At 53.6% G+C, this 140331-nt stretch overlaps 3 protein-coding genes across 6 annotated transcripts in view; 1 reads left to right on the top strand and 2 right to left on the bottom strand.

Moving 5' to 3' along the window:
- The window catches only part of ATP2A3 (ATPase sarcoplasmic/endoplasmic reticulum Ca2+ transporting 3), a 92207-nt gene extending 73354 nt beyond the window's left edge, over positions 1-18853 (bottom strand). For both annotated transcript variants that reach the window (XM_043993072.1, XM_043993073.1), the window contains exons 1-2: positions 18528-18853; positions 53-70 (exon numbers count right to left, since the gene is read on the bottom strand). In XM_043993072.1, coding sequence (XP_043849007.1) covers positions 53-70; positions 18528-18645 — 136 coding nt within the window. In that variant the 5' untranslated portion in view covers positions 18646-18853. The remainder of the gene's footprint in view (positions 1-52; positions 71-18527) is intronic.
- Positions 18854-57676: 38823 nt separating this feature from the next.
- Positions 57677-127496, bottom strand: ZZEF1 (zinc finger ZZ-type and EF-hand domain containing 1). Of its 2 annotated transcripts, none has more exons than XM_043992195.1 (55): positions 127092-127496; positions 123419-123563; positions 122346-122540; positions 121022-121193; positions 119784-119983; positions 118845-119055; positions 117648-117764; positions 116794-116972; positions 115962-116060; positions 113518-113609; positions 112438-112586; positions 110230-110341; positions 109676-109888; positions 109454-109554; positions 109213-109370; positions 108826-108959; positions 104193-104263; positions 103923-104037; positions 101054-101213; positions 100550-100671; positions 100340-100462; positions 99844-100010; positions 99684-99765; positions 99350-99548; positions 98885-99033; positions 98033-98273; positions 96585-96664; positions 96240-96333; positions 95294-95708; positions 94909-95073; positions 94579-94698; positions 93858-94019; positions 93388-93517; positions 93159-93297; positions 80143-80308; positions 79796-80058; positions 78867-78976; positions 78263-78416; positions 75816-75940; positions 74759-75036; positions 74212-74386; positions 73849-73981; positions 73126-73331; positions 72572-72691; positions 72305-72469; positions 72006-72106; positions 71495-71630; positions 71046-71408; positions 70781-70924; positions 70391-70559; positions 69624-69722; positions 66853-67018; positions 64380-64533; positions 64008-64079; positions 57677-59326 (listed from the first exon to the last, which is right to left on the bottom strand). In XM_043992195.1, exons 1-55 carry the CDS (start codon positions 127467-127469, stop codon positions 59252-59254), a joined length of 8763 nt encoding a protein of 2920 aa, XP_043848130.1. In that variant the 5' UTR covers positions 127470-127496; the 3' UTR covers positions 57677-59251. The 2 variants fall into 2 exon arrangements, with proteins under 2 accessions (XP_043848130.1, XP_043848131.1); XM_043992196.1 differs by having other exon boundaries at positions 71046-71405.
- Positions 127497-128058: 562 nt separating this feature from the next.
- On the top strand, positions 128059-137169 carry LOC122751915 (neuferricin). Of its 2 annotated transcripts, none has more exons than XM_043999156.1 (4): positions 128059-128193; positions 128402-128542; positions 133257-133443; positions 135786-137169. In XM_043999156.1, the coding sequence occupies exons 2-4, from the start codon at positions 128488-128490 to the stop codon at positions 135997-135999; spliced, it is 456 nt and encodes a 151-aa protein (XP_043855091.1). In that variant the 5' UTR covers positions 128059-128193; positions 128402-128487; the 3' UTR covers positions 136000-137169. The 2 variants fall into 2 exon arrangements, with proteins under 2 accessions (XP_043855091.1, XP_043855090.1); XM_043999155.1 differs by having other exon boundaries at positions 128081-128236.
- The last annotated feature ends 3162 nt before the right edge of the window (positions 137170-140331 follow it).

Raw genomic sequence — 140331 nt, 5'->3', positions numbered from 1 at the left:
TGGGCCCCAGCCCAGAAGACAACAGGCAGCCATGCTGGCTCTATTTACTCACCTTCCTCTGCTGGGAGTTCTGGCGATTTTCAGCCGAGGCACAGGAAAGAAACCGCAAAGAGAAACGAGAACGTAACTAAGTGAGGCCCTGAGGGACGGGAAAGTCAGCCCTGCCTTCCAGCAGCTTCCAGTCTTGTGCCCCAATCCCTATGACTAAAGCTCTAGAGAAAGGGACCAGGGCTGCTGGGGGTGCCACCCCTCACAGAGCAGGAAGCCCCGAGTTCTGATTGAGGCTCAGGTGTTGTGGAACCAGTCACTTCACCATTCTCTGCCTCAGTTTCCTTACCTGTAATATAGGATTCATGATAGCACCACCTTATAGGGTGATTGTGAGACTCAAACAAGGTAATATTTATAAAGTGCCCGGCATATAAACGAGTCTCCCCTTCTCCTTTTTTTTTTTTTTTTTTGATGAGGCAATTGGGGTTAAGTGACTTGCCTAGAGTCACACAACTAGTAAGTGTCAAGTGTCTGAGGTCGGATTTGAACTCAAGTACTCCTGAACCCAGGGCTGGTGCTCTATCCACTGTGCCACCTAGCTGCCCCCGAGTCTCCCCTTCTCCTTACAGAAGACAAAGCAATGTCAGGAGGCTTCGTGGAGCAGCCCCCGGGACGAGAAGTAGCTCCTCCTCACAGGGGTCATAGATCCATCCATTCTCCACGACGCCCAGAGGCACCAAAGGGGACTCGCTGCAGGAGACCCCTAGTGAGAACACCACTTCGAGGAACGAGAGTCATCATAATTCATGTTCTCAAAATACCCGTGAGCGCCACGCTTTGGAAAATGAAGAGCTGTTCCAATGCTCTGCACTGGGGGGAGAAAGCCCAGGGCGCCACGGGCTGGGCCTGGCATGCCAGCAGCATCCCCTTAGTTCAAAGGTCGTCCTGGACCACTCCACAGAAACACCTTGTCCAAGGAGGGTTTCTATCCAGATCTCATTGAACAAGATGGGGACAAGATGGTTGTGCAGTGGGCGCCGTGGGCAAGGTCAAACAAAGGAAGGGGAATGCCCTCTAAAGCTGTGGTAGGGGTCCTGTGTGCCCTGAGACCGTCACATGCCAAGAAAGCTTGGACAAGCCCTGAAATCCAGCAAAGTTGCTTCTGACACTACCAGTGGTTGGGCTAACACCCCACAGTGCAATGATACACCTGCCCTGAGCTGTCAAAGAAATAGAGGGGGCAACACCAGGGTCGGGGCTGGCTGCCCCCAGCTTGACATGGAAGACCCCCGAGGGAGGGCCACTTCTGCATGTCTGGGGGCCACAAGAGGCATCCCTCAGAACAAATTGGAAATACCAAGACACTACCCGCCCCCCCCCCACCACACACACACACACACACACACACACACACACACACACACGCCCGCTGGAAAGGATAAGACACAAATAATGCAGGTACCAGAAGCAGTGCATGCTGATGTCAGGGGTCAGTGCTAAGGACGTCATTCCAGGACATCAGCTCCACCGAGAAGGCAGAGATGCCTCAGTCCAGGAGAGAACACACAGAGATCTAGGCCCACAGGAGACCACAGGAAAGAACACCCATTTCTGCTTGGTGCTATCAGGGAGGCCTTCCTGGAGGAAGTAGCCTTGGACTCCTGTCTTAAAGGCGGAGATGGGAAGAAACTGACAAGATCTAGGCTAATCCCACAGGCAGGCTGAGCAGTCTCAGGTCATTTGGGTCAGGTGATGGCTGAGAGGATGCTGGACATTAGCCAGAAGAAGGACCCCAGAGTCTGAAGCCCTGTCAGCTGAGGAAGAGGGACACATGTGCCAGCAGAGCCAATGGCTGGTGGGAACCTCTTCCCAGCCCCCGCTGAGTGTGCTGCAGACAGGGCTAATGGGCCCCTGATCTTGGCTATGAGATAGCTGGGCCATGGGCATCTCCCTATGTAAGCTGCTGGCTCTGGTCCAGGCTGCCCAGCACTGCCCTGGGCACAGTCCCCAGGTCCACTGCTTCCCACAGGGCGTTGTTAAAGAAAGCGATTTCAGAGGAACGATACAAGATGGAAGTGCAGGACAAACTCTCCTTAGTCACTGGCTTTTCCAGGTGGCAGATTGAGCCAGAAATAAACTCTGGGTATCCCTGGAAACTCTGGCCATATTTCATGAATTCCTTCACAATCATTCTGGAAAAGACAAGCCAGCCCCAGATGCCAAGCTGTTGAGCTGAAGCGGACACCTCTCCTGGCTCCGATGCGTGGTTGGCAAGGACGGGGAGGTGAGTATTGGAGACACTTGTCACTGAATCAGCCGAACAACAGCCGGTGGTCGTGGCGGTGGGAGTGGGGCAGCCCAGGCCACTGGGAGTCACACCAGCAGCAGCAGCCAATGGAATCGGAGGCACAATCATAGCTGGGGCATTCTCAGTGTGAAATCAGCCCAGAGCCCTGCTCCCTGGCATCCCCGCAAGGTCAGAAAGGGCATGAACACAGATGTTAGTCCTACAGAGGGAAGGGTCCGTGCAGACCAAGCCTCAATAGGGTAGGAAGCAAGCCCCAGCTCAAGAACTCAGGACGCCCACAGGCAGCTCATCCCACTTTTCAACAGCCCAAATGATGTCCTCCCCTGAGTTAACATCTCTGCAGCCTTCTGCCCCAGCTCTGCCCGCTGGGGCCAGACAGACAAGCCTGATCTCTCTTCCAGAGCACCGTCCTGCAAAAACTAGAAGACTGCTAAACACCCCCAGGTCTGAGGTGTCTGAAGAGACTGATGTGAACAATGCTGTGTGATGATCTACTATGATAGACTTAGCTCTGCTCAGCAGTGCAATGACCCAAGACAGTTCCAAAGGACTCATGATGGAAAATGTTCTCCACATCCAGAAAAAAGAACTGGGGATTCTGAATGAAGATTGAGCCAGACTGTTTCTACTTTTTGGTTGTTTTTTTCTTCTTTGAGGTTTTTTTTCCTTTTGTTCTGATTCTTTTTTCACAGCATGACTAATGCAGAAATATGTTTAATATGATTGTACATATATAACCTATATTGGATTGCTGTCTGTCTTGGGGAAGGGGGAGGGAGAGGAGGGAGGGAGAAAAATTTGGAACTCGAAATCCTATGAAAACAAATGTTAGAAATTATCTCTACATGTAACTGGAAAATAATACAATACTTTTATGATAAAAAAAGAGACTGGTGTGGCTGCTCATTGTCCAACTCAGATTTTGTAAATATAGTAAAGAAGAGAGACAGGGAGGGAGGGAAGGAGGGAGAATGAGAGGGAGGAAGGGAGACAGGAAGGAAGGAAGGAAGGAAGGAAGGAAGGAAGGAAGGAAGGAAGGAAGGAAGGAAGGAAGGAAGGAAGGAAGGAAGGAAGGAAGGAGGGAGGGAGGGAGGGAGGGAGGAAGGAAGGGAGAGAGGGAAGGAGAAAGAGAGGGAGACAGAGAGGGAAGGAGGGAGGGAGGGCATTGATTATGTACCTACCATGTGCCAGGCACTGCGAGAAGCACTGGACACACACAAGTAGACAGTCCTTGCTCCCAAGGACACTCTCCTGGGGTGGACAGCACAGACAGGGGGGAAGAGTGACCAGGGAGAGAGGCAGAGAGGTGGCAACAGAACCCCAGGCATTGGCATCTCCCTTTACAGGAAGGCAGGTGTGGAAGAGAGCTGACAGAGAAAGGTGCTTGGACAGCTCAGTGGACTCTGAGCTCGAGGCAGCTCAAGGAAAATCTAGGACTGTGTGTCAGGGGAGAGGACAATGAGGACCAGCGAGAGCAGAGAAGCAGGGCTTGGCTTCTTGGGCATTCACCACTCCAGCAGGGATCCCGGGGGATCAGTAGCCTCTGACATCCCCTCCCAAGTCTAAGTGAACAAAAGGAGCTCAAGGCGAGGAGAGACAGATGGCCAAGCTACCCCTTGGGCATTCTGGTCATTGGCCAGACATCATTGTGGGATCCTTGAAGGATGCCCTGCCCCGGGGAGAGAGGGTTTCCGAGGACCCCCAGCTCCCGGCCTGAGCACACCAGCCTCCTGGCCACATGTCTCTAGCTGCCCCTTCCCCTCTCTCCCTCTCACTCTGGGAATGGTTCTGTGTCTCCCACTCCCCTGGCTGATGAGACTGGAAACTCCAGGGTCCCTCTTCTCACTTGTGCCCGCCATTCCCCAAATGACCCGAGCTCAGCCTGTCCACTTGAGGGCTCAGCCTGGATCTTATCACAAGCTCTCCATCCCAATGCTGCTGACAAGAGGCATCACCAGATCACCCTTCTCTCCCATCCACTTACCCCTATGATTTCACCCCACCCCAGCCACCTCTGCTTGTCTCCTCCTATCAGAATGTCAGCTCCTCGAGGGGAGGGAGGCACTGCTTCTGGATTTGTGTCCTCAGTGCGTAGTGCTACCAAGTAAAAGGTTGTTCATTCATTCACTTGTGCATTCATTCACTTGTTCATTCCCAGTGGAAAATAGGGAGAGGGAAGGGCAACTGTGGATCTGACCTTCCAGAAGGGAAGAGAACGGGGCCTGTCAACTATCAGCCAGAAAGGTTGGCTTGAATTCCGAGCCCATTCTGGGCCATATTATGAGAGGGATGGTTGGTGAGCATTCAGAAAGGGAAGCAGCGAGCTCACCTCCACCAGGAGCCGGCCTTGCCCAGTTAAGGGTACTGCCCTTTCTGACAGGGCTAGTCCGTCAGGAAAATGCTGTGAGTTTGTTACAAGTATCTAGATCGGCCCAAGGCATTTGACACAGTGCCTCATGCTATCCCTGCAGAAGAGAGCTGTGGGCTAGGGGATTATGATCCATCAATGGATGAATCAGCATTTATTTAGCCCCTGCTGTGTTCCAGGCACTGGGGGGGGGGCTGGGGAGACAAACCTAAATGAAATGAACCCGTGCCTGATCTCAAAGGGCTTCTGCTCTATGGGAGACAAGACGTATGTATCACTGCCCACATGAAGAAGCAGGCCCAGACAATTTGGGCGGGGGTCCCAGGGGAGAATGCCCATGGCTGCTGTCCAGCTCACGTTTGAAGGTCACGTCCAACACCTCACATGAGCCTCACGGTAGCCCTGTGGTAGAAATACTGCAATCAGGGCTGTCCGCCATTTCACAGCTGAAGAAACTGAGCCTCGGGGGACAGGACTTTGCCCTGTGTAGCAGCGCATTTCACCAACAATGGGGAGAGAGGCCGACAGAGCTGCAGTTGACACACAACTGGGAGCAGTTTACTGCCTGACTGAGGCAGGATCCCGAAGGCTCCCAGGAGATGAGAAGGACAGAACAAACCGTATGCCATGAAGGAGGTCCAAGTGTAGACTCCACTCAGCCTCACAAAGTCAACATCCGTAGCACAAGCTGAGGGTGGCATGACCAGACAACTGCTCATCTGAGAAAGACCTGGGGCCCCTAGTGGTCTATAAGCTCAGTATGAACCCACAGCAGGGGCCAAAGCAGCTCAGAAATCTTGGCTGCCTTGTGAGAGGAAGGGGTCTGCCCCTGCCCTCTGCCCTCTGCCCTGTTCAGACCCCTCTGGGGGGACACACTCAGTGCTGGGCACCACCATTTAGGGAGGACATTGATAACCCAGCAGCCATCCAGCACAGGTGACCAGGCAGGGGAAATGAAGATGGAGCCATGGAGGCAAAGGAGACCCTCAGTGTGGAGAAGAGGAGACACCCCCTCCCACTGTGAACATGGGGACTGTCTTCAAGTGTCTGCAGGACGTGTGTGTGAAGGAGGGTCTTTGGCTTGGGCTGCACCCAGAGCAACAATGGCGAGAAGGCTTAGAGACAGGCTCAGGCTCAGGAGGAGTTCCCTAAGGAGCAGAACTGTGCCCAAATGGGATGGACTAGCTGGGGAGGTAGTGAGCTCCCTGTCCCTGGAGGTTTTTGAGTGGAGCCTGGGTCACCATTTGAAGCTCCAGTGGTCTTCAGGGCTTGGTCACCTAGTCCATCCCCTGCCCCCTGGGCTCTGTCCTCAGCAGTGGTGTGGGCAAAACTGGGAAGACCTTGAGGGGTCAGCTATCTTCCCTCACTGGCAGCTCCCTGAGGACAGGGACTGTCCTTCTGCTTCTACTGGTATTGCCAGGGCTTGGCCCACACCAAGCACTTAAGAAATGCTGGTTGACATTCTATAGAGCAGCTTGGAACTCTGCCCAAAGGGCTATAGAACTATGCATACCCTTTGGTCCAGCAATACCACTGCTAGGTCTGTATCCCAAAGACATCCCCCAAAAGAGAAGAAGACCTATTTGTACAAAAATATTTCTAGCAGATCTTTTTGTGGTGGCTAAGAATTGGAAATCAAGGGAATGCCCATCATTGGAGAATGGCTAAACAAGCTGTGGTATATGATGGTGATGGAATATTATTGTGCTCTAAGAAATGACAAGCAGGAGGATTTCAGAAAGACCTGGAAAGACTTGTATGAACTGATGTAGAGTGAAGTGAGCAGAACCAAGAGAACTTTGTGCACAGAGACAGCCATATTGTCTGATGAAGAACTGTGAAGGATTAACCTATTCTCAGCAATACAATGATCCAAGACAATCCCAAAGGACTCCTGATGAAGCAGACTATCCACCTCCAGATAAAGAACTGATATTGATGGAGCACAGACTGAAGCAGGCTCTTTTTTTACTTTCTTTCATTTTTTCTTTTATTCAAATTTTCTTATACAATATGACTAATATCATAATTTTTTACACAATTTCACATGTAAAAAAAAGGTATAAGAGAACTCTTACCAGCAATTTACAAAATCATCCTGTTTAAAAAATGCTGGTTGACTTGATTTGATTTGGGTTTCTCATCCCCCTACAAAGAGGGTAGAGACTACACCTTGACCCCACCCCTGAACACTATGGGCAGCAGGACCCTGTAGGTACCAAAATAAGTGTTTGTTGGATGAGTGAGTTCATTCATTCACTCGTGTAGTCCGTATTCAGGCATTTGCTTTTTTGGATCTAAAAACAAGACTTGGTATTTGTCCCACAGAGCTCTTGTCTCCTTGGTCTCTGCTGAGGCCAGCTCGGATTCCAAAGTGGTCATCTGCCTTTCGGCCATCCCTCTATCCCCTCCCCCAGATCCCCACACACACATAGACATACACCAAGCACAAGCACAGTGACTGATGCAGCCTTGATCCTTGTCCAAGGTGCTGGCCTGAGTGTGGAGAGGAGCAGAGCAGAGACTGGGGCCAGGCAAATGCCTCGGCTCATATCACGACTTATGTCCAAATTTTAATCCATAGAATGTGTGTCCAAGGCTGGTTGGAGCCTTCTACATGACTGAAGGCCAGAATTCACCTGGCAGGTTGCCCATGCCCAGGCACATGTGTGTGTAAAAGGTAAGGTAACTCCTGCCTCACCGGCAGCACAGCCCACTGTGTCTCATGAGTGTGTGTGCACATACATGTAAGGGGTAGTGTGACCCCTGTCCCACCAGCAGCAGAGCCACTGTGTCTCATGATTGTGTGTGCACATATGTGTAAGGGGTAGCGTGACCCCTGTCCCACCAGCAGCACAGCCCACTGTGTCTCTCACAATTGAATTTCCATTTCCCCATCTTGGTACTCATGGAAAAGACCCTGGGAACCAGGCTCTCACTCGTGGCCTTGGCCATTTCCTGACTGGAAAAAAGAAGGAATGAAAGATGATTGCCAGGGTACCTTTCTTGCCTAAATCTCTTGGGGGCCATGAGGTGGACCTCAAACACAAACGGTGAGCTCCTCTCTATAGGTGTCTGGGGCCTCATCATGCTCTTTCTGGAAGAGTAAAGGACCAAGTGAGATGCTGGGCCCAAAACAGGAAAACTTGAATTCCAATCCAGTCTCAGACACTTACTAGCTGGGTGACCCTGGGCAAGTCATTTTCCTCTCTATCACTTGCCTCCAAACACTCGATGATCCACAATCCCTGGCCTCCTTGCCATTCCTCAAACATCTGTCTCTCTCTTCTCTGTCTCTGTCTCTCTCTGTCTTTCTGTCTCTGTCTCTGTCTCTGTCTCTCTGTCTCTCTCTGTCTCTGTCTCTGTCTCTCTGTCTCTCTCTGTTTCTGTCTCTCTGTCTCTCTCTGTTTCTGTCTCTGTCTCTGTCTCTCTCTTTCTCTCTCTTACCACTGCCTCAAGTGCTCTCACTCTTCCCCTCTGCTCTGTGGCTTCCCTCGAGACTCAGCTTAAATCCTGTCCTCTGGAGGTGACCCTTTTCCGGTCCCAGTAGGTGCTAGTACATTCCCCTGAAGTCACCTTCCACCTACTCTGTGTATGTCCTGTGTGTGCCTCATTAGTGATGTGCTGTTTCCTCCCTCAGCAGAACGTGACCTCCTTGAGAGGAGAGACTCAGCACAGTGCCTGGATCACAGGAGATGCATAATAAATGCTCGTGGCTTGGCTGATGAATTGGGAGAGACAGCAGGAGTGTCCACTAAGGACGCGGCGCTAGGATTCCCTTGTTTCCTTGACTCTCAGACTTCCCCCAGCCACCTGACAAGTCAGCCCATCTCCTCAGAGTCCTGGATTCCCCTGAAGTCCTTAGCATCAGCTCTAGACCTGGGCTCCCTTGCCTGCATCCTCTGTGAGGCCTGATCTGGGGCCCCTCCCAGCTGGGCACCCGCACAGGCTGTGAGGCTGGGCACCAGAATCCGGAGCTGTGCCATGCCCTCAGCAGGGGCCCTTCCTGAAAGGCCCCAAGGAAGGAATGCCTAAGGAGGGGGCGGAATACCACGGGGCTGTAAGAAATGATAAAGGCAATGCTTTCCAAGAAGCCTGGGAAGACTCCAGTGAACTGATGCAGAGGGAGAGGAGCAAGGCAACAATGTGGCAGATAACAGCAACACTGCAAAGAGAAGCAACTGTAGAAGTCTTAAGAGCCCACACCGGGAGCTTGCAGAGGAGCCCTGAGGAAATGGGCTTCCTGCCTCCTGCCAGGGAGGGGCCTCCAGGGGACCAGGCCCCCAGAGTTACCAGGAGGAGGCTGGCGAGCCCTCCTCTCTCCCCTCTCACCAGAGCTTCCCTTTCTCTTCCCAGCATCCCTGAGGAAAAGGCCCCAGGCAGGCCCAGAGCCCCAGAGGTTTGACCTCACCACAGCCCTCCTTCAAACTGGCTTCCTGTTTGATGAGATGCACCTTCCTCACCGACATCTTCCTCCTGCTGAGCTTCTGTTCAGAGGGTGAGGTTGCCTAACTACCCAGCTACCCAAACTCCAAGAGGAAGCAGGCCGGCATCTGAGGTGAGCCCCTGGTCAGCAGCCCCACAGAGTCCTTGAATGAGGCCCCTCCTCTGGGACAGGTGGGTGGGCAGAGGATGGAGCAGCAGGGTCGGGGCTGCTCTCCTCTCCACAGCAGACTGAAGTGACCACAAGGCTGGTCTGAGAGGCTATGGGCATGAAATTGTTCTGGGACTCAGTGTTCCCATCTGGAAAGTGGGAGGAGATGGGACAACCCTGTCCCTGGGGCCACTGCAAGCACTTCCCGAAAGGGGATCAATATACTCCGTATCCTTGACTCTGTTGGACAATTCTAAGTCATGCCACTGACCACGCCTAGGGCCAGAGCAGCCAAGCTCTCGCCCAGACACTCCCAAGTCACTCGGTTGGATCAGGAAAATGGTCTCTTCTCCCAGCTGAGAGTCATCTCCACCCCAGCACCGGGAGGGTCACTTTTGGAGGCAGGAATGTTTCTAAAAACCTCAGGGACAGCGGAGCCAGACCTGGGGGAGCTGAAGGAAGAGCCGGACGACAAAGGGAGGAAGGGATGAAGGATCTTTCCTGTCCCACCTTCGGGCTCCATCTAGTTTGTCCTGTCCTAGACATCTCGAAGGGGCCTGTCAAGGGGCCAGGGACAAGGCTGGCCTGACAGGAGCAGCTGGGATGAAGGGCCCAGGGGTCAGGCTAATGCAATAGGCATCAAAGGAGCTATTGGGAGGACGATGCCCAGCCTGGCCTGGGCCCCCTGCCTTCCCTGCCCTTAAGCTGGGCAGTGAGGCCCCCCGGAAGCAGCGAGGAGGTAGAGTCTGACCTAGTGCTGTGGGAACATCCCCTGTGTCGGGAAGGCTGCCACAGGTGCCCTCCTCCTTCCTTAAATAGTGAAAACCAGGATTTCCACTCTGCCAATGTCAGCTCAAGGACAAGAAGGGCCACACAGACCCACCGAGGCCTCTTCTTAAAAAGAAGACAGATGAGAAAGAAGGTGGGGGCACTAATGGAGGGGCACCCTAGGATTTTGTGCATGTGTTTGTGAGAGAGAGTGCTCATTTAACAACAGAACAAGTCACTGGCAGGGATCAGCCAAGGAGAGTGGCTGTCCCAGGTGCTGGGCCCACCCCAGCAGGAACCAGGGCCTCCCTCCATGAATGACCAGCCTCTGATCCCTGCTCCAGCACTCCCAGTGTCAGAGAGGCAGCGGAGGCTCCTGCCAGATCCCATCGGGGCCCCTGACCCCCCCACCTGAAGCCACCAGAAAAGACCAAGGCTGGCTTGGACAGGTGGTGAGGGACTGGGCTGGCCAGGAGAGCAGAGGCAGGGAGCCCCCCCCCCCCTGCAGCTGTGCCCTCACCCTGGGGGCATCTGCATGCCCTGTGTGCTTACTGCCCATCACTGCCTGGCGTCACCCCACACCTTCCAGGGGGCAAAGACACACCCTCCCCAGCAGGATAAAGTTCACAGCAGGGAGTATGAGGGCTAGAGATGAGTCACAGAAAGGCTTGTCCAGGGTCACATGACCAATAGCCAATGGACTGGGCTTCTGGCTCCCAGGCCCACCTTCCCACCAGGCTGGCCCATCTCTGTAGGCTGCAGGCCCCTCCCCCAGTTCCAGGGGCTAGCCCAGAGCACCCAGGAACAGCAGAGATGAGAGCCTCACCCCAAGGGATCCATCAGGGTCCCCAAGGGATCACCTTCCCAACTCAGCTGGGAAACTTGGAAGCCAAGGGAAAAAAGCCTCTTCCCCAAAGGGGAGACTGGGGGAAGGAGGAGAGTGAAGTTTCCCATGGCACTCCATCTCCCACTGCCCAGCCTTTGCCCAGGCTGTCCCCCCTGCTTGCCACCCCGCCTGCTGCTAGAGGCCTCTGTTTCCCCAGCTGCCGACACTTCCCCTGAGAGATCATCGTGTACGTAAAGAGTCGACCCCTCTGCGGACTGAGGGCTCCGAGGCGAGGCCTGGCTTGGGCATCGAGCGCAGTGCCCAGCCCACACTGGGCACTTACTCTATGAAGACCTGTGTGCCAAGGGCCCTCCATGCTAACCTGGACCCTGCAGGTCACACCTGGCTCTGCCCGGTGACTGGCTCCCCAGCAGACATTTGCAGGTACCTAGTGTCTCCTACATAAACAGCCCCACCTTTGCTCTGAAGATCTGGAGGTCAAGGGGATTGCCAGCTCACTCCTGCTGTGGCTGCCAAGGAAGCTAAATAGATCTGGGGCTGCACTGAGATGGAAAAAGAGAGGCCCATTGTCCTCTGCTCCTATCACAGGACCATGGAGGCCCATGTGCACTTTCAGCTCCCATGCTTCAGGGAGCACATGGATGAGCTGGGGGGCAGCCAGGGTGGGGAAGGGCCCAGCACCCATGTCACCAGATATTGGACACTGACCTCTGGCTTAGGAGCCTAGCATGCTTCTGCCACGCTGCTGCTCTGAGTTCAAATCTCACCTCGGACCCATCCTGGCCATGTGACCCTAGGCAAGTCACTGAATACCTCAGTGGCTTGGCCGACCCTAAGACAAGGTTGTCAAGGAGGTGCCGCCCTGTACTGGTGGAGAGAGTTTCCTCCCCTGGACGTCCCCCATCCATGACATCACCAGTCTGGGGATGGTGAGGGGTCCAATGTAGCTAAAGTACACCTGACCCCAAGTGGGAAAAAGCCCCCAGACTTCAAGTCCAACCCATGTTGCACAAGTAATCATCTAGTTTGGACTTGGTGACTTCCAGAGATGGAGAGCTCATTACCTACTGAGGCAATCCCCCTTCCTTTGGGACAACTCTCCAGGAAGGTTTTCCTCATGCAAAGCTTAAACTGGCCTCCTGTAAGATCCCACCCTGGCTCCGGGTCTGTGTGTGCCACCCTCCATGCTTCTGTGATACCCATCACTATTCTGAATGTCTTGCCACCCCAGTCCACCCACCTCACCTTCACAGTCCTCCTCCTGCTCAGGGGGGTGGCATCTACCTGACCCCCTACCTCTTCTGAGGCCCACCTCATGCACCCATCGCTGGCCAAGTCAAGAAGATGCTGGACACCAGTGAGCTCCTTGGCCCTCTGGAGCTTAGCACAATGCTGAGCACGCAGTAGGTGCTTAATCAATGTTTATTGAATTGAATATATGAGCTTTAAAGGCTGAGGATGGAGAAGCTTTCATTCTGCAGGTACCTGCAGAGGGTCTCAGTGTATGTGACAAGTACCAGGCCAATGATGCTGAGCCCGAGGACCTCAGAGCCAAGCCTGGCTCTACCACATGGGCAGTCAGCAAGCATTTGTGTGCATCAGGCATGGAAACGAGACACACACACACACACACACACACACACACACACAGAGCAAAAACACCATCCCCACCATCAAGAAGTTCACTGTCTGAAGGAGGCGACAACATGCAAACCACCACATACATACAACTAAATAGGAAGTAATCTCCTTTTAAACAAACATTTACTGCACACCTACTATGTGCCAGGCACTAGGCTGAGTGCTTGACAAATATTCTCTCATTTGCTTCTCACAACCAAATGATATCCATTTTACAGCTGAGGCAACTGAGGCAGGAGTGAAGTGACTTGTCCAGGGCCACACAGGCAAAAAGTGTATGAAGCTGGATTTGAACTCAGTTCTTCCTGAAAAAGGGGAAGGGGCCCAGGAAGGTACTGAATGTTGGGTTCTCTCCCTCTTGGGGCTTCAGTTTTCCTGCCTGTAAGATGCAAGGGTGTCTTCTGGCTCATTAGTAGGATCTATGGGGCAGTGGGATCAAGGTGCAGAGAGCCATGAGGAGGAAGGCCGCCCCTCCCAGGAGTGCTGGCTCCCCTCCCACCTGGCCCCTGCCCATGTCCCAGCTCCATGGTAGGCCAGGCTTTCAGCACCTGCCAGTAGGCCTGGGCTCTGCCATTTGTGACCTTGGACAAGTCGCCGCACTTGTGGCCTCGATTTTCTTGTCTGGAGAAGAGGATGATCACCTGTTCAGTTGCCAGCCCTGTCCGAAGCGCTCTCAGACCCCAGACCGCGCTCCTAGCCCAGGGCCACACAGTTGGCCCCTCCCTGTTACTGTGAGAAGGCAACCTCCCTGTGGGCAGAGATGGGTCCACACGCACTCCCCAGCCTTTCCTAGAACGCGGCCCGGGCCACTTCAGAGAGGGATGGCAGGGCCCGCGAAAGCTTTTTGTCTCAGCATCTTTTCCGCGGTCCTCCCTAAGAGGCAGACCCACAGGCCCCGGGCCCCGGGCCCCGGCCGACCTGAGGGACTTTTCTGACGCTGTGTTTGCTTTGGGACCAGATCTAAAGCCAAGAAGCCCCACCCCCACCCCCCAGCCCCTGGCATGCTGGGCCCCGGGGGATGGGCCAGGGAAGACAAGAAGCCAGCAGGCCGATGAATCAGCCTCGAACAGATGAACTGAGGGCGGAGAAGGTGGGGCTCCAGCCTGGAGATGGGGGGGGTGGCAGGTGAGCCAGAGTCCCCCCCCCCCCCCGTGACCCAAGGGCGTGAGGACACAGCGGAGCTGGGTGGGGTGGCGAGGGTGGTCAGGCATTTCTTCAGCCCCTGAAGGCAGACAAGCCCGGCTCGCAGGCCCAGCCTGCCTCCTGCCTCCTGCCTCCTGCCTCCTGCCTCCTGCCTCCTGCCTCCTGCCTCCTGCCTCCTGGCTCAGCTCCCTCAAGAAGAGGAGGCCCACATCCTCCCTCCCATGTTTCCCCACCAAATGCCCAAAGAGCAGTCGGATGTCCAGGGCTGTCCATTGGACCTTGGTCAGGAGGTCCCCTGAAGCCAACAAGGGGGGAGTCAAGACCAGAGGCGACAGGCAGTGGGCCCCCCAACACAGAGGTACACGGGAAGTCTGGGTTGCCATGCCACTGCCCCGGACACATGGGTACTTTGGGCCCCCAAATAGGGGAGCTGGAGGGCACTGGCCTACCATGCTTCATTGGTGCAGGACCAGAGCCCTCTCTCCATCTCACTTTCTCTTTGCTCCTCACCTGTCCTCCGGCTCTTTCCCAGGGGCCCTTAGGGGCTAGGCCTCTGGCTGGTGGCTGGAACTGAACATTTCTGTGTCCCCTCACCTGCCAACCACAGTCAGTCCTCAGCTGGTACAACACACACACACACACACACACACACACACACACACAGAGGATCCCAGGTCTACAGCTGAGAGGGGCCTCAGAAAATGGATCCAATATTCCATTTTACAGAAAGGGAAATTGAGACCTCTGGGTCTGAGGTAACTTGTCCAAGGTCATTTGAGTAGGAAATAGCAGGGTCAGGATTTGAACCCAGGGCCTTTGACTCCACTTTCCCCTAATCCCCCAGCCCCACCTCTGCCTTCCATCCCTACACTGACCATACGCCAGCCTGCAGCCTCTGCCCACCAACAGAAGTCAGAAGCTGGGTGACCATCACTCCCCTCAAAGGTGGCATGCCCCTTCTGGTGGTGGTGAGCTTCTGTAGGCTAACCAAGCTGGGGAAGGACCACATTCCCCTGGGCCTGGCCTCTGGGATCCTGGACAGCCCAGCCCGGGGCAGGGGGCAGGGCTGAGGTCCAGGCCACACTGGGGCCCCAGTTGCCAAGACCTGGGGGAGAGAGGTAACAGCTGAGCAAGTCCCTCCCCCAGACAAGTGGAAGGGCAGCATCTCACCCGCCCACTGGCCCTCTGTTCTAGGCTGCACACACAGAGGACTGGGGGCGGTGAGGCTTGGACCCTACTCCAACTAGCCAAGACCAAGCCCCCAACAGGGAGTGAGGACACCGAGTACCCATTTAAGAACAATCATCCTCGGGAATGAGGCAAGAGGCCAAAGGCCCCCACAATCCCACTCCCTTAGGCCTGGGGCCTGGGGCCTGGCAGTGCCCCCTCACATCTACTGCTCCACACAAGCTGCCAGGACCTTGCCTCCCCCAGCACCTCTGGGCCTGAGGCCTGGCAGTGCCCCCTCACATCTACTGCTCCACACGAGCTGCCAGGACCCTGCCTCCCCCAGCACCTCTGCTCCCTCACATCTACTGCTCCACACAAGCTGCCAGGACCCTGCCTCCCCCAGCACCTCTGCTCCCTCACACCATCAAAGCCCTCCAGGGATCTCTGTGGCCAAAACCAAACCTCTGCCTCCGGGCTGGGGAGGCTCTACTGGCCAGGCCTCTGGAAACCCCGGTGCCCTGTGCCCTGAGGCCACTTAGAAGGGCACCTGGGCTCATGGGGAGGGGGCCAAGAACCAGTCAGTTCCCCCTCCCACACGTGCCACTCCACAGCAGCCCTGAATGCTGGCAGGGCCGGGCCCCCATTCGACAGATAAGGAAACCAAGACAGAGGGAGAACTTGTCAAGGCCTCGCACCCCTGTTTGAAGAACGGGGACCTCAGCTTCCCCAAGGCTCTGGACACCGGACAGAACCTGCCTCGCTAGTGCGGCCTCTCCAAGCCCCTCTGACAAGCTGGAAGGAGGCTGCAAGCTGGCCCATCACCGATCAGCTCACACCCTCAGCTCTTGGCCAGCCCGCCAAGGTGGGGTATTCAAACATCATATTTATCTCACCAGCTCCTCCCACAAGTCAACTAAATATAGGAACTCAAAAAAAAAGGCGATCTTCTGCCCCGGAAAGATAGTGTTTACACCAGTGACATCTTGAATAAACAAATAGAAGCCCCAAACCTACACTTGACAGCTGTGGAGAGCAGCCGCGACATACCGGGCTGCAGACGGGCCAACCCTGGCTGCAGTGAGGAAGAGACCTGCAGTGCTCTGGGCAGCCAGCCCGCACGAGGAGGTGGGCTCTGCTCCACAGCACTTGGCAGTAGGAGGAGGAATGATAAAGCTCCCAGCCCATGACGCACGGCAAGGTCGATGAGGCAGACAGGAAGCAAGCCTTCTTGTCCCCATTTGACAGAGAGGCAAACTGAGACTCCAAGAAAAGTGACAAGGTCAGGGTCCCACAGACAGAATGCTAGGCGAGGCTGCCGGGCCCCAGAAGCCTGGTGCTCACTCTCAAAGCCGGCTTCCTGCAGGCTGGGGGTGGAGACGTGTGGGATCCCCCAGGCAACCCAACCGTTGGAGTCCCTTCAGGGGACGAAGAGCTCAAGTCAATATGGGAAGGATTGGGGTACAGGGGAGGAAAGGAGCCAGAAGGGAATGATTCCCTCCACAAGGCCAGACTGGGAGCTGACCTTCCAAGGACAGGAGGATGAGGAGGGAGAAGGGCCCACCTCTAGATTTGGAGCAGGGCTGCCTGGGGCTCCAGGGAAGCAGCAGGTGGGAAACAGATAACGTGGAGCCTGGATTCCATTGGCCCTGACCTCCGTGAGGTCACAAGCCCACTGCCCAATAAAAGCCTCCCCAAGAACACCACTTTGGATCGTAAGCCTGCGGTGGGGTGGGGTGGGGTGGGGGCGACTTCTCCTGGCTTCTACCCAGACATGGCTGCCCCTGTAGGGGACCCGGATGAGGGGCCCTCGGACAGAGAGCAGGGTAGAAAAGATCTCTGCAGCCTCTCCCCCAGCCCCAGCGAGTCCGCCAACGTCTGGTGGGGACGGGGAAGAAGTGCTGGATTGGGGGGGGGGGGGAATGGGCTTCAATTCGTATCCCTGATGCCGGAGTTCCTCTGCAAGTCCTGGCGCACTCGCAAGGCCCCCTCGCTGGGTTGCTGGGAGCCTAAAGGAGACAGCAGATGTGCCCGCTCTGTGCACGGGAAGCAGCCATTGATTGACAGAGTGAGTGTGCGTGTCTGTGTGTGTGTGTGTCTCTGTGTGTGTGTGTGTGTGTGTGTGTGTGTCTGTGTGTCTGTGTCTGTGTCTGTGTCTGTGTCTGTGTCTGTGTCTGTGTCTGTGTGTGTGCATAGACCCTGGGGCCCAGCCGCTCAGGGCTTTTCCGCTGCCGGACTCAGGGGCCCTGGGAAGTCAGGCAGGGCCGCTCTCCCGGTCAGCCGAACTTTACAGATGAGGAAACTGAGGCTGGCCCTGAGCAAGGAAGCGATGTCAGGCAGTGGGAAGTCCCCTGAGCCGGGAGGACGGGAGGACGCGAGGCCCGGGTTCTAGGAGCAGCTCTAGCACGGATTTGTCCAGCGCCCCGGCATCTCGGGGATCTCCTTTCTACATTTGTTCAGGGAGGGAGTCGCTAGGTGACTTTCTAAGGTTCCTTCCGCCTCTAGATCGCCCAGTTAGACGGAAGCAGTAACTGCTCTGGGTCCTAGCGTCGGTCGCCGCCAAAGCCCACAGTGACAGCCGGGCTCATTCCCTGCCCTCCCTCCCCCTGTGCCAAGGCCAGAAAAGGGTCTCCCCAAGACGTCTAGGTCCTCAGGTGGCAGCAGGCTGCAGTCCTACGGGAAGCCCAGGAAAGAGACGGGCAAACACTGGAGCAGGGGAAGGGGGTGCTGGCTTCCAAGTCCAACGTTACCTAGGCTACCCATCCAGCTCTGGAGCAGCCGCCACTAGGGGGGAGAAGGCGGCCTCAGGCCAGAAGCAGCCTGGGAGGGAGGTCATCCAGGCCAAGCGCCTCAGTTAACCGAGGAAAAAACTGACTGAGGCCCGAGCTGAGCAGGGAGCTGGCCACGGTCCCCCAGCCGAGAAGAAGCCAAGTCAGCATTTGAACCCAAGCCCCCTAAGTCCAAACCCACTAGCACCATCGCAACCCCTAGCAAAAGCAGCCGGGGGTCTCACTACTGATTCCTGGCGCGCCTGGTCCCCGGACACCCACACGCCCTTCTCCGGGTACAGGAGCCTCGGGAACTGCTGCAGAAGCGCCTGGGGCCTCATTTCCGCCCCCCCCCCCCGCTTGGGTGTGGGGCCCCCGAAGGCGGGGGTGGCCACAGCCGAGAACCTGCCGCCGCCACAGCCCCAGCCGGGGCCCCGGGTTCTCATCCCGCCTGGCGCTGGGACCCTGGGCAAGTCCCTGCCCGTCTCCAGACTTCCTCAGTTTCCTCATCTGTGCAAAGTAGGATTTGGACACCACAGGCTGCCTCTTAAGGTTTTCCCCACACCCCAGTTCCGACTGTTCCATTGGTCTCAGAAGGCCAAGGGAGGGGGACCCCTGGGAGGAAAAGCTGCCCACTGCTAGGCGCGGGGCCCCTTCCCCAGCCGGCTGCTGTGCAAGCCGAGGGTAGGGGGCCAGAGATGCAGAGAACAGCCCCCCACGCCTTCCCTCCCAGCCCGGCGCTCGGCCCCTCCACCCAGGCGTCTGCGCTATGCTGTCGGTCGGGGGTTGGGGGACGAGGGGTGCAAGGAGCAGTCCCCCACGCCTCTCCACCCACCATGGCTCGCGGGCTCCTGCCTAGGCGTCTGCGCTGCGCCGCAGATCCGGGGTGGGGGGCCAGGGGTGCGGGGCGGCGCACTCGTGCACTCACTCACCATTGAGCCCGTACTTCTGGCGGCTACAGCGGACCTGCTCGGGGTTCAGCCCGCAGCTCTCCCGCACCGAGAAGCGCCGCAGCACCGCGGCGGCTGGCTGCAGGTGGGCGGCCTCCATGGTTCGCCAGGGGCGCACGCAGACTGGCAAGGCTGGCACGCAGGCTGGCACGACCCGGCCCGGGAGCCCGGCGAGGTACAGCCGCCCAGGAACTTGGCCCGCGGGCGGCCAGAGCCGAGGAGTCGACCTGGCTCGGGGTGGGGGGCTGAGCCGAGGATGGGGTGTGCGCCCGCCCCACTGAGCTCGAGGAGGCAAGGTTGGGGCGGGGGGGGGGGCGGTCCGGGGCTGAGCCGTGGACAGGGAGGGGAGAGGGAGAGGGACCCACTAAGGGGGAGGGGGACGACCCAGCCCGCCGGCCGGGACTAGTAGCACCTCCCTCTGCCCGCCCCCTCTATCCCAGGGGGACCGCCCCCAGACGAAGGGACCTACCCACAGCGCCTCCGCCCCGCTCCGGGGCCCCGCCTTGGCCTCCCATTGGTGGCCCTGGGCGCCTCATTTGCATTGAGTCCCCCCCCATGGGGAGCGGGGCAGTGCCCTCCCCCTTCCCCTCTGCCTCCCCCTCCAGCTGTCCCCCCTCCCCCAGGCCAGCTGCGCTTCCTACACCGCCCGCCCGCCTACTCGTGGGCAGCTTCCGCTCGGGCAACCCCGCTCCCTCTCCCTTCTGGGGCTGCTAGATGCTCCCCCCGCCCCCCGCCGCCCAGCCCCGCCCTCTAAGGCCGGCCTGAGGGCCCCCTTATATTTCAGGGTTTTTCTCGGGACGCCCCCGAGGGCCCCCCATTTTACAGATAGAAAGACAGAGGAAGCGCAGAGCCTAGATGGGACTTCAAGGTCACCCAGGGAAGAGCAGAGCAGCCTGTCCACTGGGACTCCAGCGCTGGGCTCCTTCCAGCTCACCTCGGCATTCCGTCTGGACAGAGCCCAGAATAACACCTCTCCCTCTCCCAAGCCTCCCAAGCCTCCCAAGCCTCAGTTTCCTCATCTGTAGAGTGGGCACGTCGCAATGCTGCCATGCTAAGACCCTCCGAGTCTGAGACCCGCCCTCAGAGCTCGGGGTCTGTTTCAACAACATTGGCCCCAGCCCGTCAGTGTCCTGGGGAGCTCCCGGCCCGAAGCCCGTTGGGAGGCCTCCTCAGGGAGGCCAGAAGGGCTGCAGGAAGGAGGGAGGGAAGGAGTGTGTCGGGGCAGCTTCAGGGTCCCTCCTCCAGCCCTGCTGCTGCAGCTGCTGCCTTGCCCCCAACGAGCTTACGATCTACTGGGAAGAAGGCATCCCAGAGACCCATGGCTCTGGCCCCCGAGAAGCAGAAAGGCCAAAGGAAGCCCCTCTAGGTCAGGCACTGCAAGGTGAGGGTAGGAGGGCACAGCCCAGAGAAGCCTTCAGGCCGAGGCGTCACCTAAGCAGTATCTCTGCAGGCAGAGATGGAAAGGGTGGGTGAGGAGGAGGACTCTGCCCAGGTGCATGCTTGGAGGTGAGAAAGGGCAGGACCAGGGCATCGAGCAGCGCCTCCTTCGGGGGCAGGAGCGACCTCCCTTCATCAGGAAAAGGAGGCGTGCTCGCCAGAGGATATCGAATGTCAGGGGAGATGTTGGTGACCAGGAGGAGGTGATGGAGCCAGGTCAGACCCAGACAGATGATTTGGGGAGGGAAGAGAAGAGACTTGGGCAGAGACCCCAGCTTGAGGTGATCGCCATGGTCCAGGGGAAGAAAGGTGAGGGGAGCCTGGGGAGAGGAGGCAGACTGCAGGGAGAGGCCCCATATAAAATGGAGAGAATTTGGCCCCTGCCTGGACCTGGGGGGAGGGGGGAGGGGGGAGAGGAAAGGGACAAGTGAAAGGTGGCGGCCTGCGGCCCTGGGTTCAAATCCCGGCTTTGCCATGAGCTGTGGGAGCATGGGCAGACTGCTTATGTCTCGGGACTTCCTCAAAGGAGGGGGATGGGCCCTGCAGTTCCTTTGGCACTGCTCCCATGTCTCCATTCAGTTCACTCCCCATTCCTTAGCCTGGCAAGTAGGAGATTGGGGGTGCTGGGGCAGGGGCCCCACTTTGGTTGGGTCAAGCTTGAGCAGTTAGGGGGAGGTGCCCTGCTGGTGCGGACACCATGGAAGTGGCGAGAGAGGGGACAGGCGATTAGGGCAGCAGGAGTGGCACCCACAGAGGCTGCGAGGGAGGTCTGAGGACGGAGAAGACTTCAGAGAGAGGGGAGATGGAGGTAGGCCCAGCGGAGAGGTTGGTGGAGCTGTCAGGCAGGCCGTGAGGAGTGCCGGGGGGGCATCTCCGAGAGGAATGAGCAGGAATGCCAAGGAGGAGCAAGGCAGCAGGTGCCCTTGAAGATGCCCCCATTAGCTCCAAGGTCTGCTGGCTCACCCAGGGGAAGGCTGTTTTCTGCATGCAGCAGCAGCTCCTTCTTGTTGCCGTCCTTCATCCCCCTCACGCAGGGCTGGGAGGCATCTCTGCCAGGCTGGTGCAGAGGGATTTTTGTGCCAAAGCAGACCGGCTGCCCGGATTGGGCCGAGTGCATCTCCCTTGGAAAGGAACAAGGCTGGCCTGAGGTGGCGTGCTGGCACACACCAGATTGCCATTTCTCCCGACCAGAGGGCTCGGGCATTGCTCTCTCCAGGACGTGCTTGTCCTGCATCAGGTCCGAAGCCTGGAGAGGGCACTGAGGAGGAGCTGGGCCACCGTCGGGGGAAGCAGGGTGGGCACACTTGCCCTGGGCCATCCCACGTGTATTAACCCAGGTTTAGGATTGCCAAGAGGCCTGTAGCATGAAAGGTCAGTGTAAAAGTGGGGGAAGGGGCTGATCCCAAGGCTTGGCCCAGGAGGGGGCTGCTGCAAGCAGTCAGTACCGCCTCCCTTGGGCTGAGCCCAGCCTGCCTCGGGTGTCCCAGAATTCCCAGAGGGGGCAGTTCTTTGACCACCTCAGCCCACCCCAAAGGATTCAGTGACAGGCTTTTCTGTAGGGTTGGGGACACAGGGCTCCTTCCAGGCTCCTCTGCAGACTCTGCTGAGGTCCTGCCCAGGCTCTCAGACCCCATGCCAAGAGCTCCCAAGCAGATTCCACTGAGCTGGGGAGCCTTGGGGCCCGCCAGACAGGACTTCTGCCCCTGTGAACCAGCCTGCCCTAGGTCAGGCTCTCACTGGGAGAGGACCCACTGAAGAGTAATTCACAATCTTCCTCAGCTCTTGGGCCCAGGGGGGCTGCAGAGGAGAAGAAACACAGGGACACCAGAGAAAAGAGGAACCATTCGCTGTTTGGAGCCCAGCAGGGGACAAGAGGGGATCAAGGAGAGGGGTGGCCCCTGGGTCCCTACCTCAACAAGCCCCCCTCCCCATAATAGCTATTCGAAACCTCTCCCTCCCCAAGCCTTCCACCCCGCCTCCCCGAGCCCTAGCTGAGGACCTCACCTCACACCTTACGGAGAACATCGAGAGAGCATTTCATTCTCTCCAAACCCCTGATAGCATCTCCCATCGTCCCTTCCCTCAGTGTCTGTTAATAAGGTGGCCCTTTCCGTGCCAAGGCTGGGTGTGCCCTCAGTCCTTGTCCTCTTCCCCATCTCTTCTCCCACCAGCTGCCACCTCAGTCATCCCCACCCTCTGATCTTCCATCTACACCTTCAAACATGCCCAAGTTCCCTAGATCCATTCCCAAACCTTCCCTAGGCCCCACCGTCCCCTCAGCTGCCATCCCACATCTCTCCTCTTTGTCAGACAGACTCCTCCGCAACTCTACCTCACTCTCCAAGGTTATCCATGATAGTGACATTGGCCTGAATCGTGGAGGAAGCTGTGTGCATAGGGAGACGGGCTGGCAAGAATAGAGGCATTGATTGGCCAAGGGAGGAAGGCTGGGTGAAGACTCAAGAGTAACACAAAGATGACGATCCTGGGAGGGTGGAAGGAGACTGGTGCCCTTGACAAGAATGCAGTTGTGGAATGATTGGGGGGCAGAGTGGGGGGATGAGTTCAGTTTGGGACAAAAGGAGTTCCAGGCATCTCTGTGAGATCCAGTTTGAAACATCCAATGTACAACTGGAGAAATAGGACCCAAGAGACTGAGGCTGGATAGCCAGATCTGGGAGTCATCAGTATAGAAATAAGGATGAGGGGACAGCTAGGTGGCACGGTGGATAAAGCACGGGCCCTGGTTTTGGGAGGACCTGAGTTCAAATCTGACCTCAGACACTTGACACTTGCTAGCTGTGTGACCTTAGGCAAGTCACTTAACCCTCATTGCCCTGCAAAAAACAAACAAAAAAACAAAGACTAGAAATAAGGATGAAACACATAGGAACTGAGTGAGTGTGTGTGTGTGTGTGTGTGTGTGTGTGTGTGTGTGTGTGTGAACGGGAGAGGGTTAAGGGAGGGTTGTGGGGAGGGAGAGGAGGAGGAGGGGCCAAGGACAGAACCTCAGAGAACACCCATGACTAGGAGGGCATGAGACGGATGATTGACTAGCAAAGAACAGTCAGAGACAGACGGTGAAGCAGGAGAGGGCAGCATCACAAAGACCCCAGACACTTCCAGCATGTCCAGGAGAAGGGCATCAGCGGCATCACATGCAGCAGGAAAGTCTGGAAGGGCAGGACTGAGAAAAGACCCTCAGCTCTGGCCATTAGCCAATCACTGGGAACTTGGGAAAGGGTGAGGAGTCTGGAAGTCAAACAAGGGGTCGAGGAAGAAGACAGCCAGTGGAGATGTTCTTTCAAAGAGTTTGGCTGATAAAGGGAAGAGAGACAGAGGCCCTTAGCTGCTGTAGCATCCACTGGGTTAGGGGCATGGGGCAGACCTGGGCACGTTTGAAGACAGTAGGAGAGGAAGTGGTTGACAGGGACAGGTTGAAAATGTGACAGAGCAGGGGGCAGGTAGGTGACGCAATGGATAAAGCACCAGCCCCGGATTCAGGAGGACCTGAGTTCAAATCCAGCCTCAGACACTTGACACTTAACTAGCTGTGTGACCCTGGGCAAGTCACTTAAACTTCGTTGCCCAGCCCCCCAAAAAAATGTGACAGAGGGAGGGGGTTCCAGAAGTTTCAGTCTCCTGGAGAAGAGGGGAAGGAATGGGATGATGGGTACTTATGGGGGTGGGGGTGGCTTGGCAAGGAAAAAAGCCACCTTCTTGCTAGAGACTCAGGAAAGGGGGAGAAAATGGAAGATGATATCAGGGCCCTAAAAGGGGGCTAGGGAAAGGCATGTGTGGGTGGTGGCTGACGGGAGTCATTCCGGGCAAAGAAAGAGAAGAACCAGAAGGGACTTTTTGAGAGCTGCTCGTTTGGACTCAGTGTGGGCCCTCATTTGACACTGGACAAAGTGAGACTGAGTGACGGTATCAGGACCCGCAGCAAGATGGTCTCAAAGCTGAGGGTGGGACTCAGGTCTCCTCACCCTCTGTCCCGAGTTGTTCCCACTACGCAGAGCCTGGCGGGAGCGGGCTTTTTCAGGGGTCCCTCTAGGGGATCACATGGATGACTGGAGCCCTGCCTGGGGATCCAGGAATGTGGGTCTATCTGTTTTGCCTCCCAGCCCTGGCTAAAGCAACATCTGTGTGGCAGCCACAGGCCACACCCCTTGTTGAGCAGTTACCAACAAACAGTGAACAGAAGCGAGTAACAGGGACCAAGAGCTTTTCCTGCCTCTGTGCCCGCCCACCCCAAGCCTGGTTGGTCACCCAGGACACCGTGGTTCCCCCTGGTCCATAGGCAGGGACTGACAACCCACAGAGTCAGGGGATCTCTTTCTATCTGGGCATCCGGCTTGCCCATGTCTACCTCCTTTCTTTTGGGCACATCACACCAAAACGAACCCAAACTTCTGCTGGCCCCTGTGCTGAGGGATGGGGTTTTATGTCATCGAAGAAGGAGTCCTCAGTCCAGGACACAAACCCAGATGGAGAGCAGGAAGTCTAACCCCAAGGGCACAGTGCCCTGTGGTTGGTGATGTGGGCTGTACACACAGTCTGGGTATCCAGACTCTGTCTCATCCATTGTCCTCTGATCAGAAATGAGGAAGAGGAGACCCTCCATCTTCCCACACTTTCCCTTTAAATGGGCTCGTGAGACTTTCCAGGACCTTTTCACATCCATCCTCCTTTTTGATCAATCAATCAACAAATATTTCTTAAATACCTACTATGTGCCAGGCACTGTGCTAGGCTCCCCATACAAAGACAATGAAACAAGCAATCCCTCCTGGCCAGGAACCTATATTCTAATTGGTAGAAGTTTAAAAGAGGAGTGAGCTGGGGGAAGGGGGGAGGAGGAAATAGTAAGTTCTTCTGGATTCATCCATCCAATGAGAGTACCTACTGTGTGCCAATCCAGGGAAGATGCCGCATGGAGATAAGTCAAAGACTTCTTCACTGGTGGAACTTGGAACTCACAGAGAACCTTTTCTGTGCTAATGGATCAAACCTTTCTGCCCCTGCTCAGCAAGAAAGAGGAGGGCATCCAGAGCCAAGGGAGGAGAGAGGCCAGCAAGGAGAGCTACTAACGGGATTCAAACTTCAGAGGGCCAGGAAGGGGAGGACGAAGAAAGTGTCTCTGGGCTTGGGGCATAAGGACCTTGGAGAGAGAAGTGTCCTTCTACCATCTGGTAGGGCTGGGAGTCAGCAGAGAGAGAAGTGGGGTGGAGGGAGGAAGGGAAAGAGAGAGAGGGAGGGTGGGAGACGGAGGGAAGGAGGGTGGGTGGGTGGCCCAAGGTAGTGACAGGGTCAAGGAAGGGGTTTTCATTTTAAAATTGGGGAGATTTATGGGTAGGGAGACATCAGCAATAAACAGAATACTTGGGAAAAGCCAAGGGAATTTTATTCTTGTGACTGCTACCAGCAAATATAGACAATGTAAATGACAAGGAATATTCTAAGTCAATCTGGGACCACGGATTTCGAATCAACCCCAGACAGAGGAAGTCAAAGGATTTCAAGTTCACTTAGCCTGGCAGAGCTCTGGTTGGCTTTCGTTGCTGGTACTCCACTAGGTGTGGTAAATTGAAGTTGAGGCTATGGGATAAAAGAGCTGTAAGCCTGACCTTGTCATCCTTCATTTCTTCATGCCAATTCTTTTACTTTTCTCTGATCACCTCTTTATTATACTCCCCACTGGAATTATTCCAAACTTTCTCTTCCCTTTAAAAAAAATATGTTTAAATAATCAACATTTTTATTTATAGTTTTGAGTTCCAAATTTTATCCCTCCTTCCTTCCCTCCACTCTCCCCTCCCTGAGGTGGTAAGCAACCAGATATAGGTTATACATGTGCAATTATGTAAAACATGACCATGTTAGTCATTTTGTACAAAGAAAACTTGAATAAAAGAAAAAGAATGAAAGAAAGTGGAACTCACCTGCTTCATTCAGTCTGTGCTCCATCAATATCAGTTCTTTCTTTGGAGGTGGATCATATGTTTTGCCAATAGTCCTTTGTGATTATCTTGGGTCGTTGTGTTGCTGAGAATAGTTAAGTTATTTACAGTTCTTCAGCCAACAATATGGCTGTCTCTGTGCACAATGTTCTCCTGGTTCTGCTCACTTCACTCTACATCAGTTCATACAAGCCTTTCCAGGTCTTTCTGAAGTCATCTTGTTCGTCATTTCTTAGAGCACAATAATATTCCATCATCATCATATACCACAGCTTGTTTAGCCATTCCCCAATGATGGGCATTCCCTTGGTTTCCAATTCTTAGCCACCACAAAAAGATCTGCTAGAAATATTTATGTACAAATAGGTCTTCTTCTCTTTTGGGGGATGTCTTTGGGATATAAACCTAGCAGTGGTATTGCTGGATCAAAGGGTATGCACAGTTCTATAGCCCTTTGGGCAGAGTTCCAAATTGCTCTCCAGAATGGTTGGATCAGTTCACAACTCTACCAACAATGGATTAGCATCCCAGCTTTCCCAATCCCCTCCAACATCCAACATTTTCCATTTTTGTTATATTTGCCACTGTGAGAGGTGTGAGGTGATGCCTCAGATAAACTTTCTCTTCTCAAACCATTGATATCAGAGGTATCAAATTCATGGGCAAGCCCTGAAGCCTGCAACACTCCAGTGCTGCTGAACCAGATCAAAAAGTAATTGGGGGCAGCTAGGTGGCACAGTGGATAAAGCACCGGCCCTGGACTCAGGGGGACCTGAGTTCAAATCCGGCCTCAGACACTTGACACTTACTAGCTGTGTGACCCTGGGCAAGTCACTTAACCCTCATTGCCCCCGCAAAAAAAAAAAAAAGTAATTGGGAAATGTTTAACAAAATAAATAAAACTATAATACAACATGGGTAATATTAACTTGTGATTTGAGTTTGACCCCACTGACCTACACTGCCTCCTCCCCATTGCTTCTCCACAGAGACCTCCTATTTCACCGGAAAAAAATGCCAAGTTTCCTCTCCTCCCTTCCAAACTTCAAATCCCTCAACATCCCCTCCCTCATGTTAGTCTCAGGGGATGAGACTTTTCCTTGTCAGCACCTAGCCAACTGCACTGACCTCTGATTTCATCCCCTCCCATTTTCTCCAAGAATTTAACCTTTTGATCTCTCTCTCTCTCTCTCTCTCTCTCTCTCTCTCTCTCTCTCTCTCTCTCTCTCTCTCTCTCTCTCTCTCTCTCCCTCTCTCTCTCTCTCTCTCTCTCTCTCTCTCTCTCTCTCTCTCTCTCTCTCTCTCTCTCTCTCTCTCTCTCTCTCTCTCTCTGTGCTTCTCTCTGCCTCTCTCTCTCTGTTTCTGTCTGTCTTTCTATCTCACTCTGTCTCTCTGTCTCTCTCTGTCTCTCTCTGTCTCCCTCTCTCTCTCTCTCTCTGTCTCTCTCTCTCTCTCTCTCTCTGTCTCTCTCTCTCTCTCTCTCTCTGTGCTTCTCTCTGCCTCTCTCTCTCTGTTTCTGTCTGTCTTTCTATCTCACTCTGTCTCTCTGTCTCTCTCTGTCTCTCTCTGTCTCTCTGTCTCTCTCTCTCTGCCTCTCTCTCTCTCTCTCTCTCTCTCTCTCTCTCTCTCTCTCTCTCTCTCCCTCTCTGTGCTTCTCTCTGCCTCTCTCTCTGTTTCTGTCTGTCTTTCTATCTCACTCTGTCTCTCTGTCTCTCTCTGTCTCTCTCTGCCTCTCTCTCTGTTTCTGTCTGTCTTTCTATCTCACTCTGTCTCTCTGTCTCTCTGTCTCTCTGTCTCTCTGTCTCTCTGTCTCTCTCTCTCTCTCTCTCTCTCTCTCTTTCCCTCTCTGTGCTTCTCTCTGCCTCTCTCTCTCTCTGTTTCTGTCTGTCTTTCTATCTCACTCTGTCTCTCTGTCTCTCTCTGTCTCTCTCTCCCTCTCTCCTCTAGCTTCCAGCCTTTCCTTATCTACTGGTTCCTGTCTCTTTCCCTGAAGCCTACAAACAAACATATTTGGGTCTCCCCCATTCTAGAAAAACTTCAGTTTACTTTTCAAATGATCTTCCTAAGCCTCTCTTCTCTACACTGTCTATAGAAAGCTATCTAAATTCCTTGTCTCACCTCCCACTCACTCTTGCTAAAGCCATTGGCCTTTTGTGAGACCTTGTCCTGCCTGACCTTTCTGAAGTCACTCCTCTCTCCTTGGACCTTGTTTCTAGCCAGGATTCTCACAACACCGCTCCTCCTGGTTCTCTTCTGAGGGGCTTTCCGATGACTTCTAGTCATTACATCTTATTTGATGGCAACAGAAGGCTCCGAAGAGTTTAAGCCCCAAAAATGGTAGCAGAAAGGTCTATGACCCCAAGAATGTGGTGCTGCCCAACAGAAATAATATGATGCCTTGTGGAGGATAGAAGTCTGATGCCCAACTAAGAGAGGACATGCCCACTGTGCCTTGGCCTGGCTTTTCTTTTTTTCCTTTTTTATCATAAAAGTATTTTATTATGTTTTAGTTACATGTAGAAATAGTTTTCAAGATTTGGGAGTTTTTTGGTTTTGTTTTTGTTTTGCAGGGCAATAGGGGTTAAGTGACTTGCCCAGGGTCACACAGCTAGTCAAGTGTCTGAGGCCGGATTTGAACTCAGGTCCTCCTGAATCCAGGGCCGGTGCTCTATCCACAATGCCACCTAGCTGCCCTCAACATTTGTTTTTATAAGATTTCGAGTTCCACATTTTTCTTCCTCCTTCCTCTCCCTCACCTCCCCAAGAGGGAAAACAATCTGACATCGGTTCTATATGTGCCATCACATCAAACATATTTCTGCATTAGTTGTGTTGTGAAAGAAGGATCAGAACAAAAGGGGAAAACCTCAAAAAAAGAAGAAAGTAGCAGCAGTCTGGTTCAATCCCCATCCAGATCCTGGGCTCCTTTTTTCTGGATGTGAAGAACGTTTCCCACCATGAGTTCTTTGGAGTTGTCTTGGATCATTGAGCTGCTGAGAAGAGTCAAGTCTCTCACTTGGCCTAGCTTTTCAAGGCTGCCCCTGATGGGACGTGAGCAATGGTTCAGTCCAGTGGGGAAAGTCCCAGCGGACAGTGAGTATGCAAGAATAGAAGCAACAAGGACCAGCAGAAGATAGGAGGGAGTGGCATAACAGCCATGGGGGGGAGGATGAGCAATGTCAGAAATGGGTCTCGAAGGAAGAGAATGCATGAAGAACCGAAGGCTTTGAGGTGAGAAGAAGGGGAGCTGTTCTGGAGAACAGCTGCTCTCATTGTGGTTTGCAGACTATAAGAAAAGATTGCTGAGCCAGGAGAAAGGTGTCCTAGGAAGAACTCAGAGAAGCCTAGGCAGACTGCACATGGGCCAATTGAGAGTGTGAGAAATGGGTAGTTGTCTCCTCTCAATGAGGATATAAGTCAGTCATACTCCCCTGACCTGTTTGTAGGACAAAGGTCTCAGATCCCCTCCTCCCCCTCAGGTTAGCAAGGTCACATGGTTCAAGGAGCCTGGTCTCAATTGGGTCCTCTCCAGAGTTCTGTCCATATTAGGAAGTATAAGGTCCACTCCTGAGTCATGCCCATACAAGGAAGAGGGGTGGGAATACTGCTTTCCGATTAGCTAGTTTTTGCACGTAGATGGTAACCCCCACCAGTGATGAAAAAGGGGAGGGTCCATTCGCGTTAGGGACTAGGGTATAAAACAGGGCCTGCGAGCCCCCTTTCTGGGCACCCACTAGCTGCACACTAGGGTGCCTCCTTCTCATGAGAAGAAAATAAAGCCTTTGTCACCTCACCGCTGAGTTCCTGAGAATTATTGAGAAGAGGATGGATTTTTCCCTCACAAAGAGGAAAGCCAGGAGAGCCAGGAGAACTCCGCCCCCCACAAAGGAAAGAGGAGAAAAGGCCCTTTCCTCTCTTCTTTGTAGAGGTGGGGGGCTATGGGCACTGAACCCTGCGTTCATGGTCAGTGTGCTGCTGTTTTGATGTACTTCGTTTTCCCCCTTTGTCATTCCTTTGGCACAGAAGGTATAGGGAGGCAAGAAAGATATATTGGGAAGTGAAGGTGATGCCCAAAGGAAAAAAAAAAGAAATAGGGGTAGCTAGGTGGCGTAATGGATAGAGCGCTGGCCCGGGAGTCAGGAGGACCTGAGTTCAAATCCGGCCTCAGACACTTAACACTTATTAGCTGTGTGACCCTGGGCAAGTCACTTAACCCCCATTGCCTCACAAAAAAACAAAAAGAAAGAAAGAAAGAAAGAAAGAAAGAAAGAAAGAAAGAAAGAAAGAAAGAAAGAAAGAAAGAAAGAAAGAAAGAAAGAAAGAAAGAAGAAAGGAAGGAAGGAAGGAAGGAAGAAAGAAAGAAAGAAAGAAAGAAAGAAAGAAAGAAAGAAAGAAAGAAAGAAAGAAAGAAAGAAAAAAGAAAGGAAGGAAGGAAGGAAGGAAGGAAGAAAGAAAGAAAGAAAGAAAGAAAGAAAGAAAGAAAGAAAGAAAGAAAGAAAGAAAGAAAGAAAGAAAGAAAGAAAGAAAGAAAGAAAGAAAGAAAAAAGAAAGAAAGGAAGGAAGGAAGGAAGGAAGGAAGAAAGAAAGAAAGAAAGAAAGAAAGAAAGAAAGAAAGAAAGAAAGAAAGAAAGAAAGAAAGAAAGAAAGAAAGAAAGAAAGAAAGAAAGGAAGGAAGAAAGAAAGGAAAGAAGACACGTCACCAAAAAGAGAAGAAGGCACCCTCTTGCTCTACTTGGGAGCCTCCATTGACAACAACAACAAGGGGCCATCAGGAGGCAGTTTTCTGTCTCCCAATGAGATACTATTTGTAAAGCAATTAGCACACTGTTTGGCACACAGGAAGTGCCTAATAGTTGCACATTCCTCTTGCTCCCTTTCCCCATTCCTCTCTCTGTCATACTTTCTACTCAGACTCTTCTAAGCTAGGGATGCCCAACCTCCTTCCCGCTTGTAGTCCCCAGGGTGGGAAACCAATCCAACCTGCAAAATGGACCCCAGTGGTCCTCCCTTTAGAAGGAGCCCCTGGGCCTTCCCTCAACCCCAATCAAGTACCATGTCGTTGGGAGCAGCCTCTGGCCAGACTACCTCAGATTCCCCCCTCCTCTGAACAAGGCCCTGAAGGGGCAGCCTTTTATTGCCCTTGCCTGCCAGCCACTGGTCTTCTGTTCCTGTTACTGCCCCCCACTTCCAGTGACTGGCTCAGTCCCTCAGTCCAGGGAACAGATCCCAACCATGGCTTTGGCCTCTGAGCCTTGTCGAAGTCCACATGACATTTTACTGATAGGGGAAGGGCCAGGAGGGGAGGTCTCCATAAGTCAGGGTCAGAGATGGGACTGGAGCCCAGGTCTTGTGCTTCCCCACCCCCGACCATGGGCTCCTTGCCAGAGGACACACACAGGCCTCCCAGCTTCCCGCTAGCAACCTGCTGGTCCCAAGCAGGGAGCCCTGAATACAAAGCATGGGCTGGTAAGTCCGCCTCCATTTCCCTAGTTTTCTCCTTTGATCTCCATGGAGACGGGTAAACAGTTAAAGTCAGGGCAGCCCAGACCCTTCGAGGCTGCTGGTCACACCCTGGCCAACAACTCCACAGGAGACCCTGAAGCCCAGAGGAGGAAGCTGCTGCTGCTTATCTCCTGGGCTCAGGCCCTGCCTCTCCAAGGCAGGCTGGAAAGGTCAATGCTTGTCACGCATGACAGTGTGGGCCACGGCTGCGCCCTGAGTGTGTGGGGACACTGAGCAGAGCCCTGGGGTGATCTGCTGGGCCTTCCTGCTGCCCTGAGGACCCACAGCTCACTGTGCAGAGCAAGGGGGCCCCGTGTGTCTGTGGCGAAAAACATTGTTTCAGCTTGGGTCTATGTTGAGAAGAACAGAGGGGGGCCACAGTGATTAGACCGCAGTTTAGGGGGCATCTGAAAGGGTCTCCCTGCCTGGTTGTTTCTCTGCCCAACAGGGAAGCACAGGGGAAAGAGCCCCTCTCCCCTTAGGGGCCCAGAAGAGAGCCAAGGGCCTGGAACCAGGATACCTGCTGAGAGTTCTCTGCCACACCCTCCCTGGGAGATTGAGACAAGGCCCTGACATGTCTGGGCCTCAGTTTCCTCCTCTGAAAAAGGCTCCTGCTAGCCTCGGTGACCTCCGAAGCGTCTTCCCATATCTCCTGGGGGATGTCCTCAGCAAAGAAGCCGGGCCTCATGGGGGTCAAGAACAGGGCGCCTGCCCGTGGCTGGGCCCAAGCTCCTGGAGGCCTCTGCAAGGGGCAGAGAGTATGGGGCGAGCCAAGAACACCATGCTCGCCCTGGGACAGCCCTGGCCCTCCAAGGGCTTCCTTTCCATCAGGGACACAATGCAGGTGCCCACTGAGGCCTAACAGACCAGTGTTGCCCTGACTGGGCTGCAGGGGCCTGGCTCTGGGCTCCTGGGGACCAAGTTCAAATACTGGCTGCCAAAGAGAGGGCCCTTTGGCTTGCTACAACCCACCCTGTGGGAAAGTCCCCCAAAGACTTGGTCCAAGGGCTCCCCAAGAGTGAGTAGAGAGAGTTCACCCACAGAGGAAGGCAGACCATGAATAGGACAGATAATTATTTCCTTTACACAAAAGAAACATGACAGCCCCCTGGGCTGGGCCCTGAGTCCATGCAAGCCACATGAGTGTCTAAACAATCAGTGGAGGTGGTTGGGGAGAAGGTCCCACTAGCTGAGGAATCGGGAAAGATCACACCCTCCTCCCAGCTCATGCTCCAACTCTCACAGACATTTGCAGGTGGGTCCCCAGAGGGGCAGCTGCTACTTCTGCCAGGGGTTTCAGGGCGGCTGGCTTGCTCGTTCTATCTCATGAGCCCCCATAAGCATATGTTCCCTTAATAATCAGCTAGGAGACTCAGTACTTTAGCAAAGACATTTACTCTAAGGATAAAGAAGAGTGGTTACAAGCAATTCTTCCCCAAACTCACCACAAATACACCCAGAGTTCACAAGGGGAAGAATGAGCACAGACATCAAACACAGTGCTAGGGAGGCACACACGGCCAGGCCACTCACAACTACAGAACTGCAGCGCCCTGATGTCCTTCCTTTCTCTAAAGGTCCTCATGAGGTTTGCTGTGGGGTGTGGTATCAGTGACAGATGCTCCTCACCTAGTCAGGCTTCCTGAAGGCTGGGCATCTCTGCTCCAATGCTCCACTCAGTTGAGCTCACTCTTCATAGAGCATGGGCACTTAGCTGGGCATGCTAGCCCACTTCTGGACGAGGCCAAGCAGATCACTTGGCTACTGGGCTGGCTCATCACTGGGCTTGGCTGCTTCTGGGCAGGGCCAGGGAGCTGGCTGCAGATGACTTGCAAATCTCCCTCTCCTGCTGATCTCCAACTGCCTTTCCAATGTCTCAACCTTTACACCCCTTAGGCATCTTAAGCTCAACATTTTCCAAACAGAATTCCTTCTCTTTCCCCCACATTACTGTAGAAGGCAACACCAACCTCCCCACTTTCTCTCATCCCCAGATCCAATATGGCAGCAAGGCTTGTCGGTTTCACTTTTGAGCATCATTGACTTCACCTCTTGTCGATTTCATCTCTCATATACATTGTCTCCTCTGACACTGCCCTCACACTTGGACTGTTGCAGTAGCTGCTGGGGGGTCTGCCTGTCCCAGTCTCTCTCCACTCAGCCAACAATGTGACCGTGTCACCCCACTCCCTACTCAGTGAACTCCAGTGACTCCCTATCGCCTCTAAGATCAACTACAAAGAGCTGGGTTTGGTTTTTATTACCTAGCTCTTTCCTACTTTTCCAGCCTGTAGACAGTCAGGAAGTCCTCCTCTCATGACTTGCCTCAGCCTTCCTGTCTTGAACGGGACCCCCAGTTAAGGAAAGAATTAGGGAGTCATTACAGAGTTGAGAGTTAAGAGATACCCCAGCCCTTCCAGTGGGCCAAGAGCCACCCTCCACAGAGAACTGTACTGCCCATGTGACTTCCAGTACTGCCCTGGGGTTACCCTGAACAGTCAGTGTTTGTTCCCACTCAGGTGGCTGCTCTGTTCACTGCTTTGTCTCTGTCTTCCCAAGTCTGGCTCCCTATCACACCGATCTCTCAGAAGAGATTTTTTTTTGGGGGGGTGGGCAGGGCAATGAGGGTTAAGTGACTTGCCCAGGGTCACACACATAGTGTCAAGTATCTGAGCTGGATTTGAACTCAGGTCCTCCTGACTCCAGGGCCGGTGCTTTATCCACTGCACCCCCTAGCTGCCCCCCTCAGTAGAGATTTATAGCTGTCAAGGGCTCACCATCTGCCCAGTCAGACTCCACTCTTCCTTTTCCCTCCCTCCTAATCTTCCTCCCCCCCCCCACACACACACACACTCAGTGGTCCAGTGAGCTAGACTATTAGCTCTTCCTTGAACTTGGCATTCCACATTTGGAGTGCCCTTGCTCCTCATTGCCATCCTTCTGAATCCTGAACTTCCTTTGGTCTAATCTCAGGTGCCACCTCCCTGGAAAGCCTTCCCTGACCTTACAAAATGCCCCCCCTCAATGGTTAGTGCTCCCTCCTCAAATGTTACTAGACTTCTGACTTCTCCCCCACCCCTTGAGTTTCACTTGGGACTTAGTAGTGATATGGTGGGAAAATGGGGTACGGGTTGGGGTTGGGGTTCTTGGGAATTCCTCTTTAAAGAATTACACCCTCTTGCACACAAAACGTAGTTAGAATAAGGTGATAGTTTATTTAGGAACAAGGGAAGGGAAGGGTGGGGGGAGGGAAACCATGAAAGAAATCCTTAGACTTTTCATGGGGAGATTTGGCATAAAGCACATGGCTCAGAGGTACCAAATCTCCTCGAACAGGAAACTGGAAGGTACTTTTATAGAGGACTGATGGGGGTGGACCATCTTCCTGTAGAAAGTTCCTTTAGTGAGGGAGGACCATCCCCCACTGGTGGTAGCTGGCGGAATTGGGTGAACAGTGGAGGACCATCCCCCACTGGTAGTGACTAAAGGAATTGGGTGAGGGGTGGCTACGGATCCCTCTTCAGAACACAAAGGCCGAAGCCACACCCAAACTTATCTCCCCAGGGTAAGGGAGACCAAAATGAAGGGTAGGAATCCCAAGCTAGCTCAGTCCGATTTGGTTCAGCTTATCTCTCTAGGCGTTATCTGTCCTCTGGTTTAGTTTCTCAAGGAGAAGATTCCTCGGTGTGCCCCAGAGAAATTCTGGGGTGCTCTGCGCCCCATGACATTCCCCACTTCTCTATATATAAGGAAAGGGGACGAAGATTCTTCTGAAACTGCTTCATGCTGACCGGGGGTCGAAGAAATCACGGCTCAAGGGAGGGGGAGGGGAGAGAAGTGGAGAAGGCCTGGAATGCGTGGAGTTGTGAGGGGCCCAGAGAGTCCAGAGGCAACACGTGGGCACAGTGTCATGAATCCTTGAGCCTAGATGGAACAGACTTAAACAAAAAAATTAAAACTGACCAGAGCAAAAGGGAAAAGGGGCTTTATCAGATCAGGAGTCAAGTGGGACCTTTTTTGCAGGACAGGGTGTGACCTGCTTTACAGGAGGGAGTTCAAGCCTAATTCTGTGATAGGCAGTGTCTGTCTACATTAAGGGTCCCTTTTATCCCATCCCCATTTTGTGCCTTGATTGCATGCTAGGACCTGAACCAGAGAGTAAGACAGAGGTCGCCCCCAAACCATTCCTAGGCTTGCCTCCTATGTCCAGCTTGGCCATAGGCCTGACACGATGCTGGTCAGCAGAGCAAGCTGCAGAGCCCTGGATTTTTGCTAAGCCGATTTCTTGGGTGCTGCCCTGGGGACAAAGAGGTAGGAGGGCAGGCCTCACCTTCGTGTAGCGTCCCCCACTTCTGTGTCCCGGTTTACTGCAGCTGCCAGAATCTTGGCCAGCCGGAGTTCTGCTGGTAGCAGATGTGGTGATGGCTGCTGCTATTATAGAAGCTTGGTCTATGGAGCGGGCACGAGCCATCTTTTCTCTCTCTGGCTACTGCAAGGTCCCTGTTATTAAAAATCTTAAAAGTAATGTCAAGGAGTTGTGAGGATGGGATCTGGGGACCCCAGTCTAACTTCTGGAGCTCTCTCCTAATGTCAGGAGCAGACTGGCTGATAAAATGAATATTGAGGACAATAATTCCTACATCTCTTTGGGGGTCTAGGTTAGTATATTTCTTCAGAGAGTCTGCTAAGTGGCTCATGAAGACAGCAGGATTTTCATCAGACCCCTGTGTTATCTCCCTCACCTTTCCATAATTGACTTGTTTCTTAACCCCCCTTCTCATTCCCTCAACTAGGCAGGTGATCATGTGATTTCTACGAGCCCTATCTTCCCTGTTATCATAGTTCCATCTCGGTTCTATGACTGGGACAGCTGTAAAACCAGGGACCCCAACCCAATCTCCAACCTGCGAGTGTTCATCCCCAACTTGTACCGCCAGGTCCCAAATCTGTTTTTTCTCATCGGGGTACAACAGCTAGCAAGAATAATTTGCAAATCGGTCCAGGAAAGGTCAAACTCCAGTGTCACAGACTTAAAGCCATCTATGAACTTTGTGGGGTTCTCTGAGTAGCTCCCCAATTTCTCTTTAATCTGAGATAACCTGTTTATAGAAAAAGGGGCATGCCTTAATGTTGTGCCCTTCCCAATGGGAAATTCCCTTAATGGAAGCAGGGAAGCAGTGGGAGACTCTGGTAAGGACCTGGGTTGGGGAGATAGCTCAGGTGGGGACTGAGGATTGGGCATCGGGCCCAGTGGGGGAGGGGTGACAGCCTTTGGCTGTGGAGTAGGTGGAGGAGGGGAAACAGTCTTTGGCTGCAGCATGGGTGGAGATGGGGAAAGGGAGATAGCCGTAGGTGACTGCAGGTTAGGTAAAGCAGATGGGGCGGCTGAATGGAAAAAACAGGAGAAATGGGAACATATTGGAGTTCCCCCAGATTGTAAATGGGGTAGAGCAGGATAGAGGGAGACTGATATCCACTCCCCGTGTGGCACAAGGAATTGGTTCTGAGATCAGCCGGTGGGCAAGGAGAGGTCTCAGTCATAGAGTGATATGACTGTGGTTGACCCATAGGTACGGAAGCAGGCGGAGAAGGAGTGGGATGAGAAACAGGTAGGGAATGAGTTTGAGGAGGAGGGGAGGCTGAGGTCTCAGAGTAGGTGCCCAAAGGGTTAGCTAATTGCTTGGACTTGCGGTGATTCTCCACCGGCAAGGGGACCTCATCCTTTCCCTTTGACTTCTGGTTCAAACTCATAAAAGCCGATACGTATGGAATCTCTGTCCATCTCCCTTCACGCTTGCAAAACCTGTCCAATTGCAAGATGGTATTATAATTAAGGGTGCCGTGTACAGGCCAATTTCCTTCACTTCCTAGAGGATAATGTGGCCATAAATTGTTACAAAAATGTATCATACATCTCTTTCTCAGGTTTTTAAGTTCCAGTCTAGTCCAATCTCTTAGGATGCACCCCAGAGGTGAATTTTTTCGGAACACTCCCTTTCTGTCCCATAACTACTGTCTAAGGAGAATAGTCTGAACCAAGAGCAGAGAGCTGGTAAGGGATAGACACATAAAGCATAAATGTTCTTACCCAGAAACGTGTAGTCTGAGGGTCCAAGCATGGTTCGGACATCTAGGAGTCCCAGGCTGCTCTCTGCTGTCCTGCAGACGCCGACCGTCTCTACCTCTCTGTGACTCAAACGGGAGGTTGAGTCAGGCGGGAGAGGGAGAAGAGAGACCCAGAAGGTACAGTCTTACCTCCAGGTTCTGTGCCAAGCGTGGTCCAGACGTCTGTTTGAGCTTTCGGCGAGGGAGGGAGACTCAGGCTGCTCTCCACTGTCGTGTGTGAAAGCTGACCCTCTCTCTACCTCTCTGTGACTCAAACGGGAAGTTGAGTCAGGTGGGAGAGGGAGAAAGGAAACCCGGTTCCCACCCCCCAGTTTTGTGTGCTAAGAGGAAAAAGGAAAATCCCACGTCCCTACAACGTTCGGGCGCCAGATGATATGGTGGGAAATGGGGTACGGGTTGGGGTTGGGGTTCTTGGGAATTCCTCTTTAAAGAATTACACCCTCTTGCACACAAAACTTAGTTAGAACAAGGTGATAGTTTGCTCTGCACCCCATGACAGTAGGACTACATGGACTCCAAAAATTAGCATTTTGATGACTAGGAGAGGGGAACAGGACTAGACAACCATTGGCTCAAAGCAAGATGGAGGTTCTAATGGACTGAAAGGTCAAGGTGAATCCCCAATGTAAAGGGTGCCAGGAACACTAACCCAATCTCCACCCATATGGAGAGAAGTTTCCACCATGGCCAACGTGGGAACTTGTTTTCTTGGACTGTGTGGGCTACTTACAAGCATTTTCTTTCTGTTTTTTAAAAATTATTATTATTCAGTGATGGGGGAGGGGGATAGGAGTCAGAGAGAATTAACACTTACTAAACCAATGTGGATTCAGGAGGACCTGAGTTCAAATCCAACCTCAGACACTTAATACTTACTAGCTGTGTGACCCTGGGCAAGTCACTTAACCCCAATTGCCCCACAAATAAATAAATAAACCAATGAATGAACAAGAGAGTGAGTCTCAGCGTCCAGGACCAAGCAGGTAAAGAGGCTGCCCCCTTTGCCCATCCTCCTCATCCCCCTCCCAATAGAACCCTGGGCCCTGCCCCAGGGCACAGGACTCTGCCCTGCCCTTCTTCCTTTTGCCCATTGTCTTCTCCTTGAGGGCAGGCAGGGACTGCATCTCTGGAATTTGTATTCCTAGGCACTAGGACAGTGCCTGGTGTTTGATCAGATGTTTGATCAATGGTTCTCTCTCTGTCTTTCTCTGTCTCTGTGTCTCTGTCTCTGTCTCTGTCTTTGTGTCTCTGTCTCTGTCTCTCTCTGTCTCTCTCTGTTTCTGTGTCTCTGTCTCTGTCTCTCTCTGTCTCTGTCTCTCTCTGTTTCTGTGTCTCTGTCTCTGTCTCTCTCTGTCTCTGTGTCTGTTTCTGTCTCTCTCTGTCTTTGTGTCTCTGTCTCTCTCTGTTTCTGTGTCTCTGTCTCTGTCTCTCTCTGTCTCTCTCTTTCTCTCTGTCTCTCCCCCCCACCACTCCCCCAGCCCTGCAATGGTCAGACCACACCTCAGCATGGAGGGCTGGGTTCAGATCTGGGTCTCATAGCTCGGGAAGGACATCAGAAGCAGTGTCCAGAGGAGGGCAGGTAGGCTGGCCTTTATCCATGCCAGAGGATGCTCAGCTGAAGGAAATGGGGGTGCTTGAGGTCAAGCAGAGAAGATTTAAGGGATGGATGGGAGCTGTGAGTTGGTTGAGTTGAGGGGTGGGTGCAGCATCTGCCTCAGGGGCAGCCCCATGGCCCAGCCCTTCCTCATCCAGGGTCACTGCAAGGGGAGAGCACATGGATTTTCTCTGGAGGCCCCATGAATCCTGTTGCCTGTGGTTGCTGGCTGAGACTTTCACATGGGGGCTGGGGGTGGGGGACACTGGGGCCGCTGCTCATTTGCCTTGCAAATGGAAGTCATTTGTATCCCAAGCTCACCCATGGAAAATGCACCTGGTCTGAGCTTCCTCAAGCCCCAGGGTAGGCAAAGGGTATTCCACAAAGATCTGACATCCGGTGGGCTCCCGGGGCCCCTCCCCCTCAGCTGGGCCAGACCCCGGCAGTGACTAGCCTGGGCTCACCTGCAGCTGGTGGGCTGAAGGGAAAGAAGAGGAAGCATCTGGGCCCAGCGCTCTAGGCTGCAGGTGCATGAGGCTGCCCAGCCAGGCCCCGATTCAGCTGCCCAGGGTGTTGCCAACCCGAGGTGGGAGGCCTCCCCTCCCAAGGCCCCTGATCGCCACACTAATGGGTGAAGAGAGACCTGGGTGTCATCCTGAAAGGATGAGGTCACACTGTGTGCAGGTGCTGCCCTGATCGCATCCACTGCATCCGGCCACTTATTTACTCCACGTTCTTGCCCTCGGGCCAGGGTGGGTCTTGGTGAAAGATGAGGCCACTTGAAGCCCCTCCCCCGCCTAAATCTCAGCCCTTCCACACTCCCTGTTTGTGTCAAGGACACCACGATCTCCTGGGCTCGTGGAGTGTCAGTCCTGGCTGTCCTCACATCCTTGGCCTCTCTTCTCCCATTTGGCCAATCAGCTGCTAGATCTGCCCCGCCACATCTGTCTGTGCTCTCCATTCAAGCTGGGGTCCTCATCACTTCCACCTGGACTGTTGCAGTAGTCTCCTGTCTCCCTGCTCCCGGGAGGCATGTGTTGGCTTGCAGGGGGATGGTGTCCCAACACCTCCCTCCAGGAAGGCCGGCAGGGCAGAGGTCATGGTCTCATTCCACAAAGGGGGAGCCTGAGGCCCAGACGGCTGTGATTGGCTCATGTCCAGTTAGTGGCAGGCCCAGGATTGGATTCATGACCTGAGTCATCCTCTCTTCTCACTCCATTACTTTGCCCATCCCCTTGCTTCTAGGGTGCAAGGGGTCCACAGGAAAGAGTCTATAACCCTACCCTGGGCCTTCCCCAACTCAACATTCTAGAATACTCTATAACCTGGGAAGTGGGGAATGCAGACCAGTGGGGAAACTGAGGCTCATTGAGAAGTGTAACGATTGGAATGACGCCACCTGCTGGAGATTTACTGTAGAAGAGTTCCACCCATGAAGCGAAGGTCTTTGAGGGCAAGACCAGGAGTCTTTTCTTTGGAAAAGGAAGTGACGTGGGCGAGTGGGAGGAGGAAGGAAGAGACTGGTGCTCAGTCTCCCTCTCTTTCCTTTGGACTCTGGTGGAGAGCGGAGCTAGAAATGCGCTCTCCCTTTAATAGATAGGAATCTAGGCCTTTCTCTCTCTCTTTACCAAATTCTTATTCTCCTTAATAAATGCTTAAAAGCCTAACTCTTGCTAAAGCTTATAATTTATTGGCGACCACTCATTAGATATTTTAGACAGACGAGCTAGAATTTTAGCCCTTAACAGAAGTGACCTTGGGGCAGCTAGGTGGTGCAGTGGATAGAGCACCGGCCCTGGAGTCAGGAGCCCCTGAGTTCAAGTCTGGCTTCAGACACTTGACACTTACTAGTTGTGTGACCCTGGGCAAGTCACTTAACCCCAACTGCCTTACTAAAAAAAAAAAAAAAAAAGAAGTGACCTGCCTGGGGCAGCTAGGTGATGCAGTGGATAAAGCACGGGCCTGGATTCAGGAGGACCTGAGTTCAAATCTAGCCTAAGATACTTGACACTTACTAGCTGTGTGGTCCTGAGAAAGAAAAGAAAAGAAAGAAAGAAAGAAAGAGAGGGAGGGAGGAAGGAAGGAAGGAGGGAGGGAGGGAGGAAAGAAGGAAGGAAGGAAGGAAGGAGGGAGGGAAAGAAGGAGGAAGGAGGGAAGGAAGGAGGGAGGGAGGGAGGGAAGGAAGGAAGGAGGAAGGAGGGAGGGAGGAAGGAAGGAGGGAGGGAGGAAAGAAGGAAGGAAGGGAGGGAGGGAGGAAGGAGGGAAGGAAGGAGGAAGGAGGGAGGGAGGGAGGGAAGGAAGGAGGAAGGAGGGAGGAAGGAAGGAAGGAGGAAGGAGGGAGGGAGGAAGGAAGGAAGGAGGGAAGAAAGGAAGGAAGGAGGGAGGGAGGAAAGAAGGAAGGGAGGGAGGAAGGAAGGAAGGAGGGAGGGAGGAAAGAAGGAAGGGAGGGAGGAAAGAAGGAAGGGAGGGAGGAAGGAAGGAAGGAGGGAGGGAGGAAGGAAGGAAGGAAGGAGGGAGGGAGGAAAGAAGGAAGGAGGGAGGGAGGAAGGAAGGAGGGAGGGAAGGAAGGAGGGAAGGAAGGGAGGGAGGGAAGGAAGGAAGGAGGGAAGGAAGGAAGGAGGGAAGGAGGGAGGGAGGGAAGGAAGGAAGGAAGGAAGGAAGGAAGGAAGGAAGGAAGGAAGGAAGGAAGGAAGGAAGGAAAGGAGGGAAGGAAGGAAGGAAGGAAGGAAGGAAGGAGGGAAGGAAGGGAGGGAGGGAAGGAAGGAAGGAGGGAAGGAAGGAAGAAGGGAAGGAGGGAGGGAGGGAAGGAAGGAAGGAAGGAAGGAAGGAAGGAAGGAAGGAAGGAAGGAAGGAAGGAAGGAAGGAAGGAAGGAAGGAAGGAAGGAAGGAAAGGAGGGAAGGAAGGAAGGAAGGAAGGAAGGAAGGAAGGAAGGAAGGAAGGAAGGAAGGAAGGAAGGAAGGAAGGAAGGAAGGAGGAAGGAGGGAGGAAGGAAGAAAGGAGGGAGGGAGGGAGGGAAGGAAGGAAGGAAGGAAGGAAGGAAGAAAGAAGGAAGGAAGGAAGGAAGGAAGGAAGGAAGGAAGGAAGGAAGGAAGGAAGGAAGGAAGGAAGGAAGGAAGGAAGGAAGGAAGGAGGGAGGGAGGGAGGGAAGGGTAACCTGCCTGACCCCAATCACACAGCTACCAAGCGACTCCAACCAGCAGGGTCTTTGTGGAGACAAGGCCAGGATGCTTTCCACCCATCAGAAGATGAGTCCAGAGCTTGTGATGGGGATGCAAGCCCCCAAGCAGGGGCTAAGGGCACCAAGGGGAGGGGATGGCCGGGCCCTGCTTCCCTCCTAATGACCCTCTGAGGACAGGTCTCATCACCCCCATTCCACACATGAGGAAGCAGGCTTGGAGAGGTCATCCCAGAGTGACCCTCAGCACCAAGAACAAGGGCTGGGCTCCAGGAGCAGTGGCCCCTCCCCAGCTCAGCACCGGCCCTCACACCTGGGGGGCATTGGTGACTAGGGGTGGGGGGGCCATGGTGGAAGGAAGGATCTCAGTGGGTGGCAGTGAGGAGGCCCCTCCCCCACCCCAGCCCCACACAACATTGAGGGGAGGAGAGAGGTAGAAAGATCTTGGGAGAGGTTGAGGCACTACCTCAGGGATGGCACATGGTCCAGTGGCTCATTCTTGGAACAGTGTCGGCCTCCCTTGGGGGAGCAAGAGACCAAAGGGGCCCCTCTCCCTTCTAGTTCCCCCAACCTCAGCTCCTTGCTTGGCCTGGAAAGGCCAACAGATGGTCACTCAGGCCCCACCCATGAAATCAGGGCTGGCTCAGGGGCCCCACAGGGGCCCTACTGCCCTTCCCCACAGCATGTCTCTACACGGTGGTTAAAGAGGCCACCCCCCTGCCCTCACTTGGGACAGGCTGACCTCTAAGGCTTGGCCGCCTCTTAGGAAAGGAAATATTGAAATGAAAATAGCAGGGAGGAAAGGCAGTGAGCTCTCAAACTCATGACAGGATCTCTCCCAAAAACCTCCAAATAATACAATAGGAAAATGCCCGGAGCAGCAAAATCCACAGAAGAATGTGCTGAAATCATCTTCTAACCAAGAACGGCTTGGAAGGTCAGAAGGAGGGAGCTGCTCTGCTGAGGCAGGAGTCGGGCCCAACCCCACCATCACCCTGACAGTCCCAGGAAAGCCTCACCAGAGAAGGAGACCCCCAGAGCCTCTGAATCAGCTGAAGCACCAGTGTCGTCTGGAACTAAGCTCACAGGCTGGTGAGAGGGCTGAGCCCTGGGCAGGGGGGAGACTACAGGGGTCTATGCTGGTGCTAAGGCAGAACTTGGATTTTTCACCCCTGCTGAGAACCAGGAGGTAGGCTTGAGTAGCAGTGGCCCAGGTGGGGGAGGGGCACAGGCTTGTCGGAGCTGACAACCACAACACACAAAGCTGGTTGATTAGCAAGTTGGTCTGGGGTCATCTATGGACCAGGGAACAGGCCAGGTGAGTGAAGAACCTGATCCTCCTTAAATCATACCACCTGGGACTTCTGAAGCTTGGGATACTGCAGCCTGGAAACAGTGCCCCACTTTAAGGAGCTAAAAGTCTGGTAAAAGAAAGGCAAGATGAGCCGACAGAGAAAGGTGAGGACCATAGAAAGTTTCTTTAGTGATGAGAAAGATCTAGGTGCACCCTCAGAGGAAGTTGTCAACATCAGGGCCCCTATATCTAAAGTTTCCAAGAAAAATATGAATTGGTCTCAGGCCCTAGAGGTGCTCAAAAAGGACTTTGAAGATAAAGTTAGAGAGGTAGAGGAAAAAATGGAAAGAGAAATGAGGGAGATGCAGGAAAGACATGAGAAAAAAGTCAACAGCTTGAAAAGTCAAATTGGCCAAATGGAAAAGGAGGCACAAAAGCTCTCTGATGAAAATAATTGCCTAAGAATGAGGATTGAACAAATGGAAGCCAGTGACTTTATGAGAAACCAAGACACAACAAAGCAAATCCAAATGAATAAAAAAATAGAAGGCAATGTGAAATAAAAATAACAGAAGAAAGACAGAGGGAGACAAACACAGGTGGGAGAGAGAGCGAGGTAGGGGGAGGGGGGAAGACAGAGATAGAGAGGCAGCAAGGCAGAGAGATAGAGACAGACAGAGATAGAAACAGAGATAAAGATAGAGACGGGGGGGGGGCATAGAGAGATACAGAGACAGAGATAGAGACAGAGAGATGGGGGCCGGGGCAGAGAAGCAGAGACACGATCAGGGACAGGGGCTGAGTCTAGAGGGAGAAAGGGGCAATTTCTATGCCTGGATTGTGGCTCTGGCAGTGCCAGGGTATTTTGGGTAGCCAGCTCCTCCTGGGAGTGGACAGAAGTCAGTCCTGCTCCTTCCCACCCTGGTGGTGGAGGTGTGGGCCTCAGCCAGGCCATTGTGCCTGGGCAGGAAGCTGTGTGGACCTCACCCACCTCCCCTGCCCTCCTGGGCCTTCGGGCTCTGCCAGAACTTGTTCCCCCGGATACAGGAGGGGTGAAAAGATGGGGAGGCCACGGGCTGGGGCAGCAGCAGGGGGACTGGACAGGGCCAGACACCAGCCAGGGTGCTGGGTGGCACTTGATGCCTCCTCTCCAGGCCTCCGTTTCCTAGGATAGAATTTGGGAGCTGGATGCCAGCCCTCAGGCTCACTCCAGGTTTCTCTTCTGTCTAATGAGAGTCAGGTCCAACCTCGGTGATGCAGAGACCTTTGCTAGGCCATGCCTAGCAGGCCATCAGGAGTCACCTTCTACCGGTGGCCCAGCTCAATTTCAGGGAGGGTGCCCCACAATCTGTGGTTCCCATCACTCCTGCTCAGAGTGGCTCAAGCTCAACCCTTGCCAGGGTCCCTGCGGATGGGGGCGAGCCCCTGCAACCTGCAGCTAACATATGCGCCGGCTAGGTCAGGGACAGTCTATCACAGTGATGGTCACAGTCACCCCCAAACAACAGATGCCGTTCTCTTTGCTCTCAGGGGAGTCCCACCTTTCCCTGGGAGCCTCCCTCGGAAAGAAAGTGAACTTGGGGTTGTTAGCAGATCCTCTGGAGGGTCTGGCATCCGGCTCTGGAGTTTGGACTCCCCTTGGAAAGGGAAGTGACCTGGACCCTGCCCTCGCCCCCAGTTCTGGTGAGTCTCCTACAAACATTCAGCCTCGTGGTCCCACCCCAAGGGCCTTGGGGGCCAATGAGCTCTGGGTAGTGGCTAAAAAGGCCACTCCCTTGCCCTGAGACGGAGCAGCCCAACCAGCACATGGGGGGCCCAGTCTGGGGGGTTTGCTGCCTCTCCAGGCCCAGGGGGCTGGTGTTCCTGGTGCGGCCTCAGTGCCCCTTCCCTCTCCAGAAGGCCAGGTCCCAGAACTCTCAGGACCCCCACCCCAGGACATCTCCCCTGACCCCAGCTGGCCCTCTAAGGCTGGCTCCAGACATGCCTACAGGCAAGAGCAATCAAACATCTGGAAGACCACTGCCCTGCCATCGGGCCTCAGGACCACCAAAAGGGCAAAGGGGGAGGGGCCCACAGCTGGAAGGCTCCACAGAAGAGGCCAGTACAAAGGCTCAATCAGTCAGTGGTTAGGAAGTGCCCACTCTGTGCAGGCCTGGCCCCATGTGCCCGGCCTCCTGGTCTCTCTAGCACCCAAACTATTCCCCTGGACTCTCTCCCAGAAGCCTTGGTTTAGGGTCCCACCATGGCCAGACTTTTACACTTTTTATTACATTTGGAGTTCCCAGTCGTCTCCTTCCTCCCACATCAGAGAAGGCCTACACTTGATAGAGATGGAGGTGGACGCATCTTCTCAAAGTCCCTCACAGCTGATTTCAACATTCACATTGCTCAGCATAGCTTAGTCATTCTCAGTGACTGAGCCGTCTGGCTGTTTCTGGGCTCACAGTCCTCGGGGTTCTGCTCATTGCCCTCTGCATCATTTCATGCAAGTCTTTCCAGGGTTTTCTAAAACTAACTTGTTCATCTTTTTGACAACAGCACAATAGTATTCTATCAGTCACATACGACACTTGTTCAGCCATCCCCCAATGGATGAGCATCCCCTGAACTTCCAGCTCTTTGCCGCCCCAAAGAGAGCAGCTATAAACATTCTGGAACATACAGCTTCTTTTCCTTTTCCCTGATCACCTTGGGAAACAGACCTAAGAGTGGGGTTTTGGGTCAAAGGGTATTGTGAGAAAATGGGTAGTTGTCTCCTCTCAGTGAGGATAACAAGTCAATCATATTCCTCCTGACCTGTTTTTAGGACAAAGGTCTCAGATCCCCTCCTCCCCCTCTGGCTAACAAAATCACATGGTTCAAGGAGCCCTGGTCTCAATAAGGTCTGCTCTGGAGTTGTGTCCATATAAGGAAGAATAAGGTCCACTCCTGAGTTATGCCCATATAAGAAAGAACTGATTAGGGATGGGAATACTGCATTCCATTGCGCATAGATTGTCACCCTTGAGTAATTGGGCCAATGATGAAAAAGGGGAGGGTCCATTCCTGTTAGGGACTAGGGTTTAGAACAGGGCCTGCGAGGCCCCATTCTTTGCACCCACTAGCTGCACACTAGGGCGCCTCCTTCTCACAAGAAGGAAATAAACGAGCCTTTGTCACATCGCTGCTGAGTTCCTGAGAATTATCGAGAAGAGGATTGTTTTCCCTCACAGGTTTACTAATTCTTTGGACATCATTCCAGGGTGTACTCCAAAATGGTTGGATCAGATCACAGCTCTGCCAAAAGCGTAATGGTATCCCAACCTTTTCACATCCCCTCCAACATTTGTCATTTTCCCTTTCTAACATTTTAGGCAATATGATAGGTATGAGATAGTATCTCAACGTTGTTATAATTTATATTTCTCTAATCAATAGTGATTTAGAGATTTTTTCATATGACTATAGACAGCTTTGCTTTCTTCTTCTAAAAACTGTTCATATCCTTTGAACCTTTATCAATTGGGGAATGACTCATGGTCTAACACATTTGATTAGTTCTCTGTGTATTTGAGATATGAGGCCTTTATCCGAGAAAGTGGCTATAAATCCCCCATCCCCAATTTTCTGATTTCTTTCTAATCTTGGCTACATTGCTTTTATTTGTATTTAATTTTTTTCTTGGTGAGGCAATGGGGGTTAAGTGACTTGCCCAGGGTCACACAGCTAGTAAGTTGTCAAGTGTCTGAGGCCGGATTTGAACTCAGGTCCTCCTGACTCCCAGACCAGTGCTCTATCCCCTGCGCCACCTAGCTGCCCCACTTATATTTAATTTAATGTAATCAAATGTATCCGATTTACATCCCATTATGCACGCTTTCTCTTATTTATTCCTAAGTCTGATAGAGAATGTATTCCATGTTCTAGTTTACTTACAACATCTCTTCTGGAGAAGGAAATAGCAGACCACTTCACTATCTTTGCCCAGAAAACCCCATGGAAAGTATTGGCAATGGTCCATGGGGCCACGAAGAATCGGACAGGACGGAACCACAGTACTGTGCACCTACTCGATTCTCCTGGTTCATCTCCCTATTTTTTAGCTAGTATCAGAGAATTTTGACAATTACTGCCCTGTAATACAGTTTAACCATCTAACCAGTCATCAATTCTCCCGATAGTCTTGGCCTTTAACTCTTCCAAATGAATTTTATTATTTTTTCTAGCTTGGTAAATTATTTGTTGGCAATTTAATTGGGATGGCACTGAATTACTAGATCACTTTAGGTAGAATTGTCATGTGTATTATATTGGCTCAGCCCACCCAGAAACAATGTTTTACCACTCATTTAAATCTGACTGTATAAAAAGTGTTTTATAATTATGTTCATGTAGTTCCTGGTTTGTCTTGGCAGGTATTTTATATTGTCTATGGCTATTTTAAATGAAATATATTTATCTCTTCTTGCAAGGCTTTGTTGGTGATATATAGAAATGCTGATGATTTATGTGGGTTTATTTTATATCCGGCTACTTTGCTTAAATTACTGTTTCAAGTAATTTTTTAATTGAATCTCTAGAATTTCCCAAGTATATGATCATATCATCTGTAAAAAGAGAGAATTTTATTTCCTTGTTACCCATTTTAATTCCTTCAATTTCCCTTTCTTCACTTATTGCTATTGCTAGCATTTCTAATAGGATATTGAATAATATTGGTGACAATAGGCATCCTTGTTTCACTCAATCTTATTGGCAACATTTCTAGCTTATCCCCATTACAAATAATGCTTGCTGATGGTTTTAGGTAGGTACTTCTAATCATTTTAAGGAAAAATCCATTTATACTTATGCTTTCAAGTGTTTTTAATGGGAATAAGTATTTCATCAAAAGCCTTTTCTGTATCTATTGACATAATCATATTATTTTTGTTGACTTTTTATTGATATAATCAATTATATTAATAGTTTTCCTTATGTTAAACCAGTTCTGCATACTTGGTATAAATCCCACTTGGTCCTAATGTGTAATCTTTGTGATATATTGCTGTGGTCTCCTAGCTAGTATTTTATTTAGGATTTTTTCATCCTTACTCATTAATGAAATTGGTCTATAATTTTCATTCTTGGTTTTTGCTCTCCTTAGTTTAGGTATCAGCACCATATTTGTGTCATAAAAGTAGTTTGGTGAGACTCCTTCTTTGTCTATTGTTCCAAATCATTTATTTGATCTTTAAATTTTTGATTGGTGTGTGTGTGTGTTCGAGGTAATTGGGGTTAAGTGACTTGCCCAGGTCACATAGCTAGTTAGTGTCAAATGTCTGAGGTCGGATTTGAACTCAGGTCCTCCTGACTCCAGGATCAGTGCTCTATCCATTGCATCACCTAGCTGCCCTGATCTTTAAATTTTTGGTAGAATTCACTTGTAAATCCATCTGGTACTGATGCTTTTTTCTTAGGAAGCTAATTTATGACCTATTCAATTTCTTTTTCTAAAATAAGTTTATTTAAATATTTTACTCTGTTAATCTGGGCAGTTTACATTTTTGTAAATATTCTTCCCTTTCACTCAGATTTTTGTATTCATTGGCACACAATTGGGCAAAATAATTTCTAATAATTGTTTTAATTTCATTTTCACTAATACTGTATTCATCCTTTTCATTTTTATATTAGTGATTTGGTTTTCTTGTCTCTTTTTAAAAATCACATTAATTAATGGTTTATCTATTTTTTGTTTTTCCCCATAAAACAAACTCCTGGATTTATTTATAATTCAATGGCTTTCTTACATTCAATTTATTGATATCACCTGTAATTTTTAGGTTATCCAATTTAGTGTTTAACTGGGGATTTTTAATTTGTTCTTTTTCTAGTTTTTTTTATTACATATCTAATTCATTGATCTGTTTTTCTCTATTTTATTGCAATAAGCATTTAAAGATATAAATTTTCCTTTGATTACTGCTTTTGCTGCATCCCTTAAGTTTTGGTATGTTGTCTCATTATTATTGTTCTTGTTAATAAAATTATTTATTGTTTCTATGACTTGTTCTTTGACCAACTCATTCTTTAAGATTGAATTATTTAGTTTTCAATTAAAATTCTAACCTGTTTCCATGATCCTCTATTAAATGTAATTTTTATTTTATTTTATTTTATATTTTTAATGTAATTTTATTGCATTATGATCTGAGAAAAATGCATTTAATATTTCTGCTTTCTGCATTTGACTATTTTTTATGTTCTAATATATGGTTAAATATATGGTCTTATTTATTTTTTGGTTAGATTTATCTAATTCTGAGAGGGGAAAGTTAAAGTTCTCCCATTATTTTGGTTCTGCTACCTATTTCTACCTGTAATTCTTTTACCTTTTCTTTTATAAATTTGAATGCTATATCATTTGGAGCACATAAATTTAGCATTTATATTACATCATTATCTATGGTACCTTTTTGTTTAAAGCAACAAACATTTATTTTATTTTTTCCAGTTACATGTAAAGGTAGTTTTCAACATTCATTTTCATAAGATTTAGAGTTCCAAACTTTTCTCCCTCCCTCCCTTCCTTTCCTCCCCGATCCACAAGATAGCAACCAGATTATATATGTACAATCCACAAGTGCTCTTTTGATCAGTTCTTTCTATGGGGGTGGATAGTAAGCTTTATCATTAGTCCCTTGGGATTGTCTTGGATCATTGCATTGCTGAGAGTAGTTAAGTCATTCACAATTGCTCATTGAACAATACTGCTGTCACTATGCACAATGTCCTCCCAGTTCTGCTCACTTCACTATACATATGAGTCTTTCCAGGTTTTTCTGGGATCATCCTGTTTGTCATTTCCTATAGCACAATACCATTCCACCACAATCATATACCATAGCTTCTTCCTTCATTCCTCAATTGATGGACATTCCCTTGATTCTCAATTCTTAGCCACCACAAAGAGTTGCTATAAATATTTTTTACACAATTTCCCCCCCTTTTCTCTTTTTCATGATTACTATTGTTAACTGTTTCCCTTCCATCTTATTCCCTTCCCCATGACATTTATTCTATTATCCATCTTCTTTCATCCTATCCCTCTTCAAAAGGGATTTGCTTCTGTCTCTCCCCTCCCCCAATCTGCCCTTCCTTCTTTTGCTCCTCTCTCTTCTATGGTACCTTTTAATGTAATGTGATTTCCTTGCTTGTTGCTTTTAATAAATCTATTTTAGCTTTAATTTTGTCTGAGATAATGACTGCTACCCCCATTTTATTTTTACATCAGCTGAAGAATAATTAATTCTAGTCTGGCCCTTTATTTTCCCTCTCTGTGTATCTCTCATTTTTAGATGTGTTTCTTGTAAATAACATATTGTTGGATTCTGGCTTTTGAACCATTGTGCTGTTTCCATTTTATGAGTGAGTTTGTCCCATTCATCTTCAAAGTTATAATTACTAGTTGTGTATTTTCTTCTCCATCCTATTTTTCCTCACTGTTTATCTCCCTCTCTTTTTACCCTATCTCTCCTCAGAAGTCTAGTCTACTTCTGACCACTGACTCCCTAATCCAAACTCCTTTCTAAGAATCCCTCCCTTATTCTCTTCACTTACCCTCCTATTTCTTGATAAAGGAGTCCCTCCTTTATCTCACCTCAAATGTTTACTAGCTGTGTGACCCTGGGCAAGTCACTTAATCCTGATTGCCTCAAACATCTGGGGCCATCTCCAGTCATCCTAATATATATCTGCCACTGGACCCAGATGGCTCTGGAGGAGAGAGTGAGGTTGGTGACCTGGCACAGCCCTCCCTCACTTAAATCCAATTCACTGCAAGTCATGACATCATCCCAATGTCATGGTCCTCTTCAAGAATGAAGGACAAACAACAACAATCACTCTTATCCTATCCCTTTGCCCTTCTATTTTTCTGTGAATCAAGAAGGTGTATATGTTATTTCCTCTTTAACCCAGTTCTGATCAGAATAAGGTTCTAGAACTACCAGCCCCCACCCCCTCCTACCTCCATTGTAGCAGTTCTTCCATTCATGCCTCATTTGTATGAGATAATTGCCCCATTTTACCTCTCCCTACCCAATTTTATTTTTTAGGATCATCCCATCATACTCAATTAAACCCTTATATCTATGTATGTGCTTTCAAACTACCCAAGTAAGGATAAAATCTTAAGAGTTACATATAACATCTTCCTATATAAAAAGTAAACAGTTTGACCTTAGTAAAGTCCTTATAATTGTTCTTTCGTGTTTACATTTTTATGTTTCTCCCGATTCTTTGTAGATCAACTTTTCCACTCAGTTCTGGTGTCCTTCATTAAATATCCATTTTCCCTTGCAGAATTACACTCAGCTTTGGTGGGTAGATGATTCTTGGTTGCAAACTCAGCTCCTCTGGTTTTGGGAATATCATTTTCCCACCCTCACACTTTTCATCCAACATTACTTCTACCACCTTTGCCCTGAGGACCGCCATCTCCTTTCTTTCCCTCTTTTGGATGAAGCCCTCCCATCCTTCCTCTTGACTTAGAGAACTAAGAGGGGGTGGGCACACTCCTTGCCCCCATGGTTACTTCCAACCCCTTACTTTTCTGACCATCCTCAGCCACTTTTCTGTTTAAAAATCCACACATCTGTGCCCCATTCTCATTGCCATCTTCTCAACTTTCTCAGTCACTCCAGGACCTGGCTTAGGGCTTCTCTCTTCATCTGGGATGTTGAGATGAAAGGTGACTCAGGTTGTTTCTCCACGCTCTGCCTATAGAATTCTTTTTTTGTTTTGTTTTTGTTTTTGTTTTTTGCTGGGCAAAGAGGGTTAAGTGACTTGCCCAGGGTCACACAGCTAGTAAGTGTCAAGTGACTGAGGTCGGATTTGAACTCAGGTCCTCCTGAATCCAGGGCTGGTGCTTTATCCACTGCGCCACCTCGCTGCCCCCTGCCTATAGAATTCTTATGCCACCTCTCCCCAAAAGCCCTCCCTGATACTCTCCCGTGGGAGATGGCCTTTCCCCTCTGACCTCCTTCAGCACTTTGTACTCCAAGTCTCGTGTAGTGTGTCTGGGGTGGCCTGTGTGTGTGTCTCATCTCTCCTCCAGACTAGGCTCCCCGACAGCTATCTGATCTAAATGTTCTGTCCCTAAATGCATTGCTTTGAATTCTGTCTTCTGGAGGCACACGGAGCAGGTTACAGAAGTGGCACATTTTGGAGCTGATCTTAGCTCTGTTCAGCCCAATCTATAGCCAAAGAGAGCCCCCATGATATCACAGTTGCCTTGTGTAGAACCCAGCAGCCTCTGCTCCCAGACCTGGGACAGGCCCCTTTGGGACAGGCCCCTCTGCACCTCCCCTGTCCCTGTTCAGTGACTCGATGAAAAAGGAAGTGAGGTTGGCCTGGACAGACGTGCCTTAGATGAAGCCTGGCTGGCTGCCTGTCGGTGAGTCCCAATTCCTTCTCCAGGTCTGTTGTTCTAAAACTTTCCCAGGAACTGAAGGCGAGTTCTCTGGTCTCCTGTTTGCAGATTCCCTTCCGCCTCTTTTGGGAAAATCAGGCCAACTTTTGCCATTTCCCCCCATGGTTTCATAGGTGATGGAGGGGGGTGCCGACCAAAGACTATTCCTCCAACTCCCAGTCACTGATTGTGTTAGGACCACTTAGCTTGGCAGTGGCTGCAGTCAGAGAAGCAAGGGCTTGGGGTGTGCAGGTGTGCCCACCCAGAGGTCACACCCTGTCGTCTTGCCAAGATCCCTGGTGAGCTGGTTGCATGCTTCGGGACCCTCCTTCCCTCCCTTTTCGACTTATTGGCACAGGCGGAATTCTGAGTCAGAAGACTGTGTCCTCTGTGACAGTCAAGAAACCAGGTGATCAGGACAACAGGTGCTGGACAGCAGCCGCACACCTAGCTGGGTTCCACATGGCTGTCTTGGGGACTGGGTGGGAGCAAGTTGGAACAAACAGGATAGTGCTCACCCCCAGCTTATGGAGTAGGCTACCCTCTGGTCAGCCAGTGTGCCAAGGCCTGGGCCCCAAGCCTCCCTCCCTGGGGTCCTCGGCTTGGCTATCTACCCTTCGAGGCTTGGACCTCCCGAGAGCAGGCCATCCCTCCCCAGACCCTGGGGCTCACCAAGGGCACAGCTTGCGGGGAACGAGAGCAGACCGAGCTTTGCTTTGTAAGGTCAGGCCATTCTAGGGATGATGGAGACACTCAGGCGGCCGGAGCCCGACCTCCCAGACAACTTGGGCACAACAGCTGTCGGGGAAACACCGGCTCCTGGGGGCTGAGCCCCAAGGTCCGCCCCTCACCTGACCCAGCAGCATCTCGATGACATCCCTGACGTGTAGTCCCACAGCAGTCTGGGCCAGACATGCCTCCGCCCGTCCCACGTCTTCCGGGCTTGGAGACGGTCCCTTCCAGAGATCTGCTCCAGCCCACACCACCTCGCTTCTTTCCCCGGGGTGCAACGCTCTTCTCCGGATTCCTTCAGGGTCCAGCTCAAATCCTGTTTGGCAGAGGAGGCGCTTCCCAGCCCCTGCCAGCAGCGCCCTCTCTTCTCCCACGGCCCTTCATCCACTCCGTGTCTCAGTGGCACCTCGCTCTTTACACGTTGTCTTTCTCATTAGAGTGTAAGCTCTCCGAGGACAGGACCCAGCGCTTCACCTTTCCTTGTATCCCTAGTGCTTGGCAACAGTGCCTGGGTACTTGGTGAATGCTGTTGACCTCCCTGGTTCTCCTCTTCTAAGTCAGAGCGGAGGAATCACAGGGCTAGACCCACGTCGGAGGAATGTCCTGCTGGCCGTGTGTAGTGGTGAGACTGGAGAGAGGAGATCCAGAAATCGGAGAGGCCACACACACTCACCCTCACCCCTCCCACACACACACATTTACACACTCACATTCACACACGCAATGATCATGACAGAAGAAAGACTTGCCGATCTACTTGCTAATTCATAAGCTTGGACAAGTACTTTCCCCTCTCACGAACCTGTTTTCTTATCTGCAAAATGGAGACAACAAACCCTTCTTTTTACAGCTGAGGAAACTGAGGCAGACACAGGTGAAGTGCTTGCACAGGGAAGTGTTTGAGGCTGGACCTGAACTCAGGTCTCTCCGACTCCAGGCCCCTCCTCTGGCAGCCATCCGGCCCCGCCCCTTGGAGCAGGACCAAAGGATCACGAGCAGGCTTTTCGCGCCCTCAGTCATTGAAGCCGTACCTCCTTTTTTTTTTTTTTTTAGTGAGGCAATTGGGGTTAAGTGATTTGCCCAGGGTCACACAGCTAGTAAGTGTTAAGTGTCTGAGGCCGGATTTGAACTCAGGTACTCCTGACTCCAGGGCCGGTGCTCTATCCACTGCGCCACCTAGCTGTCCCCGTACCTCCTTCTGACTTCTCCCCAACTCAGATCTCTCCCGAATTGAGGTGCGTCCGTGTGGACAGCGACCTGCTGGACACCGTCGTCTGGCACTTCAAACTCAACCCGTCCGAGATGGAGTCGGCTCTCCCTGAGTTCTGGAGCCGCCCAAACCCACTGCCCTCCCATCCCTTTTCCCCAGGCGCGTCCAGGTATCGGGCCTGCGGAATCCACCCTGCCCCTCTCTTGCGCCACCGACCTGACTCAGGCTTGTCTCTCCCAGCCAGCTCCTCCTTCGTGGCCCCTGCCCACACCCAGGCTCTCCCCCTCCTCGGTCCCGCGGCCTGAGTCCTCTTCCCGCTCGGGGCGGCGGGGGCGGGGCTGGCGCCGGAGGAATGGTGGGCCTGGGAGGAGTAGGCAGAAGCCCCGTGGCACGGGATCACACTGGATGGATCACCCTGGATATGTGGGGAGAGGAAAGTGGAAGGAGACTGGAGGCAATATTGAGTGAGCTGGACTGGAGGAGGGTGTGTGTGACATGCCCAGAGCCTCCTTTTAGGAAGATCGATGTGAAAGCCAAGGGGAGAGTGGGCTGGAGGCGGGGAGAGGCTTGGGGGAGGCAGGACGACCCTCCAGCAGCTGTTGAAATAGTGTGTGTGTGTGTGTGTGTGTGTGTGTGTGTGTGTGTGTGTATGGGGGGGGGCGATGCCTACTGGGCGTCCACGGGCAGGACAGGTGTATTTGAGAATCATCAACATCAAGATGGTCATTAAGCCCATGGGAACTGAGGAGACCCCAGGGAGGGGAAAGAGCAGAGGGCCCAGGCCAGGGCCTTGCGGGCCAGGGTCAGAGGGTGTGGTCCGGAGGCGGATCCAGCAGAGGAGCAGAGGGAGGGGCGTGTCCTGGGAAGAGAGAGTGACCAACGGGAGGTCAGAAATCAGGAGCGCTGAAAAACGCCAGCTCCCTGGTGACTTTGGGGAGAGAGGTTGGGGTGGATTGTAAGGGGTTAAGAAGAGAGTGAGAGGAGGGACGGTGGAGGGGCCTGGTGTAGACGCCTTTGGGGGAGTTTAGCCACAGAGGGCAGAAGAGACCTGGGACGATAGTTAGTGAGGAGGGATGGAAGGGTCGAGTCTGGGCAGCAGGGAAGGAGCCAGCAGAGGAGAGACCGAAGATAAGAAAAAGTGAGGCTGACAGAGGGGGCAACCTGCTGGAGGAGGCGGGATGGAAGGGGCTCACGTGCACAGCCACAGGGTTGGCCTTGGTCATCGTGTGAGACGGGAGGAGGAGAGGGGACAGAAGATATCACTGGGAAGAGGGGAGAAGGTGGAGCCCCGAGAATGGCCCTGAGGCTAAGTTCTCAGCTGAGAGGGTGGCGGGAGACGACCCAGGGGAGGTGTGGTAGGCGCCGTCTGGGGAGGTGTAGACGAATGGCTTTGCAGGTGAGGTTACTTGACACGAGCGTGTCGTGGACCCAATCCCAGCGTCACGAGTTCCTCTAGCTTCGGTCAGCAACACGGCCAGGAGCCAAGGGAGCTGACGTTGGCACTCGGCCAAGGGGCACCGAGCTGCGGAAGTGGGGAGAGTGGGCAACGTTCTACGGCCAGCTTTCTTGTCCTGAGCCTCTGCTTGGTGCTGGGACGAGCCACTGAAGCGGGATCAGGAGATGCCCCCCCACCCCCACCCCCGGGCGCATTTAACTCCAGGAACGGCCGAGCCCTTCATCGGGTGAAGGAAGCTGGGCTTGTGGCAAAGATCAATTTTCTCCTAATCTGAGCTGCGATCTCAAAGGGAACGGAGCCCGGAGCCCGGAGCCCAGAGCCGTGGGCACGTACAAGGCTGGGCAATCCGAGGTGGAGGGTTCTTGGGCGGGGGTAAGGGCCGCCCTCGTTAGCCAGAGGTCTCCGCCGCAGCCTCTGGTCTGGTCTGGAGGGCACCCTCGCTCCAAAGCTGGGCATAGCTAGGCGTGCTGCATGATCTCCAGATCCAGTCTAGCCCAGACCTGGATCGGAGGCGTCGGGGATGACATCTGGGTTGTGACAGGCCCCAAGACTGATGCTAATCTCGGGAACCCGTCACCCACAGGGACCCAGAAGCTGCGGAGGGAGGTTCTTGGAGGAGTACCGAGCGCTGCGGGATGCTTGTCTCTGACCTCAACACCCCTCCCCCAGCGGGCTCAGAGGTCAATGCCACTGCCCCTTCCCCGATCCAGACCCAGTGCTAGATTCTCCCCTGAACCCCGATTCTATTATTCAACGCCTATTGGACATTCCCATCGGAAGCATCTCAAAACCACCTTAAAAATGAAGCTTATCTCTTCCTCCGCCCCCCCCCCCGCCCCCAGCCTTCAAACTTCCGTGTTTCTACCGACATCCCCATCCCCATCATCTAGGCTCAAAACCGCATTTTCCGCCTGCCTCCCCCACAATAGGCCTTTTCTGGTCCTTCTCCCTCCTCAGGGGCTTCAGATTGGGAGCGGGGATTCCACTCTTATCCCTCTTTGTATGCCTTGAGTTTACTAGACTGGGTGGCCCGTGGTAAGCTGTCAGTGAAACTCCGACAGAGAATTGAGGAGCCGGGGTACTGGAAGGGTCAAGGGTGGCTAGGTGGGGTCTCAGGTGCCCGGGATTCTGAGCTCTAAAGCCTCTTTCAACTGGTTTGGGGGATGGGGCAGCACGAGCGTGGGAGGAAAAAACAAGGCCAAACACACGCATTGTTCTTTTTTATATAGAATTTTTACAATAGGTTTCTCTTCATTTGTATAATATACCCATAATTTTCTTTTTACAGGCTGAATTCAATTGGTATCATCTCGATGCTTTCTTTTCAACCAAATAAAAATCCCAAATAGGAAACCCGTAAGAAAAGAAATCTAAAACTGTGTTTAATGAAAATAAGTCGCGTTTCATTAGCAGGATAATTTTTTTTTTTACACCGTAAATGATTCAGAACAAAGAATCATTTTAATCTTCATTAGGCACATATTTCTAGCAAACCTCTCAGCAATACCTGCATCTCCCCTTCCCCCACAGGCATCAATGGATGGGCCAAAGAACACGGGTCTTCACGAATCCACCTTGGTCCCAGTCCAAGTCAGGAACAATCCCAGAAGTCAGCTATAAGGCAGTGTGAACTGGACAGTGACTGTCGAGGAAGGTTGTGAGGACATTACTCACTTGGGCAGGGGGTGACTGGACAATGGGAGGGGGCGCTGCTTTGCTTTCCTATACCTGCCCCAACCCGACATAAAAAGCAATGGAGTGGCAACAACCTCATGAAGAGATCTTCTGGATGTCAGAAAGAACAAAGGTCCCTGCCCAGGTCCTGAGGTGGTTTGAGCAGGGCGCCCCATCCCTTGGCTCCTGCCCTGCAAGCCGTGCTGAGCTCAGGCACCTCCGCCTGACCAGGGGACCTAAGGGGGACAGAGTACTCACAAGCCCATGCGTGGTGGCCACTAGCAGGGGGCAGACAGAAAGCCCTGTCTTCCCGAGGTCTCTTCAGATTTGGGGCCAAGGCCTCTCTGGCCACACCACTGCTTTCAGTGTCACCGACCTGGACACAAGCCTCACAAAATCAGGCTTTGGACTGTGCAGAGCAGATGGGGGAAGGAAGACACACAAAGACCCAGTGGCCTTGGACCTGGAGTCTCGCCCTGGGTGACACAGCAGGCGCATTACCCATGTCCCACTAGCAGTGATTCAACAAACACCCCCTGCTGGGATGCTGCCCTTTCATAACCAACACATGGTCCCCGTGGACCACCCCAATTATTGCCGTACTGCCAAGTTCAGAACGTCCACGTCCATGGCTCAAGATCGCCCCTTAGGAAATCTGAAACCGCCAGTCCCGGAGAGGGGGAAATGGAGACAATTCTTTATGCTTTCAGAAGAGGGGCTGGCTTTCGTCGGCCCCTAAGTGAGCCCTGCTTCCTCCCAGGTGTCTTGGTGTAAGGAGATGGTCAAGAGGAGCCGTGCACAAGTGAAATGCTCTGGGGGGCCGGGGCAGGGCGGGGGGTGTGTGTGGGGGGGAAGCTTGGCTGCCATCAGACACCGTGGCCCCAGCACCCTGGTGTCTGGTTCTTGGAAGGTCACTTGTCTGCCCACGGGTCACTCTGGGGCTGGGCCCCTAAGGATCACTCTGCCAGCCAGCACAGCCTGAAGAAACAAAAATGGCCACTCGGACAAAGGCCGAGGGCTCTCTCCCAGAGAAGGAAGGCCTCTCAGAAATGACCCTTCTTGCTGGCCTGCGTCCAGGAGCGCAGCATTCTGCCAAGGGGCCAGCAGCACCCTTAGCCCTTCCCGACACTGGTTGATTTGTTTGGGTAGTCGATGGCGAGACTGATGGCCGCAATGTTTCTCAAAGCCTGTGGGGAGAAAGGCAGCCATGGGCTCCTGGAAGGGAAGGGTGCCCCCTGCTCCATAGGACAGGCAGGGTTGTGGGGGAGCCGCAGGGGCCACCATCACCTCAGTCCTTGTTCAGGCCTTGAATGGACACCAAGTTACATCTAGCCATCCCTGGAGTGGCGACACAACCAGGGAAGTGGAGGCTCTGTCCTGGAGGCAAAGCGTCTAAAAGCCTGCTCCCAACCTACCTTTCTAGGCATCTCCTAGAGGCGTAGGCCTTCCATGCATGTTGTGGTCAAAAGGCCCTTCTTGAGGGCAGCTAGGTGGCACAGTGGATAAAGCACCGGCCTTGGATTCAGGAGTACCTCAGTTCAAATCTGGCCTCAGATACCTGACATACCAGGAATGCAGGGCCAATTCATTATTAGGAAAACTATCAGCATAATTGACCATATCCATAACAAAACCAATAGAAACCATATGATTATCTCAATAGATACAGAAAAGGCCTTTGACAAAATACAGCACCCATTCCTATTAAAAACACGAGAGAGCATAGGAATAAGTGGAGTTTACTTTAAAATGATAAGTAATATTTATCTAAAACACCAGCAAGCATTTCCTGTAATGGGGATAAACCAGAAATCTTCCCAATACAATCAGGGATTAAGCAAAGATGCCCATTATCACATGTTGTACTAGGAATGGTGGCCATAGCAATAAGAGAAGACAAAGAAATTAAAGGAATTAGAATAGGCAAGGAGGAAACAAAACTATCCCTCTTTGCAGATGACATGATGGTATACTTGGGGAATCCTAGAGAATCAACTAGAAACTACTTACAATAATTAAAATAAACCCGCAGAAATCATCAGCAAGTCTACATATTACCAACAAAGTCCAGCAGCAAGAGGTAGAAAGAAAAATTCCATTTAAAATAACTGCAGACAACATAAAATACTTAGAAGTCTACCTGCCAAGACAAACCCAGGAACTGTATGAATGCAATTATAAAACAATATGATAAAAATGACAACTTCACCTAAATTAATTTAATAATTCAGTGCCATACCAATCAAACTACCAAAAAATTATTATATCGAACTAGAAAAATAACAATATTCATCTAAAAGAACAAAAGGTCAAGAATATCAAGGGAATTCATGAAAAAAAAATGTGAAGGAAGTTCTTCTAGCTGTACCACATCTCCAAGTGTATGGTAAAGCAGGAATTATCAAAATAATCTGGTCCTGGCTAAGAAACTGAGTGCTGGATCAGTGGAATAGATCACTAGTATCTGGTGTTTAATAAACCCAAAGAGTCATGCTTTTAGGACAAGAAATCACTATTTGACAAACATTTCTGGAAAAACTAGAAAACAGTTTCACAGAAACTAAGGCACAGACCAGCATTTCACACCATATACCAAGAGGTCAAACTAGGTACATGATTTAGACATAAAGGGTGACACCAGAGGCAGATTAGGAGAGCAAATAGTTTACCTGTCAGATCTAAGGAGAAGAGTTTAGGATCAAACAAGAGATAAAGAGGATGATGGGAAGTCTAATGGGTGATTTTGATTATATGAAATTAAGAAGGTTTTGCACAAATAAAACCAATGCAGCCAAGATTAGAAGGAAAGCAGAAAAGCTTCCCTGATAAAGGTCTCATTTCTCAATTATGTAGAGAAGTGAATCAAATTTATAACAGGAGCCATTTCCGGTTGATAAGTGGTCAAAGGATACAAACAGGCAGTTTTCAGATGAAGAAATCGGAGCTGTCTACAGTCATGTGAAAACATGCTCCAAAGCCCTACTGACCAGGGCACCACACTGCTCTGACAAGAAAGGAGAACAATCAGTGTTGAAGGACATGTGGGAAAACTGGCCTGAGTAAGTGTCACCAACTGGTCGACCATCCCCCAAGTCTTTGGCGAGGGGATTGTTTTGAGCTGACATTTTGGGTTCTGTGAATGAACCCTTGGTGGACTTAACTAGAAACCATTCTGGAAAACAATTTGGAACCATACAAAAAAGGTCATGGAAACGGTGCAATATAAGTCATAAGCCTACAGACTAAAGACATCAAAGAAAAGGGAAGAGGACCCACTTTCTAGCAGCCGTTTTTGTGGTGGCTAAGAATTAGAAATCAGAGCAATGCCCATCAATTGGAGGATGGCTGAACAAGCTGTGCTATATGATGGTGATGGAAAGTTATTGTGCTATAAGGTGGATGGTTTCAGAAAAACCTGCAAAAACTTAGAAAGTGAAGTAAGCAGGACCAGGAGAACATTGTACATGGTGTAATGATCAATTGTGAACGACTTAGCCCTTGTCAGAAATACAACGATACACGACAATACTAAAGGGTTCAGGATGAAAATCACCATCCACGTTCAGAAAAAGAACTGACAGAGTTTGAATGCAGATTGAAGCAGACCTTTCTTACTTTCTTTATTTTTGTTTTTTTAGTCTGGAAATGTTTTGCGTGACTGCACATGTATAACCTATATCAAATTGTCTGCCTTCTCAATGAGGGGCAGAAGAGGAGTTTGGAACTAAAAATTTTTTTTAAAGGATGCTAAAAATTGTTTTTTCCCCCCATAAATTGGGAAAAAATAAAATATATTTTAAAAGCCTCACCTCTATTTTTCTCTCCCCTACTGACCTCTCCAATGTATTTCTCACACATTAAGAAACCATGTTTTTTTTCCTGAGAGCTTATTCTATGGTCCCACAATTTTAAACCAAACCCATGGTCTATCATGGCTCAGCCTGCTTCTTCACTGGGTACTGCCTCTTGGTGCTCCTCAGACTGGTTGCAGACATCCCTTGTCACCCACTTAGTGGCCTAAGCATGCTATGTACTAGACGGTCAGCCTCCCCAGTTTGAATTTTTGACATTCTGAATGAGGGGGCTGTAAATAATTTCAAGCTGGTAGGTCCTTTTCTCCTGTGGACCTCACACAACGGCCTGGCCTGGTGGCGGAGGGTTCAGTGAATCTCTCTCCCTACTTTTCTCCTGTTCTTAGGCTTTCTCAGAGATGAGCCCAATTCCCAGGAGCTCAGGCCTCCGCAGCCCTAACTGCACCACAGCCCATCCTGGTTTGAGTGATCTCAGGGACAGCCCCCTGTACTTCCTCACACATGGGTTTATTGATAAACATGCTTAACTGATATCTTGGACCCTGGGTGTACAAAGAAATCTGGGGTATCACACTGACATTTCTGGGTTCAGTTCCTTTCAGACTGTGAATGTCAGGTTTTTATTAAAAAATGGGGAAAAAAGGGGCAGCTAGGTGGTATAGTGGATAAAGCACTGGCCCTAGACTTGGGAGGACCTGAGTTCAAATCTGACCTCGGACACTTAACACTTACTGGCTGTGTGACCCTGGGCAAGTCACTTAACCCCAACTGCCTACCCCCTCCCATTTTTTTTTTAATTTTTAAAAAAATGGGCAAAAATCTCTTTCTATTCTAGATGGGATATTTGGTTGTGTAGTATTTTATTTTGAGCAAAAATGCATATGTTTGGTGCCCTATCACTCTCATTTCTTAAGTTTGGTGATTATTTTCTACGATCCAGATGGATATGTTCTCTTTTCTTCCTCTTTTTATGATTAAAAAAAAGAAACCCACATCACTGGTGCATCTGATATTTGCTGGACTAGATGGTGTGAGACCAAGTGGATCTCAATCTGCTTTTTGCTATCTAGTGTCCAAGTTTCTTTGCTTTCTTTTCTTTTTTTTTAGTGAGGCAATGGGGGTTAAGTGACTTGCCCAGGGTCACACAGCTAGTAAGCGTCAAGTGTCCAAGGCCAGATTTGAACTCAGGTCCTCCTGACTCCAGGGCCGGCGCTCTATCCACTGCACCACCTAGCTGCCCCGTGTCCAAGTTTCTTAAACCTATCATGCATGTGCCTCTTACAGTGCCCCAAACTCCCTCCAGTCTCGGTAAACTCTCCTGAAGGCAGCACTGACTTGGATCAACCGGGTGGTCTAATAGAAGCCTGGCTGGTTGGCCCTAAAAAGGCAGCCCTTCTGTTTGTAGCGACTCACTTGCCTTCCCTTGCTGGCCCTGCTTTGTAAAAATGGGGATGTCTAGGGGCAGCTGGGTGGCACAGTGGATGGAACACCGGCCCTGGATTCAGGAGGACCTGAGTTCAAATCCGGCCTCAGACACTTGACACTTGCTGGCTGTGTGACCCTGGGCAAGTCACTTCACCCCCGTTGCCCCGAAAAAAAAAATGGGGACGTCTGCTCTCCTATTTTCCCTGTCACCAATGGGCTCAGCAGGTCTGGTTCCTGGCCCATCTATGCCACCAAAGTCAACCCTCAAGGACACTTGGACCCGGGGCCTGATCTTCCTGGCCTCCTCACAGGCCCAGCTCTGCTCTGTGAAAAGTGCTGGGGTTCCACAGCTTCCCCTGGGACCCTCCCCTGGCCATTCCTAGCTCCCATTAGCTCCCTCAGGGAGGGAGGGAGGGACAGGCCCTTTTTACCGAGTCTCAGGAGAAGGCTCTAGCAGGCAGAGGATGCCACAGTTGGTTCTTTCTCCCTCCAAGGGAGTCTGGGGGGGTCGGCTTCTCTCCAAAGAGGACATGATCCTGGAGCAGGTGCCTGGTTCTCCCCGCTCCACAGCCTTCCTGGAAGGGTTGCCTTTCCTGGGCCCCTCCCTCCCTCCCTGCTCCCCAGACTTTACCTGGGCCGTACAGCAGAGAAGGTAGTCGTCCGTCGTTAAGGCGAGCAGGTAGTCTTGGGGGGAGCCTAGTTCCTGTGGGCAGAAAGCGTGCCCAGTGAAGTGGGGGGAACAGCCACGTAGCAGAGTGGTTAGGGAAAGGGGAGGAGTGTCTGGACTGCACCCTCCCTCTGGGGAAGTCATGTCCCACACAGGGTCATGCGGTGCCTTAGTAGCTGTGGGACCTGGGTGCCTGTCACCTGGGGATGGGGGTGGTCATCACTGCTAAGGCACCATCGTCCCCCACCTCCCCATGGCAGTGTCCCGATGCCCAGTGTGACCGCAAGGCCCGGCCCCCAAGGGTGTTCGGGGGGCGCACCGTCCCGGGCCCCTTACCTGCACTCTGTTCTCAGTAACAAAGAAGAGCTCAGTGAGGGCTCGGTGCAGGGGCAGGAGAATGCCGGGCTGACTCACGTCCTGGCACAAGCCCTTTTCCATCTGGGCAAAAAGCTGCCAGAGAGGCCTGAGCAAGGTGAGGTCACAGAGGCCACTAGGAGGGAAGGAGCCGGAGGAGTTTACTGGGTGTGATGGCCACCAAGCCTGTGCTCGGGCCGGGTCAGTACGCCCAGGAGCACTCCAGGGAGCGCTGGGGACAGGGGATGGAAGGAGGAATTCTTGAGTGCCCGTATGCCTGTGGCCATGAGGCAGAGGCTCTGCCCACAAGCCCACGGTGACTCAGGCTGCCCCGCTCTGCCCCCCTCGCTTCTCGTGCCCGGACTCCTGGCAGACCAAAGATGCTGCGATTCACACAAGTCTGGTGTCCAGAGAGCGGGCCCTCAGCAGCCCAGCTGGGGACCGTGAAGTTCTGAAGGGGGATTCCTACGGCCCTCATGCTCCCATTCATGACTTGCCCATTTCCCCTCATTAAAGGATCCCCTTCTAGTCCTGGGGGCGTGGCCCTGGACCTCACTGGGAAGGCTCAGGTGTCCCTGAGGCTGGAGGCCACCAGCCTCCCTGTGCATGTGTGCAGCGGTCCTGCTCTAGGGAAGGCCAAGGCCAATGAGCTTGGGAGCTCCAAGGGGCCATGGACTATGCTGATGGGGGGCCAACATGGTGGACCCCTGCAAACAGGCTAGCCTGCTGCCTCTATTTGTGGTCAGTACCAAGCAGACAGAGGAGGATCAGGGCTGCGAGGAGACCTGGTGCGGTCAGCCTTGACAAACCCCCCTGCCCCATCCCCCGTGGTGTGAAACCCTGGCATCACTGCCCACGCTTCTCCCTGTGCCTCCAGAAGTTTGCCCTGGGCAGAGGTCCAGCTACCACTCCAGGGAAATCTGCCCCCTGCCCCCCCAACCTGGAGCGAACATCAGCCTGCTGCGGCCCAGGCCCGTCAGTCAGAATCAGGCCTTGTGTGCAGCCTCTTTTTGAAGAGTTACGAGAAGTCATCCAGCAAGCACCCACCGTCCTGCCTGCCCCTCCACTTGCTCACAGGGCTCCACTGGCCCCCTCCTCCATCATCTGTTCTCCCCCAGCAAGGGCAGCCTTTCCACAGCCACCCCTGCTGCTCGGCCCACCTCCACGTGGCCAACTCTCCCCTCATGTCAGGTCGTCTAGTTCACTTACGGCGGGGGCCGCAGGTTTGCTTCTCAGCCAGTTGGCTGCTCTGAGGACCTGGGTTCAGATGATGACCCTGGCTGGGTCCCATGGTCCCCGCCCCCATCACGTAGGTGGGTGGCCCTGCAGCCTGGTGGGAGTCTATAGGCCCTTCTCCCACTCCCTGTCTGAGGCTGAGGCTTTTTGTCATTAGACGGCAGACATGCTTCCTGCCAGGCCAGAGCCCGGCATGTCTATGTTAAGCCGTGCTCCATTCTCAGACATTTTCCTCTTAACCACTGCTTCCTCTCTTCCCAAATTCTGGATTCCTGGCCGCTGCTCTGGGCACGCTTTCCCAAGAATGACAGAAGGTTCTATTCCATGAAGGAACCCCAGCCCAACCTCCCTGATGAGTGACCGTCCAGCCCCTGCCCGGAGAATCCACCAGCTCCCACTCTGGGACGTAAGGACAGACAAGTCGAGCTGCCGGCAACCTCCGCCCTACTCTTCCTCCTGTGGCAGAAGGCACCTATCATCCCCCCCTCCCCCGCTCTGTACCCCCTTCTCCCAGGTTTAACAGCGACAATTCCCAAGGTGGCAGAAGCTGTTGTTATTGAGTCATTTTCAGTCATGACCCCATTATCTTTGCTATTTCCTTTTCCACCTCATGTGACAGATGAGGAAATTGAAGCAAGCAGGGCGAAGTGACTTGCCCAAGGTCACACAGCTAGTGAGTGTCTGAGACTGAAGTCTCTGGCCAAGGAGCCACACAGACACTAGAAGCCAGTTGCCCAAGTAGGGGGAGGGCCTAAAGAGCAGACACCCCCCTGCCCCGCTAAGCAACATAAAGGGGTGAATGGGATCTAAAACACAGTCCAACTTCACGGCCTTCCAAGATTCCCATCTAAACTTCCCCCAGAAAGATGAGCAAGCCCCCTACCAAGCCCACCCAGGACAGCCCTTCTTGGGTCTTGCAGGGTCAGGCTGCACAGACAACCACTCCAGAGTCCCCAGACCTGCCGTGTCTGCGCTGCAAGGCAGTCTCCCAAGGGGGCTTTCTTGTGGGGCGCATGAAAGTCTATTAGGTGACCAGGGGCTGAGCCATTAGATGGGGGAGTCACCCTCCTTTTGGCTGGCTGGCTCCTCATGTCACCAACCCTGATTCTGGATCAGCTTTCCAAGGGGGAAGGTAGGAAACACCTTCTAGAAGAGGGGCTCGCGTGGCATGGCTGTGAAAGCCATGCAAAGAGGGGAACGTTCGGCCATGAGCACCTACCCGGGGGCGCTGCATTGCACCATCTTCAGAAGTAAGTGGACGGCTTTGAGGCGCTGGTGCCCAGTTTGGCGGCAGGCCACGCCCACCTGCCACTCCCAGATCTTTGCCAGGGGCAGGTGGGGAATAACCCTTTCCTCTGACAACATCCTCTTCAAAATCTCAAATCCTGTCAAGAAAAACGCAAAAACATGCCTCCATCATCAAAGCGGAGAAGCTCTATCCACTAACCCAAACACAAGATTCTGGAACCCTTAAGAGTGAACAAGACGCGTCCATCAGGAGCGAGTCCTGCGGCAGGTATGGCAAAAGAATGCTGGGATCCCAGGTGAAAGGAGCCGCCTGCTTTGGGGCAAACACCGAGGCCAAAATGATCCAAAGTGTCCTTGATTGTGGACTTATATAACTGAAAAAGCCTGAGAAATGATTCGGTCGCCAGGGATTTACTCTGACTGCGATGCCCATCTGTTTTCTGACGCGCCTGAGGGTGGTGCCAGTGCTGCGGTAGCAGCAGCAGGTCAGTGAGGCCTAGCCTCAGAATTCCTTCTCAGGGCCCCTGTCTGGGCCCCTTCACAGGGGACTCGGGCTTGCACTTTGCACCAAAGAATGGGAAAATCTTCCTGCTGCATCTCCGCCCCTCCCTAACCTGGCCAGGTCCTGGCTTTGCCCTTCACGGCTGCAGACGCCAGGAGCGTGGTGAAGATCAAGATCTGCCTCCTCGGAAGCCCCAGGCCTTTCCCCTGCCCCTGAACGCTCTGTCCAAACCTGCTTCCTTCCAGGTGCTGACCCTGCAGAGCTGCGGTGCCCCACACCCTCAGGCTTCCTCCCTGTCAGCCCCAGCCTGGGGGCTTCCCCCCAAAACCCCTGGAAGAAGGGTCCACTCCAGGGCAACATCATCGAATCTCCACGGCGCTCTCTGAGCTGCAGGACAACCCTGGGATCCTCCCCTGACCGAGTCACTGCCATCATCCTTGTCCCTTCCATCCCAACCAGGAGCCCCCCCAGTTCATGCTGAATGAGGAGAACTGAGACCACCTGCCTAATCCCAGAGGCCCAGAGGGGTGGCTTTCCTCGCTGAGGCCGGCCAGCTCCTGCAGCTCCCTGACCCTCTTCTCTTCGACCTGCGTGACTGAGCCCGCCACCCCATCCTGGACGGGGTGAGGCCGCAGCTCTTCTGTTTCACAGCAGAGCCCCACCAAAGCGCCCCACAAAAGCCTATGGCTCTTCCCAAGGTCACCGAGGACACCGATTCCTAAGTCAACACCAGTCTTGCCTCAGCCTCGACCCTTCAATAGGACCAAGCACTCCTGGGTTATCGCCCTGGGGCTCTTTCTGCTTCTGTGGGGCCACCTGCTGAGAGCATGGCCCACCAACCTGTGCCTACAAAGAGGCAAAAGACCGTGCCTGCCCTCTGGGAGCTTATCATCCAACGGGGGAGCTCTGTACAAACAAGCGGTAGCGGGACGGCCAGAGGCAGCATCGTGGCTGGAGCCACGGAGGTCAGAAACGCAGGAGGGAGACCATGCCGGCCATGGGCAGCAAGCAGAGAGAGCGCCCAGAGCCAAGGGCGGGAGGGTCTTGTCCATGGAACAGCCAGGGGGCTGGGCTCCCTGGATGGAGAAGCACACGGGGGATGTATAAAGTCCAGGGAGACTAGAGAGGGAGGAGGGGGCGGGTGATCCTGGGGGTAACATGGAGATGCTGAAGCTCACTGCAAAAGGGTTGGGAGGACAGGCCTGGCCCTTAGTAGGGAGAGAGCAAGGCGGGCAGACCCAGCGCGGAAGCCATTACATCAGTCCAGCAGTAAGGGGAGGGGGTCTGCACCGGGGTGAGGAGGAGGGAAACTGACAAGACATGCTGCACAGGTGAAACTGACAGGCCCCGGCACCACACTGGGTCTGGGGGAGAGACACGAGGAGCCCGGACGGCTCCTAGGTTGTGAGGCTGAGAGGAGGCACCGGGGCGGGGGGCCTCAAGGGAAAAGGCGAGGAGTCCGTCCCCTTTAGGACATATTTTGAGTTAATACGGTTACTGGGCGTCTGGGTTGACAAGGCTGAAAGGCAGCTGGAGATGAACAGAGAGGCGGGAAGGCAGCAAGGGGGACCTGAGACCCCATTAGCACCGAGATGGTCACTAGAGCTACGCGGAGCTCACCCCCTGCAGGCGGCTCAAGGGAGGAGAGCAGAGGGCCACCCAGGGTTAGAGGGTGGTCTGGAGGAGGATCCAGTGGGAGACAGAGGAGGAGCGCGCAGAGAGGGAGGAGGAGAAGAGCCAGGGGTGGGGTGGGGGGTGGAGGGCATCTCCCAAAGCAGCCCCTGCTGCTCTCCATCTCTTTGCTTGGCCATCTGCCCTCCCCCCAACCCCACTGCTTCTCCTACACAGCCAGTGGCCAATCCCTGTCCTCCTCGCTGCCATTATACTTTGGGCCCCATTCCCTTTTGTGGCCACAAAGCTGAAGGTGTGGTGCCTGGCGCGTGGCTGCACACATGGATGGAGAGCACAGGCCACACCCCATGAAGCACAAAGGCCACGCTTGGCCCCATGTCCTGCCTCCAGAAGGGGCTGCCAGAAAGAAGGAGATCTAAAGAAGCATCCCGCAAAGTGAGCGGATGCTGGTCGCGAGTGGCCGTATGGGAGGGGCCTGTCGGCTGCGGACCAGGGAAGGGCAGAGCCAGCAGCAGGAGTCGAGTGTAGACACGGGACGTTCTTGTCTCTGCCCCCTGGGGCAAGCATAGCCCAGTGCTGGGCACAAGGGGGCCTCAGGGGGCACCTACCTGTCTGAAATCTCCCGAGATGTCCCGCCGTCACGGTGAATTTGTAGCCCCACTCCGTGTTGCTCATGTCAGAAGTAAATCTGTAGTAGAGTGTGTCTCCTGCACCAGCCCAGAGCAAAGATTAGGACCCGCCCCCAAGGGAAGGGGTAGCGCCCCCCTTTCTGGTACAGTTCTGTTAGTGAGGTTCTGCTGGGAACCCTACAATCTCCCAGACCCCTGAAGCTGACTGACTCCATATGGAAACAGTACCGACGCTCCTGTCCACAGAGACCTAGGTTCCAGTCCTCCCTCTGACACTCAACTAGCTAGCTAAGGGGCAATGCCGAGTCAAGGTAATGTCTGAGCCTCAGTTTCCTTGTCTGTAGAACAGAAGTAACCATTTCTATCTGATGTGTTAGGAAGATGACGGACATAAGGCACCTGACACCACTTTTGGCGAGAGAAGCGTACTGGCTTAAATGAGAGAGCATGAGTCTTGGGGTCAGCAGAACGAGGTCAGCGTCCCCCAGTAACCTCATGACTCCACAGAGTTCCCGTGCTCTATGGCCGGCTAAGCCAGCCCTCCAAAGCCCACAGCCATGCTGGCCGGAAGGGAGGGCCTAGGCATGAGGGTGAGTCCCCGCGAGTGAGGGAGGCTGAGTGGACGTCTTCTGGGGACGTCCCGGGCCTGTTTCCTCTGCAGTCCCTCTGATGGGCCAGGTGGCCCTCCCTCTCCTGGGCCCCCTCTGAACCCTGATTCTGTTTCCCAGGCATGTGCTGACTAATACCTGGCAGCTCAAAGTCTATCCATTTCTGGGAGGAGCCACTGAAGCTGTGGCGGTCTTGCTGGAAGTCGCTGCTGCTGGACACGGCGAGCTCGTCGCAGCCCTCCTCTGTGCTGCACTGAGGGTCAAACTTAATCGACAGGTAGATGGCTCCAGGAATGTGAACTTTGTCCTGGGAGGGGCAACAGGGCATGGTGGCTGCCCCGCGTGCTCCACCCACCCAGAGGTGGCGCTGCAGCGGTGCCAGGCAGGAGGCAGAGCTTGACTTTGGACTTGACCCCAGCCCCTCCCAACACCCACAGAGCGTCTCCCCCCAACGTGAGACTGTAAGCTCTGTGAGGGCAGGCGCTGCCTTGGGGCTGGCCCGCAGGAGGCCTTGCCCACTGCCCGTACCTCAAAGGTGGTGTTGTTCTTATAGGGGTGCTTGGACTCGCACACCTGCACGGCCGTGCCCGGCTCCTCCATGAAGTGACAGGCCGTGAGTGCCACAGGGCCCAGCATGTCCTCACTGCAGCTGTGGAGCACTTTGTGCAGGATCTGCGAGGACACAAGGGGAAAGGTGGAGGCCGGGAAAGCAGGGAGGGGCAGGGCCGGGAGGGTCGCCAGGCCACTCCCACGTGCTCCCTTTGGCGGTGTGCCCGGCCCGCCTGCCCCATACCTTCTCCCACAGCTGCCTCTCCTCCAGCTGCATCAGCATGTCCAGGATGTAGGCCATCTGGGCTGGGCTGCTGAGCTCCAGAATGTCGGCGGTGATGGGTACGGGCTCCGGCCACTGGGCCAGGAGGGAGGTCAACACGTGCCTGGCGTAGAGGACGGCCGTGGCCTCATTCACGCGGTGCAGGTAGGAGCGTGCAGCAGTCTTGGCCCGGGAGCCCAGCTCCTTGTGTAGGAGTCCGGCACTCTTGGCCCGCCGCTGCTTGGCGTAGCTGAGCTGCAGGTCACTCTCAGTGCTGGCGATCAGCTTCTGGGTCACGGGGTCGGATTCTTCAGCTGCTCGGTCGCAGGCCGCGGGCTTCGACTGCTGACACAAAGCCCACCATCAAGACCCTGCCCCCCCTCTCCGCGGCCCCAGTCGGGAGCCGGGGCCAAGGGGGCCAGACGACCTACCCAGCAGGGCAGAACGGTCACGTCGGTGTCCACAGCTCTCGCGCTCAGCTCTTCCGGCTGCAGGGGCTTTCGGGGCTGCCATTTCTGGGCCAGGTTCCGGATCTTCTCATCCGTGGTGATCACATCTCCGTCAAACCTTCAGAGAAGAGAAGGCACATTTTGGGCACTTCCTGGCTGCCGGCTGCCTCGGGGTGTGCCCTGCACGGGACAAGAATTCAACCTCTCTCCTCTGGGTCGCCCTGCAGAGGAAGCCTCCTGCCCACCAACGGCTTGAGGATGGGGCATCCCAAGGGGTTCTGGCCCCTGACCGTAGCAGCTTCACCATGAGGAAGCAGGGAGGTCCCAGGAAGAAGGAGGGCTTGAGTAGGGCCCAGGGGCCGAGCCAGCCTCCGGACCTGTGTCTGCTGTGCAGCACTGGCTCGTCATCCCTGGGACGAGGGCTCCTCCTCCAGCAGGAAGCACGTGGTGGGTGCCCCCGTAAGCCCCCCACACCCCCCACTTGTCTCCTCACCTCTTCTGAACCTCCAGAAAGAAGGAATCTGTCCTCTTCATCTGTAGCTCATACAGGGCCCGGAGGATGGGCAAGGGGGCGTTCAGGGCGTCGTGAGTCATCTGCAGAATAAAGGCAAGGAGGAAGGAGCGGGGAAAGGGAGAGGCCAGGGTGCCCCAGGCCCCGACGGGTGGCAGGCACCGCTTGGCTCTTTAACTTTTATTGCCTGAGCTGGCTGGTAAGGTAGGTCCCCACACCCAAGGGGAGCGGTCCCGGCACCCGGACAGTCTGCTGCCCAGCGGGGACGGGAAGGCACGTACCAGAAAGCAGACCTTGGTGGCCTCGTCCAGGCCTTCAAGTGGGTCGGGCTTGCCGTGCCCCTCATCCCCCGGAGGGCTGCCTGGTGGCAGGGGCCCAGCCCCGGGCTCCCGTGGGGCCGTGCTGCTCAGCTCCTTCTTGGACGAGTACAGGAGCACAGACAGGATCTGCCGGGAGAGAGACCGAGGCTCGTCTGAGATGGAGGCCGGTGGAGGGGCCGGCTCTGGCCTCTCGGCACACTGCTGGGGGGCGCGGGCCCAGCTCCTCACCTCCAAGTCGCGCAGGAGCCATGTTTTACTGAAGCCGGTGCCACGGCTACACTTCTTCACCAGCAGCTTCAGTAAGCCTGATTCCAGGAAGGCCGCCTGCATCTCTTCAAAGCTGTGCACCTGCCACGCCGAGGACAACGAGGCGTGGGGCCGGGCAAGCTTCCTGGGAGCTGTTGCCGGCCCCAGGGGCTCCCCGGGTCCAAGAAGCCAACACAGCCCTCCAGTCACACCTCTCACGGCCCCTCATCCAGAATGCCTCCCCGGTCAGTCGGCACACTGGCCACAGCACACACACTCTCACACGCATGTACATACTCACATTTACAATCACACACACACACATATGCTAAGTCTCACGTATAAACACGCATACACATTCACACACACACGCCTACGCAATGCACACTCACACACACACTCATTCACAATCACACCAGCACATACTAACTCGCACATACCCATTTAATCACACACTAGCACACAACCCCATGCACGCTCACACAGCCTGCGATTTCTCATCAGGGCGAAGGTCATCTTCCGGCCCTGCTTCTCACCTTCAAGGTTCTGTATAAGCCTTTGAGGGCCAAGGACAGCACCCAGGTGGCCTCCACAACCTCTGAGCAGCCCTTGTCCAGGCTGCTTTGCAGCAGGTGGCTGCTTATGAAGGTGAAGTACGGCAGGTGTGCGCTCAGCGGCGATGGTGTCTGCGAGGAGGCCACGCTTCCTGGGCCACATGGCCGCACCAGCTGGCAGTCCTTGACTGAAAGGAGGAGGAGAGGGAATCCCTCGCTGGCCCTCTCTCTGCCTCCCCCGAGAACAAGTCCAGCTTTGCACGGACAGACGCCTACTTGGAGCTAACAGGCAGCAGGAGGTCAGCAGAGCCTAGGCCGGGTCAATGATGCTCTCTGTCTGGCCCACGCCCCCTTCTCCTCAATGGGCCTTTCCTGACCCCTGCCCACCAGAACCACTTGGCTTCATCCATGTTTTGCCTCCATCTCTCCAGATGGGTAAAGACCGGAAGTGCCCTGAGGGCAGGCCTGCTTCCCTTGTGCCAGTGACAGAGGCAATGGATGGGGAGTCAGGAAGAAGGCCTGTCCCAGGCCATTTCTACTCAAGCCTAGCCACACCCCGACCTCTCATCTCCAACCTGCAAACCTTCCCCACTGATGTGGCTCTCAGCCCGATGCCCATCTCAAGTCATGCTGGGGGAGATGGAAAGCGGGGGGAGGGGGGCGGGGGGGGGGTCCTCTGGGGAGCCCAAGAGTCACGGTCAGAACCTGTTTTCCGTTTGCGGGTTTTGACATCCACGACAACGGCCCTGCTCTTCTCCGTGAAGTGTTTCAGGACGACGACATCGTGAGGCTCATTGGCGTTGTCTAGGTACACGGAGCGTGCGCCCATACACAGCACCTAGGAGACAGCGGGGCTGTGACCAGAGGGACACCTGCCCTCCCACCTCCAAGCCTTTGCCCCTGTGCGCCTGCCCCAGACCCCCGCTCCTCTGTGAGGCCTCTCCACACCCCTGGTACTCATTCCCATTCTGGGCATCCTGCTCGCAGAAAGCAGATACATCTCCACTCCCAGTCGGCGTTTCGCCCACATGGGACTCAGGGCGTGCCATGTGGTAGAGGAAGACCCACCTCGGGGAAGCCCACTAGCACGAGCAGAGTGAAGATGTTGGTGTGTTTCAGCCGGAAGGGAAGCTGCTTGAGGCAGTTCTCCGTGAAAGCTGCTGCCACACCGTGCCACTGGGGGCAGTCGTGCAAGGCACGCAGGATGTCGGCCACAGAGCACGCCCAGTCCAGGCCCACGCGACTGCCGAACCAACAGAGAACGGTGAGGCTCCCCAGGCCCTCACAGAACTAGGGCCATCCCAAGGAAGCTCCCCCACCCCCTACATGAGACCGGCCCTGGCTAGCTGGCAAGGGAGAGGTCGTGGAAGCGTTGGGGGTTCATCCACCTGGGGGCACCAATGGTCCCAAATGATGGAGAAAAGCTAGGAGGACATGCCCCCATGAACAATTCCATTTACAGAGCTCTGCTCCCCTAATCTGGCAACTCTCCACAGACCCCAGAAAGACTGTGCTCATCCACAAGCCCACGGCTGCCTCTGCAGGCCACTGGTTTTACAAACCACAACAATGGATGAGACAGAGATAACGTCGGGAAGGGGGTGTTAGAGGTCACCTGTCCAGGCACACGGCTCCCAGGCTGAAAAGCAGGTGAACAGTCTTCCAGCCTTCGGGCACAGCAGACCCATCCCCTGCTGAAAACAGGGTGTGTTTGGCCGAGAGGGCCTTGGCCACTGCAGCATCCACCTCTGCTGGCTGGAGCCTGATGATGAACTGGCCCAGCAGGCCTAGGGTCAAGTGGTAAGTTTCGTTCAGGTGGCCTGCATTCGAGATCACGACTTGGAACATCAGGGGCAGAATGTGTTGCAGGTTTGCCCAGGAGATGGTGGAGCCCTGCAAGAAGGAGGGTGGCACCCATCACACCTGGGAACGCCAGCCAGGCAACGACTGTGCCCTGCTGCTGATCACTGAAGGTGGGCTAGGCCTGTGCCCCAGGAGAGATGCCTGCAGGAGAAGCTGTGTTGCTGAGCTAACAAGAAGGGATCGGGATGCAGCCGCTTTTGCCAGGGCACTGCAAATGTGGAACTGCATGCCGGCAGAGAGGCAGGGAGGGCTTGGATGCCAAACCTCAGCAGCATGCCACACTGCTGCTCTCCTTGAACAGATTCGTCTTTAAACAATGAGTTGGTAGGCAAACATTTGCCTTCCACAATAAACACCTGATAGAAATTCAAAACCTGGTGCCCTCTCTCTACCCAGACAAGGCTACAAGCACACAGCTCACGGTCTAGTCCATGCACCCATGGTCTTCCTGGAGCGGTGTGGGACGCCACAGTCTCCCACCCTTCTCCATTCACAGGGGACATTTGAGACAGGCCCAGAGCCACTGAGAAGCCCTGAGCTCCGTGGCCCTTCTCTCCCTTCTGAGGAGCTCAGCTAAAGTCATAAATGGTGACGACCATGCACACACAACCAACCCTATCATCTCTATTACAGTAGGAAACCAAAGGTGAGCACTCCACCCCCTGGGCCGCACAAGATTCACCCCTAATCTACAGGAAGATCATGGACCAAGACACAAAGTGGCTCCTGCAAGAGACCGACTCTTTGACTTGTTCCAGCTCTCTGCCCTGCCTACCCCCTCCCATGCCCCAGCCCCCTGAGGTTCTCACTGATTGTAAGGGGGGCAGCATGGCAGCCAGCAACCCCAGGATTCTCTTCTGGGAACATTCTGCAAACACTTGCTCGGGGCTCAGGGGCATGATTGTTTCCTCCACTGTTTTCAAAGCAGACGTACCTGGATTGAAAAATCAGGTGACTTTAGATATTTGTGAAAATCCAAGTGATTCCACTGGGGTTGGCCGACTCCCCGTTCTGCCCTAAAGGCTGTCATCACAGCCCCTAGGAGAACAGGGGGTCTGCAGACCCCATGGTGAGTATAGACCCAGTGGTGATTGTAACCCCACCCCAGCCATGTCCAGTGCAGGCCCCCCATGGTGAGTGCAGACCTAGTAGCAGGTGTAGGTGCTGTGATGAGTGTAGACCCTGTGGCGAGTGGGTACTGTGCCCACCCAGCCCCCAGCTCTCCAAGGCTCGGCCCAGCCTGCAAGGTCCTTTGCCTGGCCCTGCCTGGTGACAGCCCAGGTCTGTTCCCCAAGCACCGGCGGAACCACAACACTTGTGGGAAAAGCCAGTGTGACTTTTGTTCTGGCTGATCACACCTATTTATGACAAGGGTTTTGTTCTAGAGAGCAGGGGAAGAATGTCAGATAAAGAAGTGAGAGGGCTGTCTTGGGGGGGTGGGGGGAGGAAAATGTGAAACTAGAAATCTTATGAAAAGAAATGCTGAAAACTATGTCTCCATGTAACTGGGAAATAATAAAATACTTTTATGGAAAAAAAAAGTGAAGGGGGGAAAGGAGATGAGCTGAGCATGGAGAAGCAGGAGGGAGATGGGTTGGATTTCCTCAGACACAGCCCAAGGCACCCACCTCTGACGCCTGCCTGAGGCCTCAAGAGACAAGGGGAGGGGTCCCCATGGGGGAAGGGGAGACACCCAAGTGCTTTCTTGGGCAAAGAGATGAAGACAGACATAGAGAGAGACAGAGTGCACATGACAGAGAGACAGCCCTGGGGGACCATGGGTTCACTGGCACCCCCACAAAGTCAGGAGCAACAAGGCAGGCCCCAGTCAGCACAACTGACCAGTTGGACACCTGACTTCCCTAGCTGGCACTTCCTCTGAATTCCCTCTCCTGGGGGCAGGGATGCTGCGTTTTTATGGGTCCAGCCCAAGCACTGAGCACCCACTTGACATGCTTGCTGAATGGCTGACAGGCTGGGAACCAGTCCTCCAGAAAGTCAAGTGGGGGCGGGGGACAGCTAGGCGGCGCAGTGGATAGAGCACCAGCCCTGGATTCAGGAGGACTTGAGTTCAAATCCAACCTCAGACACTTAACACTTACTAGCTGTGTGACCCCAGGCAAGTCACTTAACCCCCACAGCCCCGCAAAAAAACAAAACAAAACAAACTAAGAACAGCAAGTCAAGTGGTCTGGAGGCTAACAGGCTGCACAAGAAGCAGGGACCCACCAGGGCCCTGGGAACATAAGCCCTGGAGGGAAGGAGGAGAGGGTGGGGGAGGGGAAAAGGAGGAAAGGAAGGAGGGAGGGAGGGAGGGAGGGAGGTGGGGAGAAGAGCTCCCTGGGATGATCCAGGGTGATGGGGATGCCCTGGGCTGGAAGGCTCATCAAGTCTGCATCCAGGGCTTAGGCCCCACCAGCCCCGAGATCCCAACCATGAGGCTCCCTGTGGGTGCCCAGACACAGCTGTCTCCACAGAGAAATCCTCCCTGTCCATCTGCCCCACTCAGCATGTATGGGCCTGGCCTGGCCTGGCCTGCTGGCCTCTGCCATCCCAATTCTCCATTCCTACTCCAACAGATCCCCAGAGCCACGCCCGCCCCACTTCTCTACAGACTGATGGCACAGGCTGTCTTCCCCCACAGAAGGTAAAGTCCTTGAGAACTAGGACTGGGCAGGACACGTCAGGGAAAGGGAAGGGAAGCCAGGGCAGCTAGACCAGGTGTGATCAGGCACCTGACCACCAGGCACCTGTGTGAGAAAATAATGGGATTTGGCCGATACTCTAAGGCCCACCTGGAGATGAATCTAAACTGACTGAAGTAAGTGAGAGTGACTGACTTTGCTGACTGGCCTCCTTCAAGTTAATGAGATTGTAAGCACACCTGGCTGCCCTTAAGAGGGTGTTGTTCTCAGACGCTAAGGACTTTGAACTCAACCACCTTCGAGTCCAGTGAACCAATGGATGATGCCAACCAATCAGCTTGAAGCAGTGTGTAAGGCCCGCCCATGCTCCTGAGCTATAAAAAGCTTCCACACTCAGTTTGAGGGCAGTTTGTGGCTGAAGCACTGGCCCTGGATTCAGGCTCCTGGCGGAGGACAGGCTGGAGCTCTAGGCTAGAGAGGCCTTTTCTTAACTCCACATGTTCTCTTCTTTCTAATACCTGGCATGCTTTAATCAATGCTTAATGCCCAAAGACTGGTGCTGAAGCTTCTCATTGAAGGCGACCAAACATTTAGATTTTAAACATCACAACCTGGAAGGCCTGGGTCATCACAGGTGTCCGGGGCTTTCTCTGAAGCTGGCGAGGCTGGGCCCAACGGCGCTTTCGCTGAAGACGAGCTCTTGTCTCCCAGACTGGCCGGGCTGCCTGCTAAAGAGAGGGTTTCGCCTCTCGCGTCTCCTTGGCCCTGAAATGAGGAGAGCGTTATGGCCAAGGAGTGCTGGCTTGGTCTACAAGGCTGCTCACGCTAGCCTGCATCCTGCCCGTCAGGGGAGACCCTGCCCCAGCCTGGAAGGAGGAGGCCTGGGCAGCTCCTCCCTCCGACATTCCCAGGCTGCCGGACGCTCAGCCACCCTCCTGTGTCAGGTACCACAGAGAGAGGCTGTGGGGCTGGATGACAGCAGGGCGTTCCCTGCAGTCGGGACACCACAACGGGCTGTGGACTCAATCCAAGATCGGGCTCAAGATAAGATACATCCCCTGCTATTCTCCAGGAACCAAGAAAGAATCACCCTCCCCACTAAGGTGGGGGGATGGGTTTCCCCTCTGAACCCTAAGCACACTTTGATGCTGTTGCCAGACGCAGGAGCCCCAGGGAATTGGGGGGAGCCTGGGCAAGAGAGCCACACTTGCTTACTTGGCTGGGCACCACTGCGGGGTCTGCCCTGCCCGTCTTCTCGGCAGTTTTCTCTTCCACCGTGCCCGTGGCACCATCTCGGAAAGGGCCGATGGCGGTCACCTCCTTTTCTGAGGAACAGACAGACAAGAGCTAAAGACTGAGAGCCTGAGAAGCAGGGAGCAAAGGTCAGCAGGAGAGGCCTCCCACCCCAACAGAGAAAGCACGAGCGGCGGCCTCTCGCGACTAGGCTGTCCTGTGACGCTGAGCGTGGTCGGGGGACTGGGTGCTTGCGTCCCAGCAGGCCTCACAGGCCAGATGACGACCACGCTCCCTTTCCATGGGACAGGAGGAGGGAAAGGACTTGGGGCACAGAATGGTCTCTGCCCATAGTTCTGAGGGTCCACACCAGGAGGGCCGGAGAGAGTGCCCAAAGCCCCACTGATGGACACAGTCAGGACCGTGAGAGCCTCCGGAGACTCCTCAGAGCCCGGGCGTGTCCTCCTCATGACAAGGAGGCTGACTGGAGGTCGTGGGGTGGGCGTGTATGTGTGTATGAATGTATGTGGGGTGTATTGTAAGTGGGGACAGAGGGTGCCTCCCCCAGGCCAGCCGTGTGCTTGCCTGGCTAACAAGGACACCCCCTGACGCGCAGGGAGGCCCACGTGAGCTGCCACGGGCACAGAGTGCAGCCCGGGTAAAAGCCGCATGTCCGTGCCGATGATCAGGCTCCACGTATGCCCCCGGCCAGGTCATTTGTGACCAAACCTAACGCATCCTCGCGTGCCCTAGGAGGGAATGGTCTTTTTCCAGATCCTGAGGACAGTTTCCTTGGGAGGGGCCCCACCACAGGCCCCGGGCCTGGGAGTGTGTCCTGCTGGCTGCCCTTCTACCCTGAGGCTGAGCCGAGAGCCCGAAGGCCACTGGGCACAAACAAGGCAGGGCCTCACCTCTCTCCCGCTGCGCCTTCACCAGGCAGTCTCCGATGAGCTGCAGGCACTGATCCCGTAGGGCAGCAGCGGCCTGCTGAGCCTCTGGGTCCAGCCTTTCCCCTTCTACCTCATGCCCGCCAGCCAGGTTGGCGGTGTACAGCGTCAGGGCGGCAAACAGCAGCCAGGAATAGTTGTGGATGTAGGGCTGGATGAGCCTCTGGTGGTCACTCGTGCGAATCGTCACCATGGGGTAGACTGTGACTCCGTGGCTGGGCAAATGGCTGCAAAGGAAAGACACATGTGAGCCGGGCCTGGCCGCGCCCACCCTCCCCCCTCCCAAGTCCTGAGAGTCAGCTGGCAAGCACCTGTCTGAGTACTTCTTGGTTGAGTAGCAGCCATAGCAGAGGTCAAAGTCATCACACACGTCGCAGTTCACCCTGCGGCCGACGATCACCCCTTGGCAGTGGTCGCAGGCATACTCCATGGTCACCATGGCGTGGCTGTCCTCGTGGCCCTCCGGCTTGACCCCGCCTGAGGGCAGGCGCATATTAGCCTTCAATCCAGGCTGGCCCCACCCCGCCCCACCGCTGCACCTGCCGTGCCCAGCTGGAGGCCCGGACAGTTAAAAAGATGCTACAGGGGGCAGCTAAGTGGCGCAGTGGATAAAGCACCAGCCCTGGAGTCAGGAGGACCTGAGTTCAAATCCGGCCTCAGACACCTGACACTTACTAGCTGTGTGACCCTGGGCAAGTCACTTAACCCCCACTGCCCTGCAAAAAAAGCAAAACAAAACAAAACAAAAATAAATAAATAAAAAGATGCTACATAGAAAGAGGGTGTGGGAGTATAATGTTGAGATGATTTTAAGAAAAAAATGAAGGGGTAAGAAAGAAGAATGCACTAGGAGAAGGGGGAAGGGAGGGTAATAATGGGGGAAATGATTTCATATAGAAGAGGCGTGCAAGGTAAAGCTTTTACAGTGGAGGGAGAAAAGGGTGGTGGTAGACGATGCTTCAGTCTCACTGTCATCTGAACTGGTTCAAAGACGGAAGCGCGCGCACACACACACACACACACACACCCTCACTCACTCAGTTGGATATAGAAATCTATTTTACCCAAAGGGAAATAGGAAGAGAAGGGGATAAGAGAAAGGGGATGGTGGTGGTAGTAACAAAAGGGAGAGAGAGAATGAAGAAGAGAAGAGGATGGGGGGAAATACACAGCAATCATAACAGTGAATGGGAATGAGATGAATGTACCCACAAAATGGAAACAGACAGCAGAATGGATTAGAAACCAGAATCCAACAATATGTTATTTACAAGAGATACACTTGAAACAGAAAGATGCACAGTTAAAATGAAGGGTAGGAATAGAATCTGCTGTTTCAGCTAAAATAAAAAAGGCAGGGGTACCAATCTTAATCTCAGACAAAGCAAAAGCAAAAATAGATGTAATAGACAGTGAAATGATACTTGTCGGGGACTTTAACTTTCCCCTCTTAGAACTAGAAAAATTTAACAATTAAATAATAAAGTTAAGGAGATAAATAGAATCTTTAAAAAGTTAGATATGATGGACCTCTAGAGAGAAGTGAATGGAAATAGAAAGGAGTGTAGTTTTTTCTCAGCTGTACATGGCACCTTCACAAAAAATGACCATGCTAATCTTCATAAACTAATGCAGATAAGCAAAAACATTAAATGTACCCTTTTTTGACCAAGATGAAATGGAAATTACATTCAATAAAGGGCCTTGGAAGCATAGATTAAAAATTAGCTAGAGGAGCAGCTAGGTGGCGTAGCGGATAAAGCACCAGCCCTGGATTCAGGAGTACCTGAGTTCAAATCCGGCCTCAGACACTTGACACTTACTAGCTGTGTGACCCTGGGCAAGTCACTTAACCCCCACTGCCCCACAAAAACAAAAACAAAAAATTAGCTAGAAACTAAATAATCCTAAAAAAAGTAGGTCAAAGAAAAAAAATCACAGAAATAGTAATTTCACTAAAGATAATGACAACAATGACACAACATACCAAAAATTTGGGGATTCAGCCAAAGCAGTACTTAGGGGAAATTTATATCTCTAAATGCATACATTAATAAAAGAGAGAAAGAGAAGATCAATGAGCATGCAATTAAAAAAAAACACAACTAAAAAAAAAATTAAAAATCTTCTGGGGCAGCTAGGTGGTGCAGTGGATAGAGCACTGGACCTGGATTCAGGAGGACCTGAGTTCAAACTCAGCCTCAGACACTTGACACTTACTAGCTGTGTGACCTTGGGCAAGTCAATTAACCGTCATTGCCCAGCCAAAAAAAAAAACCAAAAAAACCTTCCAATTAAACACCCAAATAGAAATCCTGAAAAATCAAAGGATTAGTAAAATTGAAAATTAAAAAAAAAATGAACTAAGAGGGGGCGGCTCGGTGGCTCAGTGGATAAAGCACTGGCCCTGGATTCAGGAGTACCTGAGTTCAAATCCGGCCTCAGACACTTGACACTTACTAGCTGTGTGACCCTGGGCAAGTCACTTAATCCCCATTGCCCTGCAAAAAAAAAAAAAAAAAAAAAAAAAAGAACTAAGAAATAAAACTAGGAGCTGGTTTTATGGAAGAAAAAAAAACCCAAAATAAAATAAACCATTGGTTCAATTAACCAAATTATCAATATCAAAAATGAAAAGAGTGAATGGACCACCAATGAAGATGAAATTAAAGCAATTATGATGAGTATTCTGCTCACTTATATGCCAATAAAATTGACAACCTAAGTTAAAAAAAAAAGAGTATTTACAAAAATATTGAGAGAAAAGACCATATGTGGACTCTTCTCAGAACCTTAAAGGCAGAGAGTGAGTCTGGTTTCAGGCCCTACTATTTTGTTGCCCAAACCTCCCAGTAGGGGGCAGCCCAGTACGTGAGGCTTTGAGGAGTTGATGCCCTTGGGCCTTAGGCATGAGCAGGGCCTGGAACAGGGCCTGCACCCTGTGGAAGCCAAGCTAAGCTGGGAGTTCAACTTGAGGCACCCAAGGTGATTCCCACATGACCCCGATGTTCAAACCCTGACTTAAGTTTTGTTTCTTGAAAAGTTATGTATGTTTATGTATGTTCACACAGCACTTTTCTAGTGAGGAATGGGGACATTCTTGCCCAGAATAAGATTAAGGCCTAGTGTCACAATCTGATTGGTTCTTAAGGGGGCAGTCTGACTGGTTGACTGATACAATCTGATTGGTCCTTAGACTTACCATATATGGGAGGTTGGTACTATATGTTGTGATTGGTTGTTTTTGTAATGTTATATGCAAATGAGAACTGTAATGTGATTGGTTGCGAGGGACCCTTGGTGGGTATAAATAACAGTGCAGGCCTCACTTCAGTGCACTCTCTGGCACATTCAGAAGAGTGCCAATCGGGGGGTGGAGCCAAGATGGCGGAGAGGAAGCAGCAAGCTGCCTGAGCTCTCCTTCTGTTCCCTCAAAAAGAACATTAAATCAGGCCTCTGGACGGATTCTGAAACTACAGACCCTGCAAAGAGACAGAGAGACACAGTCCTCCAACCAGAGATAATTTAGAAGACTTCAGGAAAAGGTCGGTCTGACTCGGGCAAAAGGGAGACCCAGCGCAGGACAGTAGTCCAGCGCTGAGGGGGTTGGGGCAAGTCAGCAGGAGCTGCGGGCCACAGCCGAACAACTGAGGCCCCTGGGACCTGGCTCAAAAATCTGGTGGCCAAGAAGGACAGTGGAAAAACCTACCTACACTGGCTGGGAGGGCCACGAATGGGTCAGGCGGGATTGGGCGCCTGGCAGAAGCGCTCAGACAGGAAGTGCCGGGGGGCGAACTGCACACACTATAAAGGCCTCAGAGTAAAAAGTCGGTCACACAGCACCTATACCCCTGGCACAAGAAGCCCAAAACAGGGACCCTGGTGCCCCCAGAGCAGACCTCAATTTAAAATAAATAAGCTGCAATAATGAGTAAGAAGCAAAAAAGAGCCCTCTCCATTGAGAACTTCTGTATCAATAGGGAAGAAGCCAACACAAACTCAGATGAGGACAATAGCCTCAAATTGCCTACATGTGAAGCCTCACAAGGGAAGGTGAATCGGTCTCAAGAACAAAAAGCCCTCCTGGAAGAGCTCAGAAAGGATTTAAAAAATCAACTGAGGGGCAGCTAGATGGCGCAGTGGATAGAGCACCGGCCCTAGAGTCAGGAGTACCTGAGTTCAAATCCGGCCTCAGATACTTAATACTTACTAGCTGTGTAACCCTGGGCAAGTCACTTAACCCCAATTGCCTCACTAAAAAAAAAAAAAATCAATTGAGAGAGGTAGAAGAAAAAATGGGGAGAGAAATGAAAGCAAAACAAGAAAACTATGAAAAAAGACTCAGCAGCTTGGAAAAGGAAGCACAAAGATTGACTGGCCAAATGGAAAAAAAAGTGCATAATTTCACTGAAGAAAACAATGCCTTAAAAAATTCACTTGGCCAAATGGAAAAAAAGGTGCATAATCTCACTGAAGAAAACAATGCCTTAAAAATTAAAATTGGACAGTTGGAAGATAAGGAATCCATGAGACACCAGGAATCAATCAAGCAGAATCAAAAGAATGAAAAAATAGAAGAAAATGTGAAATACCTCATTGGAAAGACAACTGATCTGGAAAACAGATCGAGGAGAGACAATCTGAGAATCATTGGACTGCCTGAAAGCCATGACCAGAAAAAGAATCTAGACACCATACTCCAGGAAATTATTAAGGAGAACTGCTCTGATATCATAGAATCAGAGGATAAAATCATCACTGAAAGAATCCACCGATCACCTCCTGAAAGAGACCCCAAAAGGAAAACTCCAATGAATATTGTAGCCAAATTCTAGAATTATCAGGTGAAGGAGAAAATACTCCAATCAGCCAGAAAGAAGCAATTTAAATACCATGGATCCACAGTCAGGATTGCTCAGGGCCTGGCAGCTTCAACATTAAAGGACCGCAAGGCTTGGAATATGATATTCCGGAAGGCAAAGGAGCTTGCATTGCAGCCAAGAATCTTATTACCCAGCAAAAATGTGCATTTTCTTTCAGGGAAAAAGATGGACATTTAATGACATTAGGGACTTTCAATGTTTCCTGGTGAAAAGACCAGAACTGAATAGAAAATTCGATCTTAACATACAAGACTCAAGAGAAGTTTAAAAAGGTAAAAGGGGGGGGGGGGGGAAGGTTACTCAATTAGGTTAAACTGTTTATATCCCTACACGGGAAGATAATACTCATAACTCTTAAGAACTGTAAATGTATTTGGGCAGAGAGAAGGACTTTACACAGAGGGTATAAACATAAACTGTCTTTGATGTGATGATACAAAAAAAAAATTAAGGGGTTAAAAAGGGAGTCTAAGGGGAGGAAAGGAAAGGGGAGGTGGAATGGGATGAATTATATCATATGAAGAGGTGAAAAAAACACCCTATTACAATAGAGGGAAAGAAAGGAGGGATGAACATTGTTTCAACCCTAATCTCATTAGATTTGATTCAAAGAGCAGTAGTAAATGACACTAGTAATGTAGTGTTTGATAAACCCAAAGACTCCAGCTTCTGGGATAGGAACTCAGTATTTGACAAAAACTGCTGGGAAAACTGGAAGATAGTATGGCAGAAATTAGGCATAGACCAACATCTGACACCTTATACTAAAATAAGGTCAAAATGGGTACACGATTTAGACATAAGAGGTGATACCATAGGTAAATGAGGAGAGATAGGAATAGTCTACCTATCAGGTCTTTGGAAAGGAAAACAGCTTTTGACCAAACAAGAGATAGAGTATACTATGAAATGCAAAATGGATGATTTTGATTACATTAAATTAAAAAGGTTTTGTACAAACAGAAGCAATGCATCCAAAATTAGAAGGGAGGCAGAAAGCTGGGAAACAATTTTTGAGGCCAGTACTTCTGATAAAGGCCTCATCTCTAAAATATATAGGGAACTAAATCAAATTTATAAGAACCCAAGTCATTCCCCAATTGAGAAATGGTCAAAGGATATGAACACGCAGTTTCCTGATGAAGAAACCAAAGCTATCTATTCCCATATGAAAAAATGCTCTAAATCTCTAATGATTAGAGAGATGCAAATTAAAACAACTCTGAGGTACCACCTGACACCTATCAGATTGGCTAAAATGACAAAAAAGGAAAATAATAAATGTTGGAGAAGCTGTGGGAAAATTGGAACACTAACGCATTGTTGGTGGAGCTGTGAACTGATCCAACCATTCTGGAGAGCAATTTGGAATTATGCCCAAAGGGCGATAAAGCTGTGCATACCCTTTGACCCAGCAATACCACTTTTGGGTCTTTTTCCCAAAGAAATCATGGAAAGGGGAAAGGGACCCACATGTACAAAAATATTTATAGCTGCTCTTTACATGGTAGCAAGGAATTGGAAGTTGAGGGGGTGCCCATCAATTGGGGAATGGCTGGACAAGTTGTGGAATATGAATACAATGGAATATTATTGTGCTGTAAGAAATGATGAGCAGGAGGAGTTCAGAGAAACCTGGAGGGTCTTACGTGAGCTGATGATGAGTGAGATGAGCAGAACCAGAAGAACTTTGTACACAGCATCATCAACAATGAGTGTTGATCTACTGTGATGGACTATATTCTTCTCACCAATGCAATGGTACAGAAGAGTTCTAGGGAACTCATGATAGAAGAGGATCTCCAAATCCAAGGGGAAAAAAAAAAAAAAGAACTGTGGAGTATAGATGCTGAATGAACCATACTATTTCTTTTGTTTTTGGTGCTGTTGTGGTTTTTTTTTCTATTTTGAGGTTTTTCATCATTACTCTGATTTTTTCTCTTATAACAGGACTAATGCAGAAATAGGATTAATGTTATTATGTGTATATATATATATGTGTGTGTATAGATATATATGCATATATAGATATGTAGATATAACCTATATCAGATTACCTGCTGTCTAGGGGAGGGGGGAGGGAGGGAGAAAAATCTGAAATTGTAAAGCTTGTATAAACAAAAGTTGAGAACTATCTTTACATGTAATGGAAAAAATAAAATACCTTATATGTAAAAAAAAAAAGATTTGATTCAAAGAGGGAATAACACATACGTTCATTGGGATAAAGAAACTTAGCGCATTCTTCAGGGAAGCAAAAGGGGAAGGGAAAGGGGGGACTGATAGAAGGGAGGACAAAAGCAAGGGAGAAAAGGGGAAAGAAAAGAGAGGGGGGTGATAAAAAGGGAGGGCAGATTGGGGGAGGCAGGGGTAAGAAGTAAAACGTCGGTGAGGAGGAATAGGGTGAAAGGTGGGGAAAGTACAAAGGGGGTAAATAAAATGGAGGGGAATAGACAGTCAGTAATAATAATTGTGAATAGGAATGGGATGAACTCTGCTATAAAACGGAAGCGAATTACAGAGTGGATTCAAAACCAGAATCCTACAATATGCTGTTTACAAGAAACACATTTGAAGCAGAGAGATACACACAGAGTAAAGGTAAAAGGCTGGAGCAAAATATATTATGCTTCAGCTAAAGTAAAAAAAGCAGGAGTAGCAATCCTTATCTCAGACAAAGCGCAGGCAAAAATAGATCTCATTAAGAGATAAGGAAGGAAATTACATCTTGCTAAAAGGTACTATAGATAAAGAAGTAATATCAATATTAAATATGTATGCGCCAAGTGGTATAGCATCCAAGTTCTTAGAGGAGAAGTTAAATGAGTTACAAGAGGAATTAGACAGTAATACTATACTAGTGGGGGATCTGAATCTCCCCCTCTCAGAATTAGATAAATCTAGCCAAAAAATAAATAAGAAAGAAGTGAAAGAGGTGAATAGATTACTAGAAAAGTTAGACATGATAGATGTCTGGAGAAAATTGAATGGGGATAGAAAGGAATATACCTTTTTCTCAGCAGTACATGGCACATTTTCAAAAACTGACCATGTATTAGGTCACAAAAACATCCTAGTCAAATGTAGAAAGGCAGAAATAGTAAATGCATCCTTCTCAGATCATGATGCAATAAAAATGACATGTAAGAAAGAGCCAGGGAAAAGTAGAATGAAAATCCATCAGAAGAGTGCCAATCTTTACAAAGATGAATAAAGAACCCTTCATCCACCAACTGCTGCCTGCTTGGATTCTTTGAGTTTCAACCTGCTAGCAACACTACAGCTGCTAACACTATTTGAGCTATTAGCCATGTTTCTAACAATATCAACAGATTAACCAAGGAGGACATAGAATACTTAAATAACTCTATCCTAGAAAAATAAATTAAATAGACCATATATGAGTTCTGTAAGAAAAAAATCCCCAAAGACCCAATGATTTGATTTACAAGTGAGTTCTACCAAATATTTAAAGAATTAATTCCAATATTATATAAGTGATTTGAAAAAATAAAGCAGTCCTACCAAATTCCTGTTATGACACAAATATGTTTTTAATACCTAAACCAGGGAGAATGAAAACAGAGAGTAAAGTGTAGATGAATTTCCTTAATATATGCAAAAAAATAAATAAAACACTAGCAAGGAGATTACAACAATCTATCACAAAGATCATACACTATGACCAGGTGGGATTTATAGCAAAATTGCAGGACTGGTTCAAGATTAGGAAAACTATCAAAATAATTGATGACAGCAATAACAAAGCCGACAAAAACCATATGACGATCTCAGTAGATACAGAAAAAAACTTTTGACAAAATACCACACCTATTCCTAGTAAAAACGATAAAGCATAGGAATCAATGGTGCCTTTCTCAAAATGGTTTATCTAAAACCTAAAGCATAACCTGTAATGGGGATAAAATAGAAGCATTCTCAATAAGATCAGAAGTGAAGCAAGGATATCCATTATCACCACTATTATTCAGTATTGTACTAGAAATGGTGGTTATAGCAATAAGAAAAAGAAATGAAAGGAATAAAAATAGGCAACAAGGAAACAAAACTCTTACTGTCTGCAGGTGATATGATGGTATACTTAGAGAACCCTAGAGAATCAACAAAAAACTAGTTGAAACAAACAGCAACTTTAGCAAAGTTGCAGGATATTAAAAAAACCCCACATAAATCATCAGCATTTCTATATATTAACAACCAAATCCAGCAGGAAGAGATAGAGATAATGCAGACATTATAAAATACATGATAGTCTACCTGCCAAGACAAACCCAGGGATTTTATGAACACAATTACAAAATACTTTTTACACAAATAAAGACAGATATAAATAACTAGAGAAATATTAATTAATTGGGAAGGTCAAGCCAATGTAATAAAAATGACAATTCTACCTAAATTAGTTTACTTATTCAGTACCATATCAATCAAACTGCCAAAGGATTATTTTATAGACCTAGAAAAAATGAAATTCACCTGGAAGAACAAAAGATCAAGAATATCAAAGGAATTCATGAAAAAAAATTGTGAAGGAAGGCAGCCTAAGCCATACCAGACTTCAAACTGTGTCATAAAACGATAATCATCTTTTTTTGTTTTTGTTTTTGTTTTTGCAGGGCAATGGGGGCTAAGTGACTTGCCCAAGGTCACACAGCCAATAAGTGTCAAGTGTCTGAGGCTGAATTTGAACTCAAGTCCTCCTGAATCCAAGGCCAATGCTTTATCCACTGAGCCACCTAGCTGCCCCCAAAATGATAATGATCTAAACAATCTAGTCTAGCTGGCTGAGCAACAGAGTGATAGATCCATGGAACAGATTGGGTACACAAGACACTATAGTAAATGACCACGGTAACTTAGTGTTTGATAAATCCAAAGATCTAAACTTTGGGGGCAATAATTCAATGTATGATAAAATTTGCTGGAAAACTAGAGAGCAGTTTGGCAAAAACTGGGCACTGAACAACATCTCACACCATATACCAAGATAGGGTCAAAATGGATAAATGATTTAGACATAAAGGGTGGTGTCAAAAACAAATTAGGAGGGGGCAGCTAGTTGGTACAGTGGATAACGCACCAGCCTTGGATTCAGGAGGACCTGAGTTCAGATCCAGCCTCAGACACTTGACACTTACTAGCTGTGTGACCCTGGGCAAATCACTTAACCCTCACTGCCCTGCCAAAAAACCAAAACAAACCAAAACCAAAACCAAAACAAAAAAACGCCAACAAATTGGGAGAGAGATGAAAAATTTACCTGTCAGATCTATGGATAAGGCAAGAATTTGTGACCAAACAAGAGACAGAAAGCATTATGGGAAGTAAAATGGATAATTTTGATTATGTGAAATTAAAAAGATTTTGCACAAACAAAACCAATGCAGCCAAAATTAGAAGGAAATCAGGAAAATTGGGGGGGAGGAAATTTTATACTAAGTTTCTCTGATAACAAGACCTCATTTCTCAACTACATAGGGAACTGAGCCAAATTTATAAAAATAAGAGCCATTCTCCAGTTGATAAATGGTTATAGGATATGAACAAGTAGTTTTCAGAAGAAGAAATCAAAGATATCAAGTCACATTTAAAATATACTCTATGGGGGCAGCTAGGTGGCGCAGTGGATAAAGCACCGGCCCTGGATTCAGGAGTACCTGAGTTCAAATCCGGCCTCAGACACTTAACACTTACTAGCTGTGTGACCCTGGGCAAGTCACTTAACCCCCATTGCCCCACCAAAAAACAAAAAAAACCAAAAAAGGTATATTAAAATATACTCTAAATTGCTACTGATTAGACAAAGCAAATTACAACTCTGAGGTACCATCTCATTTTCATCAAATTGGTTAACATGATGGAAAAGCAAAATGACAAATGCTGGAGCGGATATGGGAAAATTTGAACACTAATGAACTGTTGGTAGAGTTGTGAACTGATGCATTCTGACAAATAATTTGCAACTAGGCCTGAAGGGCTACTGAATTGTGCATACCCTTTGATCCAGCAATACCACTGCAAGGTCTGTATCTCAAAGAGAATAAAGAGAAGGGAAAAGGACCTAGATGTACAAAAATATGTATAGCAGCCCGTTTTGTGGTGGCTAGAAATTGAAAATGGAGGGGATCCCTATCAGCTGAGGAATGACTGAACAAGCTATCGTATATGGTTGTGATGGAATAAGAAATAATGAGCAGGATGGTTTCAGAAAAACCTGAGAAGACTTGTATGAATTGATACAAAGTGAAGTGAACAGAACCAGGAGAACATATCAACAATGACAACTATGAAAGATTTAGCTAATCTGATCAAGACAATGATCCAATACAGTTCTAAAGGACCTATGATGAAAATACTCTCTACCTTCAGAAAGAGATCTGATGAACTCTGAACATGGACGGAAGAATAGTTTTTTCACTTTTTCTTTAATGGCAACAGCTAACATGAAAATGTTTTGAATGATTTCACACGTATAATTGTTATCACGGAGCTTGCCTTCTCAATGGGTTGTGAGAGAAAAGACTCTTCTCAGAGCCTTAAAGAACAGAGTGTGAGTCTAGTTTCAAGCCCCACAACTTTATTGTCTGAGCCTCCCAGCAGGCCGAGCACACAAGGCTCTGAGGAGCCAAGGCCCCGGGCCTTAGGCCTGAGCAGGGCTTGGAATGGGGCCTGTGTTTTTGTTTTTTGGTGAGGCAATTAGGGTTAAGTGACTTGCCCAGGGTCACCCAGCTAGTAAGTGTCAGGTGTCTGAGGCCAGATTTGAACTCAGGTCCTCCTGACTTCAGGGCCAGTGCTCTATCCGCTGTACCATCTAGCTGTCCCGGGGCCTGTGTTTTATGGGAGCCAAGCTAAGCTGGGAGTTCACCTTGAGGCACCCAAGGTGATCCCCATATGACCCCACTGTTCAAACCCCAACTTAAGTTTTGTTTCTTGACAAGTTATGTGTGGTTACATGTGTTTACACAGCATTGTGCTAGTGAAGAATGGGGACATTCTTGCCCAGAATAAGGTTAAGGCCTAGTGTTGAAATATGATTGGTTGACTGGTACAATCTGATTGGTTGTTAACAGGGCAGTCTGATTGGTCAACTGATATAATCTGATTGGTCCTTACAATTACCATATATGGGAGGTTGGTACTATATGCCATGATTGGTTGTTTTTGTGATGCTGTATGTGAATGAGAACTGTAATGTGATTGGTCGAGAGGGACCCTCAGTGGGTATAAATAACAGTGCGGACCTCACTTCAGTGCACTCTCTGGCCCATTCAGAAGAGTGCCCATCTCTGAAGATGAATAAAGATGCCTTCACCCACCCTCAGCTGGCTGATTGGATTCTCTGAGCTGTGCAACACTATTGGAGCTGTTAGCTGCATTTCTAACAGCTGGGGAAGGGCTGGAAAGAATTTGGAACTCTGTTTTGTTTTGTTTTGTTTTGACGAAAGCTAAAAAGAAATAATTTTTTTTCAAAGGAAAGGTGGATTAAGAAAGGACCTGTGGATGGCCATGGTCTACATACAGCTCTATAAAGCAAAGTCTATTTAAAAGGGAAGGAACACTCCTCAGTGATCTCAAGAGACTGAAGGATGTAGATGGTAGGAGAGAGTCAGCATGTACAAAGAGGTACCCGAGGAGAAACCGGGTGTACACAGGAGACCCACAGACTTGATGGGAGAGGCAAAATGCAGGACATTTTGGGGGGACAGGCTCACTGTGTGGAACAGGCAGAGGAAAGCTGAGGAGAAGAAGGGCAGGAAAGGGGAAGGGAGTGAGGAAGGAGAAGGCAGAGCTGCCCCATTTCCTAGTGCTGGTTCCCTCGAGGGAGGCCCCTGGACCCCAGGCTAGGGAAGGGAGACAGGAGGAGAGGAGAAGAGTGTGCTCAGGCAAACACTGGCCCATGGCAGGGAAGAGACAGACTGTGGCCATCCCCAACAACAAGCCCAGGCTGCCAGGAATGTGCAGGACAGGAGCAGTGTCCCCAGTGACGGCCAACCTGACGCCCTAGATAGTTCTAATGGCCGCATGAGCTGGGCCTTGGGGCCACGCTGGGATCTGGGGCAGATCTACAACAGGCCCATGTGGACAGTCCCTAAACCTCTAAACCCAAGGGCCAGGGCCATGGCCTCCTTCCTCAGCCGCTCACAGGCTCAGGTCCTGAGGAGAAGGCGAGGCTCTCCCCAATTACGATGAGGCCTGGGAGCCAGGGCAGGACACCAAGCCAGGTCTTCCTGACTTCTCTGCTCCCGTCAGGTGCAACAAGGGGCTGTGATCACCCTCTCCATCCCGGCTCCCCACCACGGAGGTGAAATGACCCCCCTCCACACATCACGCCCCTGTGGGGGTGGGGGTAGGGGAGCACCTGTTCAGGTGCAACTGGCCAAGATGGCACAGAACGCCCCCGGCCCCGGCCCAGGGAACCATACCCAAGAAACAAGTCTTGCAGAGATCCATGTCGTGACACTGGAGGCAGCGGTAGCGATGCCAGGGGGCGATCTCATCACACCCGTCACATGAGATGTCCACATTTAACAGGTCACAGTAGCGGGCAATGAACATGTGCATCTACAACATGAGAGACAGCGCCGCTGGTGGGATGTGCGTGCGTGCGTGTGCGGGGAGCCTCCCTCCTCGCCCACCAGGCGCCGCACGCACCTTCCTCTGCTTGTCGGGGTCCGTCTGCGCAATCTTCTCATACCAGGCCTCAAACGCTCCGTCCTGGCACTCCTCCATCCACTCCGACGTCTGTTTGTAGTCAGCCATCTCATCCTCCTCACTCCACGGGCTAAAGGGAGAAGAGTGCTCAGCGGCTGGCCCATCAGCGGCCATGGGCCAGGCCTGAGCACAGTGACAGGAAGCAAACGGTCTCTGCCCTCTCGGGAGGCTTCCCATCCATCTGAGGAGACAGCACATCCCGCCACATTTGCTGGGCAGACTCCAGGGCTCCACGCTTAGGCCAGACTGCCGCCTGTGTGGTCGGAGAAGTCTGGCCAAGGGTGGACGGTCTGACCATTCTCCCTCTCCTCCCACATGACCCCAGGGCTCAGCCTGCCCGGGAGGCCTCTCCCCACTCTCTAGGAGCCGTGGAAGGTGGCCCAGGGAGGGGCCTGTCCTGCCACACTCACCAAATCACACTGTCATGGAGACTGATGTTTTCTTGGGACATAGTCATGAGCAGCTCTGGCAGCTGGATGTCCACCAAGAAGGGGAGGTCACTGGGTCCCCAGCCCATATCCAAAAGGTGGAGCAAGGACGCTTGGACGCAGGACAAGGCAGGGAGCAGTGACCTGTGGGAGCCGGGGACAGCACAGTTAGCAAGCCCATGAGGAGGTTCAGGAGCCTCGGGGTGGCTCCCCACCCTGGCACCAGGCTTGGGCAGGACCCCTGCTCGGCTGTGGCGCTTCTGTGCCCCAGAGCCCTGAGCTTGACCTGTGTGTGTGTGGGGGGGGGGGGTGGTGACCCAAGGTAGCGCTTGGCTGGAACCCCAACAGGGGCCAAGCTGGTGGTGCGCCCCTCACTTTGTAGGCATAGAAACCAAGGCATGAGAAGACCACCCAAGGGCAAGATACCAGGCTTCCCCCCAGCCTCTGCTGGTTTAAGGGGACAACCACACGGGCCGGGCTCAGCCCCTCCCTTTCGGGCCATTCAGGCCTCGGCGGTAGGCACTGCCACTTTCTCGTACCTGTCTTTTTATTTTTATTTTTTTGTGGGGCAATGAGGGTTAAGTGACTTGCCCAGGGTCATACAGCTAGTAAGTGTCAAGTGTTTGAGACGGGATTTGAACTCAGGTTCTCCTGAATCCAAGGCCAGTGCTCTATCCACTGCGCCACCTAGCGGCTCCCATACCTGTCTTTCAGGGTGCTGAAACCCTTCACGGCGTCCACCAGGAACTGGACCAGCTGGTAGTAGGCACGTTGGATCTCTCTGTGCAGCCCTGCCCCACAGCCTTCCAAGTTTCCAAAATAGCTAGAAACACACAGACACAGGCGGCCTGGGTCACTGGGAGGCCGTCTGAGCACAGTCACTCAGAGAGAGCCCAAAGAAGCAGGGGACCCGGCACCAGTGGGGAAACCTGTCTAGAACAGGCCACGGCACTCAGGGAACCACGGGCAGCAGAGACTGTGACCGCAAAGCACCACGACTCAGGGCCAGGGGGCTCGGCACCCCCATACTCACTTGGTAAAGTCCTTCTGACAAGTGAGCAGCTCGAGCAGGAAGAGGACGCAGGCGGGGTGGAAGCAGTGAGGCCGCCCCAGGAGCCCCAGGCACTGCTGGCTTGCCTGCAGGGCGTCCAGGATGCTCTGGGCCTGGGCTTTCTTCAGAGAAAGAACCTTCAAAACGCTGCGGAGCAGACAGACGTGTGGGGGGTCACACGGCCCACACCCAGCCTCCCCACCCTTCTTCCCTGCCAGGGGTCCAGGAGAAGCTTCCCACATCAAGGCCAGCGGCTGAGAAGGCCCCAGAGAGCGGGCCAGGCCTGGGTCTCTGCACGCCACGCGCCCTGCAGGGCCCCCCACTCTACATGGGTGTCTGCTGGCCCCTGCGGCGTGAGCACGCTCACCTTTCATGGGAAAGCGCCTGCTCCTTAATGAAGTCCATCACGTCCTTGAGGAGGGGGTATTTCTCAGTCACCGTGGGCACCAGCCGTGCCTCCTCCACAGATCTGAAGGAGAGGAGCCTCAGGCGGCCCCGGCCAAAGGCTGGTTTGCGTGTTGGTGTGGATGGAGGAGAAACTGCATCTTCCTGCTGTGATGCGCTCCTTTCCAGGGCCTTGCCCGAAGAGGCCGGAGAGCTGTCAGGCCCCGAGGCCTGCAAATGCTCCTCCACCACAGAGCTGGCCCTCTGCACATGCCCCTGAAGCCGCGGGGATGTGACTTCGTCTTGGCCTGCTGCCGTGTCCTCAGGACCTGCTCTGGGGCTCACGCCCCCCGGCAGGAAGCGCAGCAACAAGAGACTCTTCTGAACACACTGTTTGGCTGCGTGGGGAAGAAGCAGTGCAGGGACACGTTGTGGAAGGAGAAGAGCAAGCAGTGGGGAGCTCACCCCCTCTGACAGGTGACACCCACCTGCCCATTGCCCTCTGTGCCCTGAATGTCCTCAACTCCTGATGCAGACTCGATGTGGAGGCCGCCACTGCCTCCTGTGAGCTGCCTCTTCTGGGGAGCGCCCCTGGGATGCTTCCTGGTGGTGCGAAGTTCCCGTGCCTCCCCACCCCTGCTTCTCCTCGCATCTCACTCTGCCCGGCCCAGAGACAGCTCTTAAATGCTTGTTGCCTTCTCCCATTGTGGCCATCTCCTCTCTCTTCCCAACTAGGCCCCCAGTTCCGAGGACAGGGCTGCGGTCGTGTCTCATTTCTCTATCACCAGTGCTGAGCCCAGCACTTCCCATACATACAGTAGGTGTTTAATCAATGTGCCGAATGAACCCTCTCTGGTGACCACACAAAGCCTCAACTCTTTTCACCCCTTCAGCTGTCTGGGTAGCAAAGGCAGCGCGCAGACACTCACCCAGGCTCTCCGGGTTCATCTCCGGCACCTCAGCACACGGCTCTCCCTCCGTCTCATCTCCCTTGTCCAGAAGGAATTTTTGCTTCATTTCTAACTGGGAAGAGGAGTCGATCCGAGTCATTAGGGCTCAGCCCTGCTGAGCAGAGAGCGCTTCTCTGGGTGGGGCACTGTGCTCCCTTCAGCCACCTCCTCTAAGCCCCACTGAGCGTGTGACAGGGGGACACTGAGGCCAAAAGTGAGGCTGCCTGACCACAGACTCCTTTTCTAAGAGCTGAGAGTCAGCAGAGGGCTGGGGGGGGGGGGGGGGGAAGAGATATTCCAAAGTCACCCAAAGCCCCGCCTTACCATCCACACCCTAATCCCGTCGGCCAGGGCATACACCTGTGCAAACTCCTCACTCAGCACTGCCTGGCCCCCACTGTTAACTGGGGAGAGAAGAGAGGGGATTATGGTCACCAGCAGCCCACTGTTCTCACCTCCACTACGAAAGGAACGCCACCCAGACCGACACTTGGGGAAAAACGCTCTCTCTGCCACTAATGTGGCGGGAGACAAATGCAGGCTGGGCCCGCAAACAAGCTCGTCCCTTGCCCCCTCCCCCGCTGGGCCTGCATTCCTCACACCCTCCTGAGCTTCCCCCGACTGCCTCATGACAATGTCCTTCAAAACTGCCGACTTGGGGAATCCCAGGCCAACCCACTGGCAGGCTCTGGTGTGCCCAATTCCCAGCTATCTCTTCCCTACCCTGTGCCTAAGAGATGCCAGCAGGGAGCTAAGACAATGCCACATCTCCAACGCCCTGACAAGCACCAGTCAGTCACTCAGGCCCACGACCAACAAGCAATGGGGGAGAGCCAGAAGGAGCAAAAAGCCCAGGGCATAGAAGACCTGAGGTCACAGCACCACCCACTGCCAGGCTGAGTTGGACCCAAACCTCCCAGGTGGCACTGGCTCCTGGGACCTTGGAGAAGACAGTCTGTCTGGAATCAGGGAAGCCTCCTCACTGTGCCAGAAGCCCAGAGAGGCCCCAGGAAAGGCCATGGCAAAAGGGCCCAACAACCATGACTACCCACTTTGAGGGCGAGGCCCTGGCTCTCTGGCAAGCCCCTCCGAGAACAGCAATTGCCTGGGCCAGCCAGAGCCCTGCAGTGGCTAATAATGCCACCCATGGATGCCAGCCGGCCTCGCTCTCCCCACACTGCTCTTGCTGCCTCTAGGGCATCCCTTCTGCAACGCTGTCTTCTCCCTGCTCCCCTTGCAAGCTTCCCCACATGGCCCCAGCTCCTCCCTACCCCTCTGCAGTCCTAAGGGTCCTCTGACCATTCAAGAGCCCCCCGCCCCAGGACCCCTTCAACAGACTGTGTCCTGGCTCTCCTCCTGCCCCCTGCCCTGTGTGAGCTGACTCAGGACAGGCTCCTCTGGCCTCCAGCTGCCCAGGTCCCTTCCAGATACTCAGGTACCTCTCCTGTGCACCTGGCCCTGAGCTCAAGAGAAGGGGTCTCTCCTGGGACCCTCAATGTCTCGGCCAGGCCTCTCCCTGCACACTCCTCCCTTGGTCTTTCACAGCACGGTCAGCGGGCACTGTGACTGCACCCACTAGATCCTTAGTGCATTTACTCATGCCCACTGTGTGCTTGGTGCTGTGAGAAAATTAGGGGCATCTCTCTTTCCCTGTGAGAATGAGAAATGAGCTGCTCTTTTGTGCACAAGGTGGCTGCTGGCGCAGGAGCTTGCTGCAAGCAGTGCGGCTCCGTCGCTAGCTAGCCCGGCCCAGCCCAGCAGGGGACAGTTACCATAGCTCTGCAGCTTCTCATACAACTGCGGCGTGAGATACACCAACGCGGCAAAGGTGGCGTTCACGGCTCGATCCACTGCGGAACCGGCAACGCTATCTGTCTGCGGGGCTTGGTTTTTACATGCCTGTGTGAGTCCTTGGAAAAGCTCAGGGCTCTGCCCACAGAAGCCCTGGGCAGGGTCTGATTGTGCAAAGGCCATGAGGAGATCGCGGCAGCTGGTGGCCTGAGCGCTGCGAAGCTGGAAAGCAAGAGGGCCCCGGGGGGGTGGGGGGTGGGGGTTGGTCGTGGGGCTCACTCGGGTACTCTCGGGGGACTAAGTTTGGGTGAGTACAAGCAAAGACAATCCAGAAGCGTGGGCAGCAGCGCTAGGGGGTAAGGGAGGGGAAGTCTCAAACCCCAGTTGGGGTAATTGCCCCTTCGGGCAGCAGCAGGGTCACATGGTAAAGGAAAGGTCCCCAAAAGCCCCAGCCCTGAAGGGTGCTCCTCTGTGGAGGATAGGGGATCCCTGCCTGAAATGGGGCACTGAGGCTGGAAGGCAGTCAGTCTGTCTGTCTGCATGAACGGTGACAGCTTCCATCTTAGCGCATCAAATTCGAACAAGGGGCCTTGCTCCAACTGGAGACACTGACCAAGCTCAGGGGAGAGGAGGGCGGGTAGCCAGGGGAGCAGCCCCAAGAGGCCTTCCCTCTGGGAAAGGATCCACCCACCGACCACCATTTATTACACCTTTGCTCTGTGCCTGGTGCTGCGCCACGCTCTGCAGGAGCACACGGAGGCCAAGGCTGGCAAGGTGGAGACATGACCTTGGCCTCCTGGGGTGAAGGGCAGACTCCCTTGCAGGGCTCCTACCTCTTTGCTGTCCTGGGGCGGAAGAGTGGGCCCTCGGGCTCCCGGGAGTCCCTCTGGGCACAGCTGGTGCCTGAAGACTGGCTTCCACAAAGGGGAATGAAGGACGGCCGTCACCTTGGCCACAGGCAGCCCCATATCATCCCCTAACTCTGAAAAGAGAAGGGGCCCTTCAGTGTCCCTAGTTCGTCCTCGGCGCTCCCTCAGAACAGGTCACAGGGCCCCTCTGAGGAGCATGGCAGGGCAGAGCCCTCTGGCTTGCCCAAGTGACCCGCCCTGGGGAGCCTGCAGACCAGCTCCAAGATCTCCTAGGGGGCCCCTCGAAGACAGACCTCCTGCCTCTGGGGACTTTACAAGGAAAGCTCCCCACCCTTGGACAAGCTGCACCCCCCATAATCTGGGTCACGCGCCCTCAGCCCACCTGACCAGAAAGTCACGGTGCAGGCCCAGATGCAGAGAGCCACTTACGGTCAGTCCTCCAGGCCAGACACTGGGCAGCCAGGCGCCCCATCAATCTGGATACCAGGAGCTGTAAGTCCAGGCCCCAGGAAACAGCCACATCGGGCAGGCCATAGGCGGTGACGGTGAACTTGTAGCCCCATTCGTTGTTACTGCTGTCGGAGTGGAAGAGAAAGTGCAGCTGGGGGCCCGCCTTAAAGGTCACTTTCTAGAGAGCAACGAAACAGGGATTTGGCCACACGTGGCTGGGCTGGGGGCACCTCCCCGAGAGCACCTTCAGGGGGCATGTGGGACCTGAGCCTCCCCCGCCACAGGAGGGGCCGGCCCCTCCAGCGCCTCCTACCTTGGGCCACTTGTCCGTGCCGACCTTGGTGTCGTAGCGTGTCTTCTGTCCACGCGCGTCAGTGAACTCCAGGTAGTCATACCTGCAGGGGCAGCACCTCCATGACTCACCCAGTCCCTTGGGGGGCAGGGGTGCCGGGAAGGGAGACCCCCCCCCTGACCTGGTCTCCGTTTCACACTTGTCATCGAACTCCACCTCGAACGCAGTGGCCCCTGGGCTCAGGAAGACGGCCACGTCGTGAGAGTTGTTCTCGTAATTATGAGGAGACTCCATGGCCCACGTGTTCAGGACCACCGGCTGCTCCTGCTGCCAGCTCTCCATGTCCATCTGTGCCAGGAACACCCCCAAGGCTGCACATTACCTCGGGCAGGGTCTCATGCCACCCCCCCCCAAGGAGTCCCCTAGAACCCTGCCTTGGCTACCGCAGCCCACCCCTGCACCGAAACATGCTGGGAAGTGCCCGAGCTGGAGACCTCCTCCCCTTGGACCTCCCAGGCCTGGACTGGCACGGCCCCTTCCACCAAGCCTGGCTTCCATGCTGTGGACAAAAGGGGAGCGCAGAGAGGGAGGGCGTCCAGCAGGCCCGAGAGGAGGAGCAAGGGGTTGCCTGCACACATCCCATGCGGGCACCAAAACAACAGCGAGGCGAGGGTTACTTTATTGGGCCCGTCCTCAGGGTCGCCGCAGAGGTTCTTCAAGAGGTCTGTCAAGGTGCTGAACTCCCTGAGCAGCGCCAGGTGGGGAATGTCCAGGGGGCAGAAGTCCAGCAGGAAGATGGCCTGCAGAGAGGCGGGAGAAGGCGCCTTCAGTGAGCCGGCCGGGTAGCACGGCAGCACCCACTGACCACAGCTACCCTTGGTCCTCACCAGCTGACGAGCGGCCGTGGCAAACACGGAGTTACATAGCTTGTCTAATATTGTTTTTCCACTGTACTGGGACAAAAGTGACCGCAGAACTACCCTCATGCTGGCCAGGAACTGTCCCACATCTAACAAAAGGAAAGGAGAGTCATTCAACACTTTCCATGACATGGCTACCTCCAACTCAGTCATCCCTCAGCTCCGTGGCTGCTCTGGTGGACTCCGGGCAGGTGCGGAGGGGGCATGTGCCACATTCAGGAGAATGACACGTGGAGGCCACCCATGGGGGAAGGCCCTTTCCCTGAAAGCCTGGGTATGGGCACGGAGTGGGATGGATGCTGCACAGTATGGACACTTTGGAGGGGTGCTACACTGAGCGGGGGGACCTCCTCCCCCTCTCCAAAACACCGTTTGGGAGCCTAAAGCAGCCCCTTGCTTCTGTGGGGCGGGAGGGTCGCACGCTGAGGGGAATCCTGAGCACGTGCCACGTGCCCCGGCGCTACGACTCACAGCTCTCCACCATCTCGGCGGCCAGCTTCTTGGCCTGTGGCTCGCTGCCCTTGAGCTGCAGGTAGCACCAGCCCAGCAGGCTCCCCTGCACAGACCAGAGCAGGGAGAACAAGGCCGGGCTGCTCTCCCCTGGGGCCGTGCCAAGCATCAGTAGGTCACACTATGAGAGAAGACCAAAAGAGAGGGTCACTGCTGGCCACTGACCCCCCGCCCCAAGAGAGCAAGAATGAGCCAGAACCCAGAGCAGGGACCCCTGCTCAGTGCTCCCCCCAAATCATCGCAAGACTGCCGCCATCTGGGGCCGTCATCCGGCATGTGAGAAAAGGAGGCTCTTGGGAGGTGGAATACTACGTGTCACCCTTGTCCTTTCCTCCTAGGCACCTGGCCAGGCCCCCGCCCCAATGATAGCACTAGGCGTTGGGGGAGGAGTGGGGGGGAATGGTGGGCGCCCGGTCTTGGCCTCTCCCTGCCAGGTGTCAGCATCATCCCACTAACACCTGAGCCCCACTCAGGGCCTCACGGTTTCTCCTGCATCCCCACCTCTAGCAACCTGATCCTGGCCCCACAACTATTGTTGGCTTCCTGACTTTCAATGAAGGGAGGGTGTGGCAGCCAAGTATCTTCTATGGTCCTAGAGGGAGGTGGCTAAGCTCCCTTGTGTCCTCTGGCCTCTTTAGAAGTGGTTTTTAAGATGGGCCCCCATGATCATGCCTGCTTTGGGGGTGCCCCGGGCCCCCCCAGCCTTCTCCACAGACTAAGGAAGGGGAGTCCATGATCCAGAGGCACTCCATGCCTAGGAGGTCCCTCCAGGCCAAGGGCATTTCTGGTCGGTCCTGTCAGTGGGAGGTAAGCGAGCAAGGCCAGCCTTGGCTCAATCCAAACAGACCTGCACAGACAGGCCCACGGCCAGCAGGACCACGGCCACATCCAGAGTGAGACGTGGGCCTTCAGGAAGAGTGGAGGGAGAGGGGCTATTGTGGCCACAGAAAATGAGGCGGAGGAAGACAAACAACAATGGCAGAGAGAGAGCAGCTTTGGCAGCAAGGCCAGTGTCCAGCCCGCAGTGGTCCTGGTCCCAAGCACCAGCTGCCTGGCCAGAGCAGAAAGGCAGGGTGGCATGGCTGGGCAGGATACTCTTGGAAAGCCCAGCTGTGGACAAAGAGAACCATGCTGGAAGGGCCATACTGGTCCAAAGACCACCAAGCTGGGTAGCATGCAGAGCAGTGAGATGAGGACTAGCCTGGAGTCCGGGCCATAGGACGGAGAGGGGCCGGCCACACATACCCTTCGTGCCGAAACCCAGAGCTGCCTCCCAGCTGGAGGTCTGGAGGGCCCTCAGGGAGGCCCTGTTAAGGAGGATTGGAGAAGGGAGGAGGAAACAGAGGGGAGGGGGACAGCTCGGGAGAGACAAGGGGGTGGTGGGGAGCTCAGACTAGAGGCTTTTTTTTTCTTTGCGGGAGCAGTGAGGGTTAAGTGACTTGCCCAGGGCCACACAGCTAGTAAGTATCAAGTATCTGAGGCCGGATTTGAACTCAGGTTCTCCTAAATCCAGGGCTCGTGCTTTATTCACTGCGCCACCTAGCTGCCCCCAGACTAGCGGCTTATAAAAAAACACACACTGAAAATGGTCCCTCAGGAATGAAACTCTGACTGAGAAAGAGCCAGGGCAGTGGCTCCACTGTAGTGCTAAGCAGACCCACACCCAAGAAAGGTAATGCGCCTCCCACCTCCCAGGAAAGCCTGACCGCCAGGGGCTGGGCCTCTAACGTTCTCCAACTCTCTGGGGGCACCAGAGTCTCTTTTGGCTTAAACCGTTCACACGGAGTCTGAAACAATCCACTTAAGCCCCGCTCACAAATTCTGGCTGTGCCACCACTGGCCTCGCTGACTTGCAACCGGCTTTGGCCTCTCCCACGCCCACCCATAAGGAGCTTCCTGGAGGCCACACCTTGATGTCTTCAGGGCCAAAGGCGAGGGGGTCCTAGGACCTGCAGCCACGCAGCAAGGCATCCACGGGAGGACAAACAAGACAAGTGGGAGAAGCCCCAGCAGGGACCATCCAAGCTTCCACAGAGTTTGTTCTCTTCCTCTCAGGCCACCCCAGCCTGACTCTCTGATAGAAGGCAGGGCCTGCCCTCTGGATCCACAGATGGGCAGGTGGGAGGGAGGGAGGAATGGAGGGATGGATAGAAGGAAGTTGGGAGGGATAAATGGAGGGAGGGAAGGAGGATAGACAGATGGAGGGAGTGACAGAGGAAGGGATGGAGGGAGGGAGTGAAGGAGGGAGGGCGTGGAAAGGGGTGATGGATGGCCAGAGGAGTCCCTTCATGCCAGCGAGTCTCCTTTCCCCGGACAATTCCCATCCTGCCTTGTTTCCTCCGGGCCTAGATGCATTTAGCACAAGGTCACCTGCAAACAAGGGCTTGGGGAAGCCTTTCCAGGCTCGGTGCTTTCCAGAGGCACGTCCTCGATGTCCCCTGGGCCTAGCAGTCGTCAGGGACAGAGACACGCAAGAGGTGGCCAGGAAGAGCGGAGGGGCGGCTGGAGGGTGGCAGGGCCGGGTCTCCTAGGCTCCCCAGAGCCACCCAGGAACAGGAGGCATGGAGATGACAGGGGCCGGGCACTGGACCCTGCCAGCCAGGCTGCCCACGCGGCGTAGGGCCCTTCACTCCCCTCGGGCCACCCCAAGATCGAGTGCGGTCATTCGCAGCGGTTGCCCAAGCACAGGCCGGCTGACCCTCTGAGGGCTGGCTTCTGCTGATCCAGCTGCACCCCCAGGCACAAATCCGTCCCACCCAGTCCCTCAGGTCCTGCGCTGACCAAAGCACCCAGGGTGGACCAGACAGAGGAGAAGCCCAGTGAGAATTACCTCCCGGGCAGCCGCTGCCTGCAGCGTGTCCATGACGGCCAGCACTTCCTGCACGTCCAGCCCCTTGGTGCCTCCTTTCTCTGGGAGCAGCAGCAGGCCCCCGGGGTTGCAGCCACTGGAACAACACACGCAGCCCTGTGAGGGGGGCCGCATGGGGGAGGGGGGGGGCCTGGACTCTATCCCTCTCACTTGGGGGGGCCCGCTGCTGCCATATTACTTCTCCTGCCTGGTCTGCCACCACCCCCCAGGGCGGGTCTATTGTTGACTCACCTGAAATATGTGCACAAGGACATGAAGGTGAGGTGCGCAGATGGCTTCTGCTCCGGCTCACTGATGTTCCTCTAGGAAACAAAAAGGCCAGCTTTCACACAGAGCCCTGTGTTTCTAAGGGGGCCGCGCCAAGGTGGGGCCTCCAGCAGCGTGGAAAAGCTGTGACCCCCTTGGACTCCAGCTCACCAGCTTCCAGCGGCAGGCCCCAGGCCCCCCAGACCCCCTAGGCCTGGGCCGAGAGCTCGGGAGCACAGATGCTTGACCAAAATGATGCCGAGTATCTGCCTGACTGAATGATCGGGGGCAGAGGTGGCACCCTGGTTCATGCCCAGAGCCCCCTGCCTTGGGCTTTGGGGGCTGCAGAGGCCTTTCCACATATAGCTCTTCTTTTCCAAGTTCCCCAAACCTACACGTGAGGCAGGTGTGGCGCCTCTGCAGAAGAAAAGCATTGCGCCTGGGGCCAGAGGCTCAGTAGAACTAGGCCGCCTACAGTTTCATCCCTTACAGAGAAAGACTCCCCAAAGAGACTAAGGCAGGTGCCCCAAACGAGGGGGCGACCGGTGACGCTCCCCACATCCTCCCCTGATGGACCCAGCGGAGATCTCACCAGGTGCTAGGGCAGCTCCTGCTCTGAGAGTGCAAGCAGCCCGCCCACCGAGCACCCAGACCCCCAGGACTTGGGCGTTCCTGGGCGTCCTGGTACCACACTGCCAGGGGCAAGGGTTCTCACAGTCTGCTCGGCCACCTGTGCACCCCCCCACACATGTGTGCACACTCACATTTACACACATCTATGCACACACATACAACCACACACACTCACAGACTCGCATTTGCACATGCGGTCACAAACTCACATCTATACATTCCCATTTGCACACACATACATTCACACAAACAGAAGCACATTCACACACACAAATATGTCTATACACACTCCCATTTACACTCACATTTATGTGCAAATACACATTTACACAATGTGGTAAAAACTGTAAGTTTGAGCTGAATCATTTGAGAGTTGAGCGCATGCTACTGAAGCTGCTTTTGAAGGACCGCCCTTTTGGGGAGGAGACCACGACGAACGGCTGGCCGTGCACCTGCTGCTGCCCGGAGAGCTGGCCAAGCATGCCGTGTCTGAGGGCACCAACTTCCGGGACGGCAGTTTAAAAACTAAAGGTGGAACGGAAGTTGGCGCTCTCTCTCTGACTTTGCAGCTTAGCCTGGCGTGGTGGTTGGCTCTGGTTCTCGGCCTGGCGGGCAGTTTTGGGATTCAATGAGTTTTATAGGAAAACAGAATAAGCTTAGATTAAGTAAGACTATTCATTTGTATTTCTACTTTCCTATTTCCCTAATTGGTATCACCTGTTTGTTGGCTAATTAATCCCCAAACAATAAAAGCTAATCCCTCTCTGATTAAAGCTCAGAGGCTTCTTTTTCTTAGTGGTCTGGGAGATATATAAGGGAAGAGTTAAAGGGGGAGTTTAATGCTCCTATATCCAATTTTCAATCTCACAACACCGACATATAAAAATGCAATCTACACGTTGACATATATATGCACTCCCATTACACACACACACATTCACACAGACCTTCACACACAAACTCACATCTACACACATTCACACAAACACATGAGAGAAAAGACCATATCTGGACTCTTCTCAGGGTCCTAAAAATAGTGAGTCCAGTTTCAAGCCCCACAACCTTGTTGCCTGAGCTTCCCAGCAGGGGGCCGCCCAGCACACAAGGCTCTGAGGAGCTGAAGCTCTGGCCCCAGCAGGGGCTGGAATGGAGCCGAGCTGGGCTGGGAGTTCAACTGGAGGCACCCGAGGTGATCCCCGCATGACCCCGATGTATGTTCAGACAGCACTGTTCTAGTGAAGAATGGACATTCTTGCCCAGAATAAGGTTAAGGCCTCGTGTCGTGATCTGATTGGTCTTTACAGTTACCATAAAATAGGAGGTTGGTACTGTATGCTGTGATTGGTTGTTTCTGTAATGCTGTATGTAAATGGGAACTGTAATGTGATTGGTCGAGAGGGACCCTTGGTGAGTATAAATAGAGGTGAGGGACCTCACTTCAGTGCACTCTCTGGCCCATTCAGAAGAGTGCCCATCTTCGAAGATGAATAAAGACGCCTTCTCCCACCCTCTGCTGCCTGCTCAGATTCGTTGAGCTGCACCACACCGTTCGAGCTGTTAGCTGCATTTCTAACACACACAACCACATTTACCCACTCATTCACACGCAAACACATATATACACACATGCATACATTCCCATTTACACAAATTCACATGTATACACATTCACACACACAACCACATTTACCCACTCATTCACACACAAACACATATATACACACATGTATACACTCCCATTTACACAAATTCACATGTATCCATTCACACACACAACCGCATTTACCCACTCATTCACACACAAACTCACATGTATACACTCCCATTTATACATTCAGACATTCACACACAAATTCACGCATACACACACTCATATGCATTCACAAACACACACCCATTCACACACAAACTCAGATGTGTACACACGTATACACTACCATTTTTACATTCAGACATTCACACACAAACACATGCACACACACTCATGTATGCACATTCACACACAACCACATTTACCCACTCATTCACACACAAACTCACATATGCAAATCAACACAACCACATTTACATACTCATTCACATACAAACTCACATGTATATGCAAACTCACATCTACACATTCACAACCACATTTACCCCTTCACACACAAGCTCACACACAACCACATTTACCCACTCATTCACACACAAACTCAGATGTATACAGATGTATACACACATGGATACATTCACACACAAACTCACATGTACATACGTTTGCACACATACACTCCCACTTACACTCCCCTGCCCCCCAAATAAAATAGAGCTAGGCCTTTTCTGTCTTGCAGATCTCCCTGGCCCACACAATCATGCCAGGAAACACAGCTGTGGCATGTTCAGGGGATTCCTCCAGGTGGCTGAACTCACCCCCTATGTGTCCATCTGCCCATCATCCTTCTTCCTGTGCAGGCTCAGCTCTGCCATCCCCACGGGCCTCACTAATCTCCTCAGAGACCATAATACTGGGAGGAAAGGGGCCTCCCCTCAGGCGTTCCTGCCTAAGCCCAGGATGTTGTGGGCACTGGTAATCTCAGACTTAGCAGGCAGACACCTAGGCTGGCTCCAGCTCAGAAAAATGAAAGCAAAATCTATCTCATGCCTATAAGAAAACCAGCCTGGGAGGTTTTCTTTCTCTAGCGATCAAGACAAATAACCAGAGGAAAAAAAGACAGAGGACTGGCAAAAGAAGCCAAAAGAAGCCTGGGTGGGCAGGGGAGGCCAGGGTGGCTCAGACATCAGCTTGGCAGCTGGTGGGGAGAGGAGGAGAGGGTGGCCTGGAGTCAGGGACTTTGGGTCAACTGAGCGACGAGTGTGGAGGATGACACAAAGCTCTACGGACCGGGCCAGCGGGCAGCCAGTCAGCAGAGGACACTAACTCACTGCCCAAAGTCAGACGACGGTACCAGAGGGCAGGTGAGGCAGGGGCAGGCATCCATCCTGCTGGGGCCAGGGCAGATGAGAGAAGGCGGCCAGTGAACTGTGAATGGCTGAGATGCTTAGGGAGCCAGAAAACAAGCAATAGGAGGCAAGGAGGAAAAAGACCAAAATCACCAGCAATCTCTGGAGAAAGAAAACGTGTTCAGACCTTGGGCACAAGCCGCTAAACCAGCAGGGCAGGCACAAATCCCACCTCTGATCGGCTCAGGTCCAGGCACCTCAGCAGAACGAGTGCGAGACAAAGGGCTCCCAGGAGAGCAAGAAGTGCCCGTCTGCAGCTGGCACAAGAGGCTGAAGAGGAGCAGAGGGAGGGGCTGCTGGGGAGCGGCACGGGCAAAAACGAAGGTGGGCCAGGAAGAGCATGCCCTCGCTGTATGACTTCCAGGACCGTGTGGGGAGGGAGCATGCAGGCCTTCTAAGCCACCCAGGAGAAAACACATCCCAGAGCAAGAGAGCACGTGGGCCTCGAGAAGACACCCAGGAAAATCTTGAAACAGCATGGGCAAAGAGTGAAGCGAGAGGCGGAGGCCACGGGGTGACTTGGCCAAGAGGGCAGAGCAAAGCTGAAGCTGTGAGGCCTGGGGCGAGGTCCTGGGGGCCTCCCTGAAGTCACGAGCACAGAATTGAAGCAGCCGCAGCCTGTGGCGCTCACTGGGCACCCACAGCCAGCTGTGGTCCAGGCCTCGGCCCTGAGCTCCAACCAACAGTGCGTGTGTCTGCAGAGGCGCTGGGAAGGAGGGGGCGGCAAGGATGAGGAGCGTGTCCTGGGTCCCAGAGGGCGGCTCCAGCCCAGGTACAGGAGTGCCCGGGCCACACACACCATACCTCTTGGCAGCAGGAATAAAGCAACAAAGCTCCTATTCAAACAGAGCGGGGGCCATTTCTCCAGTCCTTTTGGGTGGGTCCGACACCAACCCCAGGCCACCGGCTCCTCCAACCCTCAGAGAAGTGACAAGCCTGCCCCAGGTGGGTCCTGAAGACTCGGCCCACAGCACAACCCACTTACCATCATGGTAAAGAGATGGCGCCGCCGGGCATGGCCATCAGGGAAGAAGACAGCTGCTCCCTGGAGAAGCGTGTTCCTCACCTCTTCCTGGAGTCTTCTCACTGGCAGAGAGTCATCACCCGCTTGGTCCACCACTGACAAAACCAAGGAAGAAAGGAGGTGGGAACGTGACCTGCTGCCCAGTCTACAAGGACCCCATCGGCCCAAGGCCAACGCTGGGCGTGGAAGGCTCTAAAGCAGGGGAGAGGGGGAGTCCTGGTCCTTCCACCCAATGCTGGTGGCCCCTCTGGTTTGTCTGTCCAAGCCCCTAGAAGGAGGGGAAGAAGATCCCGGGGAGCCCCTCCCTTGCCCCTTCCCCGCAGGCAGAGTCTGGGCGGGCAGAGCTACCTTGGCATAGGTGTGTGTACAGCTCCTCAGGAGCAGTCTGTGGGTTTGGCGGAGAGCCCCGGGCTGCCGTGGGCTGGGGGTCTGCCGTGAGCTCGGACAAACAGCTCTGGAGAAGCCTCAGCAGCATGATCCGTGCCAGGACGCACTCTTCTCTTGGCCTAGGGAGGAGTAGCCATCCAGCGGCCCCAGAACCGAGGCGCCCCCCCGGCCCGCACCCTCCCACACACCTGCCCGACCTCACCTGGCCTCCAGCTTGCTGTAGAAGCCCCAGAAGAGCGGCAGGCCGAGGCCGGCCGTGTCCAGCAGTGGTTTGTGCCTGAAGCCGCTTTCTCTCTGCAGTGCCTGGAGGTTTGCCGAGACGAGAACGAGACGGCTCAAACAAGGACAGAGCCAGCATGGTGCCTGCCTTCCTCCCCAACCCCGAGGGCCCAGGGCTCTATTCGAGCGGGCCATGGCCCCATACCAGGTCCTGGGCCAGCTGCTGGACGAAGGCTAGTGTCTTCAGGAGCAGAGTCATCCCACAGATGCGGTCAGCTTCGGGATCACAACGGGCGCAGTCTGTGCTTGGGTCAAGCTCCAGGCCAGCCGGGCGCAAGTAGCCGTACATGCTCAGGCCCTGGACGCCCAAGCGCTCAGCTGAATCCCGCCGCGTACACAAGAATTTGACCATCAGATACTAGGATGAAAGCAGGAGCAGCCATCACCACCACACGCCTTGCCATGAGGAGCCTATTGGGCTCCCCAAACCCCGCCCCCCCAGGGCTTTAACAAAAGGGGAAACCGAGGCTCCTGTCTCAGAGCTCAAGGACGTGAACCACAGAGGTCACTGTGGTCAGAGCCCAGCTCCTCCAAAGTGGACATGTAGTTGTGTGGATCTGCCAGGGGCGGTGGGGGTGGGGGGTGTTAGGGGGCGGAAGGGGGCTGTGCCCCAGCTCCTTGTGAACAAACTCCCTCCCCCACAGAACATAACAAGGCCAGTCCTCTGCTCAGGGCGTGCCAACTGCATGCAGGTCTGACCTTGGCCACCCGGCACTGCTGCATCTTCACGTCCACCTCATCCCAGTCTTCGTCAGCTTCAAACCAGCCGGCGGGCTCGTCCTCACTGAGGTCTGCGGAGGAGCCGCCCACCCTGCGAAAGCCAGAGAAACCATCAGACACCTTCCCAACTCATACGTGTCATGGGAGCTCAAGGGCTGGGGCACACGTCTGGGCCAAAGGAGATCAAGGCAGTGGGCCCGGGACCGGCCACTTGCCATCTACCACAGGCTAAACGTCTTCAGTGTGGACGAGCAGGACCCAACTATGCATCCCCTTCTCAGGGGCTGCTCAGGAAGGAGGCTGAGTCACAGACCAGCACTCAGGAGGAATAAGAACCATTCGGGCCCTCAGATAACTGGTAAGGAGTCGAGACTTGCGTCAGGAAAGTGTCGAGGAGCCTCCCGCTCTCCCCACCCTGAGGACAGTGGTGGCAGCATTCAAGGCCCAGAGGGGCCGAGGAGTTGTCCCCAGGCTCCGGCCCCTCCCGCTCCTGAGCACAATCAGAGCTCTGTCATGTCTCAGCATCACCTCTGTCCCATCGACATGCACCCGGGCACACAGATAGGCAGTCCCGGTCACCATGGGGGGGGGGGGGGGAAGCACCTGCCCCTGCCGCCAAAAGAGAGGCAGGGGCTCGTCAGCACAAAGCTCGATGTCAGAAACAAAAGGGAAGGGAGATGTGCAAAGGACACACCTCAGACACAGGGAGCAGGGAACTCCAAGGGACCCCCTGAAAAAGGCAGCTTCAGACAAGCGGACCAGGAGGCCGGCACTGGCCACCCATCCAACACGCACCCCAGTCACGAGGAGACTACCCCAGGCAGCCCACAGCAAGAGACGGGGACCAAGGGCTTGACACTGGGCATGGGGCCACAGCCCTTACTCTTGCTCAGCCTCAGTTTCCTCATGTGTAAAATGGGGGTCCTGGTGGCACCCCTCCTCCAAGGCTGTTGGATCCAAAAGGACCTCAAATGGAACCGTGGTGAACCTCAAAGCAGGGCCAAAAAGCCAGCTGTGGGTACGGCAACCGCGTTAGAAATGCATGGGCCAAAATCTTCTGCAGGAAGATGATAGAGCCTGGCAGCAGCTGGGGAGAAGCCCAGGCAGACCCAGGCAACGAGGGCCACGGGGGCCAAGAACACAGCAGTGGACCTGGAGGGCGGCCGCTGGAGACCCGCGAGGAGAGCTGTCCCCAAGCGGACACGGTGTCTTGTGGGGGGCCCATCGGGGGTGTGGGGGCTGCGCTGGCATCGGTCAGTAACATTCTCATGCCAGGACCCAGAACAAAAGGCCAAAGCCAGGCCCAGGGGAGGCGTGAAGGACGATGACCGTTGGAAGGGCCGGCAGAGACTCAGGAGGGCCCTGAAGACCACACGGTGTGGTCCGTCAGCCCGCGGCGAGAAGCGCGACCACCTTCAGGGCGGCAGGCCCCATCCGGATGTCGCATCCCTTCCAGCATCTGCTGGCTCCAAGTCGAGGATCGGCCTCGGGACTGCCCCGGACTACTCTCAACAGCTGCTCAGGGACGAGGAGGCCGAAAGTCGAGGCCAGAAGGGAGTCCATGGATGAGGGCGCCTGTTATATGGTGTAGCCACGAGTCAAGCGAGGTTTGACGTACCCGTCGGTGAGGCGTGATGGTGTGCCATTGTCGGGACACTAGCGCAGGCTGCCGGCTGCAGCATCATGGTGGGCGGCACATCCCTGGGCCGCGCCAACAGCAGAACAGGGACAGAGAAGCCACGAGTCTCACATGAGAAATAATCCAGGATCTTCAGCTGCCTTGGGTCACGTGTGAAGAGGAGGAGACCCCGAGGGGGTCTGGAGGGAAGGCAGGGCACCCCTGCATGGTGGGGAGGCAGGATGGAGTGAGGGGAGAGGATGGCTCAGGGAGGTGGAGACGCGGCCTGATGCCAGACACTCCATTACTCGTCCTCAGTGAACCCCAGAGCCTGCCGATGACCCTGCGGCACCTTCGTGACAGGGAGAATACACTGAGGGAGCATGCCCAGCCCTCAATCAGCCGACCCAGCTGGCGGCATGAGGAGGCCCAGGGGAGGACCCAGGGGAGTCCTCACAAATCGACTCTGGGAAAACCATGCTTAGCTCTCATTCCGTCACCCACTGCTCCAAGGGTTTTCGCACAGAGAAGTGATGACCAAAGCCCATGGGACACACACCGTTCCTTACCTGCTTTTTAAAAACTGCCTGAACTCACGAGTCTTCCATGTGTCGTATCGCTCAAACCTTCGGAAGTGCTCCTCGGCGTGGAACTTTTCCGAGGAAGAATTATAAGCAAACACCAGTCCGCACTGGGCCCCAATGGCCCCACGTCGCACCTGCAGGGGACAAAGACGTCGGTGGGTAGGAAGGGTCACAGGAAGCCGCTCGCACTGTTTTCGCTCCAAAGCTCAAGACTTCCGAGGCTAGAACAGAAACGGAGCCGTTCAAAGGGTCAGAAGGAATGTCCCAGACATCATCTCTTCCAGTGGCTGTTTCCAAAGGGGAATCGCGCCTGTCTGGAGGCTCTGCCACTCTCTGCCGGAGCAGTGGGCCCTCCCCAACTCTGCCTGCCTCCCAGGGTGCCTGTGAGATCTCCACGAGACAGTGCTTTAGAAGCGCTACGTAAACACATCCCTGCAATGACATCCATGGGGACTAGTCCTTCGTGCAAATGCCACGCTAAGCCCCCACACGATTTAACTGTGTACACGGATCCCTGATTTCTTGGCTTGAGGGAAGCCCTGGGAGGAAGTGCCCAAGACCCAGACCCTGCCCCTAATGCCCCTGCCATGACCTCTGCGGAGGCCCCAGAGAGCACTCAGGTCAGAGAAGGAACACCAGCAAGCACTGGCGCTTTGGGCCCTGGGCCTTTGCGGAACTAGCTGGTCATGCCCATCCCCCCCCTTCAACAAGAAAGAAATCCCATGTCTGGTCAGGGGCTTGGGGGAACCAAAAGAAGGGGAGGTCTGGGGGCACCTTCCTCACCCTCCTCTTCCCAAGGTCAGAACACAGGGACAGGCTCATCTCCTGCCCTTGATCACAAGGGCACTGCTTTGGACACTGTCCCCCATATGATGACTGCTGGCCAAAGGACAACGAAAACGGATGTCCAGCAGAAGCTGTGGCCACTGAGCCAACGCTCCTCAGCGGAGGCCACGGCTCAAGCACCCATAGGCACCAAGACTGCCAACCTGAGCCTGACAGGCCGTCCACTCAGACAATGCCCCACGTGCATGAGGACAAAAGCCGACCCCCAGGAGAAACTACCTTGATCCTCAGCTGCGTGACCTGGAAGGCCGCCTCCGTGCCCGTGGAGAAAATGATGCTCGCCCTGGTCTTGCCCGTTTCTGTGAGAAAACCTGACAAGAAAAGCCAGGTGAGGTCTAAGCACCAAGAGGGTCTCTGAGTTGGAGGCCACCAGGTGGCTGGGCCAGATTCCCCCAATCGGCCCCCCACCCCCAGCCTTCCTTCCTGGGGCACAGCTCTGGCGAACCCCACTGAGCAAAGTTCCATGCTCTGCTTCACAGGCCCAGCAGAGCTGCTCTGGCCCCTTCTCTCTGTGGCAGGAGCGCACGCAGCCTTCCCCCGGCCCCTGGCTGAGCCTCCTCTTCTCTAGGCGAAACACCTCCAGCCCCTCAAACCATCCTTCAGATCCCCTTACGAACATCAGGGCCGTACATAACGAAGGGACAGGGCCAGAGGTGAGGCCCCCTCACCCATACCCCAGCACTGAGCCTCAGGTGACAATCCAGGGACACCCCATGCACCAGAGGCAAAGCCAACCACCAGGACCTCAGGCTCCTCTTTTTTTTTTTTAAGTGAGGCAATTGGGGTTAAGTGACTTGCCCAGGGTCACACAGCCAGTAAGTGTTAAGTGTCTGAGGCCGGATTTGAACTCAGGTACTCCTGAATCTAGGGCCGGTGCTTTACCACTGAGCCATCTAGCTGCCCCTAGGCTCCTCTTTTAATTATGAATGGTGGCGGTTGCATTTGATGCTCCAGAGACCCTTTCCAACGCTCACGTTCTGGGATGTTGGGTCTTTTGCTGGTAACAAACTCTATAAAGAACAAAGCTGTTCCTTGAGATATATAAAGGATAAATCACACAGCAATTGGCCAAAGGCCGGGCAATCTGCCTCTCTGGACATTTCTGGAAACCCGAGGTGCTCCTGGGGACAGCCAGAGCCTGAAAAAGAGCCCAGCATCTGCCCAGCCTTCTAAGGAATACAGCCATCCCCTGCCCACAATTCCCAGCCATCTTTGGGGTGGCAGTAGAAAACGAAGCCCACTTCGGTCTATAGTCTGGTCCGAGGAGCTGGGTGGCCACCAAGCCATGGGGGAAAGCCCAGAGCACCTCTCCCTCTTCTCTGGTCCCCTGCAGGAGCCATATGTGGGTCAGGAAGGCAAAGCACTTGGCTCCCAGACCTTCCTTCCAGTTCCTTCAATGCAGTGAGGCCCAACGGCCCCTTGCGTCCTGCTGACTCTTCCTTATGTGGCACCGTTGTCCGCACGGTTCTCCTGAAGGTGTTTCTAAATCTGACGTGGCCTGAACGTGAATTGCTTTGCCAGCTTCACAAACCAGAGTCCAAGTGGCAGGAGCAGCACAAAATAACAAGTTTCGTCTTTACAAATACCAAACCACCTGCCTTTTGACTTGAGATACGTGACGAAAACCTGAGAGATTGTTTTAATCTGTGTCAATGAAACCTCCAGAAATAAGCCAGCGTGCAGAGAAGCCAACACGCCAAGACTGAAATCTGTACCTGGATCCAAGAGGGGTCAACGGCGTCCCTCCCATCCCAGCGCCAAGTTCGAAAAGGGGTGAAACAGGCTCCTGTAGCGCCTGCCCCCTCACGGGCTGTGGGGCAGCACGACAGGCCTGTGCGGCAGGGTGCAGACGCTGGGGCTGGATCGGGACCCTAAGTCAGAGCTCCGAGGGCTTCCCCGAGTCCACCAGCCAGCCTTCCTCGTGGCGGAGGGGCTCTCCTCCTCTGCAGGGAGGGTTCAGCCGGAAGCGGGAGGGCTGGACGGGGAGGATGCCATCTGGGCCGATCCTGGGGAGCCCCTGCCCTCAGAAGCCCCTGGCCTGCAGGGTGACTCAGGGGACAGCGAATAAGCAAGTGAGCAGGCTTGGGGCCGGGCCTCCTGGAGCAAGGCCATCGGCTCTCTGGTCTCAGCCTGGTTTCCGCTCCGAAGGGCAGATGCGAGAGGCTGTTGAGTCTGGCCCGTTGCTCTAAGGATGAGCAAAGTGCCTGAAGCACAGGGAGATTCAGGGCCTTGTCCATGCTGGAGAAGGGGAGAACTGGATGAGGTCACCAGACCCCACCCCACCTTCCTTGAACCTCCATTGCAATGCCAGGTTCGGCTCTAGGAGCCCCACGTCAGGGAAGATGTGGAGGGGATCTCAGCCTCAGTGGGTCCGGTCCCAGGGGAGATGTCCGGTCAAACTAACTGACAAGGAGAGCTGTCCTGCCACTCGATGGCTATGTCCAAGTCACCCCATTTCCGGGCTGGGTTGACCTCCTGGACCCCAGCTGAGTCTTCGACGTGGTCTTCTTGCAAATGGTCAGTCGCAGACCACAGAAAGAACCCTAGCACTTGGAATGTGAAAGAGGCCTCAGCCCAGGGCGAGGCAGCAGCTGGAGAAATGGCGGGGTGCCGGCCCTAAAACACACACCAGGACAGCACCCGGCGCACACCTTCGTACTCACCATCTCCAGTCCATGGCTCCGCCAGGAGGTTTTCTGGCCCTGACTTGTCTCCCTTCCCTTTGACGTCGCACGCCTGAAGAGTCGGCTGCAGAATCCTGCCTGGCCAAGCAAAGAGAATCTGGTCACATCTGCCCGTGAGATGGGCTGCCAACAACAACTGAGGCTTTTTCAAGAAAACGATCCGTTTAAAGTCAAGATAGGAGTAGGAACAATGAGCCCCACCCTCTTTCTCCTTTCTGCCCAGCCCGCAGATGCCACTGGCCACACAGGGCGGGCAGCAGCTGGCACCGAGGCTCCAGAAAGTCATGGGCCAGAAGCAGACCCCTGGGGGTCTCCAAGCTAGCTATGCAGACGAAGAGGGGACGCCAAGAGGCCAGCCAGGCACGTGGCCCATCTGCTGCCAGACAAGCCCCGGGGCTGCAGCCAAACCGGGCCGGGGTTGGGGTCAGGGGGAAGGACAACTCTGGTGATGATGGCTGCGTGGGCTCTGCCGTCACTCAGTGAAGAGGATGCATTCCAAGACACCAGCCCATGACTGCCTGGTGAGGCCGGCCGAGAGGGACACGGCAAAAGGCGGCCCCCGTCTCCCAACTGACACGGTCAGGCACACCCCATTACCCATACCCACCCCCTGCCCCGGTCTGAGCCTCAACAAAAAGCCCTGGCCGGGCCTACTTGGTTCTAAGAAACTGACTGACCCTCAGGGAAGGGGTCACAAAGAGGGGGTGACACCGGAAGGGCCTCCTATCTCCTGCACCTGCACAACACGGGGCCTACGGGCAAGAACACACGCTCCCTGGGAGGCCGGGTGACTCCCGGCTGGAATATTCACCATATTTATAAAGCAAATTCTGCCGGACAGTGGCCATGGATGAAATCAGGGCCGAGGCCTGGTAGGGGGTGTCCAAGTGGTCAGTGATGGCACACAGAGAGCTGAGCACTTTGGCGACACTGCCTCTGGCCAGAGCAAAGGCCAGCAGGGTCAGCTCTACCTCCGGGTTAGCCGAGCAACTGCAAACCGAGAGCAAAGGGGTCAGAAGAGCTAATGGTCAGTCACGGGCAGGGCTGGGGCACAGAAGATGACAGAGAGGGCTGAGGCCTCTGCTGAACCTGGTGATGCTGTTGGAGCCCTTGGCCCACTGCAAGGGGGAAACCCACCATCCCCAAGATCAACTCCTCATATCCATTAAGATTCCACACTAGGGGCAGCTAGGTGGTGCAGTGGATAGAGCCCTGGATTCAGAAGGACCTGAGTTCAAATCCGACCTCAGATACTTAACACTTACTAGCTGTGTGACCCAGGGTAAGTCACTTAACCCCAATTGCTTCACCCAAAAAAAAAAAAGATTCCACACTAACTGAACCACACAAAGGAATACAGGGGACCTCTTTGCAAAAGGCTGCCTGCCCTCAATCCCAGCCCGGACTGAAAGGCCAGCAGCCCTTCCACCATGGCCCCCACTCCTGTCCCGGGTGGCCTTCTCTGCCTTGAGATGGCATCCATGCTTGCTAAGTCTTCCTCACTCAGAGCCAAAGCAATGGCTTTGGACACACTGGCTGAAATGGCCACAGCCCCACTAACAGAGAGGAACCTGCATTCTCTGGCAACATTTGCCCTCGTCCACACCTCCAGCTTCCCCCGTGCCACGTGAGGGAGGCAGGATGAGGTTGAGGTGGGGCACCCACCTGGTTATTCTCAGCAGGAAGCTGTCCACCTCGCCCAGGACGCTTGGAGACAGGAAGCTGGCCCCGTCGGTCGACGCCGGTGCCAGAGACAGCGGAGGCATGTGCTGCAGTGCCTTCCTAGACAGAGAAGCAGAGGCGGGGGTCTCACCTGGCTCTCCTGTCATGGGGCCACTCTCTAATCTTGGCGCTTTCCCTTCAAAAGGCCAGGTGGGGTCAGGCCGCCGCGGAGCAGAGCAGAACATTGCCACTGACCACGCCAGAAATGCAAGGACGCCGTGGTCCTTTGAACCCCAGGACTTGAGAACCAATGACCCCTGTCCAAAGAATCTCAGAATCTGATGTGGCCAGTCGCCCCATCCCCCCCAGCCTGAGAGTGCATGGCATCCCCACCCCCTTCCCCCAAGTGACCCGGGAAAGGCACGGACTAGCCTCCTGTGGACTCCCCCCAACCATCTGTGTGCTTCCCAACTGAACACAATGCCTCCCACAGGACGAGCTCAGAGCCCACGGGGTCACTGCCTAACAGGGGGCTGCCCTATCCCCCTGTCCCTCTCTCTGCAGGGCCAGTGCCCAGACCCCTCTGCCTTGCCATTCAATGCGCACGCCTGCCTTCAGGAGGACTTCTAAGTCCGCTTAGGCACACCCCCCAAAAGCCCAAGCACGCCAGGCTCTGCACGGACAGATAAGTCACAACCACTGCTGGTAAAGGGGCGCCCTGGGCCGCCTCATGGCCCATCAGACAACGTTAGGTGGTAGAAGGAGGGGCAGATGGCCCGGGGCAGGAAGCCTGAGGTTTGTCCGGCCTCTCTGCTGTGGCCCTGGGCCCATCTCTTTGGGCCTCCTGGTGAGTGACAGGGAGCTCCCTGCTCCTACTGCAGTAAGATCACAAGGCCCACCCAGGCACCGCTCTCCCCCCCCCCCCCAATTACAGGACATTCACACGCTGGAGGCTGAGGGGACTTCAGAGGCTGCCACGCCCAAGCCCCCACAAGATAGGAGTGACTGATGTAGGGTCACACATGCTTGTGGATTGCACAGACCCACAAAAGAGGCACTGCCCAGTCCCCAAGAATAAGCCCTTCCTCTTCCGACAATGACGTCTTCATTCCTGCAACGAGGGGATGCTCTGGAACCCTGCCTCTGGCGCCAACCCCCGTCTTTGCGGACACTGAAGGGAGTCGGCAAGGAGGCACTTACTGGGTGTTCTGCAGAATGGTCTGAACAAACACTGGGCTCGTTTCCATGGACGCCGTCACCAGAGAAGTCAGGAGGGACCAGTACCAGATGGCGGAGGCGTCTGATACGGAGACCCCACCTCTCCGAACTCTCTGGAAGCCCACGGCCCGGAGCCCGTGAATCCTGGTGTCACACCCGTCACTGAGACAACGCTTCACGTTAATCTGGACATCTGCCAAGGACAAGCAACACACGCGCCTCAACCTCCATGCTCAATGGAAAAGGGGGACCGGCATTTGGGCAGTGAACAGGTGTGGGAAGGGGGCAGCTAGGGGGCGCAGTGGATAGAGCACCGGCCCTGGAGTCAGGAGGACCTGAGTTCAAATCCGGCCTCAGACCCTTAACACTTACTGGCTGTGTGACCCTGGGTAAGTCACTTAACCCCAATTGCCTCACCAGAAAAACCAAACCAAACAAAAACAATAACAAAACAAAAAGAGAAAAAGTGTGGGAAGGCACCACCAGTATGAGCAGAGCAGAAGCATGCTGGGGCAGGGCCTGGAGCCGGGCTCAGCTAGGGGACCGTCCCATCTGGAAAAGGAGTGCTAGGCTCTTTCCTGGGGCTTGTCGGAAAGGGCTTGGGGTGACTGAGCTCCGACACCCCCCCAAAAGGAACCCGACTTAAGCAGAGAGAGGCCTTCCCAGCCTTTGGCCCCATCCCTGGCCTCCTAGAGCGTCTCTGAGTGGCCGAGGGCACCACTCCTTCCTGGGGGCCCCCAAGCCCATGGGAGGGGGAGGAAGCTGGGAGGCTAACAGAGGGCATGCGCTTGTGTCTTAAATCCAAATCCGGTATTCCTGAAGCCCTCTTGAAAGCAGGTCTGAGAAGTGGCCCCTCGGCCACCCCTTCCCCTGCAAGGGCCCGAGCCTCCCCACACCCCTGGGCACAGCCGGTGGACTCACACAGCTGACTAATGTTTGCGTTTTCAAGCAGCGTCACATAGCCCGTGACGTTGCTGGGGATGTGAACGTCTCGGACCTCCTGGAGATTGCCGGCGTTCCTTCCCACCGCCACGGTGACCTGCTGTGGCATGTAGCTCTGGTCGCTGGCCGCCACGGCGATGGACAGGTGCCTGAGGACGACGTCCGGCTTCATTTTTAAACTGCGGGACACAAGGTGTGTAATGAGGCGTCACACACCAGCAGGGGGCGCAGAACGGCGGAGGCCCTCTGAAGTGAACCGGGGTCCCTGAAGGACGCCTCAATAAGGCACCAGGCACTTCTCAGGGATGAGTCAGGTGAGCAGTCATCCTTACAGCAGGTCCCTAAGGCCAGCCCACTGCCTGTCGTCCATCCACACACCTCTGTGCACACGTGGCTAGGTGGTGTGGGGGGAACCCAGGGTGCAGCTGGCCAGGCCTGTGGTCCAGCCTCCCTAGACCGCAGCCACTTCACTCGGAGCCGTGTCTGCAGAGCCCAATCAACAGAGACGCTCCCTGCACTCCCTGAATCTAGGAGACCCCCTGCCCTGACAGTGCTGAGGTCAGGATAGAAGCAGTGTCCAGGCTGGGCCAGGGGCTCAGCTCTAAGAGGAGGGAAAGGACCGCGGACAGCTAGGCCGGCCGGCCTGCTGGGCCAAAGATCCTTGGGGGTGAAGGGTGGAGAGGCTGACGAGCTCCATCTGGGCCTCAGGCAGAGAGGAAGCCCAGAGGAGATGGCAGCTCGTCCCTGCCTCCTGGGTGAGTCCTGCCTTGGGGAAGGACTCACGAAGCCTGCCCCGTGCCCCCCAGGAGCAGTAGGGATTGGGGGGAGCTGCGCAGGGGGAGGGGAGGCTGTGGGGAGTTTGTGCTTCCTTATTTGAACCAGAGCCATGGGACCTAGCCTGGGGGGTGGGGTGGGGCAGAAGGGACAGGAAGGAGCCTCCCAACAAAGGAGAAAGTTAGCAAACACGGGCTAGGCCTCAAGAGGCAGAAACAGGACTCTGGGGTCCAGGGGTGTCTCGGGGGAACTGGGACAGAAGCAGCATTTGAATGGAGGGCCTCCCCACGCAGCACCCAGGGTGACCAGGGCCTAAGGTGGCCTTTGGGAGGCTCTGAGGGACAAGGCTGCCACCCTCTTCCTCCTTCAGGGCAGGCTCCTCACAGCTCCGCCCGCCCTGCTCAGGCCCATCCCACAGACCTGGCTGCTCCGGGGGCACTCACCGAATCCAGTGTGAGCGGGCGCTGCCGTCCGACTGCCAAAAGGAAGACGTCTCTCCATTGGTCATCTTGTCGATGTCGGCCGAGTTGGACGACGTCTCGATGGACGTGTAGCACTTGGCCACGGCCTTGAGCTGCTCTGCCTCGGGGCTCCCACTCAGCTCGCCGGGGCCCTCTGCCAAGAGAACAAGGCTCTGGCCCCCATGCTCTCCTGGGACAATTCCCAGCCCCCTCTGCCCCTGCCTCTGCTCACAGGGACCCGCACTCGGACCCATCTGTCCTGCCAGCCTCCTCCCTGAGGCTCTTGCTGCCAGAATGCCATGGGCCACAGGCGGCCCAGAGGACTCGTCGGGGCGCCTTGCTGCCCTGCGGCAGACACCTCGGCAATGCTGTGGGCTGCCATTCCATACCCGGCAACACTGTAGCTTTATCTCATACCACTCGACTTCGTCGCTCCAGAGGTGGCCCCGGCCGAGTCTAGAAGCCCAGTGTTCTAGTCCCGCCTCAGACAATGACTAGCCGTGTGACCTCAGGCAGGTCATTTCACCAGCTTCCTCTGCTGTTAAATGGGGATAACAGCACCTCCCTCCCTAAGTTCTTGTGCGGCTCCCATGAGATGAGCCCAAGATGGACACGCAGTAGGTGCTGCCTAAATGCTTCCATCCTGGGGTCCTCATCCTGGGGCCCCTCCACCGCTGATCCCAAAGCACAGGGTTCCTCTACCATCACGCCTTCCTCACATAGGTCCTGTGGCTCTCTCTCCAGGAGTCAGCCTGCACTCTTGGAGGAGCCCTGGCGGTGGGGCCTGGGTTCCAATCTTGCACCTGGCACCTAATGACTGTGGGGACTGCCCGAATCATGGCACCGGCTTGCCTCAGTTTCCCCCTCTGCCACAACGTGCAATGACGACGTGTGGTGTGCTGCGTTGGCCCCGCCACCTCGGCGTCCTCCCAGCCTGGCCCCCCATGCCTTTTTGAAGCCCTCTTGGCCTTGTCTTGTTGCGCTCGGCGGATATTAATTGCCCACCCAAGTCCATCCTCCTGGCCCTCAGCCAAAGGAGCTACGAAGGGACGCACGTCCCTCCAGGCCCCGGAGTAGAGCACCAAGGTCCCGGCCTTGCTGTGGGAGAAGCAGCCCGTGGCAAGCGGCCTGTCCCTGAAGGGAGCCCCTCTGCTAAAGCCTGAAGCCCCGCCCAGGCCGGCCCTCACGGGGGTTCCCCGCTTCAGCCTGGTTCATTTCTTATTTCTCAGGTCCCCAGCCCTGCCTGAGGAAGGAGCGGTGACCCCAGAAGGGCCTCCTTGGGAGCAGCCGGGACGCAGAGCCTCACCCTTGTCCTTCTGCACGAGCTGATCCAGAGCCTCTCTCAGCACAGACGACCTCATGGCACAGATGGTGTGGCAATAATCCAGAGGTGGGTAAGGGAGCGCCATGCTTGTGATGCGGTTCTGGTGGAGGAACCGCAAGATCATGGAGGAGTGGAGCCCCAGGCTCTCTTTGGATTCAGAGAAGATGTCCACAAAACCTGCAGAGGGCAAAGAGACCGTCCCAAAGGGGCCGTGGGCTCCGACCCCGAGCGCCGGCAGAGGAACGGGAGGCTGCCACGGGGAGGTGCCCGCAGCCTCTGACGCCTCCTAGCTGTGCAACCTGGGAAAGCTACTGGTTTTCTCATCCCACCCCCACCCCAGATCGTAGTGCGAAAATCTATGTATGTTGTCAGGTCCTCCTCAGTCCTGACTCTCATGACCCCGCTGGGGTTTTCTGGCCACATCCTTCTGGGCCAAACAGGGTGAAGTGACTTGTCCAAGATCACACGGCTCCTAACACAGGTCTTCCTGACTTGGAGCCCAGCACTCTATCCCCTGAGCCTCCTAGCTGAGCTCTGAGCATGTGGAAAGTCCTTTCTAAGCCTCAAAGCACTAGAAAAGAGCTGTTAGAAGTAAAACAAAGCAGTCCATGTTCTGGGAGATCCCCAGGTGGGCCGGGCTCCCTCACTGCCCATCAGGGAGGATGAGAAGGCCTCGGCCGGCATGAGGCCAGTGAAGCTACTGGAAACCTGCCCTCACTGCCCTGGCTACCCTCAGGGGATAGGTCACCCTGGCCATACGGGGCGCTGAGAAGGCACATCCTCTGTGTCGGGCAGACCACGCGGCCCCTTTGGGTGGCTGACCACAACCACGGCCCAAGAAGAAGGAGCCTCCTAAGGCAGAAGCCGAGGGGCAGGAGGCAGCCCCTCTGACTGCCTTGTGCTCCAGACCAGGGCCCCTTCCCTTCCAGAGTGTGAGTCACAGGCTATGGTCTCTCCTTAAGGGGAGCTGGGCTCCAGGAGCTAAGATCTGGCCGCCTCAGCCTGACCGGGCTCTACCCCCCACCCCGTGCCAGCCCAGGGGGACTGCGCCTCACCAGGCACCAGGGAGCAGGCCTGCAGTTGCCGGGTGACGCTGCTCAGCTCCCCGGGAAGGCTGGTGCCCCTAATGCTCCTGAGGTTCTCCAGCACTTTCTCCACATCCACGGTGTCCTCCCAGGATATGTCAAAATGCCCATAGATCTAGAGAGCAGAGAAGAGCCGCTCATTAGCAGAGCCCAAGGGGCCCTGACTGGGGCTGGGCAGCCCGGCCCCCCTCCAGGCTTTGGAAGGATTCTTTGAAACAACAACAAACCCACCACACCATCTGCACTGAGCTTTTTCAACACTGGGTCATGAAAAAACATGGCAACAGGCAGAGGTTCTGTGGTTCTGTTCTACAGACCGGGATGCCTGGGGTCGCCGGGGAGAGAAGCAGCCCTGCCCTGATGCCGCTCGTGTGCCTTCGCCGTAGGAAACAAGCATCCGAAACGAGGGTGAGAGGGAGACAAAGAGGGAGGGGGGCGCAAGGCGGAGAGGAGCAGAGAAGGGGACGCCTTACACCCAGACGCTGGCAGGCCCGGACAGAACGGACCCTCCCCACGGTCCCACTCGTGAAAACCTCACAGTACACACCTGCCCAGGGCCAGCAACTCCAAAGTGTTTGAGAGCATGGCCCTGACTCCAAAACCCCGTGCGCTTTCCTCACTGGCCTCAGGTGCCCCCAGCCCCCTCACCTCCAAAGGCCAAATGGCTTCACTTTCACTGGGCTCAGGGTAAGCCCCCTCAGCTCCCTCTTCTACGGCCGTGGGGTCCTTGGTGCCCACACTCCCTCCTCCTGCCTCCAGGACAGCCTGTTCTCACCAACCTCTCGCCCCGCATCTCGACCACGCCTGGGGTTCTCAGGAAGGGCAGCACCTGTGAGCAGGCTCTTTTACATCCAGGCACAGGCGGCGTCTCTGACCGCCCCCCAGAGTGTGGCCAGCAAGGGCTAGCAGGCCGCTGTCACCACTTGTTGAGCCCAACCCCAATGTCCTTTGCCAACCTGCTAAGCTCAGTGATGGTGTGTGCATCTTAAGCACCCCAGATTTGGGTGTAGTTTGCGATTCTGTCCACCGGAGACCACGCCGACCTCATACCCTAGAGGCGCCGGCCTTGTTTCCGTTTCACAGAGCTCTCTGCGCCCCTTTCTGGGCACTATTCACAGAGGGCAGATTTGTGGGGATGTGCACAGAGATGACCATCAAGCCAGGGGCTTCCTGGGAAGTCAGAGAGGGGCCAGGACACGCAGGCAAGACTGGACAGAGGAGAGGGGGCCAGACCTGACCGTCATCTCCATGCCAATGACTCACACGGTCTATATGTCCCGAGCCTCAGCTCTTGGTTACCGACTGTTCACTGGAAGTTTTAGACTCCTCAGTTTACTCATCTATATAATGGGGCTTGGGCTCTCTGGTCTCATCCTTCCTGCCACTGAGGTCCCCCCTCGAGGTTGCATTCCCTCTCCCCACCCATGTGCCACCTGTCCTGGACTAGGCGAGGCCTTCCTCACCGTCTCCCTGCCGCTGCCATCCATCTCCCACACAGCAGCCAAGCTCAGGGCTGACCGCGTCACTCCTGCGAGCCACAGAGGACAGTGGCACGTGTTACTCAGAGCCTCCAATATGGGCCGTCTTCCATTAGGCCTCTAAAAGTCTCACAACCGGCTCGGACCTGCCTTCCCGTCCCACTCCCCTCTTCCCAAACCGTACCCAGGCCTGAACATACGGTGTCTTTCATCTTTTGTCTCCGCCTTTCAGGATCGCAGGCAACCCCCACTCATTAAGCACCTACTACGTGCGGGCTAACTGGAGGACCAGGGCCCTGCCCTCAAGGAGCTCACAGTCTAAAGCAGCTGTGGGCAGGACAGATGGAAGAGGAAAGACAGAGAATTGGGGGGACTTAAAGGAATCCCAGGAGGCCAAGATGGGGAGGAGGGGACGCCAGGCAAGGCCCAGAGGCTGCCCTCACGCCTCCCCCGCTTCATGCCACCAAGCCCCAAAACAACTCCCCGCCGGCCGCCACATGCAGCCCCCCAAGGTCTTCGGTCCTGCCTCTCCTCTGTCTCTCACCACGTGATGCATCTCCATCGGAGGTCCCCCTTCCCCACCAGTTCCCCGTGGCTGCCCCCCCAGACGTTTGTCCTCAGGGGTACTCTGCTCTCCATTGGCCCTCTTGAGCCTACTGACCCAGCAGCAGGATCTCGGGGGGGGAGGGGGGGGGGGGACAGACAGCTGATGGCTCTGCCACCACCAGCTCACCCCTGTTCTCTTTCCCCACACCCTTCCCCACTACTCTGCATCAGGCAAGCAGGGCCAAGCCCAGACCCACTTGCCAGAGGAGCAGGAAGAACGCAGGGGCTCCCCCCAAAACTCCTCCACGGCGAGTCCTTCCCGACGCGGCCTGGGCCGGTCTGGAAAGCCAGAGAGGAGCAGGCCTGGCCCAGAGCACCGGGAGCGCTCCCAGGGCTGGTACAAAGAGGACTGCACCTCCACAAGGTGGGCGGAGGAAGGAACCCGCCCCGGGCTAGAAGGGAAAGGCTGAGGACAACCCACCGGTACAGCTGGGCTCAGGCCCAAGGGGCAGAGCGGGGCTCTCAGCTCCAAGTTCTAGTCTGATGGGATGCCAGGGCAGGCATCCCAGAGCTGGGAAAGAGCTGCCCAGCTGGCTCGAGGGGGGGAAGCCCAACAGCCTCTGGCCCTGCTGAGACCCAAACAGAGGTGAGGAACCTGCAGAGCTCAGAGGGTGTCCCCAGAGATCATGGAGAAAGCCCCGACTCAGTACCCTCAGAAAGCAGCAACAGCAGACCCATCTTCTGGATGTGTGTGTGTGGCACACAGGTTTAACAACACCAACGCTGTCATCACCATGGTCATCATCGCCAACGTCACTGATGCCAACATCATCGATGCCACCACCACCATGATCATTACCATCCTCACCATGTACGCTATCACCAATGCCAACATCACCAATGCCACTACCACCATCACCATGGTCATCATCGCCAACATCACCAATGCCAAAATCACCTACGCCACCACCACCATGATCATTACCATCCTCACCATGTACGTCATCACCAACATCACCGATGCCACCATCCTCACCATGGTCATCGATGCCAACATCACCGATGCCACCACCACCACCAAGGTCTTCACCATGGTCAGTCACCATCATCAATACCAATGTCATCGCCCTCCCCCCCATCTCTAGTGTCTCTAGCCAGGGCTCAGCACTCTACCAAGGCCTTCACCACAGCCAGGGGAGGTGGGGGCTAGGGTGATGCCCACAGTCACCCAACAGAACCTGAACTCAGGACTTCCCTCCTTCCGTTCCGGGGTTACTGCCTAAAGGAGCGCACGGGAAAGCGCCCCGCCAAAGCACGCTTTGGGGGTGACACAAAGCCCAGGGTCCGTCCCCGCAGCCCACGGAGCCCACGCCCCAGAGGGAAGCCTGACAGTTCTTTCGGAGGTCTGGGAAGCGCCTCCTTCCCTCTTCAGAGCCGGCACCCACGGGGCCCCAGGAGCCCGGCCTGGCAGACTTTGGCCCAAGGGAGCCAGCTCAGGCCCCACCCGCCGGCCGCCGCCTCCCTCCCGACAGTCCAAAGGGCGCCGCTGAGCCCCCGGCCGGCCAGGGGACCCCCCCCCGCTGTGCCGGCGCCCCCCCCCCCCCGGCCGCCCCCCTCACCTCCTCCAGGGCCCCGCGGGCCTCCAGCGCCTCGCGCACCTCCTCCGCGCCCACCACCACGTCCCCGCGGGCCCGGCGCTCCTCCAGCCAGCGCTGCAGCACCGGCCGCTCCGCCTCCCCCGACGCCGGGGCCGAGCCGGGCCTCAGGCGGGCCGCCGCCTCCCGCAGGGCCCCGGGCTCCAGCAGCGCCGGCGCCCCGGGCAGGCTGCCCGCCGAGGGGCCGGCGGGCCCCGGGCCGCGCCGCGGGCCCGGGACGTCGGAGCCGGCCGTCCCCGGCCCCGCCACGGCCGCCCCCGGCCCGGGCCCCGGGGACGCGCCGCCCCCGGCCGGGCCCTCAAGCTCCTCGTCGTCGCTGCAGGCGCTCGGAACGTTCCCCATCGCCCGCGGCGCCCGTTCCGGCTGCCGGCCGGCCCTGACTGGCGCAGCCGCAGGCGCAGGCGCGGCGCGCGGGGCGGGGCGGGGCACGCCGGTTTCCGGCGTCCGCTTCCGGCTTCCGTCGTCAAGTGCGGCCGCCGCCTAGTGTCGCGAAGAAGCCGCCGGAAACCGGGCCCGCGGGAAGCTGGCCCCGCCCCCTCCCAACCCCTGCCCCCCGCCATCTTGGTAGGGGCACGCCAAGCGCGGTACCGAGGCCGGCGGCCGCCATGTTTGTGAGGGGCGAGGGACGGGCGCAAGCTCCGATGGAGAGGAGGAGGAGCGCGGGCGGTAGTGGGAGGTTGCGACCGGGCCGGGCCGCGGCCGTGACCGTGGTCGCGGCCGTGGCGGCGGCGGCGGCCTGGCTGCTGGGTGGCCGGGAAGTCGCGGCGGGGCCCCGGTTGTTCCGCGCCGCCGAGCTGGCCCGCTACCGCGGGGGTGCGGCCGAGCCCGGCCTCTACCTGGCGCTGCTGGGCCGCGTGTTCGACGTGGCGGCCGGGCGGGCCCACTACGCGCGCGGCCGCGCCTATAGTGGCCTGGCAGGTGCGCGCCCCCCGACGCCGGCCAGGCCTCCTGCGGCGCTGGGGGGTGGGGGTGGGGGGGAATCGCGCTCTGGTGGCCCCTTCCCCCGGTCTCCCCGTGGGGAGGGGAGCTTCTTCGCTGCCCTTGTCATCCCCGACTAGACCTACAGGTGACCCTTGGCGCCCCCCCCCCAGCTCCCATCACATCTGCAGGTGAACCCTGCCCCCACCCCGCAGGTGACCCTGGCCCCATCCCCCTTCCAACCCCTGTAGTACTGGGGGGGGGGGTCTGGTGGCCCCTTACCCCTGTCTCCTGGGGGGGGGGGCTCTCCAGCTCTCCCGTAACACCTGCAGGTCACACCTGCTCTGCCCCCACAGGTCGAGATGCCTCTCGGGCCTTTGTGACTGGGGACTTCTCCGAGAAGGGACTGATCGACGACGTGTCAGACTTTTCTCCTTCTCAGATGCTCATCCTGCGAGACTGGCTGCTGTTCTATGAGAAGAACTACGCCTGCATAGGTGCGAGAGGGCCTCTTCCCATCCCTTAGGCCGTGCTGGGGTCTCCTTTCCAGGCAGGGCCTGATCCTACGGCTTGCAGGCTCACTCCCTGACCAGGGCGCTCTCCAGCTTGTAAAAGGGGCAAGGGCTAATTGAAGATAGAAGAAAGCCAGAATTTGGGCCGATGAGAGATTCCCCCTAGAAGTGAGCAGAGCCTCGGGAAGAGGTTTACAGTAGAGGCAACAGGAGAAGCTCACCTCAGCACCTGTGGGTCAAGGGTGATTGACACACAGCCCAAGAGAATGGCTCGAGCATCTGCAAAGGAGCCTCAAAGGACGAGGCCAGCCAGGATTCTCAAAGAGATGAAGCAAAAGTTTAAAGAAAATATCTTAAAAGTAATTTTAAAATCCAAATGAAAATGGCAGAGGGAAAATGTGGTGGGGCAGGGGGGAGGAACAAAGGTAGGAAAAGAGAAGTAACCGTTTGGAATAAAAAGTATAGAATTTTACCCCAGAAAAAACTCTGAAAATGACCAGGGGGCCAAATAGAAGTCAATGACTGAGACAACAGAAAATAAAAAACAAAGCCGAAAGCTGGAAAGAAGGAGATGTAGGACAATGGAAACAGATGAAGAGAGAATTTCAGAATCATTGGACTTCCCAAAAACTAGGACTAAAAACAAGAAACCAAAAGAAAACTGTCCTGTCCCCACCCCAATCAGCCCCTGTGGGCAGGGACTGGTTTCTTTTATCTCCATTCCCTACCCTCCTGTCCTGCACAAACTGGGTGCTTGATAACTGTGCTAAGTTGAGTTCCCTCAGGTAAGAATAAGAATCTTGGGCTCAGTCTGGTGTAGACATGCAGTCTGGTGGGAACTGTGTGGAGCCCACGGCTCACAAAAAGGCCAAACCATTTTCTACAGGTTGTGGCCAACATGCCTTCCACCTCTGCTTCTCCTCCTCTGGATTCTTTGGCCCTCTAGTGCCCAGCCCAGGTGCCAGGATAATTTCATACCCATTCTTATGATCCAGAGGTGGCCGGAGACCTGAGTGCAGCCAAGTATCCAACTCGCATCAGCCCCAGATCCCTTTGCTCAGAATCAGACTCTGATTAGAAGGACCCTCAGGGACCATCCTAGTTTCCAGGGAGGGAGCTGCCCATTACATCTGAAGCAGCACAATCTTCTGTTGTTGTTGTCCAACTCTTTGTGACCCTGTGGACCACAGTACACAGAGTTTGCCATTTCCTTCTCCAGTAGATTAGGGCAAACAGGTTAAGTGACTTTCCCAAAGTCACACAGCTAGACAGTGTCAGGCTGAATTTGAACTGGGTCTTCCTGACTCCAGGCCCATCACTCCAGCCACTGAGCCATCTGGCTGCCTCTTCTGTTAGGGAATACCAACCATTAGCAGTAGCTGCTGGGGGTGGGAAGGTATCTGCCTGCCTCAAGTCTCACCCCACCTCCAGTCTACCCTGCCTCCCACACCCCACTCAGCAAACTCCAGTGGCTTCCCATCACCTCCAGGATGAAGGATAAAATAGCATTTGGATTCGAAGTGCTTCCTAATCTGACTCCCACCACATACCCTTCGATCCAGTGACCCTGGCCTCTTGGATGATCTAGATGATCTGTGAACGAGACCCTCATCTCTCAGTTGCCCCCTATGCCTGGAACTCTCTCCCTCCTTTGCTCTGACTAATGACCTTCCCTTGAATTTGCAGCTGAAATCTGCCTTCCCTAACCCCTCTTCATTCCAGTGCCTGCCTTCTGTCAACCCTCCCCTACTTATCCTTTCTGTTGTGTGTATGTTGTGTTGGCGTGCTGTCTTGCCCATTTGACGGTGAGCTCCTTAAAGGCAGGGGCTACCCTTTGCCTTTCTTTGTATCCTCAGTGCTGAGCACAGCCTGGCACACAGCAGTGCTTAATCAATGCTTATTAGCCTTTCTTCCACAGAAGAACTCTTCTTGTATTTGAAGATGACTGTCATGTCTCCTTAAGTATTCTGTTCTCCAAGTGAGATGTCCTCATTTCCTCTAGCTGATCCTCACCTGGCCTGTTCTCCAGACTCTTCCCCATCCTTCTTTTGGACCTAAGAGATTGGGGGTCTAACCTCCTCACTTTGTAGAAGAGGAATCGAGTTCTGGAAAAGCAAGAAGGGTTTGGTTCATTCTTGGAGAGTACCAACAGAAGCAAAAGCCCATTTCCTTGTTCTTGTCCTGCCTACAGTCTCCTGGTCACTCCCACAAGGGCTGCTCATGTGCTCCCACATCTCCATGGACTCCACTGCCTATGCAATGCAGGGTTCTCTGGCCAGCATTTCTTAAACATCCTCTGCTAGTGCCTGTCCTAGATGAGCCCCTCTTATCCTTTCCATCTTTTCTCTTTCACTGCCTGGCCTGCCCTCCCCCATTCTCTACTTAAATAAGGCCTCCCCTTTCAGGGCCTGGACCAAGCCCACACTCCCATGCACTGAGGCTTTGTCCAAGGTCCTCAGGCTCAGGGACTGCACCCAACTCACAGAGCTCCCTCTCCCTTTCATAATCTGTCATCCTTCTGGGTGTGTTCTGCTTCTCAGTTTGATTAAAGTTCATGGCCTAGACTGGTTTGACCAGGACCCAGGATGAGAGTTGGTGATAATGTGCCAGGATGAGGGCTGGCATCAGAAGGCAGGTCAAGGTCCAGAGGTGAAGCCCAGCTCAGCTCCACTCGGAGCCACTGAGCCTAGTAGTCTGGTGGGAGATTGAACCAGAAAGATAAACACACACATCTTACTCTAGATTAAGAAGTAATTATCAGATGCTTGCTGTACAAGGTGCGGGCTGACTCTTCAAAGGTGTGTTCTTAGAGAATAGACATGTTCCCAAGAGAAATAGAGATACTCTTTGGATCTCAATGCTCCTGGGGCCAGGAGTGTGCAAGTTTTGCTTTCCTTTTCCCTGATGACCCTGCCAAGTGCCTGCTTTTCTGGTCCTTAGCTCCCCAACTTGTCTGTCGAATTCCTTAGAGGATGAGTAAGTACTCCAGTTTGAAGGTATCCTGTGGATTTGCACTTCTGAACTCATCCATCCTTCATTTTGAAGAGGATCAATGACGCTCATGAATTGGATTGAAGTGAGGTAGAGTTGCACAGTCATCTGCCTTTCTCATTTGGAGTCATCAAAGTCAAGATAACTGGCAGTGGCTCAGGATATAATAGATGACCTAGGTGTCTTTAATGCCTGACCAAGCCCCAAATCTTCACAGCACCTGCTTCAACTGCCTTTGTGGCCATTGGAGCAAATTGTTCTCATCTGCCCTTTTGCTGGGGGAAGCCTTCACGTGCTTGGGGCAGACATACCCCTAATTCGCCACTGGGTCTGAGGCCTGTCAGTTACCTGGTTTAGCCTCTCTGCCAAAATGGTTTTACCAGAGTTGTGACCACTGTGCATGCAGCAGCTTCTTGGAGCCACAGGTGAGAGTGGGGTGGCCAGTGGACACCAAAGGTGGATGAGCAACCCTGAAAGGGACTTGTTCCTCCTGGAACACCCCACACATCTACCTGAACTATTTGGGCATGAGCCCCCACTCGTATACCCACCTTTCAGTTGTCAGCCAAAGGATAAAGAGCTCAGAGGAAAGGCATTTCTTGGAGGAGCACAATGAAAGATTTCCTCTGGAGCATTCCTCCACAAACATCTTCTTACAAATATGTGCATTGGTCAGGAAGGGTGAGTCTAAGGCTAACTTGTTTTATTTCACCAAAGCCAAGTGGTATGTGGTGATCTGAGCTCAGACTTTTAGATTCTTTCAAACGTTTCAAGGACATTTTGGAAACTTTAAACTGAAGCGAATTTTCAGGACTTGACCACCGCAGAACCCTGATCCAGAGAGAAGTCTAACCTGGATATGTTGATCAGACATCAGGAAAGAATGCTGAGACAGGCCCAGATGAGTCAGCAAGATGCCTCCTCTGGGCTTTGTAACCAAGTGCTCCCCTTCACGTATCATCTCCTACAGCCAAACTAGGATGCTTGCCAAATACTCTGACATTCCCCACCTCCATGCCTTTGCTCAGACCTTTCTTAATGCCTAGAATGCCCTCTTGTTCACCCATCCTTTAAAATCCAGTTCACTGGAATGAGTGAATGAATAAATGAGTGAAGCATTTTATTCATTCATAATTAAGTGCTTACTATGGGCAAAGCCCAATACTGAGCGCTAGGGATAGAAATAGAAACACAAGATGGCCCCTGCTCTCTGGGAGCTCTCATTACAATGGGGGAGACAACTTGAGGCTCCCTCGCTCCAACTCTCCAATTTAGCAAAGAGCATGAACCCCACTAACACCTGGATGCATCTGTCACATCTTCTTTGTACATCGCCACTCATACCGTTATGCCTCTCTAACTGAACTATAAGCAGCCTAAGGAAAGGAGCAGTGCTTCCTTTTCCCCAGCATCGATCACAGTGCTGACCACCCACAAGCACATAGTCCATAAAGGACCTTCACTGACCCAGAGGAATTGTTCCAGGGATTGAGGCTGATGGGGTCCCTGCCCTCAGACACTTGAGAATTGAGTAAGGGGCCATCACTGGGGGACTTTGCCTAGCAAGATGGTGGAGGGAAGCTGTGGCACTCATCTGGCTCAGATGATTGGGACATGTGTCTGTGAGACTGGTCAAGCTCTGCGGGGGGCCAAGGGTAGCCAGCCCTAGCCCCTGTTGTTCTCATGTTGATGTTCTGTTGCCTCCCAGGAAAGCTGATTGGAAGGTTCTATGAGGAGAATGGAGAGCCCACTCCTGCACTCATCCTGGCCGAGGCTGCCATGGCCCAGGGAGTTGAGACCAGGGAGGCAGAAGACCAGCAGCGACAGCAATTCCCTGCGTGTAACTCAGAGTGGAGCTCAGACAGCCCAGGCCGATTTTGGTGCTCCAAGCAGAGGTAAATGGGCAGGAAGCCTAGTAGGCACCCCCTTCTCTCCAGGAGCAGCTGCTTGGCTGCAATCTGGGGCATCTCGGGGGAGCTAAGGCTCCTTGCTTGGGTCTGGCAGAGTCCTTTGGAAGCTCTTGAGACCTTTTCTCTCACATGTATCATCCTTTATCTGAGCCTCAGTTTCCTGAGCGAATTCTAAGATGACAGGGTTGTTGTGAGGATTCAATGAGATCATATTTATAAAGCACTTGGTGCAGTGCCTGGCATATAGTAGGTGCTTAATAAATACATGTTCCCTTCCTCTAATTATTAATAATTAGAATAATAGCTAGAATTTATATAGTGTTTACTGTGTTTGGGAACTGTGCTAAGTGCTTTACGATTATTGTCTCCTTCAGTCTTCACAACATTCCTGAGAGGGAGGGGCTGTTATTGTCCCCATTTTACAGATGAGGAAATTGAGGCAGGTTAGGCGAAGTGACTTGCCCAGGGTCACACAGCTATTAGGTGTCTGAGGCTGGGTTTGAAATCAGGACTTCCTGACTCCAGGCCTGGTGCTCTGCACTGTGATGCCCCCATCCTAGAGAAGGAAACTGAGGCCCAGGCAGGTGAGGTGACTTGCCTCAAGTCCCAGGGGGTAGTGAATAGCAAAGGCAGAATTTGATCCCAGGCCCTGTGGCTCCAGTCTTTCTCCTCTGTCCCAGTGACTCTGGCTCAAACAGGAGTGTGGGAAACACTGCTATATTAAACATCTTAATGTGGGGGGAGCCTTTCTTGTTAGTGACCTGGGGGAGTTATGCTGGACAGCGGAATCCCTAGTTCAAAGGACAGGAATGGTTTAGCCTTTTTATCTGCATAATCCCAAATTGCTTTTCAGAATGATTTTACTAATTCACAGCTCTACCAATGACGCTTCAGTGTGCTTGTTCCCACCTGCCAACAGGAATTGTTCCCACTGTTTATCATCTTTACCAGTTGCTAGGTGTTAGGTGAAGACTGAGGGTTGTTTCTTGGTTTAATTTCTCTTATAATTAATTACTGGGAACATGGATTCCTAGAGCTGATTTGGGAAATTCTCAGACTCCCTATCTATCGGGGAGGGCCTTATCCATTTGTTGTTTGTACATCTTGGATACCAAATCCTCATCAAAGATGTTGGGTCCCCTCCCCTGATGTCTCCCCCCACCAGACTCCCCCCAAGCCCACTCCGAGCTGTACTTTTTGGGTGGGAGCTCCCTGCTTCCTGGCCCCCACTGCTGTCCCTTCATCAATGGCCAGCCTCTCCGAAGGCCCTGGAAGCCGTCCCCCATCTGCTCCAGCAGCCTGATCTCCTCCACCTGCCACCTCTCCCTCTCCCTCTCCCTCTTCCATGGTCCCTTTCCTGTGTAACGATTGGAATGACGCCCCCTGCTGGAGACTTACTGTAGAAGAGTTCCGCCCATGAAGCGAAGGTCTTTGAGGGCAAGACCAGGAGTCTTTTCTTTGGTGTCAGGAAGTGACGTGGGCTAGTGGGAGGAGGAAGGAAGAGACTGGCGCTCAGTCTCGCGCTCTTTCCTGAGGATGCTAGTGGAGAAGGGAGCTAGAAATGTGCTCTCCCTTTAATAGATAGGAATCTAGGCCTTTCTCTCTCTCTTTACCAAATTCTTATTCTCCTTAATAAATGCTTAAAAGCCTAACTCTTGCTAAAGCTTATAATTTATTGGCGACCACTCATTGGATATTTTAGACAGACTAGCTAGAATTTCAGCCCTTAACACCTGCAACCTTTCTCAAAGACCCCAAGGATCTGCCCTCTTCTCAGCCTGGCTCCCTCCATCTCTCCAGCCACCTAGAAAAAGGCCCTACTCGCTGTCTACACTTCTCTGCGCCCCTCAGTGTTTCTTCCAAGCTGGCCCTGACCTATTGCTCCCTCTGGAGTTAATGGTTATCACTTCACTGCCTGGTCTGAGGCCTCTTCTTGGGCCTCATCTTTTGGGGCCCCTCTGCAGCAGTGGACCCTGCTGACCAGCCTCTCCCTCTGGGTTCCCCCCTCCCTTCTCTATTCCCTCCCCCCATATCACAGCCTCAGCCATCAGTGCTCACCCAGACTCTGCCTTGACTTCCTCCTCTTCTCTTAAGCCCCCATAGGTAGTAAGTGGCAGGGGTCAGATTTGAACCCAGGGCCTTGGACTCCACACCCCCATCTCACACACCCTTGGGATGCTCATAACATTGAAAAAGTGAGTGGCTGTCATCCAGGAGCTAGATGCCCACCTCCTCCCCGTCTTGTCCACTCCTTGGGAGACCCTTGGGTCTGGAAGGCCAAGTCTCGTGCCCATCCAGAGGCTGACTTTTTGCTCTTCTGTCTGCAGTGGAGGCGTGAGCAGAGACTGGACGGGGGTCCCCAGGAAGCTGTATCAGCCAGGTGGAAAGAAGCCACGCTGTGTGTGTGTGAGAACCACAGGGCCACCCACAGGCCAGGCAAGCTCTGCCGGCCATGGCGATCGTGGTGATTTGGACAACCCAAGCCTGCAAGAGTATGCGGGCTGCTCCCCGCTGGCCAGCAGCTGCACCTTGCAAGACTAAGGGCTTTGGGAGCCTCTTTCAGACAGTCCTGGCCAGGACAGAGGAACAAAGGGGCCTGGGAGTTCTAGGATCAGGGAGGGAAAGGGGGCGGGGGAGGGGGGGGAGAGGGAAGAGAAAGAAAAGCAAATTCCTGCCCTCAGGGAGCTTCTGAAGACTTGGCTGGCCCAGGCACCCTCCCTCCATGGGGCTTCTGGGAGGAGGGTCCTCCAAGGGGTGAAGTGACCACTGGGGGCACCATGGAGTTCTAGCAGGGCAGGCACCGGAGCCCTAGCCTCTCACTCTTGGCCCAGCCCTCTGCCCACCCCCCCAACCCACCCCCACCCCGTGGCCCCGCCAAGTTGGGTCAAGGGTCTGTGGGGCTCTCGGGGCTGAGCAGGAGCAAGGCCAAGGTCTGTGAGAGTTCAAAGGGAACAGGAAGCCCCGGGCAGCTTCTGGGCGCCTGGGTGACCGTTTTAGCAACAAAAGCCTCAGAGCTTAGCATGGTGCTGGGTGCTGAATAAGCTGAGTAATTGAGAGTCCAATGCGAGTAGGGCTGCCTCTGCCCCTGAAAGCAGCCACCCTGGGAAGGCTAGCCTTGAGGGCAGACACAAGAGCTGTGGCCACCCTCGACCCACCTTGGCAGCAGCCAGCGCCCCCACCATTCCTCAGTGCTCACTGTGTGCCAGGCACTGTCAGGCAAACACTAGCAGCGCAGCGGACTCTTTCACTTTCTTCTTGTCTGTTTTCTTCCACAAACTAAGATGGAAATGTTTGCATGACTGCACATGCGTAACCTATATCAAGTTGCTTGCCTTCTCAGGGAGGGGGAGGAATTTGCAACTGAAATATTTTTTAAAAGAATGTTAAAAACTTTTATACGTAATTGGGAAAATATTTTTAAAATAAATGCTTTATTAATGTATCTGTGGTCATAAAAAAGAACCAGACAGAGCCTTTGCTGTCAGCTAGATTTGCAGCCCTCTCAGGACCACACCCAGTGTTCTGGCTCAGTCTGGGTGGGGTCCAAATTCTTTAGATTGATTATCACATATGGATATTGTCCAGAATTAAGGGGGTAGTGCAGTCCTTCTGACCTGATGTAACCCACCTTTGATGACATGAACCAGTTAGATTTGATTGATGTATAAGGACCCACCTCTTACTGAAAAGGAATAAAAGCCTGGAAAATTAGCCATGTGCTCTCTTTGTGCCCTGAGAAGCCAGGGAGCCATTTTATTAATCCCTTATCGGAAGAGACTGATAAATTGACAATATGCTTGCCCCAAAGTGGTGTGCACAGGACACAACACACAAAGGGGAGTAGTAGTTACAGGGAGGGTGGTTGGGGCTGTAGGGGAGTACGTTGACATGCCCTATCCATGAACAGTGATAAGTTGATTTGATCTTGGTTACAGACCTGGGGGGAGATTCAGGGGTAAGGTGAAACATGGCTGAAACTTCCCTGGGAGGCAGTCCCCAGTGACGAGAGCAACGTTTGGAAATAGGTTTGTTTCTGCTGACCTCTGACCCAGGACTGAAGTTCCAGGCACCAGCCCTTGCCCACACTGTACCCAGAAAAGCTGGGGCAGTGGGAGAAGCTCCACCAGACATCTTTCAGACCGCACCTCTCAGGCCAGGCCTGGTGCAAAGCTTTCCTTCTCTTTTTTTTTTTTTTTTTTAAGTGAGGCAATTGGGGTTAAGTGACTTGCCCAGGGTCACACAGCTAGTTAAGTGTTAAGTGTCTGAGGCCAGATTTGAACTCAGGTACTCCTGATTCTAGGGCCGGTGCTCTATCCACTGCGCCACCTAGCTGCCCCTTTCCTTCTCTCTTAAATGGATACCTAGGACTTGAAGAACGGAGGACAATGGTCCTGTCTGCAGAGATGTGAGGGGCCAGAATGGAGACGGGAGCCTGGAAAACAGGAGAGAGGTTAGGGCTGCATTTAGAGATCTGAGAATAGAGATGCTAATCCAAGTGGTGGGAGCTGAGGAGATCACCAAGTGAAGCTGCCCCAGGGAGAAAGAGGAGAGAGCCCAGGACAGAGTCGCATGTTCAGGCCTGGAGGAGGGTCCAGCCAAGGAGAATGAAGAGAGGTCAGCGAGGGAGAAGAGTGTTCTCCAGAGAGAAGAGGGGATCAAGGAGGAGTGACCCACAGTGTCCAAGGCTACACAGAGACCAAGGAGGCCATTGGATTTGGTGATGACAACACTGGCCACTTTGGAGAGCAGTGTCCGTGGAGGGATGAGGTGGGAAGCCAGATGAGAGACTTTAGCCCTGTTTCACCAGCCAGAGGGAAGGCAGTGGGGGGGCCAAGACTGGGCTGGCAGGGCATAACCAGAGACAGAATGAGGGGCTTGAACGTAGAAGGCCGTGCAGACTGGAGCTGGTTCACCAGGGGCTCAGGTAGGGAAAGGGGGAACACCTAGACCTGGAGGGGTGGAGGGATGAAGAAGGCAAAATGAAGGGTTGGTCAGATGAAGGAATTTCATGAATGTTTACAGGTGATGGCAAGGTCAAGGTGAGGGTCAGTTACCATTTATTGAGCCTACTGTGTGCCAGGTGCTAGAGGTACAAAGAAGAAGTACAAGCTGGGCCCTGCCCTCAAGAAGCTCACAGTCTACTGGGGAAGAGGCTTGAGGGGCTGGGAAAGGATCTGAGGAGGCAAGAGTTTCTGAGTGAGTTGATGTCATCTTGTAGAATGATGAGTTTCTAGAGCTGATATGGTCCAGGAAAGCAGCTGGTAAGAGATGATGAGAATCCCTGGGCACCCTACTTATATGGTCCAGGACTGGGAGTGGTGCCCAGAGGTAGGATATGCTGAAGAGGTGACAGCTTCTAAGTTGATTCCATTCATTTCAAGAAACATTTATTAAGTGTCTAATTACTATGCATCAGACACTCTAAGACAATGAAAAGGAATGTGAGAAAAATGGGACCCTAATGCATTGTTGGTAGAGTTGTGAATTAATCCAATCATTCTGGAAAGCAATTTGGAACTATGACCAAAGGACTTTAAAACTGTGCATACCCTTTGACCCAGCAATACCACTGCTAGGTCCATATCCAAAGAGAGAAAAATAAAAAACCAAAAAAGAAAAGGACCTATTTGTACAAAATATATCCATAGTAGCTCTTTTTCTGGTAACCAAGAATTGGAAATTGAGGGGATGCCCATCAATTGGGGAATGGCTGAACCAGCTGTGGTATATGTTTGTAATAGAACACTATTGTGCTGTAAGAAAGGATGAGCAGGATTCTCTCAGAAAAATCTGGAAAGACTTCCACGAACTGATGCAAAGTGAAGTAAGCAGAAGCAGAACATCGTACACAGTAAGCAATACTGTACTGTGACCAGCTGTGGATGACTTGGCTCGCAACATGGTGATTCAAGACTCCCAAAGGGTTCATGGTGAAACGTGCCATCTGCCACCAGAGAGAAGTGATGTTACCTGAATATAGACTGAGGCATACTATTTCTCACTTTCTTCCTTGCTTTTTTTCCATTCGTTTTCTTGTATAAAATGTCTGATTTGGAAATGTTTTATATGACTGCACATGTATAACCAATATCTGATAGTTTACCATCTCAAGGAGGGGAAGGGGGTTAGAATTTAGAATTCACAACTGCAAAGTACAGGGTCCAGCCCTCTGTAAAGGAAAGGTTGGGAGGGGTCGAGTGCTCCCAGGGGAGAGGAGCCTGATGATGGAAGCGGGAAGGGGATGCAGGGAAGGGGATGATTCCTGGGCTGGGAGGAGGGGATGCCCTGGACAGTAATAGGGAAGGGGGGGTGCGGGAAAGAGAATGAACTGTTCTGGACATGTCGAGTCTAAGCTGTCTATTGGATGCCCAGTCTGAGGAGCAGTTAGAGACGTGAGGTCAGAAATCAGCAGGTTGGGGCAGGACAGGTAGCTTGAGAATCTTCAGCAGAGATGGTCATTAAGTCCATGGGAGCTGAGGAAATCATCCAGGGGAGAGGAGGGAGGGGATGTCCTGAAAACCCAGAGAAAAGAGCCTATCAAGCCGGAGAGAGTGACTAACAACAGTGTCCAAGGCTGCAGAGAGGTAAGGGTGAGTGGGGATGCAGAAAAGGCTGTGGGATCTGTGATTAAGAGATCATTGGGGGGGCAGCTAGATGGCGCAGTGGTTAGAGCGCTGGCCCTGGATTCAGGAGTACCTGAGTTCAAATCCAGCCTCAGACACTTAACACTTACTAGCTGTGTGACCCTGGGCAAGTCACTTAACCCCCATTGCCCCGCAAAAAAAAAAAAAAAAGAGATCATTGGGGGGGGCAGCTAGGGGGTGCTGTGGATAGAGCACCGGCCCTGGAGTCAGGAGTACCTGACTTCAGGTC

This window comes from Dromiciops gliroides, chromosome 3 (genome assembly GCF_019393635.1).
Source record: "Dromiciops gliroides isolate mDroGli1 chromosome 3, mDroGli1.pri, whole genome shotgun sequence".
In the NCBI taxonomy this organism is placed as follows: domain Eukaryota; kingdom Metazoa; phylum Chordata; class Mammalia; order Microbiotheria; family Microbiotheriidae; genus Dromiciops; species Dromiciops gliroides.
Note: the sequence above shows the minus strand (reverse complement) of the source record. Positions and strands in the feature narration are given on the sequence as shown.

Bases quoted from the DNA above. Each gene is read 5' to 3' on its own strand.
- ZZEF1 (XM_043992195.1), bottom strand. From the start codon at position 127,469: ATGGGGAACGTTCCGAGCGCCTGCAGCGACGACGAGGAGCTTGAGGGC. The intron at 122,541-123,418 runs GTGAGGCGCAGT...TGCCCTCTGCAG, and splicing joins GGCCTGCTCCCTGGTGCCTG to GTTTTGTGGACATCTTCTCT. The intron at 119,984-121,021 runs GTGAGTGCCCCC...TGTGTCCCGCAG, and splicing joins GCCCGCTCACACTGGATTCG to TTTAAAAATGAAGCCGGACG.
- LOC122751915 (XM_043999156.1), top strand. From the start codon at position 128,488: ATGCTCATCCTGCGAGACTGGCTGCTGTTCTATGAGAAGAACTACGCC. The intron at 128,543-133,256 runs GTGCGAGAGGGC...GTTGCCTCCCAG, and splicing joins GAAGAACTACGCCTGCATAG to GAAAGCTGATTGGAAGGTTC. The intron at 133,444-135,785 runs GTAAATGGGCAG...TTCTGTCTGCAG, and splicing joins TTTTGGTGCTCCAAGCAGAG to TGGAGGCGTGAGCAGAGACT.